This window comes from Coregonus clupeaformis, chromosome 30 (genome assembly GCF_020615455.1).
Source record: "Coregonus clupeaformis isolate EN_2021a chromosome 30, ASM2061545v1, whole genome shotgun sequence".
In the NCBI taxonomy this organism is placed as follows: domain Eukaryota; kingdom Metazoa; phylum Chordata; class Actinopteri; order Salmoniformes; family Salmonidae; genus Coregonus; species Coregonus clupeaformis.
Window position 1 is genome coordinate 19,068,666 of NC_059221.1, and position 144,179 is coordinate 19,212,844.

The following is a 144,179-nucleotide window of genomic DNA, read 5'->3' on the forward strand; positions in this document are numbered from 1 at the left end:
TCAATCGCAGTGGCGGGACCGGTTGGCTTTACAGTCATAGCAACACAAAAATGTCAGAATTAGCCGTCGGCAATGCAGACACAGACGAGGAGGAACACCCGCACCCCTGGCCTCATATTGAAAGCATGTTTACCTTAGTAAAAGTGCGAAAGAACAGCTACATTATGCGGTGTCTTCTGTGTCTACCAAAACAAACGGACATTTCAGCATTCAAGAACTCAACATCTAACTGGAGGAAACATGTAGCGGTAAGTTTCCTAAATTCGTTTTTTTTTTTGCTGTGGATAGGCGAATGTTTGTCTTTTAGGTTACATATGTTTTAAACATTTTCTATATATATATATATATATCCACATTTGATGTGATAATAAGTCTCTTTTAATGTCTTGATCTCCCTGTAGCCTCACAGATTTTTTTTTTGTCCACAGAGGATTCACCCCAACAAACTGGCAAAGTACACAGACTTACTAGAGAACCACAGAAAGCGTAAGTCCTCCTCTTCCAGTGATACTCTTGTGAAAAATGCAAAAATCACAGCCTTTGCTACCCCAGGGCGGGTAACACAAGCAACGCTTGACAAGCTGATGCTAAATTTTGTATGTGAGGCCAACCAACCATTTTCTGTGGTTGAGATGCCATCCTTCAATACTTTGATAGAAACCTTGCAACCTCATACAGTAATGACAAGGAAAACGTTATGCACAAGAATACAAGAAGCTGCAAAACACAAGAAGAGCATAATCATCAAAAAGCTGAGTGCTGTGAACTATGTTGCTAACGTAGCTACTTAGGTGTCACCTGTCACTGGATAGACAACACCTCACTGGAGTTGCACTCCACATTGGCTTGTAGACCTGTCAAAGGCTCGCACACGTTTGATGTCCTTGCTGCTGCATTAGAGGAAATACATTCTGAGTACCACATCAGGGAAAAAGTGACCAGGACGACAACAGACAGTGGCTCAAACTTCCTTTCGATTATATGGTGAGGAGAAAGAGGAGGAATCCATCAATGTACAAGAGGAGAGTGACTCCACCCTTGATGATGCAACAGAAGATCAGAGTGAGTCAGAGGTGGAGTATCAAGATGTCTGCAATTCTGGATGACAACACAGGCCTTGAGTACCAACTTCCAAGGCACCAAAAGTGTGCATGCCATCTCCTCAATCTTATATCCACAGTTGATGCCACTGCTGCAGGAGGAGCTGCAAACGAAACCTACAAGAGGCTGTCTCGGTCTGCTTTTGCAAAATGTCATGCTCTTTGGAATAAAACCAGCAGGTCAACCATGGCTCATGAAACAGTGGAACGTGAATGCAAGCTGCAGTTTCTCCGACCCAATCAGACACGCTGGAGCTCCCTGTTCCTCGCTGTAGAAAGGATTGTGCGCATTCACCGAGAGCAAGGAGAACAAGCAATTCGCAATGTCTGCACAGCATTAAAGATGTAAGTTGACAAAATTTATATTTTGTTTTTAAAGAATAATAAAAGTAAATAAGCCTTGCTGATTAATGGGTGAATCCACTTGTCTCAAGTAACTAAGTTTTCTTTGCATGGTGGTGTGACAATTGTGGATGACTTGAATGAAATATATATATATATTTTGTATTTAACATGTACAATGCATAATAAAGACATTGTACCAGAAATAGCTATAAGTAATTGTTTTATCGTTACATCTTTTATAGGTTCAATCCAGCTGAAAATGGGTTTTTGGTCGAGTATGCTGCTGTGATGAAGCCTGTTGCCATGGCCCTTAATATCCTCCAAGGGGAATCATCTGTGCATATGGGCCTCCTGCTGCCAACACTTTACCAGTTGCGGGACAAGCTGAAGAAGTTGGAGTCAACTTGCAAAATGTGTACACCTCTTGTTCACGCCCTGCAGCAAGGGATCCAGAAACGTTTTGGAGACGTCATGAAAGAGCCTGAGCTGATTGCAGCAGCAATACTCCAACCAAGATTCAGAACATCCTGGACCACAGAGGAGAACATCTTAAATGCTGGTAAATATACTTGTTTATCAATTCAAATGTGAACCAGTAGACATTGACCTATATAACTCTGTATAATGTCACTGTCATTTAGGATTATAGTGTGTCAGTGACAAACCACAGGGTGGCAATATAGTTAGTGTGACTTTTTTTTTGCTGACTTTTCTTGTTAGATATTGGAACTGGAAGTAAACATAATGCCCGATCTACAACTACATCACCCTCCTCTAATGCCTTTTAGAGAACATGCATTCAGCTTAATTTGTGTTCTGGGATACTAGGCCTGCAATATTGTTTTATTTGGCCATCTATCATGGACTGGTGCTTTTTCAGTTGATGTGTACTGCTGCTCTTTTCCTCTGCTCAGTGAGATGTGCAGTGTGGCCTAATCACAGATCAGAGTATTCATTTCTAGGCACACAGAAAAAGGGCTGTTGCTTGCCATGCAATACAAAGGTACTGAGTAGGCCTAATCAACACCTATTGATTATTTTACGTTGACCGCTTCCTTCTGGTGTGCAGTTTTCTGTTCAGCATGCCTGGTATGAAATGTTTGTGTGTTTCCTTCTGTTGTTCTGTCACTGTGGAGACACACACACAGTTTATGAGAGTTTATGGGCTGCCTCGTTCTAGTTCTGCCTGGTAAAAAAAGTATAAAGGTTTGGAAAATTGTGTTACTTGTGCTTATTTATTTTTTATTTATTATTATTTTATTTTTTAATACTTGAATTTACCTGAATTATTTTAATTTAAGCTATTTTGTAATTCATTAAAGATGATTATTTTGTATTTTTGTCTGTCTGATTGTTGTCTTGTGTTAAAAAATAAATCAGACGTTACTCAACAGTTACTCAGTACTTGAGTAGTTTTTTCACCAAGTACTTTTTTACTCTTACTCAAGTAATTATTTGGATGACTACTTTTTACTTTTACTTGAGTCATATTATTCTGAAGTAACAGTACTTTTACTTGAGTACAATTTTTGGCTACTCTACCCACCTCTGCACCTCACAGAACAGATGATGTGCAGTAAGACTCAAGCACTTCTAGCTGATTGCGAGGGTCGGCTATTGTTTACATAGTGTGCATCACGTGCGAATGCATTAGGAGATTTAAAATACAAGCCGACAGAACCATATACCTACCCGCGCTCTAGAAAGTTGGGTAAATAATACTTTCCTCTGGATATTTTTTCTGAAAGTTCGACCCACGTAAGGACCAACCGCACAGACAACCGGTAGAGTAAGTTCAAATATAATTGCATTCAACATTTTGGCTTGAGAGGAAACTTTACAACTTTTTGCAGTGCATCATGTCAGACTGTGTAACCAATAGTTGGTATCACAGTCTGATCTATTAGGTAGGGTAGCAGGTAGGGTAGCAGCAGGTGGATCAGCACGGGAACGAGTGTAGAGCACCTCTAAGCTAAAACAAACAACAACAAAAAAACATATATGTTAAAATAATAAAAACTAGCGCGTAACTGGCTTATAACTAGGATTATATAGCTGAGGGAGTAAAATCATCTTAAAAATCCTCATCTTAAAAATCCAAGTCGCAAACAAAAAGTCGTCTCTCGACCAGAAATCACGTTATACGTCATTGAATTCGAAATTGTTCCTGGCTAAATGAGAGACGATTAATGTATCTTAATTATACAGCATTCACAGCAAATGATGTGGTTTTATTAGCTTACTATTACAAGTAGGATCGAGACAGACATAGTTTATCTTTCTGGTGTGGTTATCATAGTGTGCACTCAACAGTCTTTCACAGAGGTTAACCACATCCTTGCTTTGCTTTAGCAATGACAGTTAGAATGCTGTAGATGTGTAACCTATTTTGGCTGCATTTATCCATAGAGTCCACAGAGACACTGATTCATAGATGTTTCTTGCCCCCACTTCCCTCCGTCGCTCATCATTATGGCCTCCATTCCAATGCATCATGTCCAGGTGAGTACTATTGTAGTACATTTTTTATATAATAATAATAATGTTGTCACATACACCGGATAGGTGCAGTGAATCAAATAAAATGTTATTGGCCACATGCGCCGAATACAACAGGTGCAGACATTACAGTGAAATGCTTACTTACAGCCCTTAACCAACAGTGCATTTATTTTTTAATAAAAAAAGTAAAATAAAACAACACCAAAAAAGTGTTGAGAAAAAAATTATATACAGGGGGGTACCGGTGCAGAGTCAATGTGCGGGGGAACCGGCTAGTCAAGGTAATTAAGGTAATATGTACATGTGGGTAGAGTTAAAGTGACTATGCATAAATATACAGTAGCAGCAGAGTAAAAAAGGGGGACGGGGTGGGGGTGGGGGGGCAGTGCAAATTGTCCGGGTAGCCATGATTAGCTGTTCAGGAGTCTTATGGCTTGGGGGTAGAAGCTGTTGAGAAGTCTTTTGGACCTAGACTTGGCACTCCGGGAACTTGAAGCTCTCAACCTGTTCCACTACAGCCCCGTCGATGAGAATGGGGGCGTGCTCAGTCCTCTTTTTTTTCCTGTAGTCCACAATCATCTCCTTTGTCTTGGTCACGTTGAGGGAGAGGTTGTTATCCTGGCACCACACGGCCAGGTCTCTGACCTCCTCCCTATAGGCTGTCTCATCGTTGTCGGTGATCAGGCCTACCACTGTTGTGTCGTCAGCAAACTTAATGATGGTGTTGGAGTCGTGCCTGGCCATGCAGTCATGGGTGAACAGGGAGTACAGGAGGGGACTGAGCACGCACCCCTGAGGGGCCCCCGTGTTGAGGATCAGTGTGGCAGATGTGTTGTTACCTACCCTTACCACCTGGGGGCGGCCCGTCAGGACGTCCAGGATCCAGTTGCAGAGGGAGGTGTTTAGTCCCAGGATCCTTAGCTTAGTGATGAGCTTTGAGGGCACTATTTTATTTTGTATTTTATTTATATATATATATATATATATATTAGTCATTTAGCAGATGCTCTTATCCAGAGCGACTTACAGGAGCAATTAGGGTTAAGTGCCTTGCTCAAGGGCACATCGACAGATTTTTCACCTAGTCGGCTCGGGGATTAGAACCAGCGACCTTTCGGTTACTGGCACTATGCTCTTAACCACTAAGCTACCTGCCGCCCTACACTATGGTGTTGAATGCTGAGCTGTAGTCAATGAATAGCATTCTCACGTAGGTGTTCCTGTTGTCCAGGTGGGAAAGGGCAGTGTTGAGTGCAATAGAGATTGCATCATCTGTGGATCTGTTGGGATGGTATGCAAATTGGAGTGGGTCTAGGGTTTCTGGGATAATGGTGTTGATGTGAGCCACGACCAGCCTTTCAAAGCACTTCATGGCTACAGATGTCAGTGCTACGGGTCGGTAGTCATTTAGGCAGGTTATCTTAGTGTCCTTGGGCACGGGGACTATGGTGGTCTGCTTGAAACATGTTGGTATTACAGACTCAGTCAGGGACATGTTGAAAATGTCAGTGAAGACACTTGCCAGTTGGTCAGCACATGCTCGGAGTACACATCATGGTAATCCGTCTAGCCCTGCGGCCTTGTGAATGTTGACCTGCATAAAAGTCTTACTCACATTGGCTACGGAGAGCGTGATCACATAGTCATCTGGAACAGCTGGTGCTCTCATGCATGCTTCAGTGTTGCTTGCCTCGAAGCGAGCATAGAAGTGGTTAAGCTCGTCTGGAAGTCTTGTGTCACTGAGCAGCTCGCGGCTGTGCTTCCCTTTGTAGTCTGTAATAGTTTTCAAGCCCTGCCACATTTGACGAGCGTCAGAGCCGGTGTAGTACGATTCAATCTTAGTCCTGTATTGACTCTTTGCCTGTTGGATGGTTCGTCTGAGGGCATAGCAGGATTTCTTATAAGTGTCCGGGTTAGAGTCCCGCTCCTTGAAAGCGGCAGCTCTACCCTTTAGCTCAGTGCGGATGTTGCCTGTAATCCATGGCTTCTGGTTGGGGTATGTGCGTACGGTCACTGTGGGGACGACATCATCGATGCACTTATTGATGGAGCCAGTGACTGGTGTGGTGTACTCCTCAATGCTATCTGAAGAATCCCGGAACATGTTCCAGTCTGTGCTAGCAAAACAGTCCTGTAGCTTAGCATCTGCGTCATCTGACCACTTTTTTATTAACCGAGTCACTGGTGCTTCCTGCTTTAGTTTTTGCTTATAAGCAGGAATCAGGAGGATAGAGTTATGGTCAGATTTGCCAAATGGAGGGCGAGGGAGAGCTTTGTATGCGTCTCTGTGTGTGGAGTAAAGGTGGTCTATTGTTTTTTTTCCTCTGGTTGCACATTTAACATGCTGGTAGAAATTAGGTAGAACGGATTTAAGTTTCCCTGCATTAAAGTCCCCGTCCACTAGGAGCGCTGCCTATGGATGAGCGTTTTCCTGTTCACTTATGGCCTTATACAGCTCATTCAGTGCAATCTTAATGCCAGCATTGGTTTGTGGTGGTAAATAGACAGCTATGAAAAATATAGATGAAAACTCTCTTGGTAAATAGTGTGTCTGTGTGTCAGCTTCCTGTGGCTGTCTGATTGGATATGACTAGTGATATGAAATGTGTAGTAGCTTACTTTGGTGGTGTAGCAGAGTAGGGGGCCATTTTAGGACATCTGCCACAGTGTCTACCTCCCCCTCTACCCGCCACTATGTTGACACCCCAAGCCCCTAGAGCACACTAGTCATATCCAATCAGACAGCCATAGGAAGCTGACACACAGACACACAGACACAGACACACACACACACACACACACACAAAGCTCACAAACCCAAACTGTGATGTATCATCAGTTGTCATATCAAAAGGACAGGAGAGGAGAGTGAAAGAGAAAGACAGCTTTGGGCTCTCAGAACAGAACGTGGAGGCTGAAACATGGCAGAGGAGGTTTCAGGTAAAAATATTTTTTTTGTTATCGCCTGTTATCGCACATGTATAGACACTGTATGTTAAATGTACAGAAATATAATTGATGAGCTTTGGGAAAAATAAGTAGTAACTTGTACTCATTGTGGTAATAATTCTGGGTAAGTTAGTTTGGTACTTTTTTGAAGGGGGCACAATACACTCAAAATACACTTAAGGATGAATTTGATATTGATGTACATTTATGTGATACAAAACCAAGATTAAGATTATCAGGAGCAGATTGCCCCATATCCCCAAGAGTTGCTACTCAGACACAGGTCTTTCTAATGTTATCAGTCTTTTTGAATGTGAAGGTGGACAACAGCAATAAGCATTTCAGTGAGGTATAACGAGAGACCCAAAAGAAAGAGAGACAGAGGGATACCCATAAAAAAGGTAGTTATTAAACATTATAAACTGGGTGGTTCAAGCCCTAAATGCTGATTGGCTGACAGCTGTGGTATATCAGACCGTATACCAGGGGTATGACAAAACATTTATTTTTACTGCTCTAATTACGTTGGTAATCCGTTTATAATAGCAATAAGGCACCTTGGGGGGTTGTGATATATGGCCAATATACCATGGCTAAAGGCTGTTCTTAGGCACGACACATATACCACACCCCCTTGGGCCTTATTGCTTGATTATAAACCGGGTAGTTTGGGTCCTGCATGCTGATTGGCTGAAACAGCATTTCAGTCGTGTGTGTATACCAGACAATATACCACAGCTATGACGCAAAAGTACTTTACTGTTCTATTTATGTTGGTAACTAGTTTATAATAGCAATAAGACACCTCTGGGTTTGTGGTATATGGCCATACCTTGGCTAAAGGCTGTATGCAGGTACTCCGCTTAGGCTTATTGCTTAATTATAGTCCTCTCTCACATTAAATCTGTTTGTAGCACCTTACTTATCACTATCTACTTGTCTGTCATCATGAGCAGTCCTCCCTTCCTCTATGAGCATAGGGTCAGGTGAATAAATACTCTGCCATCCTCTCCCTACTTGCTAACTGGCCAAGGGAGACAATAGGAAGGAAAAGGTGAGAGGGAGGGTGGGTGGGAAAATATAAATAAGCTTAAAACAGCAATACAATAGTGCACACTAAGTATGTACTGTAGGTACATGTTTCAAGGAAAAGGGAGAAATCCCATGGTATAAACGTCTGGTGTTTTGCTCCCATGAGGTGCTTTTCCTCATCAGAACTATAAGTTTGTGTTTGTGCGTGTGAGAGTGTGTGTGTGTGTGTGTGTGTGTGTGTGTGTGTGTGTGTGTGCGCGTGCGAGTGTGCATGCACATCTTAGAGACCGTTGTAACACTGAGGCACAACAAAGGTAGCTGGCTAAGAGCACATTCCAAATGGGCGTAGATGCAGGAAATTCCACTCCCTTTCCCAGAGGAACTGCACACACACACACACACACACACACACACACACACACACACACACACACACACACACACACTTATCAAACAGATGAGCTGATGACAAACTTGTTGTGGGGAAAGAACACCAGACCATGGGATGGGACTACTCTTTCTTTGTTTATTCAATCTGTAAATCAATGGTGATTTACAGTTTAGATACACAAGCAATGTACAGTATTCCTAAATTGCTAGAGCCAAATTAACCTGTAATAAATGTGCAAATGGAATAACAAATGAGCAAATAATTTGTCTCCCCTCAAATATTTGTATATCTTTTTTAATCACTCACTATAAATCCACAGGTAGATATAATTTGAGAACGGTGACTCGGACTGTAGTGTGAGGGTGTATTCGCTAGGTGGCAGCATTCAATTCCCAAAATGGAAGAAAGGCCAAATGAGGCAGGGGACATTTTGACAACATCAAGGCAGTGCTTGATGACACTTGCTGATTACTGTTTGGCCATCCCTTAGGTCCTATACTATACTAGGCCCAGCTGGTCCTGAGCTCAATGTTTACTGGCTTTTGTTTCAATATCTTGCCTTAGCCTGATAAAGAAATCATGTGGTTAAAATAATGAATTATCGTTATGCCCTCAGTCCTAACAAGTTTATGGTTTGAGATCAGTTGTGGGTCATTAAATAGGCCTGATCTAGTTTTTCCACGACAACCATGTATCAATACAAGCCTTGTAAGTAGGCCTAAGACTAAACCAGTCAACCAAACCGTTGAATTACTGAGTTGAAATAAAGCATAACAAACATTTGCAGCCCTCATGATATTGGACTGTGCACAGTAAGACAATGGCAGTCGCTCTGTGAGATGCTATCTGATGGAGTCTAGCAGCTAGCTACAGCATGTGTTATTCCTTATCGAACAAACTGACGTGTTGACATTCCCTGAGGAGGTCATAAGAATGAAAACTGGATTCCTTCTTCACTGTGAGCATTCTTAAACTGGCATCTTGGTGTCCCTGGAAGACAAACACTAGAGCCTCACTCAGCCTTCCTTAGCTTGTTGTGTGTATGTCTCTGCTGGAGACTGTACTTTTAGTTTATTAGTTTATTTTAGTTTGGGAATTTTTGGTCTTCTCTAAGCAGGATCGCAGATAGACAAAACATTCTTCGCAGTCCTCAGAAGACATATTTGGTAAGAAATTGTTGTTGCCTGCTTTTCAGGTGGATTGTTTTCGTCAGAAGTACAGGGAGAGGTTTCTTGTCCCGCTTTGAAGGAGTGAGACATTTCACGTACACTGCTGGTCTTTAATGGGTGCTATTTTGGGGTCAGATGTTTGTTGTACTAGGCAGCACACTGTGTTTTGTGAACACCCTTAACTCTCTCACCTAGAGTCTAGTGAGAGGATGATGAGGAGAGGTGATATCCAAAACTGAAAAATACTTTGACGAAAAACAACAGGTGTCTGGGTCGAGATAAAGAAACAGAGACACCCTGAGATATTTAGCCATTCAGATAAACTCTATCTCTTTTCAAGGTCCAGGGTATATCTCCTCAGTGGTTATGTAGAGTGACACAAGGCAGAGTAGTAACTGAGGCAACTTAGTAACTAGAAAGAGGGGGCTGTGACACCATCAGTGGGGTCAGCCCAGGAAAGGGCAGCTCTCTGCTGGAACAATGGCTGGGATCTAAACAAGGCTTATTATGAAACCAGGTCACAGATGAGAATCATGATGACCAAGTGTGCGTCTGAAATGGCACCCTATTTCCTACATAGTGCACTACTTTTGACCAGAGCCCTATGCCGGCCCTGGTCAAAAGTAGTGCACTATATAGGGAATAGGGTGCCATTTAGGACGGAGACCAAGTCAAAGGTCTGTCCAGCCTGACATTCTACTGATTTACATCTCCTAAATCTGCCCTCCAGCTAAACTCTGAAGGATCCAAGTTAGGCTGCCCCCCAGGCCAGGGCATGACAGAAAAACAGAACCAAACATAATGTGTTTCCACAGAACATTACTAGAGGAAACTATAGAGGAAAATACATTAAATTGTCTTTCCTCTCTCTTCTCTTTTACCTAGCAACAGCTTCAGCTATGTTCTCCATGGATACCTTCTTCAAATCTATCCCGTTGCCGTACAGACGGATAACACCAGAGGAGGGGGAAGTAAGTTATCTGTTTATACATCAGGTCACCAAGACAACCAATAGTTTTCCTTCTTCATAACACAAACATGAACATCTTTAAAAGCAGGATAGAGTGTTATCTGAATTATGAGGAAAGAGTTGGAGTGTTGAATTAACTATAGCATAATTTGACACTTACAATTAAACTTTTGTTTTTGTTTAAATCAAGCATTATATGTCCACAAAGAGACATGACTTGGATACACTGTAATGTTTTACAGACACTGTATGATGGAATGCATATTTGAATACCATTACGCACTTAATAAGTTGGCTACAGGTAATTGCGGTTCTACGGGTTGTGCTCTGGGTTTCAAGAAAGGTCTGTGACACCCACATGACGTAATGACATCAGACTTTGAAATAGTTCATAAGACTTCATAGCAGAGTTGTTCTATGTAGGATGTATAAGGGGAGAAAATGAGAATCACTCTTGCTGTCCGTCCTTTAACTATCTCATGCCTCCCCTGTTGTTTTTGTCTGTCCCTGGCCTGAGGCAGTTTATCTGTCTGTGTCCATGTGTCTGTAGGCTACTGCATGGTTAGACAGACAGCTGTGGTCACTCTGATAAGTGTCCACACACCACAATCCTACACACAAACGCAGGCAGACAGGCACGCATACATACAGACACGCAGACACACACACACACACACACACACACAGAAAGGGGGAGAGAGGGGGGGTTGGAGAGAGAGAGAGAGAGAGAGAGAGAGAGAGAGAGAGAGAGAGAGACTTTGCCAGAGCAAATTTGCCCATGTCAAAAATAACCCATAAATTAGTAGGAAACTACCTCTATACACACACAAAAATTAGGCTTCCTCAAGGGTTCTTTGGGAAGGGCGATGGATACTGACCCAAATAACCCTTTGAGCCCTTCAAAGGTTAGTTGCAGTTCAAAAAATGGTTATTTCCTCTTTTAGCGATAATTCAAATGTATGGGCGGCGGGTCATTCAAATATTTTGGGACGTGGTTTTCTCACAGCTGTTTTTGTGCAACTGTGAGTGTGTCATTCCAGTTTATCTAATATTTTGTGTTATGCTATTAGATGTTATATATAACTATGGTCAGTGAAGGTGTCTTCTGAGAACAGTTGATTAAGTCAGTAGTTCTCAATTCTCTCCTCAGGAATCCCCAGACGTTCCAGAGCTAGCACACCTGATTCAACTTGTTAATAAAAACAATAATAACACCTATGGAATTTTAACAATTTAATATGGCTATTAAACCAGAATAATAAACACTGTATGGTTCTAAAAAATAACCTTTGTAGAACCATTCATTTGTTTTCTATATAGCTCCGAAAAGGGTTCACTGTAAGACGTTTCTGTAATTTCAACAGTAAAACACTGTAGAATGCACTGTAAAATACCGTAAATGTGTTTTAAATAATTAATTATGGTGCATTGTGGGAAAATGTTGTGGGTGGGAAAGAGTCTCGGGCTCATTAACATATTTTAAGGTGTGCCTTGTAAGAGGCTATATTTGTTGCACCCATGAGGGGGAATGCTATACCCCAACAGAATACAGTAATATACTGTATTTTAGGAATTCTACTAACCTTGTCCTGAAAAACTACAGTAACTTGCAGGCCAATTGCTGCCAGTCATTTACTGTAATTCAGAATACAGTACCATACTGGCCATACTGTACCATAGTGGCCATATAGTACCATACTGGCATCCAGGCTCTGCTGTAGCCGGCCGCAACCGGGAGACCAATGGGGCGGCGCACAATTGGCCCAGCGTCGTCCAGGGTAGGGGAGGGAATTGCCGGCAGGGAGGTAGCTCAGTTGGTAGAGCATGGCGTTTGCAACGCCAGGGTTGTGGGTTCGATTCCCATGGGGGGCCAGTATGAAAAAAAATAAAACAATGATTAATGTATGCACTACCTGTAAGTCGCTCTGGATAAGAGCGTCTGCTAAATAATGTAAATGTAATACTGCATTTTTCTAGTGCCAAAAACCTTTTCAACACTAGTGGGTACCTGGTATTGTTGTTTCTGACTCATTTACATATTTTGAGTTGTGTCTTGTAAGAGCATATATTTGTTGCACCCGTTAGTGAGAATGCTGTACGAATTTAACTGATATGTGGTAGTGGCTCCCCAACAATTAAATGTATATAGGGGACAGATCAGAGTGATAGGAAGTCTCAAACCTTTGTTGAGTGGCTAGCCATGTCCTTTTGATCTGTTTTGCCCTGTAGTCACTGTCAGTTTAGAAGCCTTTGTTAAGGCCTAAATTGCAAGTGATATAAAACACCAAATAGCAGTTGGTATGCTGTAATATAGAATTACATATTCACTATTAGCAACTGCGTAATAGTTTTTCAATACAATTCATCAATAAAGTGCTGTTTTGCTGTATATTTAATACATACTGTAAATTATGGTGCATTGTGGAAAAATATTCTGGGAGGGGAAGAATCTCTGTCTCATTAACATATTTTAAGTGGCTACAGTGGGGAAAAATAGTATTTAGTCAGCCACCAATTGTGCAAGTTCTCCCACTTAAAAAGATGAGAGAGGCCTGTAATTTTCATCATAGGTACACGTCAACTATGACAGACAAATTGAGAAAAAAAAATCCAGAAAATCACATTGTAGGATTTTTAATGAATTTATTTGCAAATTATGGTGGAAAATAAGTATTTGGTCAGCTACAAACAAGCAAGATTTCTGGTTCTCACAGACCTGTAACTTCTTCTTTAAGAGGCTCCTCTGTCCTCCACTCGTTACCTGTATTAATGGCACCTGTTTGAACTTGTTATCAGTATAAAAGACACCTGTCCACAACCTCAAACAGTCACACTCCAAACTCCACTATGGCCAAGACCAAAGAGCTGTCAAAGGACACCAGAAACAAAATTGTAGACCTGCACCAGGCTGGGAAGACTGAATCTGCAATAGGTAAGCAGCTTGTTTGAAGAAATCAACTGTGGGAGACAATTATTAGGAAAATGGAAGACATATTTGTTGCACCTGTTAGTGTGAGTCCTGTACCAATTTAAGTGATATGTGGAAGTAGTTCCCTAACAATTAAATGTCTATAGGGGACAGATCAGAGTGAAAGAGGGTCTTGCCTCCAGTAGTTGATCTAGAAGTGTTGGAGAGACTACAGAAAGATAGGGAGAGTGTTGATCCATCTGATTTGTTTAAGAGATGTCTGCATACTGTGTAAGGACAGGACGTACTGGGTCAGCATTTGCAGTGCAGGAATGTGGAGTGTCAGGAAACGTATTACAGATAATCTGGCTGTATATACGGCGGAGCTGATGGCCATACTGTTGGCCTTGTAGTGGGTGGAGGAAGTTAAGCCAGACAGAGTAGTTATTTGCTCTGATTCATGTGCAGTGTTAATGAGTCTCCAATCCTTTAGCTCACGTATGCAGACAAGACCTGCTTTATGAGGTACTACAAACCCATGGCAGGATTAGACAGATGGGTATACAGATAAGATTTACCTGGGTCCCAGCCCATGTGGGGGTGGAGGGGAACGAGGCAATAGATGTACTGACTAAACAAGCACTTAGTAGTGGGGATGTTGATGTTGTAGTTTCAATGAGCAAGGCAGAGGTTTGGACAGTGATGGTGCAGAGATGGCAGGAGCAGTGGAATAGAGATACTAAGGGCATGCATTTATTTCAAGTACAGAGGAAAGTCAGGGAGGGGAGGACGGCAGGAAGGGACAGAAGAGAGGAGGCTATTTTTACAAGATTAAGGGTGGGACACAGCCAGTTGAATAAGACCTTAAATGTGATAGGAAAGCATCCAACAGGAAAGTGTGATTATTGCCAGGAAACAGAGACAGTGGAGCATGTATTGCTACAATGTGGGCAATATCAGAGGGAAAGAGAGAGGATGAGATCTAGTATGAGGGAGAAGGGGATACAGGAAATTAGTTTAAAGAGTATATTGAGTAGAACGTCATTAGATATAGTCTCAAATATTTTGTTATCTTTTTTAAGAGCAATGGGGCTGGCAGGTAGGATTTAGTTTCTCCCCGTCTCTGGCCCATACTCCAGTACAGTAGGTGGCGGTAATGCACCATAACGTTGGATGCCAACCGCCGATAAACCCCACTGAAGAAGAAGAAAGAAGAAAGAGAGTCTTAAACCATTAATGGTTGACTATTTAACCATGTCCATTTGATCTGTTTTGCCCTGCAATCATGACCAGTTTTTAAGCCTTTAGAAGGGAAAGTGATATAAAACACCTAGTATTTATTAATATTCTGTAATATACAGATGCCTAGCAGCCAACCTGCATGCTCCAATCCCTTGTAATTACAGTAAAATACTGTAAATTACTTTCTTACAGTTTATTAGTCATTGCTTTGACATTATAGTAATTTAGAGGAAGCTGGTATCAAGGTACAGTGAATATCTCAGTAAGGTATTGGCACTATCAGAGCTAGTCAGAGCTATATCATAAGATACCTTGTTGTAATTACAATTATTTTGAAGACCAATATCCTTAACTACAACAACATTTTCAGTAACGGTTACATAAACGTTTTATTTGCTACGACTGTAATATGTGTTTTATTTATCAACCGTGGTTGAATGCACCGACTGTAAGTTGCTAAGGACAAAAGCACCCGCTAAATGACCAAATGTAAAGGTAAATGTGAAAATGAAAACTTGCAAAGAGCATTGGGTAATATGTCACTGGGTAATTACAGTAATATGCTGTAATTGTAATTGGTACTATAAATTAGATTACAGTAACTGACTTGGTACTGTAAATTAAATTTCAGTAACATTTGTGGTACCGTAAAATGGATTACAGTAGCTGTACTGTAAATTAAATTACAGTAATTTACTGGCCAATTACTGCCAGTAAGTTACTGTACATTTTACAGGACATGTTTTAGTGTTGTAACCATAGCGGAACCCTTTTTTACACTACATAGAACCTTTTTTTATGATTCTTTATAGAAACTTAGGAAATTGTTATTTTTAGCACCATAGAGGTTCCATTTAGAACCTTATGAGCATGATTCTTTATAGAACCTTTAAAAAAGGTTCCACATAGCACCAAAGAGGGTTCCGCTATGGTTACAAGCCAAATAACCCTTATTTGGAGCTATACAGAACCATTTGTTTTTAGTGTGTACCTCTAACTCTGATCAAAGTGTTTTTGCACCTGTAACTCCTGATGTACAGGTGCTGCTATCTGGACAGGGTCGTATTGTAGCCTGCCCACAGTACTGGCCTGGAACATTATGACCACTTCTATTTGATATACTTATCGTTGACTTAATCTCATCTATCAAACTCAGGTGAAACACAGAGTGCTGGAGCTGCTGGAGCTCCGACTCAACATATTGTGGTATGTTTTGGAATCAGATAGGACTGCCCTACAAAATGTTAGAAAAATAAATATATTTGTGACACATCCAACTGGGCACAGACGTCAGTTCATCATCTAGTTCTGATTTACATTTGGTTAAGTTGTCAACTAACGTGAATTCAATGTGAAATCAACCCAAAATTTCATTCTGTAATTGGATTTAGGTGAAAAATTGGGTGAAAAAAAGACGAAATTCCGTTTAAGTTGATGATTTTTTGCAAATCCAATCAGTTTACGACGTTAATTTAACGTCATCACATTGCATTTTTTTGGTTGAAATGACGTGGAAACAAACAGCGTTGATTCAACTGTATAGTTTTTGCCGGGTGGGATAGGCCTACAGAAGTAGGCTATACAAAAAGTTTAGAACAGCCATGGGAATGACTCCCAAAAGTCTAATCGCAACTGAATGTTGGGAACAACAACAAAAAAAGGCAATTTGTTGCAGTGAATAGAGAATCAGATCCTTCTGAAGAGGCCGCCGATTTTAATGTCTCGGAAATCACTTGACAAGCAGCGGGGACTCATTTGAGAGCAAGTGCGCTCACGCAAAGCGACAATCATGCGCCTGTGCTGAGATAGAGCTGAGGCTGATTGAAAGTGGGTTGGAGTCTCCGCAGAGCAGAGGCAGCAGCCAGCAACGTCGTGCGAGGCAGAGACAGCTGGGTTGAGTTTTGATGTAGGCACGGTAGCCTAACAGTCAGGTTGGATACAAATAATATAGACTTGTGGCTTTGGTGACACAAGAGTAACATGTGGCGATTCAACTGGTCATGCAATGTCCACTGTTGGTATGCTATGTTGTTGTAATGTGAGTCCGGTCTTTGTAACGGGTGGACAGACATGCTTGGTGCCCCGGTCTTCGACATGCGTTATTACCTCAGATCCACTTACGGTGAAAGTTGTTTTGTTTGACTTGAAAAAATATGCATCTGTTCCGGAGTTACAATTATCGAATTTTCCCGGATCATTATTCTGTGGAAACATCGACCATTCGAGGCATCAGTTGGGTATGTTATTATTCTTGCCTAGAATAGCATACCTACAGTTAATAGCTAATAGTATACTAATATTGTAATAATGATAATCATCATCACTAGGCTACTTATCATCTTCATTATCTGCAACATCATGTCTTTGCCTTGTGCTTATTGTTTAGCTTTGAGATGGTCTGATGATGTTGATGATGATGATGATGATGATGATGATGATGATGATAGCGAGTGCTCATGGGTCCTAATATAATTCTTCATAAAAACAACTTTTTATTTTTTCAGAAAGTAAAGTGTGACTATGACTGAAAATATGCTCCAAATATTCCCACCCATGGCAGTTTGATACATTGTTTTCCCAGCAAAAAAGGCCTTCAATAAATGATATAGCCTGTCATGTGGACATGTTTTGAGGTAGTAATGCAGCTCCACAGTACTTGATGAAAATAAGGTGGTGGGAGGTAGAACAATCTCTACAGAAAGTCTGACTGTAGCTGCACACATGTCACAGTCATGCTCTGTCTTTTTACCTTTCGAACACACTGCACACTTCACTGATCAGTTACTATAAACACTACAAGAGGGGGGAAGAGGGGGTCACACTTGAAAACACTGCAACACTTCAGCATAAGAGCTTATGTCATTGTATGTGATTGTGCTACTGTATTAGTGTCTGTGTGGTGAGATGTGTGGGTGGTGTGCACTGCAGAGGTGTAGTATGAATTGGGCTGTGGAGTCAGACACTGTGTTGGTGGAAGAAGTAGTGGGGGGAGAAGGCTCACCACATCCACTGTGACACAGTCTGTATGTGTCCCCAAAACAAAAGCAGCTTCTTGCGTTGCATGTGAGCATGGGGAGAATGCTTAGACTGAGTCGAGGAATACTCTATTGTCTTGAGCATGGGTGCTGGGTAGAGGAGAGGAAGGTAGCAGAGACCCAGCCAAAGTGTTTTTTTATTACTTGTGTTATTTATAGTGCATTGTTTATTGTTCACCTCGATCTCCCCATTCAGTTTACAGGGTAGACGATAATGTCTATTTTCCCCCAGCCACAGGAAGATTCAGAATAGTGCTCCTCAAGAAAGATCTAAATTTGGCTTTGACTTTCTTATTGAATAGATCAGGATTATACAAATCTAGAGTTATTAATCTAAATACTTTGTGGTTAGCTGAATCTGTGACGACCTGACTCTAGAAAGGCATAGGTCTTGTATATGATCAATAACAACTTAGCAAGCAAAGGTGCCGTCTGTCAGTAGACAGTCCATTAAAAAAAGTATGTCAATGGAAATATTACTTACTACCCTGATCTTGTGTTCACAAGTATCAACTGGATTGGCTGTATGAGCGATAAAAGAATCCAAAGAACTAAAAAATAAAGATGGTTTAGTAAAGTTTCTAAATATCAGTATGTAAAGTGAGTTTGTTTATTTGTTTATGTGTATGTTGTTTGTCCTCAAGTAGCCTATAGTTGATGGCACCTTAATTGGGGAGAACGGGCTCGTGGTAATGGCAGGAGCGGAATTAGTGGAATGGTATCAAATAAATCAAACATGGTTTCCACGTGTTTGATGCCATTCCATTTGCTCTGTTCCGGCCATTATTATGAGCCGTTCTCCCCTCAGCAGCCTCCTGTGGTAAATACACTTATTACATTGATAATACAGTAAGACACGGAAATATAAAATAATAGGCTTAGAATGGAGATTGAGTTCAGTTGGCCTTATTAGAACCATAGTACAATGCTCCATGCCTTAGATGATCAGGAAAACATCATTATTCCTAAAGCATCTGTGGCTTCACATCATCCTTGTGTCTGTTTGATGATGTTTCTGGAATGCAGAGGCGGCATGCAACAACATTAGACCCAATTAAAGTGGCTTCACACTGGGCGCCAGCTAACTCTAGTTAATTAAGACAAACATGACATGTGTGGTCAGATACCACCACTAGTAGCAATGCAGACAGAGTCATTTTTCTATAATTAATAGATACTAATAAGTTCTGTACCCCAGTGTACCTGCTTATTGCAATGCATACCAGTGCTGGGGTGGTGGTGACTCCTGGAGATAAACAGGACAAAATGCCTCAGATTCATAGAGGTCCTCATAATGAGAGGTACGTAGCAAGAAGGGCACTTCTTGACTAGAGGGACAGGACATGGCATCTGGTATTTTCCACTGCATGCCCCATACTGCTGCCAGCCCTTCAACTTTGTTTCCTTGAGTTGTTTTCTAAGATGCAAGGGCTTCTCCAAGGAAAATAAACAAAGTCACTATAGCCTACAGGTATGTCTGTGTGATGCTACATCAGCCAAGGTTTTGCTGCTCTGAGCATGGCAGAGAGAGAGCATGAGCGACAAAACATATGAGAGAGACTTAAGTCTATTTTATAGAGTTGGCTAACAGCTGAAAAGGGCAATATGCAGTCCCTTGGTTGGGATCATGTGACAGTGTTGGCAGTAGGACAGACCAGCACAGTTTACTCTGTCAACAGAAAGGAAGGGTGGAGAGGTCTCCACGCTAGGAGCCATTGTACACCTGACCTAAGAGAAGAAACACAATCTAGTACAATAATAAGAAAAGGGGATAGAAGACGAATACTTCATTCTTTTCTTGACTGCAAATGGAGTTGAGGGAAAAATGATCTGTTCAAACAGTTTTCTTCTAGCTGCATTTGATACCCAAGGGCATCAATAATGCTCCCACACAAGGAGAGAAGAGATGACAATATCTTCGTCACTTTCCATATTTCTATTTCTCAGCAATTGAGCTGGCGATCCCACACCGCGACCCAGTGAAAACGTGGGGCCTGTAGCTTATATAATCTATTTTCTTCTTAGTGGCCCTCAAGGCAAGGCACTAAGCACTCACCAGTTAACAAGACCTGGAAAGATACAGGAGAGAATGGCCTGAAACAAAGCCCTTGTAAATGACTGTGTACTCCTCTGACACCTCAGCCAGCAGAGTCCATCCATGTCATGCAACTTAACAGCTGGCTTGGGAACACAAGGCTGTCAGTGAATCATAAAATAAGAGTTATAAAACAACAAAAGAGGAAGTAGGAATTAGGCTACAGGATAGTGTTGATGAGTTGAGAGGAGGGTTTGCCCATATATCATCTGGTTTAGGACATATATTGCCTTAACCAGTAGACATATAGAAAAACCTAACTGAAAACAAACTGAACACAATAGTATGTATCTCATTAGACATTAGAATATTTCAGATTCAATCTATCTTTCTGGTCCCACCCAATGGTTTCTGAGAACAACCAGTTTAGCCAGTTCTGTTGGAATGCCTATGAGAGGAAGCCATAATATATAATAGGCTTTTTTATTCAGCAATGCATTGATATTATAGGCCTTCTGAACTGGATGTGAACCTCTATGATGGAATAGTGAAATTATGTAATAGTAGATGATGTTTATTTCTCTCCCGCTTTCCCATAGACCCCACTGCCAGAGGCCATTGACACACAGGACATCATTAAGCAGGTACGTAGTATGCCAGTCAGGGACAGTGCCACACACACACCAGGGTTGGGCTCAGTTTGAATGACATTTTTATATTATATTATTTTAGTTTACTTTGTGAATTGACTGACTTCAATTCTAATTGAGCCCAACCCTGACACACACAAACACACAGTACAGTAGTACTTCACATCCCTACAGCTAGTCTTAGACCTTAATCAATCTGCTCTGGCTTCTGATTAATCTTCTGATGAATCACAATCTTTATGTTGGCCATTTTGACCTCACCCTCAAATCATCTGTTACACCATAGAAACACCACTTCAGCATAGTAGAAATGGTGAATGGAAGTTCAAGTAAGTAAATATAGTACTCTTGAAGCTATACGTACTTAGGGTTAAACATTTGTCGTTATTCATTTATGTAATATTACATCATATAACGCCCCACATTTCCTACAGTGTGCCATGTGAAATTCTAAGACTCCCAAGACCTTCAACATACAGTTTGCCTCAATATGATGATCCAATGTATGAGCATAATGACATTCTACAACGATTTTAGTCATCTCAGTTAAATGTCAACCACAACCTGTTGACATCGGACATGGCCTTCAGGCTGTATTTCCAGCTAACTGTTTTTCCTTGGCACTTTTAGGCACTGCGCCAGCCTTTGTTGTTGCAGCGTTGGCATCCTCTGTAACTGCTGAGCCTGTTCTTTTTGGGTTCCTAATAACCTCCATCACTGCTTGAGCAGTGGAGTCTTTAAAAACACATTCCAATCCAGGCGAGCACAGCAGTCACAAGGAGTCTAAAGGACACTCCAAGATCCACAGCTAGCTAACTGCCCCCCCTCTTTCCGACCCCCACTACCCCCCTGCCTGACCAGATCAGACCCAACCCTCTCACTCCTTTATCTAACTGCTCCTTCAACAGCCCCCTCACAGGAGAAAATAGCCTGATAACGGAGTTGAAATGGAAAGACAGACCCATTCCTGACTGGCATTATTTTGCCCAATATACATACACACAGTCAGGCAGACACACACACACACTCGCACGCGCACACACAGACACACACACACACAGCCAGTCTTGCTTTGATGCATCCAGAATCTCCAGGAATAAAAACTGTGGAACAGTGTTGTCTTCTGCTGCAGGAACAATGAAAACACAGTAGAAGATCAATGCCAGTAACTAGGCCTATACAACATTAAAGTTGAGTTCAGGTCTATGTTTTGTTCTGCACTTAACATGTAGGGAGTATCTTTAATAAATATCCAGTCAGCCTTGGAATGTTCCTAACTTCCCAAGGGCTTTACTGTGTGAGTGCTGTGTGTATTTAGGAAAGGGGAGAGAGGATGCAGGCCTTGTAGCTAATGGGAGAACAGTAGCGAGGCTACAGGGAGGTTGGCTTTGTTAGTTCCAGGCTTGTTCTTCGTAACATCATGGCGGTGATGGTGCTTTGTTTGGTTGCTAGTTGTTGTTCTTATGGTGCTTTGTTTGGTTTGTGTTTAGAGCACGTGTCAAACTCAAGGCCTGCGAGCCGATTCAATCTGGCCCAAGGGTGGTTTGATTTTTTTTTTTTTATAATGTTTTTTTAGTTTGACATTTTTTGGAAGCGGGGGGAAACAATCTTAATTGACATTGAAATGACTAAAACCAAATAGAAACTGTAAAAATTATAATTGACCTAATTTATAGTCTCTTCACTCTGTCCAGCTTGCTAACAGTCATCCAAACTAAAGCTAGAGAGTCCGGGAGCATCGAAAATTTCAAAATCGATGGCTAGAGGACTATTTATTTTCAAATGTTGATGGCGAGGAAATATACAGTGCGTAAAGTATTCAGACCCCTTGACTTTTTCCACATTTTGTTATGTTATAGCCTTATTCTAAAATTGATTAAATTATTTCCCCCCCCCATCTATCTACACACAATACTCCATAATGTTAAAGCAAAAACAGGTTTTTAGAAATGTTTGCAAATGTTAAACAAAAAAATAAAAATATATATATATATATATATATATATATATATATATATATATATATATATATATATATATATATTGTATTTACATAAGTATTCAGACCCTTTGCTATGAAACTCAAAATTGAGCTCCGTGCATCCTGTTTCCATTGAGAGAAAACAAAAGAGAATAGAAAGGGAACACCTGTGATATAGGTCCCACAGTTGACAGTGCATGTCAGAGCAAAAACCAAGCCATGAGGTCGAAGGAATTGTCCGTAGAGCTCCGAGACAGGATTGTGTCGAGGCACAGATTTGGGGAAGGGTACTTAAACATTTCTGCAGCATTGAAGGTCCCCAAGAACACAGTGGCCTCCATCATTCTTAAATGGAAGAAGTTATGAACCACCAAGACTCTTCCTATAGCTGGCCGCCAGACCAAACTGAGCAATCGGGGGAGAAGGTCCTTGGTCAGGGAGGTGACCATAAACCCGATGGTCACTCTGACAGAACTCTAGAGTTCCTCTGTGGAGATGGGAGAACCTTCCAGAATGACAACCATCTCTGCAGCACTCTACCAATCAGGCCTTTATGGTAGAGTGGCCAGATGGAAGCCACTCCTCAGTAAAAGGTACATGACAGCCCGCTTGGAGTTTGCCAAAAGGCACCTAAAGGACTCTCAGACCATGAGAAACAAGATTCTCTGGTCGGATGAAACCAAGATTGAACTCTTTGGCCTGAATGCCAAGCATCACGTCTGGAGGAAACCTGGCACCATCCCTATGGTGATGCATGGTGGTGGCAGCATCATGCTGTGGGGATGTTTTTCAGCGGCAGGGACTGGGAGACTAGTCAGGATCGAGGGAAAGATGAATGGCGCAAAGGACAAAGAGATCCTTGATGAAACCTGCTCCAGAGTGCTCAGGACCTCAGACTGGGGCGAAGGTTCCCCTTCCAACAGGACAACGACCCTAAGCACATAGCCAAGACAACGTAGGAGTGGCTTCGGGACAAGTCTCTGAATGTCCTTGAGTGGCCCAGCCAGAGCCTGGACTTGAACCCGATCGAACATCTCTGGAGAGACCTGAAAATAGCTGTGCAGCAACGCTCCCCATCCAACCTGACCGAGCTTGAGAGGATCTGCAAAGAAGAATGGGAGAAACTCCCCAAATACAGGTGTGCCAAGCTTGTAGCATCATACCCAAGAAGACTTGAAGCTGTAATCATTGCCAAAGGTACTTCAACAAAGTACTGACTAAAGGGTCTGAATACTTACGTAAATGTGATATATTTTTATTTTTATTTTTTTTACATTTGCAAAAGATTCTAAAAACCTTTTTTGTCTTTGTAATTATGGGGTATTGTGTGTAGATTGATGAGGAGAAATAACAATTTAATCCATTTTTGAAAAAGGCTGTTTGGGGTTTGGTGCTACGTATATTCACACAGGTAAGATAAACTTCTCGTCAATGCCGTCAGGTCTTTTTACCTAAATTGGCACTTCGTGTTTTGAATAAAGAAAAGAATTATCCAGTGCTGTAACTTGCTATTTCTGAAGTGGGGGAGGAAGTCTACTTGTTGGAAACAATAACCCCTTAGAAAGTCTGACGTTGTCTTGTCTGTATAGAGAGTTGGATGTGAGATGCAGTTCCTACAGCTCCTCTGTGTGTTGCTCCATCCCTCACTCCAGGTACAGTCATGTTCCAGAGAGAACAGAAGAGGAGAGAACAAAGCCCACCAAGGTCACAGCACAGAGGGAGACTGTAGACTCGCCCACAGAGGAAACTTTCAAAACTAGTGGAAACTTTACACTATTTAACACAGACACAAGTATAGTAAACCCACACATCACACTCAGTGATTGAAACAGTTACTCTCACTGAGCCAGAGAATGAAGGTAATGAAGTGACTTTATTAAAGTGTAGTTATAAAATGAAATAAAGTCTGTGAGGAAAGGCCATAACCACAGACCACATTAGTTATTGTCAGAGACAAACCAACCCACCCACAAATATACAAACCATTTTAACAGGCCCATATGTTCCTTTTGTGATACTACACCATTCAAACACAGACATAACATTCAAAGGCAGACTTTGACTTGGTCGCCATAAGAAAGTGTGTCAATAATGTTTATCTAAAGTACATAGTCAACCTGTTCCGGACCTGAAACGTCAGAGAGAGCAGTGTGAGAAAGAGACATACAGTATGTCATTCACCAGCACTGGCACACTTGAGGGAAAACTGTTTACTCTGTAACCTGATGCATGCATTTGGAAAAATCAGGGAGCTCCTTCTGCCTATACTAACACATTGAGTATAGTCCATAGTGATAGAGGTAGACATGTATAGGGGACTAGGCATCAGGATATATGATAAACAATGTATTTATCTGAGTGGCACTGGTGTGCCCAAGTCAAAATTCCATGTGCATTTCACAGGTCCTGTTTATAAGTGTGTTCCAAAAAATAATCAAGATTAGGGAAAGTTTTTGCCACGGCACACCCGTTGAAAACCACTGCCCTAGATGACATGTTTAGATGACAGTACCAGTTAAAGGTTTGGACACACCTACTCATTCAAGGGTTTTTCTTTATTTTTACTATTCTCTACATTGTAGAATAATAGTGAAGACATCAAAACTATGAAATAACACATATGGAATGATGTAGTAACCCAAAAAGTGTTAAACAAATCAAAATATATTTTATATTTGAGATTCTTCAAAGTAGCCACCCTTTGCCTTGATGACAGCTTTGCACACTCTTGGCATTCCCTCAACCAGCGTCATGAGGTAGTCATCTGGAATGCATTTTAATAACAGGTGTGCCTTGTTAAAAGTTCATTTGTGGAATTTCTTTCCTTCTTAATGCGTTTGAGCCAATCAGTTGTGTTGTGACAAGGTAGGGGTGGTATACAGAAGATAGCCCTATTTGGTAAAATACCAAGTACATATTATGGCAAGAACAGCTCAAATAAGCAAAGAGAAATGACAGTTCATCATTACTTTAAGACAAGTCAGGCCTTCATGGTCGAATTGCTGCAAAGAAACCACTACTAAAGGACACCAATAAGAAGAAGAGACTTGCTTGGGCCAAGAAATATGAGCAAAGGACATTAGGCCGCTGGAAATGTGTCCTTTGGTCTGATGAGTCCAAATTTGAAATTTCTGGTTCCAGCTGCTGTGTCTTTGTGAGATGCAGAGTAGGTGAACGGATGATCTCCGCATGTGTGGTTCCCACCGTGAAGCATGGAGGAGGAGGTGTGATGGTGTGGGGGTGCTTTGCTGGTGATACTGTCTGTGATTTATTTAGAATTCAAGGCACACTTAACCAGCATGGCTACCACAGCATTCTGTAGTGATACGCCATCCCATCTGGTTTGCGCTTAGTGGGACTATCATTTGTTTTTCAACAGGACAATGACCCCAAACACACCCCCAGTCTGTGTAAGGGCTATTTGACCAAGAAGGAGAGTGATGGAGTGCTGCATCAGATGACCTGGCCTCCACAATCACCCGACCACAACCCAATTGAGTTGGTTTGGGATGAGTTGGACCGCAGAGTGAAGGAAAAGCAGCCAACATGTGCTCAGCATATGTGGGAACTCCTTCAAGACAGTTGGAAAAGCATTCCAGGTGAAGCTGGTTGAGAGAATGCCAAGAGTGTGCAAAGCTGTCATCAAGACAAAGGATGGCTACATCGAAGAATCTCAAATATAAAATATATTTTGATTTGTTTAACACTTCTTTGGTTACTACATGATTTCATATGTGCTATTTCATAGTTTTGATGTCTTCACTATTATTCTACAATGTAGAAAATAGTAAAAATAAAGAAAAACCCTTGAATGAGTAGGTGTGTCCAAACTTTTGACTGGTACTGTACATGTTCTCAATGGGCAGACAAAAAGGAAGGCAGTGATAGTGTATGTCAAGTTGTTCATCACAGAGTTCACAGAGTTTTAGAGTTTTTGGTCTTACAGTATATACAGAACCGAACAGATTGATGATGAGTGATTATGTCCTGTGTGTTTAGCTACTTGCTGACAATGATCAAGTTTAGTAGGTGGCATGCTGTACCCAGGATGTACTGTATGAAACATTCTGTTTTGGTCTGTTGTTTTAAGAAAATGTGTTTAAGATAGCAAACTGAACACAGTCACAGTAGAAATGCCAGCCTGGCTGCAATGATGATGGGGGATTTATGCATTTGGAGATTATTATCACAGTGTCAGAGGTCAGATATGACCAGGCTGAGAACATGGTGATAGCTAGTGGTCCCACGGGAACAGTCAGGGCACATGGGAATAGTGGTGACCTCCAGCCAGTACAGCCAGTCTGCGGTCCCCTGGGACCAGTCTGCAGTCCCCTCTCCACAGCAGATGCCAGTGGAGGATGAAAGGTTCAGAATGATGCATACCGTCTGTAGACACTAGGTCTGGGAGCAGAACCGCCTGTGGGAAAACAGGTGGATGAAGGGGGAGAGATGGTGGGTTTGGGGGACCCCTCAGTTAACTTCTCACACAGCAGGTGTGTCTCTGTGAACTTTAAACTAGCATGCAGGTTTCCCCGTTGCTTTGTACATGGTTCTGAAAAATGTATGAGAACCCCAGGTTCTGTCAGGTTGTGTTGTCTTCGCAGAGGCCGGAGTCGGCAGATCAGTCACGGGTCAGGAGCCAATAATTTCATCTGAGTGGCTTGGAGCCAGAGCCATTGGCCAGGGCAGGCTAGGGGCCGGGTTTGGGGACAGGAGAGAGAGGGGAGAGGGCCTCACAGGCAGCCCCATCCACCACAACACCAGCCAGAGCAGGCTAAGGGCTGAGGCCTGGCTAGGGGCCAGGCTTTTGGGAGAGGAGGGGAGGGGAGGAAAGCACTGTCCACCACAACACCAAGCCAAGTGGAGACAAAAGCTAAAGGAAATGGTCTTTGTTAAATTCCATCTGAATCTCAAGACCACCACCTTGGACAAACAGCACCCTAAAGGAAGCCCAATAACAAACAAGCAACTGTGTGAGTCCCTCGTGGAATCACAAGACTAGGAGAAAGAAACTATTGAGTGGAAGGGAGTAAAAACAAAAAAGGCATTCTAGTTCATTAACAAATCCAGTAAATATTGATATGTAGTAGTTTGTAATATTGGTTTTGTCACGGAGGTTGCGTATAAACAGGAAATGGTAGGAAATAGGCTGCATAGCAACAGACCCAATGTGTTGTGAGTTACATAAGCTTTGGTCTGCATCAGTGGTTGATGCAGTTTTTACACTCTAGTTTTTTTTTCATATTCTGTTTGGGTGGTAGAGCATGGCAGAGAGGAGCGAGATAGGAGGGGGGAAGGAATGGAAAAAATGAGGTGTATTAGAAATGATACTACTGGGAGAAGCTGAGAGGAGGCAAAGTGTAGCCAAGTGACATCCACTCACTCTCTGATGAGGAGACAGTTAGGTGTGTGGTGTGGGAGAGTTTAGCAGTGCAGTAACTCTCTCTATAACACGTTCTCACCAGCTTTCCTCCCACACACACAATTAGGGACTCTTGCCCCTGCAAAGCAAAACACTCCACTCACACGAGTGACGTATGTGACATCACACATGGTTTTTGTAATGCTTCTCACAGAATATATGTTTTCTGCCGCTGCCACTTGCTTTTCACTTTTCATTCTAGCTCCTGCCTGCATGCTAAGTCTACACAGTGGGTCACTGTTGTCACTGTGTCTATTGATAAACAAGAACTTCTGTGTGAAATTTCACATTTCGCTTTATTTATATGATCTCCTGTCTTTATCACATCATGAAAATTACGCAGAAGTAAAGGCATGTTGGTTGTGTGCATATGATAGGCAGAGAAAGTGGTCCATTGTCCAATTATCTTTTGATTTGTACATATCCTACATTTGACTGTATCAAGTATTTGATAAGCTTTCTCTTTCTCTTTCTCTCTCTCTCGCTCTCTCTCTCTCTCTCACCCCTTGTAGTTTCTGTCGGATCGTATTCTGAAGGCAGCCAGGGTGGTGTATAGTGTCTTGATAGAGCGTAACCCTGGCCTGATCAGAGACAGAAAGCATCACCTGAAGACCTTCAGGTATGGAGCCTTGCTCCTGTCAATGATTGCAAATACTACTATTACTTTGAGCGTTTGTCTTTCTGAAATTAAAATACTAGATCGTTTCCTTGTAGAAATCTAACTCTCTCGCTTACAGACAATGTTGTTCGGGGAAAGAGCTTGTTGATTGGCTGATGAAGCTAAACGAATGCTTCCAATCAAGGAGCCAGGCAGTTGGCATGTGGCAAGTCCTGGTGGATGAAGGAATCATTGTTCATGGTAAGAGACTTTAATCAGAGTGAATGTATTATCATCATGTATTATCAAATATGATACTTTTTGTGTAACCAAACTCAATGTTTCCTATCATCACAATGTAGTGAAGCAGGAGTTAAACTTCCATGACAAAGACACACAATTTTACCGCTTCCTGGATTCAGAGTTTGGACTGAACAACATGACCAATGAGAAGAAAGCACTGAATCACACAGCCAATGAGAAACTCTCACTGAACCACACAACTAATGAAAAGGACCAATTAGACGATGAGCTGCAGGAGGGTTTGTCGTTATTATTGCAGATTGGTCCAGATGCTCTTTTGACCATGATTTTACGTAAATGGTGAGTTCCATTTTATTATACTGTGTGTTTGTATCAAGTTTGTTTTACTCTTCAAGTCAAAGGGAAATTTCCATCCTCAGATGGACAAAACACTTTTATTGTATTCTATCTGCTCTCCTCTCCTATCGTATCATATAGCATCCTATTCTAGTCATAACCTGGGACTGTATTGTAACCTCTCTGCAGCCCCAGCCAGCGTAGTGCTGAGGACCTGGAGGTGATATATGAGGAGCTGCTTCATGTCAAGGCTGCTGCTCACCTCTCCTCCACAGTGAGTTACAGCTTCCTATACTGTCCCTGTCTTTGGTTGCGTCCCAAATGGAACCCTATTCCCTATGTATTGCACTACTTTTGACCAGGGCCCATAGGGCTCTGTCCAAAAGTAGTGAACTCTACAGGGAATAGGGTGCTATTTAGGATGCATACAGCCTGAGTCTAATCAGAAGATGTTCAGGATGTTCTGTAGAAATTGAAAACCGTGCTACACCAGTCCATGGCCCATATTCACAGTCTCAGAGAAGGAGTACTAATAAAGCATCAGTTTTGCCTAGATCAGTGGTCTTCAACCTTTTCTTGCCCAGGGACCCCCTCCCAGGCAAACCGGCAATCCAGGGACCCCCATCATATGTTAGCTAAAACATTCAGGTGAATGATAATGGCAAGGATATACAGTCAAATACTCCAGTGAGTGTAATTGACTCCAATTAGTGTAATTTGCTCAATATTATAATTTTTTGTTCACGTAATTTGAAATAAGATATTCTACTCTTTTCTACTGTAGGTATGTAAATCAAAATGTGTTTATTATGTTGTTGCTAGCAATATTCATAATAATCTTATTTTTTAATCACTTTTATGTATATATATATATATACAGTTGAAGTCGGAAGTTTACATACACTTAGGTGGGAGTCATTAAAACTAATTTTTTCAACCACTCCACACATTTCTTGTTAACAAACTATAGTTTTGGCAAGTCAGTTAGGACATCTACTTTGTGCATGACACAAGTAATTTTTCCAACAATTGTTTACAGACAGATTATTTCACTTATATAATTCACTGTATCACAATTCCAGTGGGTCAGAAGTTTACATACGCTAAAATTCCAGAAAATGATGTCATTGCTTTATGAGCTTCTGATAGGCTAATTGACATCATTTGATTCAATTGGAGGTGTACCTGTGGATGTATTTCAAGGCCTACCTTCAAACTCAGTGCCTCTTTGCTTGACATCATGGGAAAATCAAAAGAAATCAGCCAAGAAAAATTGTAGACCTCCACAAGTCTGGTTCATCCTTGGGAGCAATTTCCAAACACCTGAAGGTACCAGGTTCATCTGTACAAACAATAGTACGCAAGTATAAACACCATGGGACCACGCAGCCATCATACCGCTCAGGAATGAGACGCATTCTGTCTCCTAGAGATGAACGTACTTTGGTGCGAAAAGTGCAAATCAATCCTAGAACAGCAGCAAAGGACCTTGTGAAGATGCTGGAGGAAACAGGTACAAAAGTATCTATAGCCACAGTAAAAATGAGTCCTATATCGACATAACCTGAAAGGCCGCTCAGCAAGGAAGAAGCCACTGCTCCAAAACCACCATAAAAAAGACAGATTACGGTTTGCAACTGCACATGGGGACAAAGATCGTACTTTTTGGAGAAATATCCTCTTGTCTGAATGAAACAAAAATAGAACTGTTCGGCCATAATGATCATCATTATGTTTGGAGGAAAAAGGGGGGACTTGCAAGCCGAAGAACACCATCCCAACCGTGAAGCACGGGGTGGCAGCATCATGCTGTGGGGGTGCTTTGCTGCAGGAGGGACAGGTGCACTTCACAAAATAGATGGCATCATGAGGAAGGAAAATTATGTGGATATATTGAAGCAACATCTCAAGACATCAGTCAGGAAGTTAAAGCTTGGTCGCAAATGGGTCTTCCAAATGGACAATGACCCCAAGCATACATCCAAAGTTGTGGCAAAATGGCTTAAGGACAACAAAGTCAAGGTATTAGAGTGGCCATCACAAAGCCCTGACCTCAATCCTATAGAACATTTGTGGGCGTGTGAGAGCAAGGAGGCCTACAAACCTGACTCAGTTACACAAGCTCTGTCAGGAGGAATGGGCCAAAATTCACCCAATTTATTGTGGGAAGCTTGTGGAAGGCTACCCGAAACGTTTGACCCAAGTTAAACAATTGAAAGGCAATGCTACCAAACACTAATTGAGTGTATGTAAACTTCTGACCCACTGGGAATGTGATGAAAGAAATAAAAGCTGAAATAAATCATTCTCTCTACTATTATTCTGACATTTCACATTCTTAAAATAAAGTGGTGATCCTAACTGACCTAAGACAGGGAATTTCTACTGGGATTAAATGTCAGGAATTGTGAAAAACTGAGTTTAGATGTATTTGGCTAAGGTGTATGTAAACTTCCAACTTCAACTGTATATATATACAGTACCAGTCAAAGGCTTGGACACACCTACTCATTCAAGGGTTTTTCTTTATTTTTACTATTTTCTACATTGTAGAATAATAGTGAAGACATCAGAACTAATAAATAACACATATGGAATCATGTAGTAACCCAAAAAATGTTAAACAAATCAAAATATATTTTATATTTGAGATTCTTCAAAGGAGACAGCCTTTGCCTTGATGGCAGCTATGCACACTCTTGGCATTCTCTCAACCAGCTTCATGAGGTAGTCACCTGGAATGCATTTCAATTAACAGGTGTGCCTTGTTAAAAGTTAATTTGTGGAATTTATTTCCTTCTTAATGCGTTTGAACCAATCAAATCAAATCAAATTGTATTTGACACATGCTCCGAATACAACAGGTGTAGACCTGACAGTGAAATGCTTACTTACAAGCCCTTAACCAACAATGCAGTTTAAAAAATAAAAAATAAAAAACAGGTTAAGTAAAAAACTAAATAAATAAAAAATTAAAGAGCAGCAGTAAAATAAAATAACAGTAGGGAGGCTATATACAGGGGGTACCGGTACAGAGTCAATGTGCGGGGACACCGATTAGTAGAGGTAATTGAGGTAACATGTACATGTGGGTAGAGTTAAAGTGACTATGCATAGAGTAGCAGCAGCGTAAAAGAGGGGTTGGGGTGGGGTGGGGTGGGGTGGAGAGTGCAAATAGTCCGGGTAGCCATGATTAGCTGTTCAGGAGTCTTATGGTTTGGGGGTAGAAGCTGTTTAGAAGCCTTTTGGACCTAGACTTGGCGCTCCGGTACCGCTTGCCGTGCGGTAGCAGAGAGAACAGTCTATGACTAGGGTGGCTGGAGTCTTTGACAATTTTTAGGGCCTTCCTCTGACACCGCCTGGTATAGAGGTCCTGGATGGCAGGAAGCTTGGCCCCAGTGATGTACTGGGCCGTACGCACTACCCTCTGTAGTGCCTTGCGGTCAGAGGCCAAGCAGTTGCCATACCAGGCGGTGATGCAACCAGTCAGGATCTCTCGATGGTGCAGCAGTAGATCTTTTTGAGGATCTGAGGACCCATGCCAAATCATTTCAGTCTCCTGAGGGGGAATAGGCTTTGTCGTGCCCTCTTCACGACTGTCTTGGTGTGTTTGGACCATGATAGTTTGTTGGTGATGTGGACACCAAGGAACTTGAAGCTCTCAACCTGTTCCACTACAGCCCCGTCAATGAGAATGGGGGCGTGCTCAGTCCTCTTTTTTTCCTGTAGTCCACAATCATCTTTTTGTCTTGATCACATTGACAGAGAGGTTGTTATCCTGGCACCACACGGCCAGGTCTCTGACCTCCTCCCTATAGGCTGTCTCATCGTTGTCGGTGATCAGGCCTACCACTGCTGTGTCGTCTGCAAACTTAATGATGGTGTTGGAGTCGTGCCTGGCCTGGCCATGCAGTCATGGGTGAACAGGGAGTACAGGAGGGGACTGAGCACGCACCCCTGAGGGGCCCCTGTGTTGAGGATCAGCGTGGCAGATGTGTTGTTACCTACCCTTACCACCTGGGGGGCGGCCCGTCAGGAAGTCCAGGATCCAGTTGCAGAGGGAGGTGTTTAGTCCCAGGGTCCTTAGATTAGTTATGAGCTTTTAGGGCACTATGGCGTTGAACGCTGAGCTGTAGTCAATGAATAGCATTCTCATGTAGGTGTTCCTCTTGTCCAAGTGGGAAAGGGCAGTGTGGAGTGCAATAGAGATTGCATCATCTGTGGATCTGTTGGGGCGGTATGCAAATTGGAGTGGGTCTAGGGTTTCTTGGATAATGGTGTTGATGTGAGCCATGACCAGCCTTTCAAAGCACTTCATGGCTACAGACGTGAGTGCTACGGGTTGGTAGTCATTTAGGCAGGTTTTCTTAGTGTTCTTGGGCGCAGGGACTATGGTGGTCTGCTTGAAACATGTTTGGTTGTGTTGTGACAAGGTAGGGGTGGTATACAGAAGATAGCCCTAATTGGTAAAAGACCAAGTCCATATTATGGCAAGAACAGCTCAAATAAGCAAAGAGAAACGGCAGTCCATCATTACTTTAAGACATGAAGGTCAGTCAATCCGGAAAATTTAAAGAACTTTGAAACTTTCTTCAAGTGCAGTTGCAAAAACCATCAAGCGCTATGATGAAACTGGCTCTCATGAGGACCGCCACAGGAAAGGAAGACCCAGAGTTACCTCTGCTGCAGACGATAAGTTATTTAGCCTTAACTGCACCTCAGATTGCAGCCCAAATAAATGCTTCACAGAGTTCAAGTAACATACACATCTCAACATCAACTGTTCAGGGGAGACTGCGTGAATCAGGCCTTCATGGTCGAATTGCTGCAAAGAAACCACTACTAAAGGACACCAATAAGAAGAAGAGACTTGCTTGAGCAATGGACATTAGACCTGTGTAAATCTGTCATTTGGTCTGATGAGTCCAAATTCAAAATTTCTGGTTCCAACCGCTGTTTCTTTGTGAGACGCAGAGTAGGTGAACGGATTATCTCTGCATGTGTGGTTCCCACCGTGAATCATGGAGGAGGAGGTGTGATGGTGTGGGGGTGCTTTGCTGTTGACACTGTCTGTGATTTATTTAGAATTCAAGGCACACTTAACCAGCATGGCTACCATAGCATACTGCAGCGAAACGCCATCCAATCTGGTTTGCACTTAGTGGGTTCATTTGTTTTTCAATAGCACAATGACCCAAAACACACCTCCAGGCTGTGTAAGGGCTATTTGACCAAGGATAGTGATGGAATGCTGCATCAGATGACCTGGCCTCCACAATCACCCGACCTCAACCCAATTGAGATGGTTTGGGATGAGTTGGACCACAGAGTTAAGGAAAAGCAGCCAACAAGTGCTCAGCATATGTGGGAACTCCTTCAAGACTGTTGGAAAAGCATTCCTCATGAAGCTGGTTGAGAGAATGCCAAGAGTTTGCAAAGCTGTCATCAAGGCAAAGGGTGGCTACTTTGAAGAATCTCAAATATAAAATATATTTTGATTTGTTTAACACTTTTTGGGTTACTACATGATTCCATATGTGTTATTTCATAGTTTTGATGTCTTCACTATTATTCTACAATGTAGAAAATAGGAAAAAATAAAGAAAAACCCTTGAATGAGTAGGTGTGTCCAAACTTTTGACTGCAAAAGCAATGCTCAATGGAGTATCGAAAGTGATTGAAGTGATCTTTAGTCCAGGAATAAGTTTCATCTGGGTCCGAGAGCAGGAAGCAGCCCTACTGTATGTCCTGTAGCGCTAAGGCTTTACACTGCCCCTCCCTCTCACCTCTCCCTGTTTAATCCTGTCTCATTTCCTTTCCTTCTTCCTCCTGTAGGTCCGTAAGGAGTTGGCAGCAGTGCTGATGTTTGAGTCCCATGCCAAGGCAGGCACAGTCTGTGAGTGTCATAGTGTTTCATAGTCCTCTGTGATGTTTGTTTGAACTGTGGTGGGCGAGAGAGAGAAAGAGAGCCTCACCGGGCCCACATCACCACCACAGTGCTACAGACGCTCTGTCTCTGTTACCATCCTCCCCCTCACTGCAGTATACAACAAACCTGTCCATCAGGCAGAACAAATTATTTCTGCCACTGATGTAAAACCTACTGAAACCATTATCTTGGACAATCAGTCCATTAGATTGTCAGAGAAATCTGTCTGTCCGCAGAGCTCACTGAAACACTGAAACGTCAACTGAAAATGCCATGTGCACCTTTGTGAACATTGGGGAAAAAATACAGATCACCAGCATTTTGCCTCCCAGCCTTTCATTTTGATTGGACTTAGTGTCCTTTGGGACAGCATTACCTGTGAAGCACCGTGCCTACATCCTTGTCTGGTAGAGAGCTGACTGACTGTTGAGACTGATGTGAATCCTGATTCTCTGTGTGTCTTTGTGTTTCTCAGTGTTCAGTCAGGGAGACAAAGGCACTTCATGGTACATCATCTGGAAGGGCTCTGTCAATGTCATCACACATGGAAAGGTAAGGCCATTACCCCAGTTATCTTAATTGTGTACAATTCTTTAGTATACACACTATAGATTAATATTTGAAAATAGAGAATTTGAACTGTATTCACACTGTACTTACAGTTAATCAAATAAAATGTTGTTGGTCACATGCACCGAATACAACAGGTGTAGACTTTACAGTGAAATGCTTACTTACGAGCCCATTCCCAACAGTGCAGAGTTAAAAAGTAAGACAAAAAATGTCTAAATAAAAAAGGAAATAGTAACACAATAAAAACAGCGAGGCTGTATACAAGGAGTACCAGTACTGAGTCAATGTGCAGTAGTACGAGGTAGTTCAGGTAATACAGTATGTACATGTGGGTAGGGGTAGAAGTGACTAGGCAATCAGGATATATAATAAACAGAGTACCAGCAGCGTATTTCAAGTGTCAAAGTGTGTCTATGTGTGGGTAGAGTCTAGTGCGTGTGTGTTGGAGTGTCAGTGTAGTATGTGTGAGTGTGTGGGTAGAGTCTAGTGAGTGTGCATAGAGCCAGTGCAAGGAAGTCAGTGTAAAACAATTAAGATAAAGAAATAAATAATAAAGGGAGTCAATGTAAATAGTCTGGGTGGCCATTTGATTAACTGTTCAGCAGTCTTATGGCTTGGGGGTAGAAGCTGTTAAGGTGCCTTTTGGTCGCACTTACATAGTTATACTTTGTGTGTGTGTGTGTGTGTGTGTGTGTGTGTGTCTGTGTGTGTGATGCAGGGTCTGGTGACAACGCTACATGAGGGAGAGGACTTTGGGCAGCTGGCCCTAGTGAACGATGCTCCCAGAGCAGCCACCATCATCCTGAGAGAGGACAACTGCCACTTCCTACGAGTCGACAAACAGGACTTCATACGCATCCTCAAGGTAAGTTTGGTCACAGACTGAAGTTGTGTACGTATCGTATACATACTGATGTGTGTGTACTGCATGTAAAGTAGATACACATCCTCTTTGATCACAACCTGCTTTTGTGTACAGTACATACTCTATTCAAATCAGTAGCGGTGCGTGGGTAAAATCACTGGGGAAGCCAAGCCAAGCCAGTAAAAAAGACATATTAAAACCTATGTTGTGATATTTGCGTCGTTTGCTCTATAACCCATTTGTTCATACACCACCATGATATACAATAAGGCTGTGACAAGAAAAAGACAACAGTCACACAGTGGCGGAATAAATTAAACTATACATACGTTTGTTTCATCACAAAACCGGAGAGCAACATCTGTCCGGTGAAGTCGACAAAGCAAATATTGCATGTAACAAATTCAACTTAAACATTTAAACATCATCAAATCAACAAGGCTATATACAGTATGCTTAATTTAATACACTGAAAAAAAAACTTAAAGATACCAAAAACTATTTAGTTCAATCAATGTTGCTAAATATCATGTGGCTGTCCATGGTACTGATTTCTCTCTCTGTGTGTGTGTGTGTGTGTGTGTGTGTGTGTGTGTGTGTGTGTGTGTGTGTGTGTGTGTGTGTGTGTGTGTGTGTGTGTGTGTGTGTGTGTGTGTGTGTGTGTGTGTGTGTGTGTGTGTGTGTGTGTGTGTGTGTGTGTGTGTGTGTGTGTGTGTGTGTGTGTGTGTGTGTGTGTGTGTGTGTGTGTGTGTGTGTGTGTGCGTGCTTGCTTGCTTGCTTGCTTGCGCGCAAGTAAAAAAAAAAAATTACTCACCCTATTTGTAGACTACTATCCTCCGCCATCCTCCTCTCTTTCATGTTGGAAAAACCATCTAAAGCTTTGTCATACAGTACGCTTTTAGCTTTTGTTTTCATGGCTACCTAGCTAAAATGCTTGCTAGCCTAACTTCCTTGCATGGGAAACAATGAACCAGCTAAGTTAGCTAGCTAGTTAACGTGAGCCTACTAGGCTACATATAGGCTACATATTGAACTTCAATCATCTCAGGCCAGTGGTACAATATATGAATTTATGGTTAGATCAGAATCGCCATCATAATCATTGGCCTGTACAGAGAATTAAGACAAAACCACAAATCCAAATCCCCATCTCCATCCATGTCTTAGGAAAGGGCCGATTTAGCAAGCTAGGTACTGCAGGATATCAACACAAGCAGACCAGAAACAGACACGTTTTCTGACATTTATGAGATTTTGCTTAGAATGTGATTTGATTGGTGTGAACCCAAATCCAAACTGGCCTCCCTTGGGGGCGTTTTGCTGCACAAGGACAACGCACAGTTGAGCTCAGCTCAACGCTGATTGGCTCATTCCTTTATTCTTTTTTTTCTTTATTTTTTATCAAGAGATTCCAAATGCTTGCTGGCGTCAATCAATCAAATGCTACGGCGGCAACGTGTCATACTCTTTTTGTCCAGACAGCATCAGATACATGGGCTACACACACACAGACAGAGGGGCACTGTTTCCCTCGCTCGGATGAGATTCAGCCACTTGCGAATTGACGGGAAATTATGAAAACACAGAGAGACGAAAGATAAATTATTTTATAAATTATTATTTTTTATTGGTCAAATATTTGGGGAAGGCTGGCTTCCCTTGGAATCCATGAATACATGCCACTGATTCAAATATGCCTATTGCATTTCCTTAAAGGTCTACGTATCCACGTGTACTGTGTACTGTGTGTAAAGTGTCTATACGACTGTGTGTTTACATTGTGTTTCAGGATGTGGAAGCTAACACCATGCGTCTGGAGGAACATGGCAAAGCTGTGTTGGTGCTGGAGAAGGCTGAGTCAACCAATCATGGAGGGGCAGGAAACAGCAGCAAGTAAGACACACCCACCTTTCATAGAATATACTGTATATCAACAATCAGTCAAACAAGCACTTATACATTAATCAAGACCTAAATAAACACACTCCTCTAAGGCATTTTTAGACCAATGTCATGTAAACAAACATTTTTGCTATAGAATATTACATGTGCAAGAAACAAGCACTGTTTTAGTTAACAGTGTTGTTAATTGTGGCAGTTATCTGCCTGCCTATTGTTGATTCAACACAGAAATAGACCTCAACCCTGTTCAGTTGAATGGACTGCGCTTTGTTATCTCACTTCAAGTGTTTTAGCAAATGTTGAGTTTAATTAATGTGATGCTCAATGGCTGCCTCTTTATACTGTTAACCAATGTGTCCACCTGTTGCTCTTTCCACCCTACACACATACCTACACTCTCTCCCTCTCCCACTGATCCTCTTCCCCTCTCCTTCTCCCTCCCCCTCCCCTCTCCCTCTCCCTCTGCCTCTCCCCTCCCCCTCTCCCTCTGTTACTTCTCCCTCCCCCTCCCCTCTTCCTCTGCCCCTCCCCTCTCCCTCTCCTCTGCCTCTCCCCTCCCCCTCTCCCTCTGTTACTTCCCCCCCTCTCCTTCTCCCTCCCCTCCCCTCTCCCACTGATCCTCTTCCCCTCTCCTTCTCCCTCCCCCTCCCTCTCCCTCTCCCACTGATCCTCTTCCCCCTCTCCTTCTCCCTCCCTCCCTCTCCCTCCCCTCCCCTCTTCCTCTGCCTCTCCCCTCCCCCTCTCCCTCTGTTACTTCCCCCTCTCCTTCTCCCTCCCCCTCCCCTCTTCCTCTGCCTCTCCCCTCTCCCTCTGTTACTTCCCCCTCTTCTTCTCCCTCCCCCTCCCCTCTGCCTCTCCCCTCCCCCTCTCCCTCTGTTACTTTCCCCTCTCCTTCTCCCTCCCCCTCCCCTCTCCCTCTGCCTCCCCCCTCTCCCACTCCCTCTCCTACACACTCAGGTATACAGTGATGTCTGGAACGCCAGAGAAGATCCTAGAACACCTGCTTGAGACAGTGAAGCTGGATACTAATGGCAATGATGCTATAGGTAGGAAACCTGTATGGCTTGCCTTGGATGGGTCCAAACGTCTCTCTACTATAGTGGCTGGACCCCTCTATGTCGCTGGACCACTGACATTCTCTCACTGTTTTAAATTCAAAGAACAGGAGTTCCTCTTTTAAAACACACTATACTGTACCAGGATGACCAAACAGTAGCTTCACCTCTGAATCCTCAGCCAAACTTTAAAGATAGTTTCTGGTTTCATGGGAACTGTTTGTTTTGGTCATTCACATGAAACAGCCAACAAAGACAGAAAAGAACAGGCAGAATCAGGCCTGGCACATTCCTGGCTATTTATTTTATGTCAGCTCGCTAAAAACCATCAGATGACTCATTGCGGTGGTGTTTTTCAGGGAGGAAGCGGATGGGACACAAAGTGGAGGGACACAGAGTGCCATTAGTCCTCGTTAGTGAGTTATGTGTTGTTCTGTCTGTGCCCACAGATCCCTGTGTGAGTGACTTCCTGCTAACCCACAGGGTCTTCATGCCCTCCAGCCAGCTTTGCCCGGCCCTGCAACACCAATATCCTTTAGATGATTATGATGATGGTGATGATGATGGTGGTGGTGGTGGTGGTTGTGTGATGTCATAAGTTGTTGTGTCTAATTCTATTTGCTTACATTTTGTCTCTAAGAGGATCACATACCCAACATTTGTGGGAGTATTTTGAATCTGTCTACCAGAAAACAAATTAAACGTTTAAATGTTATTAAATTAAACGAATTAACATAATTCAACCAAAGCATCCAGCTCCTCAAGCTGAAGAGACAGACTAGTGTCTCTTCAGTCGACAACAGCTCAGACAGTGGTCTAATCTAGAATAGCTGTGTTAAGCTGTTGTTCAGATGGGTTGGTTCTCTTCCTTATCCATGAGTGCACCTACCATGCCGACCCTTCTGAGGGCTCAGATCTGGAGAAGGCAGCCTATGCCCTCAACACCAAGCAGAAGATAGTGAAGCTGATTTGCCAGTGGGTGGCGCTGTTCGGCCAGCTGCTCAAAGATGACCCCATCGCTGTAGACTTCCTGGCGGTGAGTGAGGGCCGGGGGGTAGTGGGATTCTCTATAACCAAACACATATTCATAGATTATATATGTAGTATAGATTTATTGATGATCTATAGAGTATAACAAATAGCAGAGCCTTATATCAATGTTATCCAAATATATATTTTATACAGTAAATTGTGCAGTATATTGTATTGAATGATGGCCTGTGTGTTGTTTATGTGTGTTGTGACCATAAAAATACTATATACATTCAGTGTTTATACATAGTGTTTCTATGCATGACAGAGGCTGGGGGAGGAGGTAGCAGGTGACTCCCGTCTGTCCGGTATGCTGAGGGAGCAGCTCAGAGACAGGAGGAGAACCAGAGTGTGAGTAGGAACACATTACCCAGGGTGCATCTGAAATGCACGACTTTTGGGCCCATAGGGTGAATAATGGTGGTCAAAGTTCAATATAGTATGGGATGGATGTAAGCCTTGTGATCACAGGAATGTGAAACAATAGCAAAAGTCAGGTGCTTTCCTTTACAGTCATATTGATGACATTATGCAGTATCGTAACCAAGCCAATAAGAGTATTTCTGGAATCTGGACTTGAGATTTGAATTAGGTTACTATCATTTTTGTATTTTTCAATATCTTTCCAGGCTTGAGAATGAACACGGGTCACTGACAAGGGTAAGTTGAACCACATTACAGGCTCATAAAGGTCATTCTTGCACACACAAATACATCTGCATCTCTGTTTATTACCACATTAAAGGCTCTCTTTACTTAGACAGATTGGGAGATAGCAGAAGAAACAATACAACTCCAACCTTTATAACACAGCATGTTAGTCTTCAGAGCTGCTGGAGCTAAAAGATAAAACATTAAAATAATTTTAAAAACATAGAGAAATTAAAAGTCACACTTGTGGCTGACTTACTCTGTCTATTGTTTGTTTCCATTAGCTTAACCATCAGTTTGACTGGTTCTCCAGTTGTGAGGAGCAAGTGGGGAAGTGTCTGCCAATCAGATCACAGGACAAAGGTCAGTGAGACTACCATGAAACTTGAAGGATCAGATTATATTATGTCAACCATAGCATGATAATAACTATGTCATGAATAGCATGGTAATGACTATGCTTTTCCATAATGACACAAAATATACAATTGGCCTTTTATTTCTTTACTGTTTATTAACTATTGGTTAACCATTGGCAGCCCACTGTAACCATGAAATGCACTTACAGATTGATCAATGTTAATGGTTGTTGCTATACTTTGTTTTAAAGGTCCAATGCAGCCGTTTTATTATCTCAATATCAAATAATTTCTGTGTAAAAATTAAGTACCTTACTGTGATTGTTTAAAATGATTAAAAATGTCAAAAATAGCTTCTTAACAAAGAACAATTTCTTAAGCAAGAATTTTGCTAGGACTGTCTGGGAGTGGGGAGGGGAAAAGTGAAAACGAACTGTTATTGGCAGAGAGGTTTGGAGCTCTCTTTCTTATTAGTCTATTAACTAATTTACCACCTGGTGATGTCACCAGGCAGGCCAAAACTCCATCCCACCGAAACAGGCTGAAATTTCAGGTGGTCTTTTCAAATAGCTCTTACACTAAAAGGGCATTATCATTATTTTCACAATTTCACAGTATCATTCCAACCTCATAATGTGGAAATATACAGTGAGCTCCATAATTCATTGGACAGTGACCATTTTTTTGTTATTTTGGTTCTGTACTCTAGCACTTTGAGTTTGAAAGGATACAATGACAATGAGGGTGAAGTGCAGACTGTCAGCTTTAATTTGAGGGTATTTTCATAAATATCGGATGAACAGTTTAGAGATTACAGCACCTTTTGTACATGGTCCCTCCATTTTAAGGTACTACAAGTATTTGTTAAATTGGCTTCACAGATGTGTGTCGTTAGGCAGGTGTATTAATTTGTGTCGTTACTGAATGCAGGAGAGCTGTTGATGAATAGTATTGATTCTAGACTTTGCTATTGCCTTTGGAGATTGTTGTTGGGGTGTGACAACATGAGGAAGACAGCAGTGTCGATGGAAATGAAGCTGGCCGTCATAAGGCTCAGAAATGAAAATCAATCAATCAGGAACATTGCAAAAACCCTGGCCATGCCCAAGTCAACAGTTTGGTTCATCATTAACAAGAAAAAAACAACCGGTGAACTCAATTATGTCAAAAGACCCAGTAGACCGAGGAAGACCACTATAGTGGATGACCGGATAATACTCTCTATGGAGAAGAAAACCCCCCTGACAACAGCCCAACAGATCAAAAACACTCTCCTGGATGCAGGTGTAGATGTGTCAAAGTCTACCATACGTAGAAGACTACACCAGCAGCACTACAGAGGGTACACTACAAGATGCAAACCACTGATAAGGCTGAAGAACAGAAAGGCGAGATTACAGTTAGCTAAAAAGCACCTAAAAGAGCCCCAAGAGTTCTGGAAAAAAGTATTGTGGACAGATGAGACAAAGATTAACATGTACCAGAGTGATGGAAAGAGGAAAGTGTGGAGAAAAAAAGAAATGCCCATGATCCAAAGCATACCACCTCCTCCGTGAAACATGGTGGAGGGGGGTGTTATGGCTTGGGCCTGTATGGCTGCCAGTGGAACAGGCTCACTTGTCTTCATCGATGATGTGACTGCAGACAGAAGTTGAACAATGAATTCTGAAGTCTACAGAAATATTTTATCTGCTCAGATAAAACCAAATGCCTCCAAACTCATTGGACGGCACTTCATCATGCAACAAGACAATGACCCTAAACATACTGCTAGAGCAACAAAGGGGGTTTTTGATGGCCAAAAAGTGGAAAAACCTTGACTGGCCGAGTCAATCACCAGATCTGAATCCAATTGAACATGCATTTTACATGCTGAAGAGGAGACTTAAGGCAATAAGTCCCCGAAACAAGCAGGAACTGAAGATGGCTGCAGTACAGGCCTGGCAGAGCATCACCAGGGAAGATACCCAGCGTCTGGTGATGGCGATGCATCGCAGACTTCAAGCAGTCATTGCATGCAAAGGATATGCGACCAAATATTAACAATGATTACTTTATTCTACATTATGTTAAACTGTCCAATGATTTTTGATGCCCGAAAATGGGGGGACCATGTACAAAAGCTTCTATAATTCGTAAAGCGGTTAATCCGATATGTATGAAAATACCCTCAAATTAAAGCTGACAGTCTGCACTTCACCCTCATTGTCATTGTATCCTTTCAAACTCAAAGTGCTAGAGTACAGAACCAAAATAACAAAAACATGGTCACTGTCCAATGAATTATGGAGCTCACTGTATATAAAACACAGGACAATCACATTTTTGACTGCACTGGGCCTTTAATGCTTAACTTCCTTTCCCATGTCTCTGTGTTTTCTCTCCTAGTATTGTGTGAGATCTTCCGGCCAGACCATACGTCAATCACTCTGATGCTGCCGGTGAACACCTCTGTTCAGGAAATGATGTCATCGCTTGTAAACCCAGGAGGAGACCACGTCCTGGTCAAAATGAACTCCATGGGAGGTGCGTGGCTATTTTTTATTTTTCCATTTCATCTGGAAGCAATATGAAGCCCTTTTCTAAGATACAGCTGTACAGGATATTCATTATTTCCCTTTCGGTTGACACACTTGGTACAATACTCCCTCCTTCAGGCAAGAGCAGTTATATTCATAACTTTACGATTTTGTATATGTGCATGTTAATGTCTTGTAACATGTAAATTGAGATTATGGTAAGTTTTATTGAGTGAGTGTGTAGCTCTCAGTGAGTGTTGATGTTAAGTTGGGATGTGTGTCTCTGAGGTAATTTGTCTTTGCTGTATCATAGACAGGACTCAGCTGAAGCTGGATACCACATCAGTCTACACCTCCCTGGGGCTGAATGAGAAACTCTTCCTCTGCACTGCCAGCCAGGTGGAACAACTTGTGAGTCCTAACCTCCTCTCATCACCTACAATCTATACCTACTCTATAGTCTCTCATGGCTGCTGAGATGAACATATATAACTTATCTATAACTGAAGAACTACACTGCATGGTGAATCAAACAAAAACATCCCCAGACAGTCATCATAGCATACCGTTTATAGATATTTGTGTGATGTCATGGCATTATTTATGGTGGTTGTTCTCTGGCACTTTACAGACGCCCCTGAAGGAGCAGCAGGGTCCTGATCAAAGCACCATTGACACTTTGGAGCAGATGTGTTCCAAGGACATCGCCAGCCAGCTCACCAACTACGACTGGGAACTGTTTACCGCCATGCACGAGGTAAGGAAGGAAGCGAGGTGAGCCCATGCCAGAGCTGTGCCAATATTGTGGAGTGGAAGTTATGGATTTGGGACCAGCAGCATAAGAGTTAAAAGTGGAGAAACTGTGGTGTATGCTTGCAATGGGCGCTTGTGTGGAATAATTTGCTACCCAGCTTTAAATACTGAGTATCACCAGTATGCCCCATTTCCCTGAATAAGGGGCTTAGTTAGTGAGAATGAGGTAGAAACGTTTGAAAATGTATGCAATCACTACTACTGTAAGTCGCTCTGGATAAGAGCATCTGCTAAATGACTCAAATGTAAATGTCAATTAGGGGTATGACATCTATCTCACATGTGGGTATGCACTGTGGTATGTAGCTGGTTTTACAAGGCCTGGTGACTCAGATGTGAGCTGTCTCAGTCTGTCTCAGAACAACAATAGCCCTGTTTAAACTCTAACATCTGTGGTAGGTAGCTGGTTTTACAAGGCCTGGTGACTCAGATGTGAGCTGTCTCAGTCTGTCTCAGAACAACAATAGCCCTGTTTAAACTCTAACATGCGTCCTTCGTCCTGATCTTGTCTTGATCTTGTCCTATTACACTTGTAAGATCTGATCAAAATCAGTTAACAAAATGTATTTGAATCGTCTACACCTGTCTGAAAAAGTGGGCACAATCAGAATGTGAACTTTTTCCGAACACAGGGCACATGTTAGCACCAGGTATAAACAGGGCTAAAGGATTCGCTGTCTGTCACTCAGGCATGTGTCTGAGTCATCCTCTCTCTGGTAACTGTTACTGCAGCATCATATCAGTCATCAGGTCATCTCTTCACCTGACACACTACTTCCTGTATTGGCCACGTGTTCATCTGACATACACACCTCTTTTTATGTAACGTTTATTTAACCAGGTTGTCCCACTGAGGTCAAAATACCTCTTTGACAAGGAAAACAAGTTCAAGTCAAGTTCAAATGTTATGCCAAATTGTAGGTTTAGTCCATTGGATGGTTGCTTGATATATTTGGGTACATACAAATACTTTGGATCTGTGTTTAGTGTGCTACAGTGCATATGGATGGTAAATTAATGTGTTTCTCCCACCAGGTGGAACTAGTCTACTATATATTTGGGCGACATAAATTCCCGGGCGCCACCACAGCTAACCTGGAGCGTTTTGTGCATCGCTTCAACGAGGTGCAGTACTGGGTGGTGACGGAGGTGTGTCTATGTGCTGACCTGGTGAAGAGAGCCATGCTGCTGAAGAAGTTCATCAAGATGGCCGCAATGTGAGTCTCACTTAAATTAAGACACAGTTTACCTTGTATCGTGCAGATGAATGACTATGTTATCTTAGGGGTAAATATCCCTATGGAGCAGTATACTATATTGGTGATTTTGTTCAATAACACACTATATACAAAAAATATTGAACATACCAGCAGAAATCATGTTTTCATATCCAGTTAAAATATTGGTAATGTCTGTAGACACTGATGCTCTAAGAACCATTTAGGTAATGTATATGTTTAGTTTAGTTACTGGCTGTGTTTCCTGTTTCAGGTTGAAGGAGCAGAAGAACCTCAACTCATTCTTTGCTGTGATGTTTGGTCTAAGCAACAGTGCTGTACAGAGACTTTACAAGACCTGGGAGGTGAGGCCTGCTGGGGACAATGACCTACATTTTCATGATCGCTTATAATAACAATTTATTTTATTTATAACATATGTGAAATGGATATCAGAGGAGTAACAGTTGTTGTTGTTGTTGTTGTTGCTGTTGAAAGAGAGTGCCGAGTAAGACGAAAAGGGTCTATTGTGCCTACGAGAGGTTAATGGTGAGTGAGTTAATGTGTGCACACTTACAAGCTTTATAACAAAGTGTTCTATTAAATGTCATAGATAACAACAGGTGACATCACAGCCCACTTGTCAATCCCTTCCCCTCATTTTCATTATGTGTATGAATCATGTTTTCCTCCCATTGTAATATGTGCATTTTTTGGCCTATATTTCCTTTATAACTAGAGCTAATGGAGAAGTGTGTGTATTTCTGTTAATGTGTCAGGATCCGTCACGTAACCACAGAGCCTACAGACTGGCTGTGGCAAAGCTCAGTCCTCCCTACATCCCCTTCATGCCCCTGCTACTCAAAGGTAATAATGCTTTGTTAGAAACCTCTTGTGAGAGATGTAAAAAATAATAATAATATGCCATTTAGCAGACGCTTTTATCCAAAGCGACTTACAGTCATGCGTGCATACATTCTTTTGTGTACGGGGATCGAACCCACTACCTTGGCGTTACAAGCGCCGTGCTCTACCAGCTGAGCTACAGAGGAACACCTGCTGTAACATTCAATACCTGAGTAAAGTCTATATGACCCTATACTGAACCAGTATGTTGTTCTGTTTGCCAACTGTTTCTCTAGACATGACGTTCATCCATGAGGGAAACAAGAACTACACGGACAAACTGGTCAATTTTGAGAAAATGGTGAGTTGTCTAGCCTAAATATCAAATTCTTACCTAAGTTATGTCTTCTCTTTTTGTCTGTAAACTATTGGCTTAATAAGCCACCTTTTCTTTTCACCGTTTCAGCGCATGATTGCCAAGACAGTGAAGATAGTTCGAGGGTGCAGAAGCACACCTTACGGTAAGACAACAAAATAAAAATGTTGTAGAAAATAATGGAATAAGGACAATGTTGGGACATGGTGTTCACTTTCTATGGTTCTTTGTCCTGCAGTGCCTTCCTCACCTCAGAAGGGACTCGCAGACAGAATGTTTCTGGAGGCGCCTTCCATTCGGGTGTCCACATGTAAGCTATGCCACAAGCTATGCCTCATCTACAAAATAAGTCAATGCTTAACTCATTTTCCACTCAGAGCTTCAAATGAGATTAAGTAAATGTAGCTCTTCTGTGTTGTGTTAAAAAACAATCTCCCTCTTTGTCTCTTGTCCAGATTCCGAGCAGTCCCTCCCTCTCCGGAATCCTAGCAACATCCGCCACTATGTTCAGAACTTTGAAGTGATCGACAACCAGCGCAAACTGACACAACTGTCCAGGGGACTGGAGCGCTGAGAGTTGAACCAGACCAGTGTATAAGGACTATCTCTGTGTATAAAGACTGTCCATAACACAGCCTGTGAATCAGAGGTTGGCACGGGAATACACACACCTCCATGGTCATACTAATCCACATGCAAGCTCTTCTATAGACTTGTGTACATGTCTGGTGTCAAGAATGGAGGACTGTGGATGTTTCTGGGCTGTTCAGTATAACACAGAGAACATTCAAGAGAAGCAGCTGTTGGGACTGCTAATCAACAGGACTAGGACCTGAAGAGGGATCCGACTGGCAGTATCTAGTGACCCCTAGTGCCTTACCAGAGAAGTTGCTGGTCCTGTGACTGCTGTTACTGATAGGAGTGTGCTGTGATGCAACACTACACTCCGGAGGAAGAAGTGCATACATTTGGCATTAGCTGTTATTTATACGATCATATGTATAGCAGACTATTTGTATGATAATCTTATGGTTTTACAAGTGAGTGCCATAGACGGGTTGGTTGTATAGCAATAAAACCGCCGTGTGCACAACTATGGGGCAAAAGAGACAGGGTAGGCTTAGATTGTTGATAACATGTAAACTATATTTAGTCTCCAACGTTTATTGAAAACAAGTACATTTGCACAATGAGCACTTGTCTCTCAAATAGATCGTTACAGTTGTTGGTTAGCTAGCTAGCGAATTTTTGCCATATTAGCATAGATGTGACATCAGTCAAAACACCTCAAAACAAGACATGGTATCAAGAACAAGATAAAACTAGTTGAAACATGCCAGCTTCTTGTCATTGTTGCTAGCTATCTGGCCATCCAGAATCACAACACACAGACTTCTGCCCCATTGACGCGTGCATCGTTTTCATGACGTTGTTAGCGAATGCCTTGATCACACTGATAGTGTTTCGCGCAAAATAGTACGCAGCATCATCTGGATGTGTGCAACAAACATTCATCTTCTGCTACCATTTTTGTCAAGTTGTGTACGCATACAGTTTGACACATGCGTTCGATAAATCCAACGTATGCACTACACAGAACGCACTGCAACTGCCTCTGCTACGCAATGCTGCAAAGCAAACGCAGCGTTCCATTTGAAATTAATGTACTTCTGGTGTACCAAAAGGCAATAACTCTGTTGGTGTGATCGAGGCGTAACCAGTCTACATAAGCACATACAGTAGAGTAGATCTATGCTATAGCATGTAGTTATGGTGTGTTTGTTTTGACCTTTTTCCACTTTGTAATACAACTTTCATGTACAATAAATAGTTTAGCAATCAGTTATGTTGCCAGAACACATAGACAAATTTGTAAAACATTTCATACCATGTAAGTTTATTTTTTCTAAATAAATTATTTTCAGAATGATGTGTATTCAATCAAAGCATGAAGTAGGGGTTTGTAAAAATTGAATTTTTTATTGGAAATGCAAACCATAAAACAAATGATCAATGATCACCCCCCTCCCCAATATGAGGAGAGTACAATTCACAACAAGCTATTTATTTTTTTTGGATCAAAAAACATTCTCCTTGTCAGAAATATATTTACAACTTTGGTAAAAAGGAGAACAAATATTAAATGGGGCCTAGAAGACATTTAGAAAAACAAGGATAAACCCAGTGTAGTTTCTTGCTGTAACCACAGAGGATTATGTTTAAAACATCCTCAACATATAAATAATACTAGGTTGAAATTGTCAGTCTGGACACCACTATCATACAAATACTGTTCAAAACAATATTATATGTGTAAAGGGAATCCACTGAGTGGCATTAGCAGTCTTTGCACCATGAGTCTTGATAAAGCTCTCATGAAAAGCCTAATCGTAGAATAATCCACCAATATCACCCAGGGGGCGTAACAGATAAGAACAGATGTGTAACCCCATGGTTGGCTGATACAATTGAACTGCACATACATTATCACACAAGAAGCATAGGCCAACTCGAGTTCAACTCAGAGGTTTGATGGAGGTCGTTTTTTTACTAAATATTGATACTAAATATTGGCTAGTTATAGCAGTGGGGCAAAACGTAAGTTGTCAAAACGTGCAGTGGAAAAACCTAGAGAAAAAAAAATCGGACCATACCCCTTCCGACCACAGTAGTCTGTGTATGGTTGAGATCTCACACTCATCACTAGATGTTCAATACAACGGGTTTAACGCAACACCTCTGGAACAAAATGAAAGAAAATAACAAAACTGCAAAATCTAAAACCAATATTAAAACCAGAGTAAATAATATTGCACGTACAAACAAGTTTATTTTTGTTCCCAATGCCCAGTTGCTATTCCTTTACAAGAGGCACAAACTGATTTTACAGTACTGACATGTATGTACATGCATTTGCATTGTAGTCTCTCTATTGCATTAAATGAATAGCTACTCTGATCCTAGCTGTCCTAAACAGCAGTCTCAACCCATCCTGAGCACAAGTTGTAGTGATGCGATGATCAGCATTACTGCTGGACAAGTCTACCCTTCTCTAGTGATGCAAGGGAGGAAGGAGTGGACTTAGCAATGGGAAAGATCTCTCTGATTCACACGAAAAAACATACACAGACAGGAAAATGCACACAATGTCATATGCAGTCCAGCACACACACACACACACACACACACACACACACACACACACACACACACACACACACACACACACACACACACACACACACACACACACACACACACCTCTCTCAGGCACAGACTATTGACATAAAAACATGACAAATAAATGAACCCCACATATTCAGTCCCTGGGTGAAGCTGCACCATTGTGTTGGGAGTGCATCTGGTTCTCATAGTCAATTCTCTTTATCCATAACGGCATCAAATATATATATATTTTTTACCAAAGCGAAGATGCTCGTAGCACACTGTAAGATCAAGGTCAAATGTGTAGGGACTGGACATTTGGCCGTTTCCCTGACACTCACATGGAATGAGCCCTGACCTGCTAGCAACCCACTCAGAATGTACTGCAACTTCCCTGATCTCTGTCGGCAACATATGATAGGTATATATTGACTTTCAAGACATCATTACACACCAAGGCTGTGGATATACCTGGATGGCCTTTGCTTCAACCCAATTTCCATACTGCCTCTTGCAGCACAAGCAAGGTCTGGACAACCTTGCTTACAAGTCACCAGCCAGAGTGCTGGCAAACAACCACACTGTTTCAAGCTCTTAGTGAGATCTATCTCACAGGCCCATGGTGGTGGATCCAGTCAAGTCCCAGACGACTTTGAAACAATGCTTTCATTTGTTACAACAAACATGGATCAACACAACGTGATCAGTAAGAGTTCATGTCAAACTCAAAGGAAGATCAGTCAGTCAGTGTCCTATCTGTTTTTGGCATCTTGTTAGTCATCAGTAGATTTTCTTTGAGTGCAAAACAACTGGACGAAGTACTGCATGTCCACCACTCAGAAGGGGGCAGAAGCCATGTAGATAGAACAGAGGAGCCTATCTATACCTGACAAACATTACTGGAGCACTTGGGCTGCACTTACATGAACTTACATCTTACGTAAAACAAAAGATGAGACCGTAAAAAATCTTTGGTAGAGATTGTAGAGAAGTGTAGAGAGTTTGGCGACATGAGACAGACACAATCATCTGTCTGTGGGTAGAAGCCCTGATCATGCAGTCTCCAGGTCTTTGGTGAGGAAAGTATCAGCTGTGATTCCTTAATGCTACAAAAAGGAAGGGAGAGGCATTCACTCCCCTCAACACCACAAGAAAGATGTGGCCATCCCCTGTTTGCAGCACTGAGCACACAGTTTTTTAGCACCAAAATGAAGGCAGTTAAAAATACTTAAACATTATTATCTTTCACAAGGATCCAAGTAAGAAAAAGCTATTTTAAAAGATGTGGAGGGAGAAACCAAGCGTCTTCCTCAATCCTGGGCTTATCAAGGGCTTCCATAGGCGGCTCCCATTCTCTTCCTTCTGTAGTCACTAGTCTTGGACTTCAACTCAAATAGGATCATTAAGTCTAAGGCCAGTTCAGCTTGGTGATCGACCCCAAACCGACAAACAAAACAACACATATTAAATTAAAACATTCATTTGGTTTGGAGTTCTTAGGGTTTTCTTCCTCTAGTGCAGTACAGTGGAGTTCCAGTGGTCTTTTCTCCTCCTCTTCCTAACTCTTCAACTGCAGTCTGATCCTCTCTGGACTTTAAATGAACCATGTTTCTCTGTTGCAATCATGTGGGTATCTAGGTTTCTTTGGTTCTTCGACAACAAAATAGTTTGTTTTCATCCTTCTGTGGTGTTTAGGCCTCAGACACAGCATGGGGCTTGAGTTGGGCCTTCTCCATAGCCGTGCCGTAGGGTAGCGACCTCTTGAAGAAGCCAAGCTGGGAGGGAGAATGAAAACGACAGACAAAGTTAGAACTGAATATAATATAATATTTATAACATCTCAAATCTTCATATGTCAATGAGGTTCTAGTCTCTCCAGCCAAACGTACATGTAGGCCTGAGCTACAAGCCTGAGCTAAGAGCTAGACAGAGTTTGGCCTGAGACTAATAAGTCTAAGTTCTAAAGGCAAATATGTGAAGTTCGTAAGAGATGGGAACCGCCCACTCTGCCAGACGTTAACATCAGCACCATCTTGACCACTCACTTTGTACAAGACGTAAATCAGCAGTGCCAGCAGCAGAAGTCCAGCTAGTATGGCCAAAATGATGATCCACAGGGGCACAGAGTATTGACTGTCCGGCTTGTTCCACACTACCGGGGTCACCACCTGAGGAGGGGGCAGAAAAATTAGTAATGACCACCACTTATAATATAATAGCGATTTCAGGAATCTTGCATTTTCCCAACAGCGGAGTGATGAACAAAACTTTGGCATACTGTATGGTAATGCATGACTAACAATACAGTAACAAATAGAGTGGTTTGGTAACATGGGTGCATTGCACATAGACCTACCTTTTTAGATCCACTTGGTACCTCCTTGGGTAAGATGGCATAGGGCATCTTGACCACACTGAATCTTGCCAGGCATTCGAGCACATACCCTTTGTATGCCCTCTGAGGATGGAAGCAAAACAACAGGAACTGGATCAGATTGGAAATTCAAAGTGATTCTGCAAATAATTTGTGTAGGAGTACTGGGAAAATGCAGCTTGTATATGCATAAGCAAGGCTAGGGTGTGGACTGGTAATGGATGCAATTTGTGTCCAGTAGGTGGCGATAATGTGCTACAGAGAGATGCAACTCTATTATCAGACCGGTTGTCTCTCTCAAAAAAAACCTCTGACATTCCAATCCTATGAGAAACCGCGACTACCAGCTAATGAATTTTCAATGCACTCACACATAAGCCTTGCATGTAAGGTCTCTCACAACTGCTTCTGTGGACAGATACCGTCCAGCTCTAACTAAAACACTATTGACCAATACACACACAGGACTATTGAAATTAGATTATACACCCTGTTAGCTACCGCTTTCTCTTCATTTGGGCCAAATATTTGAGACAGTGCACACTGGCAGAGTTTAGCTCTGACCTAGCATTAATACTGACATCTAGTCAACACAATCACATGTGTGAGTCTGACTGGTCATTAATCTTTTACAGTCTCGAATTTGAGGTTTTGACTGTTGATTTTTTTCTTTGTAGATGCTTAAAGGAATCGTTCCACTTATACTCAGCCAAACCTTGACATGAGAAAATACACAGACGACATTGTGAACGGAGACAGTCCGTCTCATGCAATCAGTGCCATTGTCATCTGGTAGAAACATGCATCTACAGTGAGGGAAAAAAGTATTTGATCCCCTGCTGATTTTGTACGTTTGCCCACTGACAAAGAAATTATCAGTCTATCATTTTAATGGTAGGTTTATTTGAACAGTGAGAGACAGAATAACAACAAAAAAATCCAGAAAAACGCATGTCAAAAATGTTATAAATTGATTTGCATTTTAATGAGGGAAATAAGTATTTGACCTCCTCTCAATCAGAAAGATTTCTAGCTCCCAGGTGTCTTTTATACAGGTAACGAACTGAGATTAGGAGCACACTCTTAAAGGGAGTGCTCCTAATCTCAGTTTGTTACCTGTATAAAAGACACCTGTCCACAGAAGCAATCAATCAATCAGATTCCAAACTCTCCACCATGGCCAAGACCAAAGAGCTCTCCAAGGATGTCAGGGACAAGATTGTAGACCTACACAAGGCTGGAATGGGCTACAAGACCATCGCCAAGCAGCTTGGTGAGAAGGTGACAACAGTTGGTGCGATTATTCGCAAATGGAAGAAACACAAAAGAACTGTCAATCTCCCTCGGCCTATGGCTCCATGCAAGATCTCACCTCGTGGAGTTGCAATGATCATGAGAACGGTGAGGAATCGGCCCAGAACTACACGGTAGGATCTTGTCAATGATCTCAAGGCAGCTGGGACCATAGTCACCAAGAAAACAATTGGTAACACACTACGCCGTGAAGGACTGAAATCCTGCAGCGCCCGCAAGGTCCCCATGCTCAAGAAAGCACGTATACAGGGCTGTCTGAAGTTTGCCAATGAACATCTGAATGATTCAGAGGAGAACTGGGTGAAAGTGTTGTGGTCAGGTGAGACCAAAATCGAGCTCTTTGGCATCAACTCAACTCGCCGTGTTTGGAGGAGGAGGAATGCTGCCTATGACCCCAAGAACCATCCCCACCGTCAAACATGGAGGTGGAAACATTATGCTTTGGGGGTGTTTTTCTGCTAAGGGGACAGGACAACTTCACCGCATCAAAGGGACGATGGACGGGGTCATGTACCATCAAATCTTGGGTGATAACCTCCTTCCCTCAGCCAGGGCATTGAAAATGGGTCGTGGATGGGTATTCCAGCATGACAATGACCCAAAACACACGGCCAAGGCAACAAAGGAGTGGCTCAAGAAGAAGCACATTAAGGTCCTGGAGTGGCCTAGTCAGTCTCCAGACCTTAATCCCATAGTAAATCTGTGGAGGGAGCTGAAGGTTCGAGTTGCCAAACGTCAGCCTCGAAACCTTAATGACTTGGAGAAGATCTGCAAAGAGGAGTGGGACTAAATCCCTCCTGAGATGTGTGCAAACCTGGTGGCCAACTACAAGATACGTCTGACCTCTGTGATTGCCAACAAGGGTTTTGCCACCAAGTACTAAGTAATGTTTTGCAGAGGGGTCAAATACTTATTTCCCTCATTAAAATGCAAATCAATTTATAACATTTTTGACATGCGCTTTTCTGGATTTTTTTGTTGTTATTCTGTCTCTCACTGTTCAAATAAACCTACCATTAAAATTATAGACTGATCATTTCTTTGTCAGTGGGCAAACGTACAAAATCAGCAGGGGATCAAATACTTTTTCCCCCTCACTGTACATGTCTAGTGAGTTTGAGAGAAGGCCAATAGTTCTGGCAGTTGGTTTTATCTCTGCATCTGAACATGACCAAGATCCAGTTTTCGATCGCCATATTAAAAGGTATGTGGTGGAGCAATTGTATGCAGAGTGGTTGGTTTCATCTCCAGTCCATACAGTACGTACCTCAATGAAGGTCTCAGCCCAGATGCGTGAGCGCACTTTGAGGATGGCGCTGGTCCCCTTCTCCAGAAGACCAACATCACACTGCAGCGTCCAGCATTCTACATTAGAGCAGGACTAGAGGGAGGGAGGGAGGGAGGGAGGGGAGGGAGAGAGAGAGAGAGAGGGGGAGAAGGAGGGAGGAATAGAGGGAAGGAGGAAGAGAGAGAGGGAGGAAGAGAGGGAGGGAGGAAGAAGGAGAGAGGAAGGGAGAGAGTGTTAATGCTTAACAAATTACATAAAATATGCCATAATTTGAGATATGCCATGCTAAAATTAGGAAGGAAAACCAAACAGCTACAAAACAAACTCGATTTGACATTCTGTCAGGCTTAATTTAACAGTAGTTACTGTAAGTGCATGAATTAAAAACTGATGTGAAGGTCAGTAGACAGGGAGGAGGTGGATAGGAAGAGCAGTAAGGGCAATGTTAACTCTGCAGGCCAAACAAATAGAACAAAGACCTCAATGTTAACTCTGCAGGCCAAATTAATAGAACAAAGAGCTCAATGTTATGATCCCGATCCAGGGCTGCTTCCAATTAGAGAGATTGAGTGAATGTCATGAGACTGTAAAAATGCAGCATGCAGTCGACACTACATTATTGCCCACCACTGAAACCAGCTCACTGTTAGAATACACAATCTTAATTAAATCCTCATAATGGTAGCCGGGCGCTTTGGGTTGTAAACCTCCGCAAACTGATTTTTAGTGCTGGCGTGTTAGATGGACCACCTCGGACTGGCCGGTTTTGGTGGGCTTCCTGCGGGAGCTAATTAGTTTGCCTATTAAGTCAAGAGCCAAGGAGGCCAAACGAACGCAGGAGGAGAGGGTGTAGTAAACAACCCAGTACCTACCCTGCTGCCTGTAACCTCCCAGGGCCTTACAGTTAGACATGCTTAATAACGGCATTACAGTTAAAGACAGACTGAGACAGAGACAGACAGGGAATATCTGTTTAATTCCTCCTCCTGTCCTGGACCTCCCCGATGGCCCAGGATACTGAGGCCTAGTCCCACAAGTCAGACAATTGTTTCCTAAACTTGATTAAAATTGGAACTGGAGGCTAACTGAGGCTGGTGGAGGCTAAGGGATTCTGGTGGGCCTGGGGAAATGGTCCATATGGATATGGTAGAGTCCCCCATATCCTCCCTAGTGGGGCGGCCGAGGTCAGGGGCAGGAGCTGGGGGCTGGGAGGGAAGCTGCTGTTCCCACAATGAGTAGAACAGCAGTGACTGGCTATATAATAGAGCTGCCGTGTGTGTGTTGAAGTGTACAATGGCAGCTACCGTGTTACATGAATGTAAACAATAATTTGATCTCAATTTTTCTAGATTGTTCTAATAGCCATTTAGAGCCCAAGCTCAGATGACAGTACTACTTCATTTACAGGTTTTCTAGGCCAGCCATAGAGAGGGGTCTCCCTCATTTACCAGACCCCTACTACAACCAGATTCAATCAAGGGCCTATACAACTGCATTATACACAGCTCTAACCACTAACACACTTTCTCTTCAAATACATTTTTAATAGAGACGTCTGTCCTTCTCAGCATAAAAACTAAAGTGCTAAGAGTGAAACAAAGAATGGAGGCCTTTATAGAAATGTGTCATCGGGCAGGCTTGATAAACGAGGGGCGGTTAAGAGCAACAGGCGGGGGACAAAGATCTCTTTCACCACTCCGGGTAGTGACAGACCAAGGAGAGGAAGAACAGAGGGAGAGCTACCTGGTCCTGGTTGGATCAATAGAGACAGTGTGAGCCAGGGGCACTCACACTAACAACACTACGGAGTGGAAAATTAGAGGGCGGTCTGTGAACTAACCAGCGCATCATGCCCCTGGTCCCACAGATCCCCCTATTCACATGTCCCTACTGCGCCAGCTCCGCCCCCCCCCGCCGTCTCCCTGCAGCCCTTTAATATTAATCAATCACCACAGCGGGACCACCAATACCCCACGCCCTCTGACCCCTCCCTCTCAATTACATTATAACCTCATTAGTCAATCCCAGGAGGCTTTCCAAGAGCAGGGCCAGAGCCACTGTCTCAGATCAATACATGCCATGGCTTCAGGCAACTCAGAGGAGTAGAGAGGCAGAGGTTCAACCCTCCCTCTCATCTATATTCCAAAGGAAAGTCCCTAGTCACTTCCATCCACTTGTCCTGTTTATTTTAACTATTTGACAACATGAAATAGCCTGCCAGAAATACCACCAGAGGCTACAACAAGCTCTACTCATCACTCAAAACGCCAGTTGCATTAGGGTGATCAGACTAATAGTATACTGTTACAATAACTCTCTCCCTCTCTCCATCTGTCCTTGCTAAGGGCCTCACCAGGTTAGTGTGCTCAGCCAGCTGGTCTCTGTGGACTTCTCTCCTCTCAATGTGGTGATCCTGGCTGGGCACAAGTAGGGGAGGCTGCTCTGTGGACGACTGCTGGAGCTAAGGAGACAGAGGGAAAGAACACACACCACCCATTAGGTCAATACATTACAGACAGAGACCTCACCCATGAGAGAAGAGGACACCACCCTCTGTCAATATAGGGAGTGACGTTATCCTCATCATTAACCTAGTGAATATGAGGTCTCATTCACATGGTTTCCCATAGAAACACACTGTAGTTTGCAAAGAAAACCACTTCGGGCTCATCTCAGCATCTGGCCAGTTAGAAGTTCTAAACACAAACATGTGACTACCCAAGAGTCATCTGTTCCCATGAAAAACTGAGGCTTAAACCCATCAGAAGGGGACCTAATGTTAGAAGTTGAGTGAGTGTATTGGTACAGAAGAGGTTCATCAAGCTGTGCTGAGCTTAGGGAAGTGCAGAAAGATCAAAGTGATAGTGGGGCTGGTGTCCTGGGTGGGGCTGGTTAGGGCTGGTTAGGGCTGGCTGAGCTGGGAGGGTGGAGGTGGGTGTAGAGACTGTTAATCACACACTGAATTAGAACCTGTGGGACATATTCACAGTGCCCGTCTCTCTGAAGTGTTCTAGCCTCACACAGATGTCTGTGAGCCTCATGTGACCCTGAGAAGGGAGGGGGAGGGTTGGTGTGTGTGTGTAAATGAGTTCAAGACTTGCTATATACCCTTACAAAAGTGTAAACAAACTTTTAACATTAACATTAAAATAACTCTCCCTGTCATACATCCAAAGACATTCCAGTAATTGATTGCTCACCTTGAGCTGCAGGTAGTTGATGGAGTGGTTGGTGGTGCAGTTGAGGGGCCCCTCAGTAGAGATCTCCAGGGGGTAGAGGAGACCCTGTCCCTGAACACTGAGAGGACAGCTGAGCTGAAGCACTGTGTGGCTAATACCACTGGGGCCTTTGTTCACCAGCTGACAAAGGGGAGAGAACGAGGAGAAAGGGAGAGAGAGACGGAAGGAAAGACGGAAAAAGAGAGGAATTAGTTAAAATAATTTTACAAGCATATAAACCCCCCAGCTAGTCTCTGCTAAAAATTAACCCGTTCTGGTTGACCCAGACTTCCAGGAAATGGCATGTTGGTGTGATGTCATCTAAACTTGAGCACTGTTTTTCTTTCTGCTATGTGAAAGGTGGTCCGGTGTTATGTCTGTCACGGGAGACTAGGTTGTCCTTACAAATTGAGTTAGACCTGTAATGATGTAAAGCTCAGAACAAACCCCTGTGCTTCTTGGAATGTGTCTTTTCTCTTTCTTCTTTGACCAGGAAGTAGTCTGGCCTGGTCTGCTTCTACACAAAGGTTAGTGTCTGGGAAGTACTGTCTGCTGCTACAGACCTGCTTAAGGCCAGAGTCTGCTGTATAGAACCCTCTGCCATTCTACATCCTGATGAGTCTGTCCAACCAGCTAGCAGCTAGCCCCCTGGAGGGCCTCTGGCTCTGGCTGCTTACATTGAAAAAAGGGAATGTCCACTCACGGTTTTGCTGCATTCCCCTTTATCTATGCATTGAATGTTCCAGTGGATCTTCCTAACCTAACCCTAATCTCAACCCTCTGTCTCCTTACCTCATAGACGTGTTGGACTGCAGGCCCGATGTCCTGCTCCACCTGGGGGCTCTTGGACACCTTCCAGTTGGGGGAAGGGAAGAAGACCTTGTCTGGCCGGGAGACTCTTTAAAAGAGAGGGAAAAGAAAGCGTGAGACTGTGTGGGGAAAAAGAAAATGACTTTTATGGAGTTCCAAAAGGTTTTTGCTCTGGTGGGGGGAAATCTAACAGAGATTCCTCTGGACTCACCCCTGTAAAATAACATCGGCCTGGACAACCACCTCCAACTTGTAGGGAGCCACCTCGCTGTGGGAATTATTCTCATTTTTACTGTGGAGAGAAACCGAGAGAGGAAGAGAGGGTGATGAATTAGAGAAAACACACAAAAACACGCCTCTGCAACTATATGGTGATATAGGAGTACTGTGGTATTTGTGATGGTCTATATCCTACAAGTTTAGCCTTCAATTATTTTGTCAATGACACATAACACATGTCCAGTTATAGTCCCAGTTTAAACATATGCCTAGAGAGGTGATGTCACCGAGTCATACCTGCGGATCTGCAGTTCAAACTGAACCGTCTTGCGTGTGTCCTTCAGTCGTGGCACAGTGAAGCGCAGGCCTGCCCACAGCTGCAGATGAGGAGAAGCAATGTGGTCAGGGACAAGGGGTTGATGCCAACATGATGTGAGGCAAGAGAGTTACAAATGGCTAAGGGGGATGATGCAACCAACATATCTAAAGCTAACCTTGTAAGGGCACCAGGAAACCTGTGCCCTATTTCGATACTTTTTTAACACATATAGTACAGAGACAGTGAGTAGACTCTCTGTTATACAATAATTACAGCATACCAGGGGACCAGAGTCCCCACCAGGCTAACAATCCTCTCCTCTCTTTCTCTCTCCTCCCAACTGTTCTGTTGTCTTCAGGGGTCAATCAGTCAGTCAGTCTATACTCCCTGTCTGTCTGTCTGCCTGGCACATACACAGCTGTAATACACCTGGGCCTGCAGGTCCAGACGGTCTGGGAGTTCCTGCTTACAGTTTTCTGTTCTGCTGCCCTTTACTTCAATTGGAATTTCATGCCCCTTTTATTTCCCATCCAAACCGCACCCACGTACCACACAGTAATTGCAATCAGGAAGCCAGCGAGTTCAGAGCTTTTACTGTTTAACTGTGTAGTGTGAATCGGACTGCAAATGTGCACTGTAAAAACAATTAAAAATACTGCTCATAAACATTCTGGTTTCTCCCTGGCTCAATGAATATATTCATCCATAATGCCTGTCTGTATCTATGCCATTATGAATTATAACTAATGCACTGCAGAGACAAACTAGGCAAAGTACAGTATCATCAGTGCATTGAGTACTACAATGGCAGGATCTATACTATATATTTGTTGCATACTAAAATTGAACAATTTTAGTTTACTTTGAATACAACCATTCTATCAGAAAAACCTTCTTAAGCTCTCCACCAACGTCCACTTTACAGTTCTTCCTCTGCAGTCAGACACATTAGCCCAGGAACTGCAGGCCATTAGGAGGGAACCTCTGCTCAGAGCAGAGACGTAAACCAGCTTCTTGCTACCCGGACAGGAACTTCCTCTCTGAACACTGCTGTGACATGAAAAGAGAGTCTTTCCTGTCCAGTTCAGTTCTCTACCACTCAACCCCTGGACAGCACACAATCCCTTCCTTCACACACTAGGAAAACATTGATTTTGTGCTAGCTCCAATGACTTTTCTACCACTAGACAGATCTCAGAAGACTAGACTAGCTATTCCACCAGCCATCAACACTCATCATAACCAATGAAGAGTATTGCTTACGAGTAGAGCCATGACCATGTGAACTAACCAGGAAAAACTGCTCACCCCATTTATAACCAATGCTCGTCAGAAAGGTTTTGAGTAGAACCAGGCCAGAAGTTTATTTTTAGGTCCATGTGACCTCATTCTCATTCTGATGAAGACCAAGATGGCCAAAACAAACATCAATGATTTTTCAAGATTTGTCAAGAGCCAGAGCTGCTCCTGTTTTCCACCCATGTGACCTAACCAGGAAATACTCCTGGCCCTACTCATGACCAATCCTCTTCAAAAGGACAAGCAGAACAACAATCCTTGACTTACGCTGGTGCCAGACTTCATCGGGTTGCCCAGGTCACAGCTGAGGTAGCGGGTCTGGTTCTCTGTCTCGTAGCTACAGGTCAGCTGGGTCAGGCTCTGGGAGAGAGAGAAGAGAGAGGGAGGGGAGAGTGAGAGACCAAGAGAGACCGAGAGCGAGGAGAGAACAGAGTGCTGGTTTAGAACCATATACATTCATATGTGTTTATCATTGGTTAGAACACAACAAAGAAGAATCATAGATACAGATCTACTCCTGTGTATACTCAAACACCAAGAACAAACATTTGGTTCCATTTGGAGTTTTCGTAACTTCCATAACAGTCCTGTTCCTTATAGATCTATCATCACAAGTCTTATGAGCCAATAGACTGGGACCCTTACATTACTCCACATCTAATAGTAATGTTGGGTTCAGGTGAATGTTTAGTAGTTCCTCTCACCTCGTTATTGCGGGCTATACCGCTGTAGTCCGCTTCAGGAGGCAGCACCACGTACAGCTCAGCCTCGTAGGCCCCTCCTTCACCCTCGTTCCGAGCGTTGAAAGTCAAGGTCAGTGAGTTGTCGTCACCTAGGTACGCTTCCTTCCGGTCCCTGAGGGCCCAACAAAACCAGAAATGGATTACTAATCAGGTCAGAGGTCAGGTCAAGAGGTGTCGGGTCTCCGAGGGTAAATAAGCACTGGAAGAGGTGGGAGAGGGTGCCATTATACAAGAGAAAACTGTGAAGGTTTTGTGCACAGTGCATTAATAGCAATGTCTGGCCACTAACATACTTGCATGTTCTGTTGCTATAGCCTGATATTTCTGTTCTTTTTCTCCCTGTTCATGCTTTGTGCTCTACACATCAGGCCGATTTAGAGCCGGGAGTCGAAACGGGACACAGCCCAAAACACATCACTTAGATTCATCTCAGGAAACTCCCTCTCCCCTTCCCCTGCATCCCCCTCACACACACAACTTTTCCAATGTAGCAACAAAGTCATACATGCGATAGAGCACAGAATAGGACTGTAAAACACCTCCCCCTTCCACTCTTTCCCTCCCTTCATCTCTCCTTAAATTTCTTCCTCCAATTCTCTCGCTCGCTCACTGAACACAATGAAAGAGGAATTCCATATGAGGGCCACACAGATGCTTCTAATTAGAGCTGAAATAAAACCAGGCAGAGAGAGAAAGCAACATGGACCATATTTCAAACACTGATCTTCTGCTGGCCAGCCAACCAGCCAACCAGCCAGCCAGCCAGCCAGCCAGCCTAGTCAGACTCCAACAGCCATCACACTCTTTAAAGAAAACAAAGGGCTACATTGGAAGAACCCACGAAAACCTAAAACCTCTCCTAAGGGGCATTGGTGGAACAGGTTGTGTGCCTTGGCAGGATAACAGTAGAAATATAAAACAAAGGAATGAAGGATATTTTGATGGATACAATGCTGGGAATTCCATAATTGACCCCTTGCCCCAAGCTACTATTATACAAAGCATTTAAATTAATGCAGCACTATCATCTGACTGCCAGACAGCCAGAGGCAAGTAGTTCATGCATTATGATTTTTCTTCAACTGAAATCCCTTATTTAAACTTTAGTCTGGCTTGAATGTACGTACAGACAAATAAACAGAAAAACAATATTGTTGTATACACTGAGTGTAAAACACCTTCCTAATATTAAGTTGATACACACAGGAAACTGTTGAGCGTGAAAACCCAGCAGCGTACCATACCCCGTTCAAAGGCACTTCAATATTTTGTCTTGCTCATTCACCCTCTGAATGGCACACACAAACAATCCATGTCTCAGTTGTCTCAAGGCTTAAAAATGCTTCTTTAACCTGTCTCCTCCCCTTCATCTACACTGATTGAAGTGACATCAATAAGGGATCATAGCTTTCACCTGGATTCACCTGGTCAGTCTATGTCATGGAAAGAGCAGGTGTTCATAATGTTTTGTACACTCATTGTATGTGATAGAAGACTTTTACAATAGAGAAATGGAATTAGCGCACAACAAATATAAAAATGAGAGGGCAGAAAGAGAGCGAGATGAAGGGGCATGTTATTTTGGAGAGAAATGCCCATAGATTTCTCAAAATCAAAGTGTGGCGATGCTCTGAATACTACTTGAACAGAAGCTGATGGAGGGAGGTTAGAACTGGTTGGCACACACACAACTCCCTCTCCATACGTTCCAAACAAATCCCTTTCATCTCTCGTGTCTCTTTCCCCCAGCTGCCTGACAGCCAATCCTTGCACCTAGGCCAGGGACCAGCGCTTCTTCCTGTTTCCAAAGCAGAGTAGTAACCTCGGCTGGTGGAGCATTGTGGGTCTATTAACAGACAGGTCTGCTCTGCTAGCTAAACTAAACAAACAGGTGGAGCACGACACAGCTTTATTTATCCATCAGATCAGAACAACAAGGCCAACTCATCTGCATAGTGGGGTGAAAAGTTCAATCGTTCATCATACATAGTAGCTATATTCTCCTGATCGAGTGGCTTTCATGAGCTTTAGGACTAACTCACCCGTGCACCGCCAGCTTTAAGTCAGGAACACAGATGTTGTCTTCTCCACAGTCCAGCAGAATCTGGGCCTAGAACAGGAGAGGACAAGAGGAACAAGTTAAAGAGTGACAGAACTTATACAGGATTCACAGTTCCCATTAAAATGAGGCCTACACTTCTTTCAACTAGACTTAACATTCAGAATTAGACACTTTGATTTGGTGGTAAACACACAATAGAGTAACTGTAACGAGACGGGACATGTCGTGCAGACCATAATGACTAATACATTCCAGTCCAACCCCCAACCACCCACCGTCCCCTGAGTAAAGTGTCATCACTACAGACCAGACACCTGTAATAATAACCCTGTTAATGCTGTTACCTTCTGGGGGAGGTTGGTGAATATGACTGTGTGATGACACAAACAACCCTAATTCAGCCCCAAGTCTGACTTCACTTCCTTTCAGAGTGAAATGGGTCGATAAGAAGGCAGGGGAAGGCAGGAGAAGCCGTCTGACTGTGTGTATGACGACAAAACCACCTCCATCATAGAATGTCTGACTTCCCTTCAGAGAGGGGATGGGTGGCTCAGGAGGCAGGAGCAGCTCCACTCACAGCCCAGAGACAGGTGGAAAAGAAGGAGAAGTGATACGCCTGGAGGGCCTCTCTGGGGAGATCAGCAGCTCTCTGTCCACAAATCCACCAGCGCTGCACACTGACGTCCACATCACAGTGCTCTGCAGCAGACCACACTCTAGCCACACGCGACGCCACCCAGCGCTCCACATTAAGGATATACATGAACTAGAAGGGAGGGGGGTAATCTAGAGGGCTAGAGGCTATGGTGGAAATACTAGAAAGACATGAACTAAGCAGGAAAGGGTGACCAATAACCACTGAACGTGTTTGTGTAGCGGGGAAAAGTCCAGGCTTGATGTAGGTAATAGTTTCCCCGTGTGATTCCATCACAGTGTGATGATCATGATGATTTAGATGACAACAAAGATAATAAATAGAAGTAGATTAGAAAGAGAGCGCAGCGCAGTGCCTCCCCTGTCATTACACAGCCAGGCTTTCTAATTTAAGGACACCAGGGTAACCATAGTAACCACCAGCTCACTCTGCCCCTTCAGTGTGTGCTGCCTGGCACATATACAGACTCAATCAATCAGGGTAAAAGCTATTTAGGTTCCTATCCTGGCTGCCGTTAAACAACAACTGGCAAAGGGAAGCCAGATGAACAGCGTGTAGTCAGTGTATTGAGGGTACCATGTGCAGTATACAGTTTCACTCAATAACTGTGTCAAAAATATACCTGATGAATATCAGCAAAAATCGTACAGCAGGTATGGCAGAGGCAAGGACCATGAGTCTGCAACATCAGAAAATAAATCACGTGTGTGTGGAATGTATCAGGCATTCACTCTTGGGAGCTTCCATCTTTACTCTCAGAGTGGATCCATTATTATTATTATTATGTTCCCATTGCTCGGGCTTCACGGCAACATGCGGAGCACATTATAGAGAAAGGATGAAACTACGCAGAGAGGCATCGGTGAGCTCTCACTCAGCAACCAGAGGGTGTGAGAACTGGGGTGAGACAGCATGTACATGTAACTGCCAAAATAAAGGAAACACTTCAGTAAATGAGGGATACAAAGTATATTGAAAGCAGGTTGGTGTTTCCTTTATTTTGGCAGTTACCTGTATGTAGCCTATGCTTCAACAGCCAGCCCAGTACAAACGAGGAGGAATCCATAATAAGGTATCATGTATCTGATTAAATCCAGGCTGTAGTGAGTAGTCACCAGTCTACTCAGCTACATGCTGTTACATTCACACTGGGTATCAATGATTAATCAAATGTGTTCTCTGAAGTTCAGTTTCAGTACTACAACATAGCTTTATCCGGGTTCAGTATTTAGCACTTGGTTGTAGTGATGAAACCTCAGCAGCTTTGATACGACAAGGGAACACCAATGACAGGGTTCAGTACTGCCCTGCTCCAAGAGAGAAGGGGGGGGGGACACTGCAACCTCGGCCAGGGCCTTTCCCAAAACACTCTAATCCAATCCAGTGGTTATTGCTGAGCTCACATAGGGTGCAGCACAAAACAGCTGAAGGCAGGCAGCCCACACGTTGAGTCCTGCTCACGTCTCTCTCTCCCTGCCAGGATAAAACTGGCAAAATACAGACAAATCTACACCAGATGGCACATGGCCTGTGTGCTGCGAGCAAAGTGCCCCAGCGGCCCCACCCAGAAATATCCATTAACCCTGTGTGTCGGGGTCTTACTGTGCACCCCTCGGTCGGAACACGACTCCTATGAACCGTTACACAGCCCAGCCAGGCTGAAAGCAGCTATTCCTGGAGGGGCAGTCAAACGCTTTCCAACACTATCTCCACTGTACCATACACACACGCCTCACATTTCTCTTGTTGAAAACTGCTTTCCAGACCCTCTGGACCCCTTCCCAGCAGAGCGGTTTGGAAATCAAAAAGGAGAGCAGCCTGAGTCTCTCTGAGGGGGTGTGGGGAAGAGAAGGAAGGGGAGGTGGAGGTCTGGTAAAGGCGAAAACATTACCATCAGCTCTGAGTGAGTGAATGGATTTCCAGCCATGTCTTTCACTACGTCTTGTTCATTAAAACGTGTGCAGTGCTCCACCTCAGTAGATATACGGGGCCTGTTAACATTGAGTCGCCCTCCAGAGTTAGGAGTGCAGTGCTGGGGGGGCCAGAGTCAGACAGAGGGTGGGTGTATTGAAGTACCTTCTGCTCGATGAGCTCGGTGGACTGGTAGTTGAGGATGGGTCTGAGGCCGTGGGAGTCGAACGCTGCCTGAGGATCCAGACTGAAGTTGAGGGAGATGTAGATGGAGGAGAGCTTATCTCTAAACTCCTTATCATCCTGGAGTCAGATAGACAGACAGGGTTCATTAGAAAGAAAGAAAGAAAGAAAGAAAGAAAGAAAGAAAGAAAGAAAGAAAGAAAGAAAGAAAGAAAGAAAGAAAGAAAGAAAGAAAGAAAGAAAGAAAGAAAGAAAGAAAGAAAGAAAGAAAGAAAGAAAGAAAGAAAGAAAGAAAGAAAGAAAGAAAGAAAGAAAGAAAGAAAGAAAGAAAGAAAGAAAGAAAGAAAGAAAGAAAGAAAGAAAGAAAGAACGAAAGAACGAAAGAACGAAAGAACGAAAGAAAGAAAGTACATCTGAGACTTACCCTTAGATAGATCTTGGTGTCGTGACACACACGCTCTCCGTTCTGTACCCTCACACTCCTCGTGAGCACTGTCTGCTGGGAATCTAGAAACAGAGCCCTCTTCACCCCTCCCTTCTGCTTGTGTTTCAGACGGTCTAACTGCACCTCTACCTGGAAGTCTGTAACACACACACACACACACACACGCACACGCACCAAGGAACACACACACACACACACACAGGACAGAACACACAACCATGAATGTGCCATTGTTTTACACACCATCAATCAGACACTTGCATACTCTTTTTCTTCTTCTGTCATTTAGCAGACGCTCTTATCCAGAGCGACTTACAGGAGCAATTAGGGTTAAGTGCCTTGCTCAAGGGCACATCGACAGATTTTTCACCTAGTCGGCTCGGGGATTAGAACCAGCGACCTTTTGGTTACTGGCACAACGCTCTTAACCACTAAGCTCTCAAGCAAATAGAGAATCCAGACTATGTAGTTAGTTTACCACATGGCATACATAGCAGAGTAACCATATGCATAGAGGGGTAATTAGTGGAATAATTGCTGAGGTTGCGTAAGAGGGGCCTAGTGCTTTGATTGGAACTCATTAAAAGTGGATCAGAGAAGATATGTTGACTCTGGAACACTGACACTGCTCTTAATCTATGTCACAACCCAATACAGAGCAACGACAAAGTCATTCAACATACATGCAACATACATGCAATAATATAAATTGATATTCGTGTACAAATGAGTGTTTGAAATATGGTATTGTATGTAATCTGGAGCAGATGTGGACAGTTGGCTCACCAAGGTTGTCTGGGAGGTACTTCCCATTGGCAGAGAGGCAGAAACTCAGGTTGACACTGTTTAGAACAGAGGAGAGACATAACAGAGACATGATGATGAGGGAAGCATATGCATTCATGGCACAAAGTCCCACACACAGACATCCCACTCATTCACTCTCTTCACATCCACTAACTCTTCAGTTTTCTTACATTACAAAAAAGCAGCAGAATGGGTATCACTGTATAATATGGAGCAATGGGTAATGTTGGGAAAGGCATCTGCCTGCTATAGCCAGCCAAGATAATAGCATGGTGTGTCCCCCAAGCCCCATCCCCAGGGTTTAAGAGGATGAAATTGAGCGTCATCTCATGTAGCCCCCCAGGCAGGACAGACAGTCAGTGTCTGTGTCTTTACGGGCCAGGGGCTCTCGCTCTCTCCCATGACATGAGCTACAGCAACCCAAACCCCAAACCCCAAGCCCTATGACCAAACTCACACTGACTGGAAAGAAAGAGGGAGGGAGCGAGGGAAAGGGATCAAGGGAACAAGAGAAAAAGAGGGCGCGAATCCGACAGTGTAGACAGAACAAAGGAAGGAAAACATTTAAAAGAGAATGAAAGAGACAGACAGAGGGTGTCTATATCTAGGAGAAATCACTATATTGGGATCCTGTGTCGCTAGGTTTTTTTGTGTTTGAGTGTGTGCATGCGCACGAGTCTCCACATCCTGATGTTTCCCAGCTGTGTTCCACCACCAAACAATATCTCATTCAAAAGCCACTGCCAAACCTCCTGACCCCTCCCTCCCCTCCTTCCCTCCACCCCCACCTACATCCCTCCCCATCACCAGGCAACGCAGCGTAATCAAGACGTGTATACAACAGTTTCCTTTATGGATCTGGGGACTGGGGGGGCAGCAGACACACGAGCACAGTGTCAAGCATGTTGAGCAGCACAGCCAGAGATCAGAGCAGCCCCTGTTCTGTTCTGTTTCCTCTCCCATTGGATGGGGAATACCATGTAGCACATTCTAATGGAAGGGGGAAATGGCTGACATCCACAATGCTCTTATTCAGCATTTTATTTGACTTTCTCCTTTCGAAGAAACATAATCTGTTATGAGGTTGCTGTGATAACAGGTCACCACCACCAGATAAGACTGTCTGTCTCCCAAATAAATAGTCCTCAATGGGTCTTCCTGTCTAAGTACAACTGAGTGCCAGTGTTGAGGATCTCCTTCTTGTTGGTGTTGTGCCAAGTGTAAAACAAGCAGCAGTTAGACAACACGTTCAGCAAATTATGTCTGGGCCCTTATTCATAAAGAGTTTCAGGGTATGAGTGCTGATCTAGGATCAGTTTTGCGATTTAGATCATAATGAATAAGCGACAGCACATGGAAAGGGGGGACCTGATCCTAGATCAGCACTCCTGCACTGAGAAGCTTTACATACAAGCCCAGAATAAAGGCCCAGACTAGACAAGTACTCAACAAGAGACAGGTATGATGCAGAACTTACCAGGAGACAGGTATGAATCAGTACTTACCAGGAGACAGGTATGGTGGTGTTGCCGTTGTTCACTGAACAAATCTTCTCCTCAGGGTTGATCATGGTAGGGTAGACAGTCAGGGAGGCACTGGTGTTGACGATGGGCCGGGATCTGTGGTACAATAGATGGGAACAGAACCCAGGTTAACAAATGATATTAGACATCACTCAATAGATTGACAGATATAGGAGGTTATGAGTGAGTATTACCTGTACAGAACTGCCTTGTCAACTCCAAAAGCACCAACAATAAGATCTGTCAAGAAAATACATTTCATCAAGTTCATGGACTACAAGTAAACAACAAGTATAAAGTTGATAATATGCAAACTCAGTAGCATGAGAGGTCTTCAAAACATACTAGTCTTGTCACTCACCTGGGTAACCATTCATGTCCAGGTCTTTAGCCCCTCGGAGGGCAAATCCAAAGCTGGCGGGCACAGTGCCTGAAGCCCATTGGCCAGCTATGACCTGAGAGGGCGTGTCCCTGAGCCCACCAGCAAATCCGTTGTAGATGAGAACCAATCCCTGCTGGTCGTCTCCACCAAATGGACAGCTGATGGCCACGTCTACCAATCAGAGAAGAGAGCAGGAGAAGACCGTGAGATCACGCAGAACTTTACAGACTACTAGGACTTTGAATGAAAAGCATGAGACCAACAAAACTACATGTAGTAGACTCTCAAAACCAAGATTGTGACACACGAAAAAAATGCTTGTTAAACATCCTTTTCTTCTCCCCCTTAAACTCCCATTACTACCACCCCTCCATCTCTCACCATTGTATCCGTCCTGGTTGAGATCTCCCAGAGGGGCGATGGTGCTACCAAACCTCCCGAACACCTGGGTTCCGGTCAGGTTGAGGGTTGGCTCCAGGTCCAAGGGTCCACGCTGCAGATAGACGTACATACGGCCCACCTCCTCCAGGCGACTGTCTGACCCCCGGGTCATATACATGGGCGCTCCCACCAACAGGTCAGCCATGCTGAGGGGAGGAGGGAGGAACACACATGGTTACAGACATACATAGCGTACAGACTAGGGTGGCAAAATTCTGTAAACATTCACGAAATCCAGGTTGGAAAAACTGGGAAATGTATGAGTTTCCAGAATTGTGCAACCCTAGTAGCCTTTCTGACACAGACGACTGGAGTTTCCCATAAAATGTGTCATTGGTCAAATCCAATCCAATCTCAACCACCACCAAGCTCATTAAAAAAGGGTGAGAACTTATGGTGTGAATGTTGTGTGAGAACTGACTCCTACTCACCCTTCATTATTGATTTTTAAAAATCCCATAACATTACTGGACAAATCCAATTTTGCCACCACCCAACTCATGGGTGAGAATATATGGTGAGAATGTCTCGTTAGAATGTCCTGTTAGACTGCACTGTTAGACTGTATGTTTAGACTGTACTGTTAGACTGTATTTACCCGTCGTTATTGATGTCGGCTGTGGCCACAGCATACCCAAAATAGGAGCCCATCTGAGAAAACAGAGTACATCATGTTACAACTCTAGAACATCACTATGAATCTGGGTTCAAAAAGGCTCAAAATAGAAAAGCTGCTTTTAAGCAAAGGGACTTCTAAATAACAGTGAATCTACTTCAATTAAGAGAGATCCAGTAGAAGAGACTACTAAGAGAGAAGAAATGGTCAATGAAAAGTGATGGTTCTTGCTTGGTCTAACTTGAAGCTGTTAGTCTTATTTGTCATGTCTGTATAACACATTTTCATCTGAAGTAACAAAGACACAGAAACAGCTTAATTCCCAGACTCCCAGGGTTAGAAAATACACTCTTATGATTTTATTTATTCAGCTGAACCAATCAGCACCATTAAAAAAGGGGCTCACGCTATTTCCATTCCATTTGCAGGAAGAATCATGCTTCTCATTTGGGGAAAATTGCTTCTGCAATTTTACTTCAATAATGATGTTTTACAGCAAACCACAGAGGGCTTGAAACCCAGTTAACAGAAACTTGTAAAGGAAATGATTATACTTATATCATCAGTGTTCCAGTACACACAGTCTCAACAGATTAAGAGTTGCCACGAGAAACAGCTAGTTATGGAACCACAGAGTCGTGTGAAAAAACACACCTGAGTTAAAACCAATGGGTTATGTGTGCGTGTTATAACCCTAATGAGCTAGAGCTGGGAGGTTTGAATGCTCACCTGTTCACCAGTGTAGTTGAGCATGGACTTCAGATCAGTGCCATTTAAAATATACACCTGCAGAGCGCAGACACACACACACAGAGAGAGAACATATGGTCAAAATCCCTGAGGTCCAACATACCGTTTGTATAGAGTAGGCCTGTGTTATTGTATTCATCACTTCTACTTTCACTAAACACAGCTATGGCTACTTTCATTCTCTCATGCTCTATTTCTCCCCCAAGCCTATAGTCCTCCCTTTCTCCTCTCAAAATGAGAGTGGTGATGAGGTTCTTACCAAACCGTACAGCATGACTCCTTTTGGGACCCCAGCCACAAAATCTGAGAGGTGCACAGACAGGGGGAAAACAGAAAAAGGGAAGATTAAGGAAGGGTAATATCACAAAGTTCACAGCTGTCTGGAACTCCTGAGAATGACTGAGATTGCAGTCTTTCCAGCATAGGAGCGGGACAGAATCTTATAGTAAACATTCTATATCTTTAATGGTGCTCTGTTGTGCAGGCCTGTGAAGGTCTGTGGTACAGATCTCTTACCTTCCACCTCATCTCCACTGAATTCCCCAACCGCAACAGAGTAACCTGCAAGACCACAAGAGAGAGCAGACATTAGTCATATGATATCAAGCATTCAGAACCCATAGACTTCCATTTCTCTTGAAGAGTAATCTATGGGTTAAGGCATGTACTTTGATAAAAGGTGGATAGATGCAGCATGTGTGGAAAGTAAAGGGAGTGGTTGAATTACGAGAGGAAACGTCTTACCGCGGTAGCTGTCGTCATATTCGAGCTGAGCCTGTTTGGTCTGGATCTGTCCCTCTACAGACTGCATGAAGTACCCTGGGTAGTAAGCCTTGATGATCTCCTCTTTGGCTGCTGAGATCACCTGACCTGAGGAGACACAGGAAGCAGGGAGTGAATGGAAAGATCCTCTCAGGTTTCACACAAATAACTTCAGAATACTACAACTTGTTGTCTCAAGGGGTTGTTGAGGTGTGTACCTTGCCAGAAGAAGCTGCCTGGTCCTCCAAGCACCACTTTCCCATCCTGAGAGAAAGACAGAATGAGATCATGTGTTTCTAGTCCATAGTAGTTGATAAAGCTCTTGTACTGAACTGAGAGGAAGTGTTCAGGAGTCTTACCTTGGTGAAATCAGCACTGAATCCCCCCTGACAGTAGCCCTGGCCCCCCTCGTTAATGAATTCTGAAATAAACAGAGGTAGAGATTCATAAATCAGTCATTTTTCGGATTTGAAAAAGCAACTTGAAAGATCCATAAATTCGGCCTTATAATTTAACCAATACTTTATAATGTAGACAATTTTGAAATATTTTGGAACCTGTGGAGTCCAATGACTCAGCTGGGCATTCTGAACAGAACCGAGCCAGCCAGCCATTACCACAGCAGTAGGGATAGACTAGTCAATATGGGGCTAACATGATGGATTGCATCTAAGGGGGGTAAATTATTTCTCTACAGCTAGTGTGTGATGTCTCTGGAAGTGGTTACTCAGTATTGTTACTTGAGACTATAAACATCCCGTCTGTTGTGGCCCTCGGGCACTCCACTTAACCCCTGTCTAATAGCCTGCTGTGTGGACAGCTGCCGTGTCAGAGGTAGGCCACAGGAGTCACCTGTAGTGTGGGGTGGTGGGGTAGTTGGTTGGCAGAGAGAAGAGCATTAGAAAGATTGATGATGATATAGAAGGAATACCGAAGTTATTTATGGAGTGGTGTTGTTAACTGGGAGCGCTAAGGGAAGGCGGGTGGTGAGTGGGATGTTCTTTTGAGCTTATGTTGTGTTGTCTTTATAGGAAATGTCCAAAAATGTATCACACAACAAAAAAGGATTACCTGTGCGACAGGGAGCATATTCCACAAACTTGGTGAAGTTCTTGACAGAGAGGTAGCAGGTTCCTGTGGTATCTGACTGGGGCGTGTCTTGTTTGGTTCTCCAGGAGTACAGAGGGGCACAGGCCTATAGGAGGGGGGAACATAGAGGTGGGAGGTTTATTTCAGTTACAGCAACACCCTGTTGAACTCGATGGAGACCCAGAGAGAGGTCAATGTTACATCTGGAGCAAAGTAACCATGTAACCAAATCCAGGTTACGTCCCACACAATCAGCAAAAAAAAAACTTCAGGCGTCACAACTTTGAAGTCACAGGAGCACAAATCACTTCTCCTCAGAGAGAGACTGGAGGTGAAAATTGGAACAGTCACAACAAACCGATAGACAAAGACCTTTAAGACAAACTTTGAACAATGAACATATACAACCCCTTGACATGAAAGCCAGTCATCATAACAGTTGAGGGACTCTGAGCTGTAGAGACCAAAGTTGAAAGTAAACTGACTTTCTCCACCCCCGTCTTCGAGTCAGTGTGGGTCATCTTACCAGAATGGTGTCGCCGTGGGAACGGACGGTGGCGCCGAACCACTGGTGGGACTTGACTTCAGCCTGGTAGACTGTGGTGTTGAGAGTGACTGTGCGGTCCCCTGGGAGGAACAGAAAACGACAAGACAGAGTGAATGAGTGACGACTGAAAAAAGCCCCTAATGAATCACTGTAGTTCTTCTCCTGGAGGCTCCAGACAACGTCATCCAAACATCTGGTCATCTGGCACTACAGAACTTACATACTGCATCATTAAACACACACTAAGTTTCTCATGAAGAACATTCCAGAGACGAACATAGGGAAAAACTTGGAAGGTATTTGGTATTCAATGTTCAGGGGCTGTATGTTTCTAGGATCTAGAGGAAAACTTTTATGCTCACCAGAGCCTTATTCAGCAATATAGCACTTGTTCCTCACTGTTCAAATGTCAACTCGTGACAGTTCTCTGGCCATCCCTGGGTGACCTCACTGACCCTGGCTCTGTTTGGCCACCTGGCCTGTAACCCAGAGCTTTACCAAATGGCAAACTTTTTCCTATATAGTGCACTACTTTTGACCAGAGTAGTGCACTATGTAGGGACTAAGGTGTCGTTTAGGACACAGTCTCTCTGACAGGACAGGAGCAGGTGACAAGACAGATGGCCTGTGGAATCAGGTTCAAACAGCATGTTTTATTGGCAAGACTGATGCAACATCTGTGTTGCTATGGTGAGAAACAAAATCCAAACACAAATTGGTTTATACAGTTCACATACCGTGAAACATCCTGTAACAAGTGTTCTAAACACTTGAAATTCAGACAACAAGATGTATCCAGAGGAACTTGTCCCAAACAAACGTTATTTTGATTCTGAACCACTAAACCCAGCAACCACACCCCAGCCCACTTCTCTTTTCCCATCACTATTCTCTACAGCTAAACCATAAGCATGTTGCTTATCCATCTGTCAGGGAAGGGGGCCTTGTGGTGAGAGCCAGAGATTGTGACCTGTGGATTTGAGGAAAGCAGACTGTACGTCAGCCTCCACCCTGGCCCTAGCCCCAGCCAGCTCTGAGATCTCTGGATCTGGGTGAGGGCCTGCTCTGCTCTGTGTCTTGGTGGAAAGACAGAAAAAGGGGGGACTGTGTCCAAGGAAAACAAACGCTTTGGCTTTGTTTCCTCCTAGCAACCTCAGTCATCCCTGCTCAGGCACACTCTCCTCTTTCTCTAATAGTCTCTTGCGCTCCTGTCTACTCTCTCCCTCGATTTCGCTTTCTTTCTCAGTCTCCCTCTTTCTCGCTCCCTCCCTCCTCTCTTTATCCCTCTCTCAGGGCATTTGGTCTCCCCCTGCCCGGTAGGAAAGCAGTGGGGATTAACGCTTTAATAACATCACAGTATATTTACCGTATCACCAGGCTTTCTCTCCAGCATTACTCATGGGCACACAGCACCCCTGTTCCCTACCGTGATACATGTGTGCCACTCCTTCATGTGTGGAAAGACACGCTTTAGCGATACAACAAATAACATGCCTAACACAAATATCTTTATCTGCACTGCAATAATCTGCACTACACACGTCACAGTCCCTCTCCCTAAAGCATACTTTCCTTCTATTTTCATAACTCAGGGGCCTCTGTTTTGATAGAGTGAGGGGGGTGACACTGAGGAGACATGCAAGCCAAACAGGCATATGTGTTTGGGACACACTACCCCAGCAACCATGAGTATCAGCAGGGAAAGACATATTTTATTCACATTTCAGAACAATATAGTAGTCAAACTCTTCTTAAGCACCTGGTCCTGGTAAAACAGAAAATAATATTCAACATGACATCCCTACAGTTATGTAAGTGACATAATCGCTACGTTCAAAGTACAAGACTGTCAGTCATAACTCCATTCAAAGGCAAAAATGGACTTTGGGGTGTTCTCTAACTTCACTTCTCACTGAGCGGCTGTGCTGTGAGATCAGAGTCTGTAACTGCTCTTATTGTCCATGTCAGAGACGCTACATTGGCATTCATACAGTGTGACAGATGGAGAGATGAAAAGATCAGTTGGTTAAGAGGCTATGCGTGACTGCAGGCAGGACAAGTCAGCCGGAGTCATGCAAAAATGCCCAAAGCCAAACATGGGTTTGATACAAACAAGTGATAGAGAAAAACCCAGCAGACGCATGTCGCAATAACATGTCATGTAATGTCCTTTCAGTGAACTTGGGTAGACTTCGGTAGGATTGCTGCTGTGACTAGTGCCTCTCTAACCCACTCTCTCCTGGGACAGGACAGCAGAGGGGTGGGTGGGGTCTCTAGAGGGGTAGGATGGGGTGGGGTGAGGTCTGGAGTGTGTCCACAGACACTCCCCCCTTTGAACTGTGCGAGAGGAGACCCATTAGAGGAGTTTAGAGCCTGTATCCTGGGTTAGAGTGCAGGGTGGATGGGGGTCAAAGAAAAATGGCAAAATTCACTCATCACTCCCTGGGGGAGTTACTGGCCGGAGAGAAGGGGGAAGAGGGTCAGATTGAGAGATGGAGAGACAGGGCTCTGGTTTCCTCCCTCTTTCTCTCTCTCAGATCCTTGGGCAGTTTTTCCTTATCTTAGTGGAAGGGGAAGTAGAGAGGGAGGCGAGGGGTGGAGGAGGCTCTCCCATGACCACTTTGACCCAATTAGGAGGCTCTAATTAAGTGGGCCTGTGGCATCGGTCAGGCTCAAGGAAGACCTCACCCACACTTAGGGAAGGCCCTGAATAATGTCACACAAACAGACACACCTCTCCAAAAAAGGGTCAATACTAATATATTAGCAGTATAATATCTCCCACAGTCAGCTGAGCTCTAGCCATGTCATAAGCAAATAAAAGAAAACATATTTCCTGTGTCATACAGACAGAGGTGCTATGTTCTTGTATGCTGGCCAAGATGGCTGAATTGGCTCTTCCACACAAATCAAAAGTGTGCCTTCAAAGCCCATTAAGTAAAATGAAGGACTCATTGTCTAAAACCCCAAGGGACTATCCTTCACCCCAATGCCCTGCTGCTTGCCTGCCTGCTGCACATTACATCACTGTGACACTCATGGCCCTCAGCCAGCATCCAAGGATGTGCAACACATTTTCTAATCTGTTGCTAGAAAAAAGGGAAGGAAAACACCAGAAGAAAGAGGCGACCTGCAGTTGGATTCCTTGAAATCGGCTGTTAAACAGGGCTTGTGAAAGCAGAAATCTGCTCCAGTGGAATATTTCTCCCCTAATGTGCCTTATAGCCAGTAAATCAGTCCTGGCTCTCAGCACTCTTCTCTTTGATTTCCCAGGAAACAAGCCAACAGTCCCCCGGTGCACTGACTGGGGAGCGCACACACAAACAAAACACACACACACACACACACACACACACACACCACTATCCATGCGTAACACATGCAATAGGACAGTGGTGTGTGTGTACGCGTGCGTATCAGAGGAAGAGAGAGGAAGATCTAATACACAGCAGATTGTTCTCTCCGATAACTCTTTCCTCATTCCTCTAAAGGCGAATGGCTCCTTCAGCTGTCCAGTCACTGGAACACTGCTCCACTTCTCTGAATAGCTCATGATCATTGACCCATAAACCAGGAACTCTTACTGTAGTTCTACCTTTTACATTCAGGTTCAAATTAAGCTCGTTGGCAATATCCGCTAGACCAAATACACTGAGTGTACAAAATAGACTGACCAGGTGATCCCTTATTGATGTCACTTGTTAAATCCACTTCAAATCAGTGTAGATGAAGGGGAGGAGACAGGTTAAAGAAGGATTTTTAAGCCTTGAGACAATTGATAAATGGATTGTGCATGTGTGCCATTCAGAGGGTGAATGGGCAAGATAAAATATTTAAGTGCCTTTGAACGGGGTATGGTAGGAGGAGGTGCCAGGTGTATCGGTTTGAGGGCAAAAGGGGGGGTGCAACTCAATATTAGAAAGGTGTTCCTAATGTTTTGTATACTCAGTGTATATAATTGTATATAGTGACATTTCTTTTGTTTCAACTGTTTATTTGCCGTTTATTTCCCTATAGCACCTGGGGTTGAGACAGAACAACACATATTGTATCTAGCCTAAAGGGAAGATACCCTTGTCTAAAACACTCCCATTATTATTTTTGTCTCAAAAAGAAAGACACTAATGACATGCTCAAACGGATCATCTAGTTTCCAGGAACCAACGTGTCAAACAAAGGAGTATCAGTGGAGTAGAACAGTGACAGATGATCACCTGCCGGCCACAATAGCATGGCGGACATGGACCAGTGGCTTTAAGAAGAGCTTCGAGCGGGAACTCAGCTTGACCAGCTTAACAGTGTGTAACCGTCCTCTAAAATCTCCAGTTCTCAAGAGTCTCAAGCTCTTGAGTCACCAGTCAGGACTACATAAGGAGATACGTGGTATGTGTTACAGGAAGCAAGGAAGAGAGGGACTGAAGGACAGCTGTCATTATACTATGGGATCATCAAATCTGCTGAAACACCATATCTTCACACATCATGCACATTTGTGATTAAGTAAATCCATAATCTTAAAATCAAGTTCAAATCAAGTTCAGACAGTGAGGAGGTATGACCAGGACCTAAAGTAGTGAAGTCACACTGATCGTAGTCTGCCAATGACCGGGTTTACCTTGATTGTCAAACTCAATGTTGTGGCACTCTGATTGGCCCAGACTCCATGGGCAGTAGAACACAGACCCGCCCTCTGTGATGTTGAGCTGGCTGGTATTGGCCTTGGGAGCACCGATCACAACACTGACACTGTTAGGAGAGAGAAGAAACATGCTGTCATTCAAATGTCATTATGTCACCTCTACCTGACCTGCTACCTCCCTCAGCAACATAACAGTTGAGGCATTGCAACCTAGATCAGCTGAATTGGTTTGCTAATGCTATCTGTAGTCTTTTTTGTCATTGTAGTTGGTTAAGATCTGCTCTTGGTCTGGTATCAATTTAAAAATGCCTTCCACAACTCCCATTCAGCAGTTTTAGCATGATGCAGAGCCAGTACACACGTTTTACTGCTCACAAAGCTATTCCCCTACTTCCAAAACATTTTAACAGGTTCCACTTCAGTACTGTTACATTACATTGTAACCATGTGTAATTGTTGTTGTAACATGTGCGCATGTGACATTCTCTACATCACGCACACACACACACACACACACACACACACACACACTACACACAAAATGGAGAGATCCCCGTGGGGCAAATTGGATGTGAAAACAAGAAAGCAAACAGCCTAAGTGGAGTCACACTGTTGTTTCCACAGCTGTATGGCCCTGTTCCTGTAGACAGACATCTAGCTAACCCATCTAACCCTGCAGTAAGCTAAACGCAAAGCCAGGACTGAGAAAGACATCTAGCTAACCCTGCAGTAAGCTAAACGTAAAGCCAGGACTGGGACAGACATCTAGCTAAGCCATCCAACTCTGCAGTAAGCTAAACGCAAAGCCAGGACTGGGACAGACATCTAGCTGCTGTAACCCTGTGGTAAACGTAAAAAGCCAGTACTGGGAACCGTTTCACCAGATCTATCAGCAACATGGTCAGTGCTATCCGAGATCCTAGGAACGTCACTACCCTAAACCCTAACCCCTACCCTAACCTTAACCCTTACCTAACCCTAACCATTTTAAAATGTCAACTTCAATGGGGGGTATGGACGTCCCAAGGATCCCGGATAGTACGAACCCCAGCAACACGTGGTCTTACAGGTGAGTCTGAGGACCAGCCAACCAGGCTAAAGATCACAAGGACAGAATATTCAATGACGGAGAAACAAAGACAGCCAGGGAATGAGAACTTTGAGACGAACCACTGAACCAGGACTAAGAGCCATGGCTAAACTGACAATGACATTTTTTCCAGTAGACAGTCTGGCTGAACCAGAACAGTGTAGCCATTACCTCATTGCGGCTCCAATTATCCTATCATCATCACTGGCATGGTGCTGGACAGTGAAGTGGGCAGAAGACAGAGGGAAGAGAAGAGGGCAATGAGTGGAGTAGAGCCTGAGGGGTCTTCCTAAAACACAGGAAGAGCACACCCTTTCCTGCTCCAGGTCAGTCACTCAATGATGTGTGGTAGTTTACATTACCGCTATGTTTAGCACGTTCCCTCAGGGGACAACTACTCAGCAGAGTCCAGACAGAGTCCAGAGGAGCCACCCTGGACTCTGAAACCAGCTTTAATCAAACATCTTTGGTCATCCTTGCCACAGTGTCATCTTAGTTAGGATTTAGACATTGGCCATGACTTTAATATTTTCTGCATAGAATCAAGGTTTGTAGGAGACTACACTGGGAGCCTGGAAGAGGAGTTTGTGTCAGCTAATCCTTATGGTGTTGAAAACATACTGAGGCCAAACACAGAGCAAGGTCATAAATCTGAGGATATGGATTTAATGTCACACCCATAACCAGTGGTGGTCTGACTGGTCGCATTATCTCAAAAGAGATACAGAGCAAACCAACCCAAGCCAAAACGAAGGGCAGAAAACCCTTGGTTTGTTTTGGAAGAGGGAAATGAAAACATGGCCGCCTGGCTCAGGGAGAGAGAGTATACCGGTTTTCCGGACGTGTGTGTGTGTGTGTACTGAGGAGGGAAGCTCCCTGAAGAGCAGCTAACAGTGCTCTGGCTGTAGAATAATGTAAATCCCAGAGAACCTTCACCGTCATGGATTGATTCCCCTCTTCACATTTATAGACACAAAGAGAATTTTGGCAAAAATGTGTTCACATGAACTCCATAGCATATTCTTTGGTTCATAATTTGTTAATGAATAGACCACAATGCTGTGGGGATCTGATTTAGCCATTCATATCTCAGTGCTTATTATGACAGAAAGAGATGACTCAGACGCAAACATTCAGATCCACAGAGAAAAAGTAAACTTTCCCTTTCTTCAACTCCTAGAGAGATAAACAAACAAGTTTTGGCTGGACTTTTGAGTAAGACACATTCAACCAATGTAATTCAATATTGTATAATTTGAAGATGTAGAAATTAGCATGAGTAGTCAAGTATTTGTTTTTTTTTACAAATCCTTGTCCAGTGTAAATTCAAACAAAGACAGTAAGCGAAAAAACCCAAGCCAAAGAAAGTAGGCTTACTACATCTATTGAGAATCTGATCTGAATACAGGCCAACAGTATTCAGTGAAGGCATAATTTCAAAGGGAACAAACTCAGGAAACAACAAAACGAGAGGAAAAAGCTTTCATCAGCAAACTGGAAACAGGGGTGTGTTTATTTTTTTGATTTTTTTGTAGTCATTTAGCAGACACTATTTTCCAGAGCGACTTACAGTTAGTGAGTGCATACATTTTTCATACTGGCCCCCCGTGGGAATCGAACCCACAACCCTGGCGTTATAAGCGCCATGCTCTACCAACTGAGCTACCTCACCACCCACTCACACCTTGATAGTGATCTGAAAGTATTGTAAATAAGGAACAATTAGAATTTAATGGGCCTTTATCTGGCAGGGGATCAGTCTAGCAAGCATTAGCATGTTCATAAAGGCCTAAGTGTAGATGGCTGATTGCTGGATTTAGAAACGGCTTTATGTCTATAAGGAGGGAGGAGACCGTCTGGCCCTCTGAGAATTAAGATAGAGCAGAGGGGAGGTGTAGGGGAAAGGGAAGGGGGAGTCATTTCAGATGCTTCATTACACCAGGCACTTTCAAATCTTATTATTTATTTGGTACTTTTTACCCTCTTTTTCTCCCCAATTTCGTGGTATCCAATTGGTAGTGACAGTCTTGTCCCATCGCTGCAACTCCCGTACGGACGTGGTAAGCGAAGGTCGAGAGCCATGCGTCCTCCGAAACTCGACCCCGCAAAGCCGCACTGCTTCTTGACACACTGCTCGCTTAACCCGGAAGCCAGCCACACCAATGTGTCAGAGGAAAGGCCGTACAGCTGGCGACCGATCTCAGCGTGCATGCACCCGGCCCGCCACAAGGAGTCGCTAGAGCGCGATGGGACAAGGACATCCCGGCCGGCCAAACCCTCCACTAACCCGGACGACGCTGGGCCAATTGTGCGCCGCCTCATGGGTCTCCCGGTCGCGACACAGCCTGGGATCAAACCCGGGTCTGTAGTGACGCCTCTAGCACCTTAGACCGCTGCGCCACTCGGGAGGCCCGGCACTTTCAAATCTACAGAGAATGTCATTGACTGATTTAGGAACTCAGGGGGACGTCATTACGATATCTACATCAGAATTTGAATGAGTGATCTCAGAGATTCAGAAAATATGTGGGAGCCCCACATTATATGTAAAGGGTAATAGGCCTAGCAGGGGCAGATTGGCCAAACAATGAAAATAGGTGACATGGCCGGCGGCCCATGGGCCTGTTAAGATTATAAGATTTTGGCCAAATGTTTCTGTTATACTAATCTAGAATGAGCCTTTGGGCTGATCATTGGGCAACGTCCAGCCCCCCTACCAAGATGGGCCAACCCTGTTTTCTGATAGGCTGAGCTGAGGTTACGCAAACTTACATTCAAAGTGAAACGCGGCATCAGTAAAGAGACCTGCTTTGAATGTCATCAGTTAGACAGCCAAGATCATGGATCGTAAAAAACGGAAAGGGTGCCTATAAATGTAGGAAGAGCACATTCTACATTATCACCTCACTCAAAATGTCCTATTTTTGGCGGCTAAAACCATGATTTGGTCAAACATTATCCTCACGATTCCTGTCATTTCTATTTCTCAACAGCAACTATTTTACAAACAAGATATAGAAATGTGCACCGGCCATTGCTAGGGCATAGACCTATAGGCCTCCTGGGTCATAGCCTACAACTGCAAAAAAGAATTGGGGACATTATATTTACTGTTGGATGAATACATGTCTAGCAGTGGGTATTATATTTAGAGTAAGCAATCTAGTTCATGTGTTTTGAGTTTCCACTTCCTCAGGTGTTGAACCCCAAATTAATTAGCCTATGATATTAGTTAGTGCACATAAATGTCAGTAATTCATTTCAATTGAAATAAGTCTGGAAATCCTGGAGTCCTATTTTGACAGTAAAACATAGAAACTATGGTCTAATTGTCAACCCAGAATTCATGACAATCACTGGATTAGGTTGATCAAAATAGCTTGAATCATGCATTCCTGCATGGATGTGTTAGATGAAACAACATTTATTGAATACCTCAGTAGTCTATGTATTATACTTTTTAATAAAGCACTATGAATGACTTTATAAGATGATTACTCATGATTTGGGTCCTGGTGCCACCAACTGTAAAAGTCAGTGACATCACTGACACCAGGGGAAAATGTTAGTCTGGAGCCCTGTAATAGTTATTAACACTTAGGGTAGGTGTTGCAGGGGAACACATATGACAGGCAATCATTTGCAATATAACCTGTCGTTAGCTTGGCTTTTATAACGTATATGGCTTAAGCAGACAGGCAGATGGAGAACAAGAAGAAGCAGAGTGACAGCAGAGACGATGCTGAGACCGATAGACAGCACAGCAGGGAGGCAAACAAAATGGCTAAAGCAGAGGCACAGTTATAGTGATGAGTTGCATCTCCAGTGGTGTTTTTGCATATTGTATTTATGAAGGGTGTGTAGGGTCAGGGTGTGTGCGTGGGGACGGGATGTTCAGCAGCCTGATGGTATGGGGATAGAAGCTTTTGGCGATTCTTCCAGTTTTTGCCATGATGCTCCTGTACTGCCCGCGTCTTAGTCATGGAAGCGGGGAGAACAGGCCATGGCTTGGGTGGCTGGGGTCCCTGATGATCTTTTTGGCCTATCCTGGAGGACAGTCAGTGTGCACTCAATGGTGCATTTGGCTGAGTGTACCACCCTCTGTAGCGCCTTGCGGCCCACGGCGGTGGAGTTGCCGTACCAGGCTGTGATGCAGCCCGACAGTATGCTCTCAATGGTGCTCCTGTAGAACACTGTGAGGGCCCTCGGGGACAGGCCACATTTCTTCAACATCCTGAGGTTGAAGAGTCGCTGGGTGACATCCCCAGTGCTATAGAAACATGCTGGTAGAGGTTTGGTATAGGGTCAGACCGAGCATCTCAGCCAAGCCAAGAAACCCACAGTATAGCACTGGTGCTATTATAGAAAGGGTACTTTTCATTGACAAAATTTTGAAATATTTTCAGAAAAAAATATATACTTTTTTGCCATCATGTTTCCATGTCGCAATAAAAAAAAAAACTACAGCATAGACAACGGTTTAATAAGGAGACCTTGAGCAATCTACTGCTGGGAATATTGTTGGGACTGAGTATGGGTGGAAGGAAAACAAAACATTCGTGGCTTCTCTGCATCTCCCAAAGCGAGACCCACCTACCCAATCAGCAGCACACAAACGACCCCAACCTACCCCAGTCTGATGGTTTCAGCATTAAATTAATTGATTTAGGCTGCTAGTGTTGAGGCCATAAACAGACTGAGGGTTGTCTCATTTGAGGCTTCTGCAATCAGCAGAAATGTTAAACAATATATAAGCCAGGCAATAATTCCGCTGGTTGCAGCCACTATTTATACAGGGTTGACAAATTAAGGGGCAATATATAAATGGTGGAAACTGCTGATCTACCACTGATCTTCCTAGGCTTAACCCAATGGAGTTTCTGATGAGGTTAGAGAGAGGCAGTCAGAAGCCACATTCCTCTTTCACCCCCTTGCCACCAAAACACAGCTTTTTACCCATTCCACAGTTAATGGTCTTCCTCCCAGCTGCAAAGCTTATGTCACTTGAACACTATTATAATTGCTTTAAGCCAGCCGGGAAAAAACACATTCACATTTTGTTGGCATCCCAGCGGCGGGCCGGGCGGCTGCAGTCACCATCTGCAGTCGTTAACCCTGCATGTAATGGGAATGGTATGGCACAGACAGATGCCCAGGGGACTGGTAGGCCTACATAGGATGTAAAGACTGGAAAAAGGGCGGGAGGACTGGAGCCTTTAAATGAAGAAGGCAGGATTCCCCTGGAATACAGTCAAGAAAACTGCCAACAGCAGAGTTGCACTGTTGAGGCAATAAGGTTAAATAACATGATAGCTACATAGTTAAAAAGTAGTAACTAGTTGCTAATTAGCTAAAATTATCACGCAATGTTAGGGTTGCTAGACTTTCGCGTTATATGTCAACACATCCTCCCTCCTCCTGTGGTGCAGAGGGCCTCAACCAACCCACTATTATAGATTATTGTGAAATAGACACAGAATACTTATTGGAAGTTTGTCATAGTAACTGCACATAAAAAAGTTGTGTCCAGTACATGATTTTGTATACAGTCCATTTCAATCACAGATAAAGACAGTTGGATACTTAAAAGAATAGTTTACCCAAATTACAAAATGACATATTGGTTTCCTTAACCTGTATGCAGTCTATGGACAAGGTATGACAGCAATACATGCTTTGGTATAGTTTCCCTGGCACTGTTAGCATGGGATACAAAACCAGTGCCAGGGAAACTAAACCAAAGCATGTAACACAAACAGTTACAAATAATAAGTAGAGCAGCCTTCAAACCTCAGCTTTGGATGGGACTACCTGTACAAAATCACAAACAACATGCAGTCACTCAACTAACTCTTCACAGAGTTTACACTTCTAAATAATCTCCTCACAAGAAGGGGAAACCGAATTAGCTCAAGTATAGTGACTCAAACTGAACCTGTGGAGCTCTTGACCTCCCTCACTCCCTCTCCCCAGCAGCAGATATTGAGATCTGGCCTGTGCCCAAACACCATGAGTAAACCGTTACAGCAGCAACGGTTTCCCTCTTGCGCTTCGAGGAACAGACGCCGCACAGCCTCGGTGGTCTGACGCAAATACACTTAAGACAATGCATTACTGTACAAGAGGAGGGTCTTCAGTCAGCAACGGCCACAAACTGTCAATATGGGACCGTCACAAGAACACCAAATATGACATTGTTACATTATCACTAGACCGAATAACTGGAGAAATGTATGACTCAGCATGTCACTGTGGAGGGGAATACCAGTTGAATGTTCTGTACCAACTTATTTTGGTCCATGTAGAGCCATGACACACAGCCTTCAGTCAGACACACAACTTTCGGTTCGGTCCAAGCCAAGGCCAGACCAGGAAACGGACTGTCTCCCAACTGCTATCCTGTCTGGTCATCCATTCAGTTCTACACATGAGCGCTAGCACACACACACACGCTCAGTACTGCTGTCCAGGACCTTCTTACTCCTCTAGGCCAGACACAGAGGGAGATGATGAGTGTAGCAGTGTCTGATGGGTTGGCTAGTGCTGAAAGAAAGAACACTGTACAGAACACTCACTCATAGACTGCATCCCAAATGGCACCAATATAGCCATACAGTCAGCTGTTACAGTAGGAACCAAATTACTGTAAATGAGGTAGGAAGCTGCTCTGAAAATTATTATTTTGAGGGGTATGGAAGAGTTCCAATCTCATTAGGGTTTCCTTTCTAACAATTTAGTATGGAAAATGTATGCACTCACTAATTGTAAGTCGCTCTGGATAAGAGCATCTGCTAAATGACTAAAATGTCAATTGGATCACTAACAATTTACTCAAAATTTCCTAAATCAAACCGCCCAGCAACCTGGTTAAAACCTTGTTTGTCTCACACTCCTATCTTGAGTACTGTACTTCAACAGCAGCAGTTACAACAAAACTACCCGCCCAGCAATGTTGATCTGATAAACTTTCCCCCCTCTCCAGAACCGGATCTTAATGTCACTGCAAAAACATTTCCTCCCAAAGGACATTAGTTCAGTACAGTACAGCAGGAGACCTGCAAATCAACAGCATATTCCAATTCAGTGTTTAATAGTCACATGTACAGGGTTGTAGGTGTGATTGCAGGATACAGTGAAAATCTTAGGCTTCGAGCTCCAACATGCAGGACTAAGTGAAATAAAATAATGAAAATGATAATAAAAACAATAGAAATACAAATAGCACTATATAAACACATCATAACAACTGTAGCAGTGATGAATAAATACATATCCATTGGGGTAGAGGTAGAGTAAAGACTGTTTAGGGGGTGGGGGGATGACCATAGGGGGAGCAGCATGACCATTGAGGGGGTGTGGGGACCAAATTAAATAAGGGGGGGTAAGGTAAGGTAAGTGACCATTGAGGGTGGGGAATGTCCATAGGGGGAGTAGCAGGGGGCCAGGGTGGAGTAGGTCGCTGACTAGTGGTGGCTATTCAGCAGCCTGATGTCCCAGGTGCAGAGAGCTAACTACACTACACTGCTGTTTAGTATTAGTGACAGGGAGAAAGCAGCACTGGTGAATACATTTTACATTTATATTTTGGTAATTTAGCAGGCGATCTTATCCAGAGCAACATACAGTCAGTGCATTCTGCCAGTTCCCTGTACTCTAACATACAGTAACACTTATTTATGAAATATGGGTGGATTTTCCCATTCATCTTCATGTATTCCATGGCTCTGATATAGAGTAGTTAATAATGAACAGGCATTCAGATACCCTCAGTTCCATTGTAAAACAAATAAATCTGTGGTTTGGATTACTTTAGACTTGATTTGTGATTATGGGCTCAATGTTAATAATCTCAATGAATCTTCCTCGTATTATGTAGGTGTTCCATACTAGTGTGGATGTTAGAGACATAGCTCTTTCTAAGCACTGTGGCTCATTCAGCAAAACCACCAGGCATGTCATTTTACTGCAACAAGGGTTTCACAAGTGGCAAGTTGGTCATTTAAAACACCCTAAACATGGAGCTGAGGTTAGAGAGACTATATATTTTCCTGATGCCAAATTGCAACCCACCCCACCCCTAAAAAAAATGCCCAAACCCCAATTCACACATCCCCACAGACATAATGTGGGATGTTTTAACTACAGGCCGTTCACACCTCTCCACAGTGACCACCAAGGGGGATCCAGTCCTTTACACCTCTAAAGGGAAAGACAGTGGGGCTGACGGAAGGCGAGTCACACAGTCATCCCTCTGATCCCCTCTCATTCACTCCCATTCACCACAGCTGTCTGGACACAAATTGTCTCTGTTGTCTCCCAAGTACCCCCTTGTGCAAACAATGACCGCGAGAGAAGCAGAGTTGTGGTCAATTCCATTTCGCACACACACACACACACTCTACAAACACACATTGTCTTATTTTAGTATTGTAAATGTTATATTATAAAGTTGTAATAATGTATTGTATGATGTATTGTTTTATTTATGATGTAGACTGTTGTGATGTAATTGTTTTATTCCTGTGTGGACCCCAGGAAGAGTAACGGGGATCCTAATAAATACTAAAATTGTAATTGAAGATTTGAATCTGAACTGGAATGAGGGCAATAACTATTTTGATTCCAATGTTTGGTCTGGCTAGGTCCATTTCCCCAAAAGGAGAGTGCCATTACAAGTCTGTACAATGAATGGAGTCCCTTTTGACCCCAATAGGACAAAAGAAACCAGGACTGCTGGGGTGTTTCAGGGCCGCGGTCACCAGGCTAAGCATGTCCCATTAACCTTTAAAACAACATACTGGGGCAGCAGGTAGCCTTGAGGTTAGAGCGTTGGGCCAGTAACCAAAAGGTTGCTGGTTTGAATACCAGAGCCAAGCAGGTGAAAAAATATAATTGGTCACTGTGCCCTTGAGCAAGGCAGTTAACCCCTAATTGCTCCGGGGGCGCTGTACAATGGCGACCCTGGCTGTGACCTCGATACCTGGGGGAGTTGGGATATGCAAAAATACACATTTCCATTACACACTTGTGTGCAACAGAACAAATATAAGCACCCCCCCAAATTATTATTATTCAGAGTGACCAGACCAAACTCACAGGCCTGGCTATCACAGGCCTGAAGCGAGAACAGAGAACGACTCAAATAGGCCTTTTAAAAAGTGAATAAATAAATAAAGAACATGGGAGTCACATGGAAAGTTTCTCAGATGGAAAACAGCAAACCTTCACACAAAGAGCCCCATTGTCCAACACAGAGGGCCATGAAAAGCAGCTAATCGCAGAGAACCTGAGCGAAGAATACCGTTGCAACCCAAATACACAGGCCCAATTTAAACAACGTCCACCTCTCACACAAACTATGATTTATAAACAGAATCTCACAAATGAAAAGAACAGCAACAATGAAAACAATACCAGAAATCCGCTTGATCATATGGTGAGGGAGACAGTGTAGACACAGAAAATATTGATGTTTTAGTTGCTAACACAGCCCCTGGTCCAGTAGCAATGTTGGTTTAGCAGAACGTTTTTAAGAGGGTAAACTCCAGGAAAGTGACCAACATGAACACGATGACCTGACCTCAATCTGGGTATGTCACGGTTTAACCATCCATTATCTAATGGAGAACACCACCAAGCCCATCTCAAACACATGGCAGGGATGGGGAACAGTATCATCATCATCATCATCAGAGGGATCCATGACCAAACACCTCCTTATGACTCTCTTCCATGTAATCTGTACATAACTACACCAGAGCTACAAGACAGACAGAGACAGACGTCATTCAGGTCAGCCCACAACATTTGTGATTCACAGAGTATTTATTTGGATCACCATTAGCTTTTTGCAGAAGCAGCAGCTACTCTTCCTAGGGTTCATATTATCTCACTTCATCCAAGTTCAAATTGTCTCTTGATATATCGTCTATTCCCGACAGACAGGACTACCTGCTGTTATTGGGACAGGAACATGGAAACATCTTTGATAAATATATGGTCCAGAAGCAGACATTGATCAGTCCAGACAGAGACACTCCCGGACAGCCAGGCCTGTCATCTATAGTCTGACCTCTGACCTCAGCCATGTTAACAGTCCACCCCCTGAATCCCTGTCTGGCTCCAGAGACAGGGAAGGAGGAATGTGCTTCTGCTGCTGCTGGATGGATGGAGAGGTATTAAGCAGTTTCCTTCTCAGCACGGTGGATCTGGCCCAGTGCTGTGGCGTCGCTGAGATTCATAGAGCCACGTCAGGTTGAGGAGAAGACCTGTCCTTACAAGGCCCCACACTGTGCTGCTATCTCTCTCTGTAGACTCTACATACAGGGGACCATAAATAATGTCTCGCCAGTGTCTAACTGACAAGGGCCCTCACACACAGTTCATGAACCCTATTCTCAGGCGGTCTACCACGGTGGTCTCAGTGCAGGGCTAGTGTCCTCTCCGTCCACTAGCTTACTTAATTCTATTAGACCAGGCCAGGGGCCATGACAGGAATCAGACACACATACACTCATGGAGCCATGCTATCAGTGGCAGAGAAAGTCTGTCTGTGTGTAGTAGGGTGAGAGTGAGAGAGATGAATGTGTGAGAACGTTCTGTCTCGTCCTTTCTCACTTTTGTGTGTCTCTGTAGGCCTATGCTGCTGTTGAGGCTCCTAAATAAAAAAGAGAGAGAGACGAGAGAGAAAGTGTGTGAGAGACAGAGCGAGCGAAGAGAGAGAAAATAGTCTTCAAACAGCTGGCCATGAGAAGAGTCTTTGGCATGTGCTTTATGTTTCCAGAGTAGAGTTTATCCTACAGGTACAGGTCAAAGAGGTGCTGTGTGTACATCTTGCATCAGGCACAGAGAACATCCTCCCCCATCCCGGACAGAGACTGACCTCACCCATGGATTCCAGCTACTCCTCTACTAGCCACAACGTGGGCGATAGTCTGATAACTGATAACACGTACAGAGAAGACAACGAGTGATAACTGGAAACTTCTGTTTCTGTTTCCTGCTGGGTTATGTTACTGACGTGTGAAATGTGGAAAAAATGAAATGATTTAGTCCAAGATAGATTTTTGAGACCAGGTTTAAACTTTGCTCTCATCCTGTGTCTGGTTTGGCAAGCATCTGATAAGTAGCATTAGTGAGAGTACAAGAGAGTGGGTAGATACATGCAAAATGTAGTATCCCCCTCATGCACACGTTCTTTCCTAACCCATTGTCTCAGCTCTTCTCCCCCTAGCCATGACGTCTCTGCTGTTAAAAGTTCAGATGAAGTCATCGACCAGAGAGATGACTGGTGCTCTAGCTGCTGCTGTGACTTCATACATGATACGGACGGGGGCCAAGGCAGACGGGGGGAGGGTTAAATTAAAGGCCCTGCAGAATGACATCAGACCAGAGGAAGGGAGCAAGGGGGAGGTAGAGGGGCTTTAATACATTCTGACTCAGTCTGCCAGCCTCACGTCCTAAATCATACAGTGTTCCTAGACCTAGAGCCCCTGCCTGCTAGAAAAATATAGACCAATGGCAGCAGCCCCTTAAAGGAGTGAGTGAGGAGGAAAATCCCACCCTGTCAGTGTCTGAACTGTAGTCGAAGGAACTAGTGAAGTGGGGAGGAGAAACTGGACCCACTGGCGGCCCACTCGGCACAAAGCCCCTCTCCTAAACCCCTGGCTGGCTGGCGAGACAGTAAAAAAACACAGCCAGCCAGGATGTCTGATTGCGTCTGGCCCCAGCGTCCCGGCTAGCTGCTAGCTTCACTTTGGTTAATGATTATTATAATTACAGGGCAGACAGCTAGGTCCAGGCTGAGTCGCTGACACTACATACTGAGGAGTGGTGGTCGAGGTCGACTCAGTCACAGCAATCTTATTCTGACACACATAGCCCCAGGATGGCAGCGACACAGCTGTGCATCTGCTAGCATGCCATTTATTTCACTCATGCTGCATTCCTACTGCTGTAAGAGCTGTTGTTGCCATGGTTATTGATACAAGGGCCAGATGTTGTCATTTGCTGGATATGTCATTGTGGCCGTCCGGGCGCCTTCCATCATCAACTATGTCTGTCTTCAGACTATCTATCAGTCCATTTACCTGACCACATATTGGCTGTGCTGCTCCAGTAGTCTGTTCACCCTGTAATAAGTCTGGACTAAGCTCTAAGCCCTTCTTAATGAGTGATCTCAGCAGCAATATAGACGGGACTGATGTGATGGAGCCACTGCATGCCAGGACACTGAGATAATAGTCACAGCATGTTTGTGACACAGACACAGAGGTCACATTCCCATAATGCCAAGCGGCATCACAGTAAATTGCACAGGAGCATTTCAGAGTAAGACCAATAATTCTGGTATGGAAGAAGAGGTGGATGGTGATCACATCAAAATAACAGAGTTGGGGTAAAGCTGCTTCTAATAGGCTCTCTATTCGACATTTAGAACCAATGAGAGATTAGAGGTCAGAAAGAAATCCAATTTCAGGACAATGAGATTACAGTTTAAAGACTATTATATGAAAAGGTTTTCCCAAATATGGCACAAATGTAATCTTTATTGAGTTTAATCTAAGCTTGATGTTCACTTTTGATCCTATATGTTTATATTCTATAGCATTCTAACAGAGTGCCCATAACATTATCACAGATTACTAATGTTACCTAAATTATAGAGACCGCATTCCAACTGAAGGCTTCAGGCTCTCAGGTCTTGGCTAACACACATTTTTTAGGTGTAATTTGCTTACATAAGGCAAATAAACTATAATTGTTTGATCCTTAAGATTCTGAATCCAAGTGTAAATTAGATTATAAAGAGAAAAGTGGAAGAAAATCAGCCTGTTAAACCCAAATTGTTCAGTTTTACCTTAGACAAAACACACACACAGGCTACCTCACAAATGGTTTAAATGGGCTGACACATGTAAGTCCATGCAACAGAGTGTTCTTGATATCTAAAATGCTGAGATAAACAAAAATGGAAGATGCTCCGGCAGTGTTCTATTAAAACTGATGCCTGTGCAAGCTGAAGTCTTCATGAGGTATGATAACAAGTGTAACTACATCTTAGCAATTGGTTGTTTTGAGGCTACTTAGTTGCAATTAGAGCTGTAGTTTACTAGCACTGACATAAAGGAAATAATATGTGGCCAACACACTAATGAATAAAACACTTTTCTAATAGGAAAAATTGTGCTTTATATAGAGGCACTGGCCATTCCCAATTCTAACATAGGGTGGTCACTGGTCAAGTCATTAGATAAGGATAACCCTTTTTCAGTGCGCGTGAATAAAAGGATGGATTTCTAACCAAAACCAAAGAGAACATCTAATTCCATGTGCAATTATCAGATATATTAATTGATTTATGAAATGTAGGCTATTGTAAAATGTTTAGTTGATAGGCTATTTGCGGGAACACGGGAATAAACCCCCTAAACTCCTTGGCTCATATTTGCCACTTGGAGCCTATTATGAAATTGACCAACAACTGCCTAATTTGTCCCACCATGTTTGCAGTAACTTGCAAAATGACTTTAAAGAAATTAAATAAAAACGTACCTTGAAGTATTGGCCAAGTAAAATTCCACGGAATATCCGAAGTAGCTCCCATTAGGTCCGCTGTAGACAGTGGGGTTTTTCACGTCCAAGTTGAATGCAGCACACAACTGTAGGATAATTATCAGACAAACCCCAACGCAGAAGAATGGGTAGTTCACTTTTCCCGGCCTCTTCGAACGATATCTTTTGGAATCCATTCTATTTCTAAATGAATCCACTAAAATGTGTTTTGTTTTAATCAACACCTGAGTTGCTCTAATGTTTTCAGATCCGTAGAGCTTGTGGAGTGGTTGTTCTACCTATTTATCTAAACCGCATGCCTTGAAACTAAAACTCGCTGTGTATCTCCTAAATGCTCAGTCAGCTTCTTCCTTCGGTGTCCTCACCGCTCGCTCTCCCTCAGTACGCTCGACTCAGCTCCTAATTGAGGGAATATTGAAAGGAGGGAGTTCCTCGACTCGTGACAAACTTTAGGAGAGGTGGAGCTCTTGATTCACAAAAAGACAGACAGAAGAGAAAACTGTAGTGTATAGCTTCAGTGGGCTACACTCAGAACTGATTCATCTGCATGATACAGCATCCTAGAAGTGTCTGGAGAAATTTTCCCGACCTGGGTATTCTGATTGTTTTATTCTCACCCTGGCGCACTCCCAACATTTGCATGCAGTCGTTTAGAATAAGGGGTTTAGTCTGATAAAGACATGGTTGCCTGCATGTGTAACCTAAACCTTTTCTACCTCGGTCATACTGAGAAACAGAGAGAGAGAGCGAGAGAGGTCGATGATAACCAGATATATTATTAACTGTCTGAACAATGGACACAGAGTAACATCAAAGGTCTTCATCGTCCAATATTATCTTATATCTCTCTGGACTGACCTATTCCTGATAGGCCTTGGAATTAAGGGACAATAGTGTTTATTTACCAAGACCCTTTTCTTGAGGTACAAAGGCATTTTATGATTATTTGTGGCAGCTAGGAATGCAGATTGTTTACATTATTTAAAAAATGACCATACAGATCAAGATTATAGAGAAAGCTGTGATTCTAGGCCCTGGTGATTATAATAACCAACTCCATATATCAGCCTCTTTTAACATGAGTGGTATCACAAAGTCTGGGCTGCATATGTTTTCTATTAGTTTAATTGTGTTATATGATCTGAATCAGGTAGATGATGCATTCTGTCCATCTTACACAGCATAAGGTTCTCTCCCAGGGTGTGGGAACTATGGTAAGATTTCTTATTTCTGAGTCACACCAGAGGAGACCCACACTGTTGGAAAGTGGTTACGCTGCAAGTCAGAAGCAGCCACCTCACTGAAATTAGACATTTAATAAAGCCCCTCGCCTGGCTGGAATTAGTGACTGTTGGTTTAGCTGATTCACCCAGCTAAATAGGATTGGGACTGAGGGGTCACATTTAGCTGGGTGGCACTAAGTACTAAGGACTGTCCGCTCAAGTCTCACTCATATTTAGAACTACACAACCAGAAGAAATGGTTTTAATACTCTTTAGAACCAAAATGGGTTCAATGGGTGGCTTCATATGACTCTCAAGCTATAGCTATAGAACCACAAAGCACCCTTATTTTAAGCAGTATAGTATAGTCCAGTCGTATAGGGGGTCCAGTCGTGGAGCTGTTGGGAAAAATGTGGATAGTCTGCGGGGCAATTCACAGCTGTTGGGGGCTACGTGCCGGTTCACAGCGCTAATCCTGGAGCTAGTGCTCCCATTCCCTCTCTCACTCCCTTTTTAGATCCACATGATGAGCTTGCAGATGGATGAAAGTGAAACCCTCTGTGTATGACAAGGGTTTACTGTTCCAAACAGATTATATCACTGTCCAAAGATTACTGTTTCTGATTCCAAGATTCTATTGTTTTTAATGGCACAGTGATTTGCCAGTGATTTGCCATAGGTCCTTACACTTATGAACACCCCCTCCCAATACTCATTGGCTTTATATCGGTTAATTCTGAGAGACGAGAGAGGTAAAGGAATACTTTATGTATAGATAAAAGAGCTGTGGTCTCCTAGTCAGTTATTATCATGGCTGATCATTCCACCAAGCAATCTGTTACCTATTATCTCCTGACCTGCGAGGGACAAGAATGTACCCTCAAACAAGCTGAGGTGTTTGACATGGATTTCAAAAACCTGTCCAGTAACACTTAAAGCTGTGTAGTAACACTCTAATTACTGTACATAGTAACAACGTTGTATTAACATGTTGGAATACAGTGACTGTACCTTATTCCACATGTGTAATAACAAAAACAGTTAAACCCCATTACCATAAATGCACAGCAAGTGCTATGTAGGCCTAATTACTGTAGTAATTACAGTGTTACTGCACAGGTATAAGTGCAACTTAAGGACATTTTGCAGTTCTGCTTAGAACATGATTTCAGTACAGTTATTCTTATCTTACAGAATAAATGTAATACTTCGTAAGCTCTCAGAACAGGAAGGGAATCCAACGTTGGTACTATACAGCTAATATGAAGCTAAAACAACAGGAACATATTAGGTAATGCAGTTGGATTTAGGTCAAGGTTGCTTCCCAAGAGTGCTGCCATTTCATCCAGAAAGTAATGTTCAATATGCTAGGAACAGGCCAACAGAGAACAGGAAAGAGAGGATTGAAAATGCTTAACACTTGATCTATACTCTGACTGAGCGAGTCAGCCTATCCACATGGAACTGAAAACACCCTGTTCTGTTCTTTCCAATAACGTCTTGAGATCACACAACTGAACAGTGTTTTGTTTACCATATTTTTCTCCATTTATTTGCTTGAAATGCCCTCTCACCAGAGAGTTCTCACAAAAAGGAGGGTGGATATCCCCATGCCTCCGCTGTGACGTCCCCACCGGGTTGTCAAGGCAACACATTAGAAGCACAACAAAACACTTATAGTACATCATTACAGCACTCCAAACAGCTGGGCCACTCTTATAAATATAGATCACACACACACACACACACACACTCTCTCTCTCTCTCTCTCTCTCTCTCTCTCTCTCTCTCTCTCTCTCTCTCTCTCTCTCTCTCTCTCTCTCTCTCTCTCTCTCTCTCTCTCTCTCTCTCTCTCTCTCTCTCGCTCTCTCTCTCTCTTTCTCTCTCTCTCCCTCTCCCTCTCAGGCAACTGGACATGTGTCTTCCCGTACAGTGGGGTAAAGTATTAACAGCAACACCACAAGTCCAGTCAACATTTTGATCCTGACACAAAACAAATGTGGTCCTCTGTAGCTCAGCTGGTAGAGCACGGTGCTTGTAACGCCAAGGTAGTGGGTTCGATCCCCGGGACCACCCATACACAAAAATGTATGCACGCACGACTGTAAGTCGCTTTGGATAAAAGTGTCTGCTAAATGGCATATTATTATATTATATTATAAATGTCTAAGGTTGAACCCTGCTCTGCCTTACAACTGCCTCTGAACCGGTATCGTGGTTCATTTTGACTGATACACTGACTGTTACACTGAAGTCCTGTTACATTTGCTATGCAGCACAATGGAATGGGCCAGAGAGCAAAAAAAGCTTAGTACTGTGAATTATTTGGTCTCCAAATATCAGTTGATCTTCAACTCTCATGTATTTCATACTAAGAATAATACAGACCAAGACCAAGACCTGTATTAACTCTCAGTTTTCCCCCAAAGCTAGAAAATTCACACATTCAGAGATTAATGCTGATGCAGCAACTAATGGCAAGTGCATCTGACATTCAAACCCCACTATTCACTGAGCCCCTGCCCAGCACCCCTCCCTCCCTACCCTCATTTCTCTTTGCAAGACAAACAGTCGTCTGACAGATACGGACACAGTGGGGGTTGGGTTGGAGTGCCACTCCAATGGCTGTTATAAGGCAACCCCGTCCCTTCTTGAACTGGACTGACCACCTGCTCTGATTCTCCGCACCTTAGCACACATGCACACACCCACACAAAGATACATACATCCACACACATATACACACACACACACACACACACAAACATACATTAATTCATGCCACACACACATTACAACTGCTGCTACCAGACTCTTATTATGATTTCTAAATACTGCACAATTTAAACACTTGCCCCCCAATCCCCCAATCCCCCCTTCCCCAAAACACGTGTAAATATTGTACTATAAATTGTGCCTTCCTGTATTATACTTATGCTAAAATGTTTATTCTATTCTACTGAGCCATTTACTTTATGTTCGTATTCTTATCTTTTATTTTTCTTATGTTGTTGCATTGTCGAGAAGGAACCTGCAAGTAGCATTTCGTTGGATGGTGTATATCATGTATTTGGTATTTTATTAGGATCCCCATTAGCTGTTGCGAAAGCAGCGGCTACTCTTTCTGGAGTCCACACAAAACATGACACATTACATAATACAGAGCATTAATAGACAAGAACAGCTCAAGTACAGAACTACATCAATTTAAAACGTCACACATAGCCTATATATCAATGCATACACACAAAATATGTAGGTCAAATAGGGGAGAGGCGTTGTGCGGTTGTCACGATCGTTATTAGAGGCAGACCAAGGCGCATCGTGATATGCGTACATCTTTTAATGAGTACTTTATACCAACAACAAAACAACCAAAACGATACGTGAAGTCTAAAGGTTCACCAACACAAACCTATACAGAACAAGATCCCACAAATAACTGTGCCAAACAGGCTGCCTAAGTATGGTTCCCAATCAGAGACAACGAGAATCAGCTGCCTCTGATTGGGAACCACCCTGGCCAACATAGATCCACACGATCTAGAACATAAACCTAGAAAACTAAACATAGAAACTAACACCCTGGCTCAACATTAAAGAGTCCCCAGAGCCAAGGCGTGACAGCGGTGAGGTGTTGCTTTATCTGTTTTTTTTAAACCAGGTTTGCTATTCATTTGAGCAATCTGAGATGGAAGGGAGTTCCATGCAATAATGGCTCTATATAATACTGTACGCTTTCTTGAATTTATTCTGGATTTGGGGACTGTGAAAAGACCCCTGGTGGCATGTCTGGTGGGGTAAGTGTGTGTCAGTGCTGTGTGTAAGTTGACTGTGCAAACTATTTTGAATTTTTAACACAATGTTTCGTATAAAAACAAGAAGTGATGCATTCAGTCTCTCCTTTACTTTTAGCCAAGAGAGACTGGCATGGATAGTATTGATATTAGCACTCTGATTACAGTGAAGAACAAGACGTGCCACTCTGTTCTGGGCCAGCTGCAGTTTTTCTAGGTCCTTCTTTGCAGCACCTGACCATATGACTGAGCAATAATCAAGATAAGAGAAAACTACAGCCTGCAGGACTTGCTTTGTGGAGTGTGGTGTCAAAAGGGTGTATCCTGTACGTACGACTAATAAAACTTGAAACATTTAAGTCCTAATGCAAGCATCACTTTACCGCACAACAACAGACAGCAAACAAGGGTCACAACAGGTTACATGGGATGTGCACACACATAAGTATAGTCAATTTAAGCAACAGCAGGAGTTGTAACTTGTTTGTTCCTTTGCTTGTTGGCAAAGCTCTTTATTTGACATCTTGTTTTGTGATTTGTTTAAATAAGGATAAAAGCTGTGTCTAAAGGAAATTGGTGGCAATAATGACAGGTTATTATTCGGTTATTATAAAGGCTTGGTTTGCAAATGGAAAAGAGAGATCGCACGTAGCAACTTGTGAGCTAGACAGGGGTACTACTGTAGTCTCCAAATCCCAAAGGACTGGCCTTAATCTAAACCTTAAGCCTTAAACCTGTTTCAAAATACCTTTAATACACACACAGCTCAGCCCTTCCTCTGTATTCCCTCCTTACCTCCTCTACCTCATCTACTGTAGTGATGCACATCTAACAGGCAGGAAATTCCTCCAATGTGAAGGCCTGCCTGCACTTCCCGTTTCGACTTCGTTCACACACACACGCACGCACGCACGCACGCACACACACACACACACACACACACACACACACACACACACACACTTGAATTCCTCCTCTCTTTCTTTTCAACCTTTCCATTTACAGGAGAGGAAGGGTGGGGAGGTGTTGCTGATAACTCCAGGACAGTCTTACATTGTCAAATTCAAGGGGTGGTAGGTAGCCTCGATCTTAGAGCGTTGGGCCAGTAAGTGAAAGGTCGCTGGTTCGAGCTGACAAGGTGAAAAATCGCAGGACGTTGGTGACCGCTAATTGTGACCCCAGGGGGAGTTGGGATATGCAAGAAACACCTTTCCATTACACACTTGTACAAGTGTGTAACAGGACAAATATAAGCACCTGACAGATTTGTCATGAAGGAGTGGGACTTGGCTGTTCAGACAGGGTTGTTGTAAATTATTGTCTGTCGTTGTACACGCTGACTCCTGGAAACGTTAGCCAGACTGAATCATAGTATTGTTTTAGACAATAAATAATCTGGGTAGTTCTTGTTGCAAAACAGTTATGGTCATCCTCATTGCCCCTCACCTTCCTTTTCCTCTAAAACTCCCATAGGTCCTGAATCTTTTTTCATTTTACCTTCTTCTCCAAGTGTGGTTTTTACTGTGGGCCCATGCCAACTGAGCAATGTGTGTGGTGGGGAAAGACGATCCAAAAGTGTCCACGCATTGTCTGCTTACCTAGTTTAAACAGCAACAAAATGTCTGAAAATGGGTAATACCAAGAGTGTGCAAAGCTGTCGTCAAGGCAAAGGGTGGCTACATGATTCCATATGTGTTATTTCATAGTTTTGATGTCTTCACTATTATTCTACAATGTAAAGAATAGCAAAAATAAACAAAAACCCTTGAATGAGTAGGTGTTCTAAAACTTTTGACTGGTAGTGTAAGTTTTTCCAACAACAGGTTATGGTCAATAATATCAAAGGCTGCACTGAAATCTAACAGTACAGCTCCCACAATCTTCAATTTCTTTCAACCAATCATCAGTAATTTGTGTCAGTGCAGTACATGTTGAGTGCCCTTCTCTATAAGCATGCTGAAAGTCTGTTGTTAACTTGTTTAAAGAGAAATAGCATTGTATTTGGTCAAACACAATTCTTTCCAACAGTTTGCTAAGAGCTGGCAGCAAGCTTATAGGTCTGCTGTTAGAACCAGTAAAGGCCGCTTTACCACTCTTGGGTAGCGGAATTACTTTGGCTTCCCTCCAGGCCTGAGGACAAATACTTTCCTCTAGGCTCAGATTAAAGATATGACCGATAGGAGTGGCTACAGAGTCAGCTACCATCCTCAGTAGTAGTTGTCAATGCCAGGAGGTTTGTCATTACTGATTGTTAACAATAATTTTCCATCTTTCTAACTTTACAAAATTCAAATTTGCAATGCTTTTCTTTAATTATTTGTTTTTTTATGCATGAATACGATGGCTCACTGTTCGTTGTTGGCATTTCCTGCCTAAGTTTGCCCACTTTGCCAATGAAGTAATCATTAAAATAATTGGCAACATCAAATGGTTTTGTGATGATTCGAGTTGAATTTGGCTTTCTGCCCATAATCATTAAAAGTACTCCAAAGTTTTTTTCCATCATTCTTTATATCATTGATCTTGGATTCATAATACAGTTTCTTCTTTTTTTTTTTTAGCTTAGTCACTTAATTTCTCAATTTTCAGTAAGTCAGCCAGTCACATGTCCAGCCAGACTTATTAGCCACTCCTTTTGCCACATCTCTTTCAACCATACAGTTTTCAATTCCTCATCAATCCATGGAGCCTTAACTGTCACACCTGCTCCAACTCCCCCTGCCCATCATTACGCACACCTGTCATCATCGTTACGCGCATCTGCGCTTCATTAGACTCACCTGGACTTCATCACTGTTTAATTACCTCCCCTATATCTATCTCAGTTGTGATCCCCGTGTCAGCATTAATGTCGTTATGTTTCCCCTGTCCAGACGCTGTCCGTGTTTTGGTTAATGTCTGTATATATGAAATGTTCACTCCCTGTACTTGCTTCTCGCCTCCCAGCATGAGTCCTCACATTAACAGTTCTAACAGTCAGTTTCTTAACAGGTGAATATTTATCAAAAAATTGGAAGAAGCAGTTTCATAAATTCATCAAGTGCAGTGTATGGATGCTCCTTATTAATCACATCAGACCAACAAATATTTTTAATATCATCCACATAAGTCACAGCAAAATCTTTTTTATGATTTCTTATACACTATTTTAGGACCAGCTTTTGGAACTTTGGCATTCCTGGATATAGCCACAATATTGTGATCACTGCATCCAATGGGTACGGATACAGCTTTAGAACAAAGTTCTACAGTATTAGTAAAAATGTGATCAATACATGTGGATAATCTTGTCCCTGTAGTGTTTGTAAACACCCTGGTAGGTTGATTAATAACCTGAACCAGTTTACAGGCACTGGTTACAGTGAGAAGCTTCCTCTTGAGCGGACAGCTTGATAAGTCCCGTGTAGCTCAGTTGGTAGACCATGGCGTTTGCAACGGCAGGGTTGTGGGTTTGTTTCCCACGGGGGACCAGTATAAAAAATGAAAATAAATAAATAAAATAAAATGTATACACTGGATAAGAGCGTCTGCTAAATGACTAAAATGTAAAATGTAATGAAAACCATTCAATATTCAGGTCCCCAATAAAGTAGACCTCTCTGTTTACATCACATATACTATCAAGCATTTCACACATATTATTTAGATACTGACTATTAGCACTTGGTGGCCTATAGCAACACCCCAAAAGAAAAGGCTTTAGATGTGCCAAGTGAATTTGCATCTACAACACTTCAATAACACTTGACATTAGATATTCTCTAAGCATAACAGGGATATGAAGGGCTCTGAATATATACAGCAACACCTCCCCCACAAGCAGGGCTCTGAACATATACAGCAACACCTCCCCCACAAGCGTTTCTGTCTCTTCTATAGATGTTATATCCTTGTATTGCTACTGCTGTATCATCAAATTAATTATCTATGTGAGTCTCAGAAATGTCTAATATATGAATGATATCTGATGTTAGCAAGTTACTGATTTCATGAACCTTAAGGCTACAAATTTTAATATGGGCTATTTTCAGCCCTTTCCTGGGTAGCTTATCAGAGATAAGAAAAATATACATTCAGCAGTCCATTAATCAATTGGTGTGTGTGTGTGTGTGTGTGCTGCGGGGCTGAAGCTAGGCTTGGCGCCACACTGCCAGATCACTGACCTCCTCCCTATAGGCTGTCTCATCGTCATCGGTGATCAGGCCTACCACCATAGTGTCGTCATCAAACTTAATGATGGTGTTGGAGTCGTGCGCGGCCACACAGTCAAATCAAATCAAATCAAATTGTATCTGCCACATGCGCCGAATACAACAGGTGTAGGTAGACCTTACAGTGAAATGCTTACTTACAAGCCCTTAACCAACAATGCAGTTTTAAGAAAATAAAAAAAGTGTTTAGTAAAAAATTGATAAGTAAAAAATACAAATAGCAAATAATTAAAGAGCAGCAGTAAAATAAAATAACAGTAGGAAGGCTATATACAGGGGGTACTGGTACAGAGTTAATGTGCGGGGGCGCCGGTTAGTTTTGTTAATTGAGGTAATATGTACATGTGGGTAGAGTTAAAGTGACTATGCATAGATAATAAACAGAGTAGCAGCAAGAGGGGTGGGATGGGGCGGGGTGGGGGGCACAATGCAAATAGTCCGGGTAGCCATGATTAGCTGTTCAGGAGTCTTATGGCTTGGGGGTAGAAGCCGTTAAGAAGCCTTTTGTACCTAGACTTGGTGCTCCGGTACCGCTTGCCGTGCGATAGCAGAGAGAACAGTCTATGACTAGGGGCACTTTATAGGGCCTTCCTCTGACACCGCCTGGTATAGAGGTCCACCCTCTGTAGTGCCTTGCGGTCGGAGGCCGAGTAGTTGCAACCAGTCAGGATGCACTCGATGGTGCAGCTGTAGAACTTTTTGAGGATCTGAGGACTCATGCCAAATATTTTCAGTCTCCTGAGGGGGAATAGGCTTTGTCGTGCCCTCTTCACGACTGTCTAGGTGTGTTTGGACCATGATAGTTTGTTGGTGATGCTGACACCAAGGAACTTGAAGCTCTCAACCTGTTCCACTACAGCCCCGTCGATGAGAATGGGGGCGTACTCAGTCCTCTTTTTTTCCCTGTAGTCCACAATCATCTCCTTTGTCTTGATCACGTTAAGGGAGAGGTTGTTATCCTGGCCAGGTCTCTGACCTCCTCCCTATAGGCTGTCTCTTCATTGTCGGTGATCAGGCCTACCACTGTTGAGTCATCTGCAAACTTAATGATGGTGTTGGAGTCGTGCCTGGCCATGCGGTCATGGGTGAACAGGGAGCACAGGAGGGGACTGAGCACGCACCCCTGAGGGGCCCCCGTGTTGAGGATCAGTGTGGCAGATGTGTTGTTACCTACCCTTACCACCTGGGGGCGGCCCGTCAGGAAGTCCAGGATCCAGTTGCAGAGGGAGGTGTTTAGTCCCAGGGTCCATAGCTTAGTTATGAGCTTTGAGGGCACTACGGTGGAACGGGCACGGGCCGAGCCGGACTGGACCACTGGCTCGGCCCGTGCCCGTTCCACCACTGATCTGGTGCGAGGAGCAGGCACAGGCCGGACCGGACTAGGAACACGCACCACTGGCCTGGCGCGAGGAGCAGGAACAGGCCGGGCCGGACTGGCGACGCGCACCACAGGCTTGGTGCGAGGAGCAGGAACAGGCCGCGCCGGACTGGCAATGCGCACCACATGCTTGGTGCGAGGAGCAGGAACAGGCCGGGCCGGACTGGCGACGCGCACCACAGGCTTGGTGCGAGGAGCAGGAACGGGCAGGGCCGGACTGGCGATGCGTATCACAGGCTTGGTGCGAGGAGCAGGAACGGGCCGGGCCGGACTGGCGACGCGCACCACAGGCTTGGTGCGAGGAGCAAGAACGGGCCGGAATGGCGACGCGCACCACTGGCTTGTTGCGAGGAGCACGAACGGGCCGGGCCGGACTGGGAACACGCACCACTGGCTTGGTGCGGGGAGCAGGAACGGGCCGGACCGGACTGGCGACACGCACCACTTGCTTGGTGCGAGGAGCAGGACTGGGTTCCTTAATTAACCCCCGCTCCTTTTGCTGCCTAACCAGCTCCTCTCGCCGTGCCTCTACTTTTTCCTTCTCCCTTTTAGCCTCCTGTAGCGCCTCCCTCTGACCGAATAACTCCTGCTCCCTCTGAGCCAACAGCCCCCGTAACATGGTGGCCTCCTCTCCTAGCCTGCAGATCCGCCCTTTCACGGCCTCCTGCTGCCTCGTCGTCCACACCGTGTGCCCCCCAATTTTTTTTTCTTGGGGTTGCCTCTCGGGTCTCCGTTGTCGGCACTGTTGGTGCCGTTTCTCCTCTCCTACCTGGGCATCCTCCTTCATCGCCTTCCGATAACGGACGGCCTCCTCCTCTGTAATTCTCCCCCAACCGAGGAGGACATCTACTAATGTTACCTCCTGTTGAGTCCCAGGCGTTTGCTCCTTCTCGGCACGCTGCTTGGTCCTTGTTTGGTGGGATCTTCTGTCACGTTCGTTGAATGACGGGTCAGACCAAGGCGCAGCGTGATATGCGTACATGTTTATTGAACTATAAACACACGACAAAATAACAAAGGAAACGAAACGTGAAGTCCTAAGGTAGACACACAACTAACCTTATCAGGAACAAGATCCCACAACACACTAGTGCCAATAGGCTGCCTAAGTATGATCCCCAATCAGAGACAACGAGCGACAGCTGCCTCTGATTGGGAACCACACCGGCCAACATAGATATACACATACTAGAATAACACCACATAGAATATACGCAACAAAGAATATACACACCCTGACTCAACATATACGAGTCCCCTGAGTCAGGGCGTGACAGTCCACCACTGTTGTCCTCCGGTGCATTCAGAACCTCAACCTCTGTTTAGGGTGTCATGTTTTATTTGGCCTATTTGTCTCTCAGAATAATATGCGCTTACTGTTTTCTTATTGGGCCGGGCGTGCTGTTGGACCGGCGTGCTGTGGGACCAGGCTGGCCGTGAGGCCCTGCAGTGAAGGAATGTGGCTCTAAAGTAGTGGATGGATCTGGAGGTAGTGGGGATACAGGGAGGGATCAGAGCAGAGCAGTGAATCAGTGACCACTGGGGAGCTAGCTAAAGGGGAATTGTTTTTCTTTCACACACACACACACACACACACACACACACACACACACACACACACACACACACACACAGGATAAACCCCTTCTCCTGGTACTGCTGTGGCTGGCAGGTAGCCTGGCGGTTAGAGCGTTGGGCCAGTAACCGAAGGATTGCTAGTTCAGTGCCAACAACGTGAAAAATCTGCCGATCTGCCCTTGAGCAAGGCACTTAACCCTAATTGCTCCAGGTTTGCCGTCAATAATGGCTGATCCCTGGCTGTGACCTCACTCACTCTCTTGTACAGGTACACACTGTGTGAAACAATACATATATAAGCACCCGTGATTTGATTTGACCTTTACCATGGCCTTAGCCAAAAACACACAGTTACACTAGGCATCACAACAAAATGTATTACATTGAGACATTTCATATATGTATATATAAACATTACTGTTGACGGAATACATGGAAAGGTATGTTTTAGTCACATATTCACAGAATATGTGTTTGTTATTCTTCTAATCTGACAAATCATTGACGTTTCTCTAGATTTGTTTTTTTAATGCCTAACAGGCATGGGAACAGGGTTTTCAATAAACCCTCAACAGCACTCTACAGCTCTCTTTCCTGTGTTGGGTAATTGCCATGTCTCCTTCTAACAAATGGCTAATGGCACTAGTAAAGCAAACAGTGTTGTGAGGAGTTGGACTCTATAAAATGATATAGTAAATACTACAAATGATTGAGGGATACTACAGTGTGTAGTATAGTATTCTAGTGTTTTTGCAGACATTACTGTACTACAGTTGGTAGTACAGGATTCTACAGTATACTACAGTTTACTACAGAATTCTATAGTAAGTACTGTAGTATTCTATAGTAAACTGTACAATTTTTTTCATGTGGGCTCTCAGTGCTTCCTTCCTGTTCATGTAGCCATGTTTATCAGCCTGTTCCATCAGCTCTGGGTATAAATCTGTCATTCAGAGGAAGTGTTTGTACATCACATACGGTAGATGCATCTACTTTGGCAGACCTTTGCAGATCTATCTACAGTGCCTTCGGAAAGTATTCAGACCCCTTGACTTTTTCCACATTTTGTTAGGTTACAGACTTATTCTAAAATTGTTTTTTCCCTCATCAATATACACACAATACCCCATAATAACAAAGCAAAAACAGGTTGTTCGAAATTGTAACAGATTTATTAAAAAAACAAAACGGAAATATCACATTTACATAAGTATTCAGACCCTTTACTCAGGTTGGATGGGGAGCGTTGCTGCACAGCTATTTTCAGGTCTCTCCAGAGATGTTTGATCGGGTTCAAGTCCAGCCTCTGGCTGGGCCACTCAAGGACATTCAGAGACTTGTCCCGAAGCCACTCCTGCGTTGTCTTGGCTGTGTGCTTAGGGTCGTGGTCCTGTTGGAAGGTGAACCTTCGCCCCAGTCTGAGGTCCTGAGCACTCTGGAGCAGGTTTTCATCAAGGATCTCTCTGTACTTTGCTCCGTTCATCTTTGCCTCGATCCTGACTAGTCTCCCAGTCCCTGCCGCTGAAAAACATCCCCACAGCATGATGCTGCCACCACCATGCTTCACCGTAGGGATGGTGCTATGTTTCCTCCAGGCTTGACACTTGACATTCAGGCAAAAGAGTTCAATCTTGGTTTCATCAGACCAGAGAATCTAGTTTCTCATGGTCTGTAAGTCTTTAAGTGCCTTTTGGCAAACTCCAAGCGGACTGTCATGTGCCTTTTACTGAGGAGTGGCTTCCATCTGGTCACTCTACCACAAAGGCCTGATTGGTGGAGTGCTGCAGAGATGGTTGTCCTTCTGGAAGGTTCTCCCATCTCCACAGAGGAATTCTAGAGTTCTGTCAGAGTGACCATCAGGTTCTTGGTCACCTCCCTGACCCGAGACCCTTCTCCACCAATTGCTCAGTTTGGCCGGGCGGCCAGCTATAGGAAGAGTCTTGGTGGTTTCAAACTTCTTCCATTTAAGAATGATGGAGGCCACTGTGTTCTTGGGGACATTCAATGCTGCAGACATTTTTTGGTACCCTTCCCCAGATCTGTGCCTCGACACAATCCTGTCTCGGAGCTCTACGGACAATTCATTCGACCTCATGGTTTGGTTTTTGCTCTGACATGCACTGTCAACTGTGGGACCTTATATAGACAGATGTGTGCCTTTCCAAATCATGTAATATCAATTGAATTTACCACAAGTGGACTCCAATCAAGTTGTAGAAACATCTCAAGGATGATCAATGGAAACAGGATGCACCTGAGCTAAATTTCGAGTCTCATAGCAAAGGGTCTGAATACTTATGTAAATAAAGTATTTCAGTTTTTTATTTTTAATACATTTGTAAACATTTGTAAAAACCTGTTTTATTTTTGTCATTATGGGGTATTGTGTGTAGATTGCTGAGGATTTTTTAAAAATTTAATCCATTTTAGAATACGGCTGTAACATAACAAAATGTGGAAAAGGTCAAGGGGTCTGAATACTTTCCTAAGGCACTGTATCTACGTTCAGCTGAGTGTGTGATTTCAACCACAGATTTACACAGCTAAATGTATGTATACCAAGTAAGTATGAGAACAGTCTTTTAAGGTTGTCTGTGCATGATGAACAGTGGTTGCAGATACAATTGCTGCCATTTTTACATTGTTACAATAAAAAACATTAATGACTGTCCCTGCTTTGTCATCTGTAGCCTTAGTTCCCGACCAGAACACAACCCCCCATGTCTTTGACCAGAGTCTTTCTGATTGTTCAAACCTCGCTCCTATCACACATCTAACCGTCTGCAGCATTGTTTTCTACATCCTGTCCAGACTGTGTTTACCCCTGGCTGATGGATGACAGTATGGCTAGAAGAATGCTCCAGAATGAAGTATGCAGGGGTTTGTTCTAAGAATGTACTCCATCATCTGAGTCCACACGTGTCACAATGACTATGTCACAATGACTGTCCCCAGCCCTCTAAGTGAAAAACAATGTTTAGGATGGTGAGTCATGATACTTCCCATTAAAACAAGGTTACATGTACTGCCTCTAATCCCAGCAACAGGCTCCTCCTTATAAGCTAATGTTGATGTTCATGCTCTTCAGACCACCAAGGTGTCACACTGAGCCACACAGCCTTATATAGAAGCCATATTGAATGCTTCTTCTGTGATCAGTGCATTAGGGTAACTAACACTGATAGGGTATGGGTTAGCTGACTGTATGAGCTTATATAGAGAGTGGCTGGTGAGTTCAGTTCAGTCATCCTGTCTGAGTGTGCCTGAGACTAATGCTGGAGTCACTGGAGGGTCTGAGAAGTTTAGAAACTGATAGCCTTTAGTGTGAGTGTCTTTCGATTCCCATAAAGCCACGACAGGGGGGCCTGAATGATTGCCGTTGTAATATCAGTTTGTGTGGTGCAGGGGTATAGAGAACAGGACACTTTACATGTCCCATGTCCTGTCTGAAGGTACAGTTACATCTCAAACAAACTGGTGCATTGTTTCACAAGCAAACAGCAGAGGGGATGAAATGTATGTTCCAATAAAGAGGAAGAGAGACGGCAGATCTATTATGGTTCAAGTTTTTTTTCTCTCTTTTTTTCTTTCTCCGGTTGAAATTCGACACACCCTGGTCCTAATAACGTTTATCAAACCTCCCATATCCCAGGCCCACACAGAGACCTCCTCTACCTGCTCTCAGGGCTTGCCTGGGCCTGGACACCTTCTGGTCAGAGAGGGGTGAGATTACAATATCATCACAGTTTTGAACAGTTGAGAGTGAGATGGGAAGAGAGAAAGAGAGAGAGAGAGAGAGAGAGAGAGAGAGAGAGAGAGAGAGAGAGAGAGAGAGAGAGAGAGAGAGAGAGAGAGAGAGAGAGAGAGAGAGAGAGAGAGAGATTAAAGCGGGGGAGAAGAGGACAGGTGACTGAAGTGAGGAGTACTTTTGGGCTCATTCAGCTCCAACCGGCTCTGTGTGAGAATCAAACAGCCAATGCGTAGAAAGAAAGAAGTCAGTCAGGCCTTTTTACTAGGGAGCTGGGACTTGCTCTGGGACCTGGGACATGTTTGTGGAAAATGTTTCGCTTGGCCTGTTAGCTTTTGGACAATACTTAATGCTGAAATGATGACAGCTAATAAGACTTCTCTGCTGGCTTTCAGAACGCCATAATTCAAACAGCCTGTTCCAAACTAAAAACATTCAATCACTCTTTTTTATTAAACTATACATTTTTCTCAGGAAAGACAGGGCAGGTTCACGTATCCACTCTCAAGTGACAAAAACATTATGGAAAAAGCATGTGGTTTTAACATTAACAGACGCATGTTGTATAGACAGACACACGCACATAGAAAAGACAGATGAGATGTTGCAAACATATGCAGTAAATCTATAACACCATTATTGCCAGATAGTTTTGGTCACTTGTTTAAGAACTTGGCATCACAGTTTGTTGAATATAACTATCCCGCTCCAACAGGAAGGACACCGAGTCCAAAGCATACCCCTTCTGCACAGATGCCCCCTTGATTGAATAACTTTAGCATGTGACAATGGGGGAGATCAACAAAAAAAATGGGATTGTGCCATGTCTTCTCAGCCAAAGCACTGTGGTGTGTAAGTTACCACGTGAGGGAAGCAAACAAGCCCTTTCTTCCTGTCTTTGTCCCTTTGGAACGTGATGTGTTTCAGCCTGGCCTCAGAGCCATACGAAATATACTTTATGTATTTATGAGCACCTCCAAGACATATGATATCTACTAATGGTCTAGTTACTTTAGACAGAAACAAAGTAGGGAGGTTAGTCGGGGAGGATGAGAGAGAGCATCGTTTCACTGCTGACTTTCTGGCACTTGTTATTGAGACAATTGTGTTGACAACTCTGAAGCCGACACGACAAGCTTGTGTGGTGCGGAATTAAGTGTGCTAGTTAGAGTCCATGCCATATGGCTGCTTTAGAATGTGTCAATGATGAATAATGTTTCGTTGGCCATGTTTGAATGCTCTTTGTGGGTTAGGAAAAGTTATCCCACACAAGATCTTTTGTACTTTCTCTCTGCTTTCTCTGTCTCTCAGGTCGTTTCAGGGCGACGGATACCATATGTGGGGATATCAAATGGATCAAACATCTGTCAATGGGAATAGGACTTCTTTCACCTATTTTTGCACTCACAGACAGGTCCTTATGCTCACCTGTTACAGCCGTATTGCACTGGTCACTCAAACAATACCACTATGAGGAAGATAAACATAATAATGTACTGGCTTACGTTATAGAGCTGAAGGACCACCTGGACACTTGTGAAACAGTTGCAGTTATTCTGCAGGGAAAACAAGGAAGAGAGAACCATGTTTACCCAATGAGAGACAGCTCTTCTTTCAGCAGGTGTTCTAAAAATACACACTTTGGACCAATCCTACCTCATCTGTTCCTTTTCTAATGATCGAGACATAGTGGAACACCCAGGTAGACAATTGGTATAGCTAATCATAAAACCACCACAGGGAGTAAAGGAGGTGTCAGCCACACATGTATTACTGGTTCTAAGGAGACAAGGACACAGATGGTTCCTCTCTGAAGCCAGGGGATGTGTGTTCACCTGTCTTCATCCTGAATCCTAATGGCCAAATCCCCTTCCTTTTGATTGTGTCCAGTCTGCTGTGACCCAGCTGTTTCTGGCTGAAATGATAAACACTATGTTCTTCCCAATTTCAAGTGGTGAATAAAGTTAGTTTAGACAAATTTAGTAAATTGTTAGTACCTTTTCCTTAGACTCATGCGTTGGTGAGTGGACCTTCAGGAAATGATACAGCTTGCTGTGTAGACTAATGAGTGATTCATACCTCTGTTTACCATCATATGAATATCCTCACTCCAAACAAACAGAACGGACCATTAAAGGCGATAACTACAGTATCATGACAAATCCCCAAAGATAAACAGTGATATTAGATTGTTCGTACCAAGACCTTGATTCATACCACTATTAACGTTCTCCTAAAAGAGTCTTAGTGATGACGTACATTATGACTCACCATGTTCTCCTCTCTGTCTATGATTCTAAAAAAAGGCAGGGAATTTCTCAATACGGTTTATCAGCGCCCTGCCCTTCCCAGTCACTAGCACTAAGTGTTCCTGCTGCTATCCCGTGCTCTGAGCTCTGGCACAAGGGCGTGTAGAGCCTAACATGGACCCTCTGTTCCCCCTCTGGATGCCTCACACATGACCACCATCAAACTCTTCCAGGAGAGGAGGGGAGGAGAGGGGGAGGAACTGCCCTGAGGTCTCTTGGAAACATCATGAGTCACATAATTATGTTTATGAATCATCTGATCCTATGTCCCAAAGTCCCAAATTACATTTGGACTCCAACTTCTCTCAACTCCAACTCTCTCTCTCTCTCTCTCTCTCTCTCTCTCTCTCTCTCTCTCTCTCTCTCTCTCTCTCTCTCTCTCTCTCTCTCTCTCTCTCTCTCTCTCTCTCACTACCTCTATTCCATATGCGCTCAGGTTCACGCACCAACACCTAGACATCATTTTCGCACATTCTCACTTTCTCCTGTTTTCCCTTTTACATCCCCTCTGTTGCCTTCCTAACAGTACGTTTACATGCACACTAATACTTCGATATTAAACTGATCATGGCAGTAGGCCGAGTATGGCATTAGTCATGTGAACATTTTACTCTGCTTATCTTAATTGGCGTAAGGTAAAAATCGAAGTAAGCGTACAGCAATTGAAACACCTGGTTTTCTGAACAATCGTTAGAAATTATTAGGAGATGCAAACAGCTTAATCGGCGTTCCAGCTGTGTGTTTGATCTGCGTGTGTGCCAGCGTGTGGTAGCGCAAACCTCCCTCTTATGCGCAAATGGAAAAACGGAATATGCATCTTAGAAATTGTTTTCACATACAAACTTTATGTCCGAATTCCCAATAATTACATGTTCGCTGTGGTAGAACGTTTATTTTTATTGTCCTATCAGGTAGCCTGATTTCAGATGTGTCCATGTAAACAGGATTATTAGGGAAATCATTATTCTTGCAGAGCATGTAAACGTTTTAAACGGACTATTATATGAATCTGACTATCCACAATAATCATATTATTGTGCGCATGTAACCGTGCTCAGTAGTCACTATAGATTTAGGAAGTGATTGAATAGTGTGTGTATGTGTGTCTGTGTGTGTGTGTGTGTGTGTGCTTGTGCATGTGTACTTGTTTCTTCATAAGCCAGTGATAGTGATAAGGTTGAAATAGAGTTCAATCGGGATATGCACAGAGCACCATCTAAAACTATCTAACACCATCTAACCAGCCACATAGGCAGTGGGCCTACTTCCAAAGAGATACCTCACTGTGTTATGTTGGCTGACATTCTATCAATCTGCTTTAACTCATCTTGACAGGGGAGAGGACTTTCCTCTCTGAAACCTCTATGGACCATGTCCCAGTCAAACAACTAGAGGGCAGAGGAACATATTAAAAATGACGGGCAGGCAGCAACTGTTCCAAATGTTGTGATCCAGTCTCTCTGAATGGGGCAAAGTAACAACCAGCAGTAAAGGTTGCCTGAGCCCTGACACTGTGACATCTGATAGAACTGGTGAGAGAGGCGTTGCTGTCACGTTCGTTGATAGACGGGTCAGACCAAGGCGCAGCGTGATATGCATACATGTTTATTTAAAGGAATAAACAACCAACAAAACAACAAAACGAAACGTGAAGTCCAAGGCAGCACAACACAACATACCTTAACTGGAACAAAATTCCACAACCCACTAGTGCCAATAGGCTGCCTAAGTATGGTCCACAATCAGAGACAACGAGCGACAGATGCCTCTGATTGGTAACCACACAGGCCAACATAGATCTATACATACTAGAATGTACAACATAAAACAAACACAGCAAGGAAAATACACACCCTGACTCAACATACAAGCGTCCTCTGAGTCAGGGAGTGACAGTTGCGACCTGAAACGTCCTCCTTCCTCTCCTCCTCTACTTTCCCCCACTATTCTTCTATTTCTCCTCCTAAATTCTCCACCAACGATCCCCTCTGGAGTTGTGTTGTGCAGTGAAAACCACTCTCCTCATTTGCTACAACTCTGGTTTCTTTTAACGAATTGGCACGGGCCTCTGCATGTGTTTTGCCTGGCCACGGGAGCTGTCATTGCCTAGTCCCCAACCCTCCCCCCATCACAACCCCCCCACCCACCCCTGCTCTACCCAGGGATTGGAACAGCCCGGAACATCTGAGTGAGTCCACCAAGAGGCTTGTGGTGTGTATGTGCGAGCAATCTGGGTTGCCATGGGTAACAAAGCATGGTGTTGGAATCTCAGAGGATCTGTCACCATGGGTACGTCCGGGTGTGTGTGGACCCAGGAACTCATCATGTTCTGGCTCTGCAGACAGGGCCAAGTCGGTCCAATACCCAGGGAGTTAGGTAACTCTGGGTCTCTCGGAAGCACATGCCTTGTAATAACCCCTCTAACGTGAGTTGAGATGAGAGCTGGAGTGGTTACCTCAGCCTGCCTGGGCCCAGGGCCAGATGGAGGGATCTATGTACTGTATGATGTGACCGCCCAGGGAGGATCAGAGAGAGAGAGAGAGAGAGAGAGAGAGAGAGAGGTGAAGAGTCATGAGATCTCATCATCTGGATGGAGAAATGAAGATGGATTTAGATTTAGAAAGTGGGTTCACATCCAAGTACAATAGCTATATCTTCTTCAATATAGCCACGAATATTTTTCTTCCACCATAATACTGTCGCGGATTGCTGCCTCCATAATTCGAATTCCCAGTTCTACAGAACTCCCCTGCTCTGAATGTTCTAGAAGAAATCACTGATCAAATAAATAATTGATCAATGTCCTGGCAGTCAGACTGAGAAAGCAGAGAGAGCTTTGATTCCCATGGTGTGCTCTGATTTGACTTCAGCCTCCTTAAACGTTCACGTGCATCTCTTCCTTCAAATGTAATTGCTTCCATCTCTCTCAGTTTTGGTGCAGGCCATGCTTACTGTGTCGGAATGGGATGAGAAGAGAAGGCTTAGGATGAGGGCTGGGTAAGGAGAGGAGAGGAGAGGAGAGGAGAGGAGAGGAGAGGAGAGGAGAGGAGAGGAGAGGAGAGGAGAGGAGAGGAGAGGAGAGGAGAGAGGGAGGGGTCACTTCTCTCTTTTTTGTGGATATGTCCCCCTACCAGCTCTCAAAGCACATGAATGAGACTGCTGTGGAGAGAGATCTCATACTGTGAACTGAAAACGCCCTCTCTCTCACTGTGAGTATGAGTAAGGCTTTCCTTTTGGTTCCCTTAAGGAAATACACTTCTCTATTTCCATGGCTACACTAACAGAGTTGAGGGATGTCCCAAGCACGTTATATACCACAACCTTTTTAAATGCAGTGAAACTAACCGCCAAATACTGAGGTTGACAAAAAATAAATATACAAAGTAAATGAAACGTGTGAGAAGAGAAGCTGAGACAGTTTCTCAAATGTTCTGTAAGGGGCCTTCAGATGTGAAAGGGAGAGTGTTTGATTCAAAACATATTGCAGGGGATTACGTAAATCATGCTCTCTGCTATAAAATGTTTGGGGAGGTTCTTCCTCATCTTGATCTGGAGAAACATTCTGTGAACATTTGCGGGGGCATATGAAAATGATATAAACAGTGCCTTGCAAAGGTATTAATCCCCCTTCGCGTTTTTCCTATTTTGTTGCATTACAACCTGTAATTTAAATTGATTTTTATTTGGATTTCATGTAATGGACATACACAAAATAGTCCAAATTGGTGAAGTGAAATGAAAAAAAGAACTTTATAAAAAAAAATTTGCCATATGTATTCACCCCCTTTGCTATGAAGCCCCTAAATAAGATCTGGTGTAACCAATTACCTTCAGAAGTCACATAATTAGTTAAATAAAGTCCACGTGTGCAATCTAAGTGTCACATGATCTGTCACATGATCTCAGTATATATACACCTGTTCTGAAAGGCCCCAGAGTCTGCAACACCACTAAGCAAGTGGCACCACCAAGCAAGCGGCACCATGAAGACCAAGGAGCTCTCCAAACAGGTCAGGGACAAAGTTGTGGAGAAGTACAGATCAGGGTTGGGTTATAAAAAAATATCTGAAACTTTGAACATCCCACGGAGCATCATTAAATCCATTATTAAAAAATGGAAAGAATATGGCACCACAACAAACCTGCCAAGAGAGGGCCGCCCACCGCCCAACTCACGGACCAGGCAAGGAGGGCATTAATCAGAGAGGCAATAAAGAGACCAAAGATAACCCTGAAGGAGCTGCAAAGCTCCACAGCGGAGATTGGAGTATCTGTCCATAGGACCACTTTAAGCCATACACTCCACAGAGCTGGGCTTTAAGGAAGAGGGGCCAGAAAAAAGCCATCGCTTAAAGAAAATAATTGGCAAATATATTTGGTGTTCACCAAAAGGCATGTGGGAGACTCCCCAAACATATGGAAGAAGGCACTCTGGTCAGATGAGACTAAAATTGAGCTTTTTGGCCATCAAGGAAAACACTATGTCTGGCGCAAACCCAACACCTCTCATCACCCTGAGAACACCATCCCCACAGTGAAGCATGGTGGTGGCAGCATCATGCTGTGGGGACTGGGAAACTGGTCAGAATTGAAGGAATGATGGATGGTGCTAAATACAGGGAAATTCTTGAGGGAAACCTGTTTCAGTCTTCCAGAGATTTGAGACTGGGACGGAGGTTCACCTTCCAGCAGGACAATGATCCTAAGCATACTGCTAAAGCAACACTTGAGTGGTTTAAGGGGAAACATTTAAATGTCTTGGAATGGCCTAGTCAAAGGCCAGACCACAATCCAATTGAGAATCTGTGGTATGACTTAAAGATTGCTGTACACCAGCGGAACCCATCCAACTTGAAGGAGCTGGAGCAGTTTTGCCTTGAAGAATGGGCAAAGATCCCAGTGGCTAGATGTGCCAAGCTTATAGAGACATACCCCAAGAGACTTGCAGCTGTATATGCTGCAAAAGTATTGACTTGGAGGGGGGGGGAATAGTTATACATGCTCAAGTTTTCTGTTTTTTTGTCTTATTTCTTGTTTGTTTCACCACAAAAAATATTTTGCATCTTCAAAGTGGTAGGCATGTTGTGTCAATCAAATGATACAATCCCCCCAAAAATCTATTTTAATTAATGGTTGTAAGGCAACAAAATAGGAAAAATGCCAAGTGGGTTGAATACTTTCACAAGCCACTGTATTTTTGATCTAATTCTTTAACACTTGTCCACTCTTAGAAAAAAGGGTTCCAAAAAGGTTATTTGCGGAGGGATAGGGTTCTACCAAGAACCGCTTTCATCTGAAGAACCCTTTTTTGTTCTTTGTAAGGCAAAGTGTTCTACCTAGAATCTGAATAAGCTTTTTTCTTGTAATTTGTTTTAATAATCTGATCAATTTAAAAATATGTTTTAAAATGTACCAATTGTATATTGTGCAACGATTCTCTTAATCATTCTTAATCATTCTACATACACAGTACGACGTCAACCACGAAGATTCCATCTGCTAGCCCCGGCCCGCTAGCACACGCTAGCCGTGGCCTCTTGCTCGCTAGTGCTTTAGCAGCCCCCGAACTACCTCCGAACTATCCTATTGCTGTTCACCGGACTTTATGATAACTCAGCTATACAGTTGATGTCTGCTGGACTGTTCCTTTTTACGGTACTGCATCCTGTTTATGTTTAGCCTCAGCCCAAACTGTGTCGTCATTACAAGCTGTTGTCTTAGCTGCAAAATCTGGACCCCTACAAATCAGCTGGGCTAGACAATCTGGACCCTTTCTTTCTAAAACTAGCCGCCGAAATTGTCGCAACCCCTATTACTAGCCTGTTCAACCTCTCTTTCGTAACGTCTGAGATCCCCAGAGATTGGAAAGCTGCCGCGGTCATCCCCCTCTTCTAAGGGGGTGACACTCTAGATCCAAACTGTTACAGACCTATATCCATCCTGCCCTGCCTTTCGAAAGTATTTGAAAGCCAAGTTAACAAACAGATCACCGACCATTTCTAATCCCACCGTACCTTCTCCGCTATGCAATCCGGTTTCCGAGCTGGTCATGGGTGCACTTCAGCCACGCTCAAGGTCCTATACGATATTATAACCGCGATCGATAATAGACAGTACTGTGCAGCCGTCTTCATCGACCTGGCCAAGGCTTTCGACTCTGTCAACCACCGCATTCTTATTGGCAGACTAAATTGCCTTGGTTTCTCAAATGACTGCCTCGCCTGGTTCACCAACTACTTCTCAGATAGAGTTCAATGTGTCAAATTGGAGGGCCTGTTGTCTGGACCTATGGCAGTCTCTATGGGGGGTGCCACAGGGTTCAATTCTTGGGCCGACTCTTTTCTCCGTGTATATCAATGATGTCGCTCTTGCTGCTGGTGACTCTCAGATCCACCTCTACGCAGACGACACCATTTTGTATACATCTGGCCCTTCATTGGACACTGTGTTAACAAACCTCCAAACGAGCTTCAATGCCATACAACACTCCTTCAGTAGCCTCCAACTGCTCTTAAACACTAGTAAAACTAAATGCATGCTCTTCAATCGAACGCTGCTGGCACCCGCCCACCCGACTAGAATCACCACTCTCGACGGGTCTGACCTAGAGTATGTGGACAACTACAAATACCTAGGTGTCTGGTTAGACTGTAAACTCTCCTTCCAGACTCACATTAAGAATCTCCAATCCAAAGTTAAATCTAGAATCGGCTTCCTATTTCGCAACAAAGCCTCCTTCACTCATGTTGCCAAACATGCCCTCGTAAAACGGACTATCCTACCGATCCTTGACTTTGGCGATGTCATTTACAAAATAGCCTCCAACACTCTACTCAGCAAATTGGATGTAGTCTATCACAGTGCCATCCGTTTTGTCTCCAAAGCCCCATACACTACCCACCACTGTGACCTGTACGCTCTTGTTGGCTGGTCCTCACTACATGTTCGCCGTCAAACCCACTGGTTCCAGGCCATCTATAAATCACTGCTAGGCAAATCCCCGCCTTATCTTAGCTCATTGGTCACCATAGCAGCACCCACCCGTAGTCTGCGCTCCAGCAGGTATATCTCACTGGTCATTCCCAAAGCCAACACCTCCTTTGGCCGCCATTCCTTCCAGTTCTCTGCTGCCAATGACTGGAACGAATTGCAAAAATCTCTGAAGCTGGAGACTCTTATCTCCCTCACTAACTTTAAGCATCAGTTGTCAGAGCACCTTACCGATCACTGCACCTGTACACAGCCCATCTGAAATTAGCCCACCCAACTACCTCATCCCTATATTGTTATTTATTTTGCTCTTTTGCACCCCAGTATCTCTATTTGCACATAATCTCTTGCACATCTAGCATTCCAGTGTTAATACTATTTGTAATTACTTTGCACTATAGCCTATTTATTGCCTTACCTCCATAACTTGCTACATTTGCACACACTGTATATATATTTTCTGTTGTATTTTTTGACTTTATGTTTTTTTACCCCATATGTAACTCTGTGTTGTTGTTTTTATCGCACTGCTTTGCTTTATCTTGGCCAGGTCGCAGTTGTAAATGAGAACTTGTTCTCAACTGGCTTACCTGGTTAAATAAAAATAAAAAATAAAAAATAAATAAATAGTTGATATCTTTGCCATGATTTCTGTCTTTCAAATAAGTATAGAAGGGAGTATGAGTGAACATCAGTGTTGGTGTTAATAACCAGAGTTGAGTGTGATTGTGTCATTTTTACTCTATGTAGAGTAAAACACTCAAAACCACGCCCATCATTTCCAAACTAATCTAATCTGTTAGGAGTTGGCCTAATTGCACCCGTTACTGAGATAGCTGTTCCAGTTTAGATGATTTAGGCAGTCTCATTTGTCATTCTGAATGCAGGTTGCAGGTTATTCAAGTTCCAATTGCAGGCCTGATGTGGCCTGTAAACCAGGAGTTTCCTAACACCACTGTGTTAGGGTATAACTAGGCCCTCAAACAAAGGCCTTATGATATATTAATGTATTGTCATAAAGAGTTTAATTTTAAAGGCTAATAAGGCTGGTGCGACCATTCATTGAGGGTTCTAGGAAGAACCTTTCAAAGATAAAAGGGTTATTGGTAGAACCATTCATAGAGGGTTCTAGGTAGAACCATTTACAGGGGGTTCTATGAAGAACCCTACATAGAGGGTTCTAGGTAGCTAGAACCCTCTGCAAAGGGTTCTACCTAGCACCAAAAAGGGTTCCCCTGTGGAGACAAACTGAAGAGCCCTGGTTCTAAATAGCACCTTTTTTTCTAAGAGTATAGTGCTGAAGCCTCAAATGTAATGAAATAATAAGTAGTCAGAACTACAGTATCTCACAAAAGTGAGTACACCCTTCACATTTTTGTAAATATTTGAGTATATCTTTTCATGTGACAACACTGAAGAAATGACACTTTGCTACAATGTAAAGTAGTGAGTGTACAGCTTCTATAACAGTGTACATTTGCTGTCCCCTCAAAATAACACAACACACAGCCATTAATGTCTAAACCGCTGGCAACAAAAGTGAGTACACCCCTAAGTGAAAATGTCCAAATTGGGCCCAAAGTGTCAATATTTTGTGTGGCCACCATCATTTTCCAGCACTGACTTAACCCTCTTGGGCATGGAGTTCACCAGAGCTTCACAGGTTGCCACTGGAGTCCTCTTCCATTCCTCCATGACAACATCACGGAGCTGGTGAATGTTAAAGACCTTGCACTCCTCCACCTTCCGTTTGAGGATGACCCACAGATGCTCAATAGGCTTTAGGTCTGGAGACATGCTTGGCCAGTCCATCACCTTTACCCTCAGCTTCTTTAGCAAGGCAGTGGTCGTCTTGGAGGTGTGTTTGGGGTCGTTATCATGTTGGAATACTGCCCTGCGGCCCAGCCTCCGAAGGGAGGGGATCATGCTCTGCTTCAGTATGTCACAGTATGTTGGCATTCATGGTTCCCTCAATGAACTGTAGCTCCCCAGTGCCGGCAGCACTCATGCAGCCCGAGACCATGACACTCCCACCACCATGCTTGACTGTAGGCAAGACACACCTGGTTGCCGCCACACACGCTTGACACCATCTGAACCAAATAAGTTTATCTTGGTCTCATCAAACCACAGGACATGGTTCCAGTAATCCATGTCCTTAGTCTTCTTGTCTTCAGCAAACTGTTTGCAGGCTTTCTTGTGCATCATCTTTAGAAGAGACTTCCTTCTGGGACGACAGCCATGCAGACCAATTTGATGCAGTGTGCGGCGTATGGTCTGAGCACTGACAGGCTGACCCCCCACCCCTTCAACCTCTGCAGCAATGCTGGCCGCACTCATACGTCTATTTCCCAAAGACAACCTCTGGATATGATGCTGAGCACGTGCACTCAACTTCTTTGGTCGACCATGGCGAGGCCTGTTCTGAGTGGAACCTGTCCTGGCCACCGTGCTGCAACTCAGTTTCAGGGTCTTGGCAATCTTCTTATAGCCCAGGCCATCTTTATGTAGAGCAACAATTCTTTTTTTCAGATCCTCAGAGAGTTCTCTGCCATGAGGTGCCATGTTGAACTTCCAGTGACCAGTATGAGGGAGTGTGAGAGCGATGACACCAAATTTAACAAACCTGCTCCCCATTCACACCTGAGACCTTGTAACACTAACGAGTCACATGACACCGGGGAGGGAAAATGGCTAATTGGGCCCAATTTGGAAATGTTCACTTAGGGGTGTACTCACTTTTGTTGCCAGCGGTTTAGACATTAATGGCTGTGTGTTGAGTTATTTTGAGGGGACAGCAAATTTACACTGTTATACAAGCTGTACACACACTACTTTACATTGTAGCAAAGTGTCATTTCTTCAGTGTTGTCACATGAAAAGATATACTCAAATATTTACAAAAATACTTGTATGTCAAGGAGAAGATGACAGACAGACAGAGAGAGGGGAAGGGACAAACAGACAGAACATAATGGTATGCCGTTTAGCAGACATTTTTATCCAAAGTAACTTACAGTCATGCATGCACATCTTTTACGTACAGGTGGTCCCGGGACTCGAACCCACTTTCCTGGCTCCATGCTCTACCAACAAAGCTACAGACAGACAGACAGACATAGATGGAGAGAGTGAAAGAGAGTACTCTGTGTACAGACTATCAGGTGCTCTTAAACCTCCATTCACCAACAGCAGACAGGTGAGAAGTCTCAGTCTGAATTCCACAGGTGCTCTGTACTGACTGTGCTGACCTCTGTCTGTCTGTCTGTCTGTCTGTCTGTCTGTCTGTCTGTGTACCAGGTGTTCCTGCCCATCCCTCAGATCAAATCAGATCTCTTTGATATGGCAGAGAAGAGGTGATACAAGGACGGCCATGGAGAAGGAATCCATGTGGAGAATTTATTCTTGAGGAGCAAAGTAAAAACCTACTGACAGCCGCTATGATTTACATAGTCTCTAACCCCAGTATGATACGAGTTATCATGCACTCGTTGACTGGGTTTGATCCCGACTGAGCTAGGCCTACCTCCGAGTCACATGATGTATGTCCACTGTAATCAGCAGCCAGAGAAACCACACTGTTGCTGAAAATATTTACAGCTCTCACAGCTTTCACAGCTGTCCAGCTGCAGTGACTCATGGGAGAGGAGAACCACTACTTACACAGCTCTGCAGTGAGACAAGACAGGAAAAGCCATGTTATAGATGCCTAGAGACAAGCTGCATTGCAACACCTTCACTCACAAAAATAGTTTTGAGAAACAAGCAAGACCTCCACCTTTTTTGTTTTATGATGAAACTCCACAACATTTGAGGTGGTACGGTAAAGTGACAAAAAAGCCATTCACTATTTTTATTGGTTGTTTGATAAAAGTTCCCCACTAGACCTTTGTATGAATGATTCCTATTCAGAGAGTAACATGTTTGGGTTAAACTGTGAAATACCTCAGCTGACCCCTTGGCATCTTATGTGAATTGATATCTTTGCAATTGTCAATCTTGGTCATTATGACATTGTTTATATTGGGAGGCGGGCTCTGAGGAGGATAAAAGAGTAGAAGATGAAGAGTTCTGGATGAATGGAATCCCCCACTTCTGTGATGTATGGTAAACACACATAGACAAATGTAGGAAATAAGAGAGAGACCTCTAACTCACTAACACATCATTGAATCATGTGTAGGCTACATTGTCTCCAACAAAGACCAGGCCCAGGATGAAACGATTTCATTACTTAGGACCAGAACCACCATTCAACTACCAAGGGTTCCCGCCACATGCTCCACGAGAGAGCACCCATGCTGTGGAGAGGCTATGCCTATGCCCCACTCATTAACACAGCATGTGTCTGTAACTGTATTCCCCTCCATTATTCTCCAATAAAAGACACACCCTGCCCCCTAGACTACCTACAATTCCACCACTACCCCCTCCTCACCCTGACCTCTTTGTGATATCTTTATTCCACCTTTTACTAACTTTTAAATGAGTTTTGGTCAAATATAGAACAACCAGACTGAAGCAAAAAGGTAAAGCGTTTTCCCTTTTTCAACAGAAAACATGAGTATCTGATTACACAACAACAGCACACACACGACCACTCCAACTACCACAATAACATATACAAAAAACGTTCCTTAGAGTAGTATTCTCTCCACGATGGCAAAGAAAACAGTGAGGCGGTAACGAATGAGAGGCAGCTGCTACCTCCAGCCCTCCACACTAACAAAGAGAAGCTCTGAATCACTGGTGTCTCCATTGGGAAAGCAAGCCACTAATCAGTAAATGAGGGATCCAGGGGGGAAAGACTTCAGGTGGCTCAACAAAGAGTGCGTTGATTCACCTGCCTGTGGAGGTCAGTTAGGTGGGGTGGGGAGGGGGCTGCTTGCTGGGTCGGGGTGGCTAGGGAGGGATGGGGAGAGAGGAAGGCTGTTAGAGAGAGAGGGTCTGTGATTAGAGAGGGCTGTGAGATGACCTCTCCTCCCTGGGTGAGTGGACACACTCTGCAGGGGCCTAATGAAGGGCCAGAAACACAGGAGGGAGAACACCCAACACCCTCAGGGGCAGACACCTGTATCTAAGTATCTAAGAGTCCTCTAATCTGGTGATCCGGTGACACCCTACACAAGGTGCACTGGCCCTGGACGTGTATTATCTGAAAAAGTGGACTCACATTCAGCACACTCCCCTGTCCCCATTTAAATCACAGAGCATGATTTACTATTCCACAATTACCCTACTAGCATGCTCTTTCTAGCCTAAGTGAATATTAGAGGGACCTCTTCAAGCACACATGAATGATGTCATCATTTTGAATGCAAGGCAACTGAGGTCTGCTGGTCTAATGGAAAAGGTGTCTGGCCATTAGAGACCTGAGGTATGGTGGAATACAGGAATTACCCATGAACTAACTGGACCTTCTGCCATCCCGGCTATTGAGAGAAATAGGTGGGAGTGGGCGTGAGAGTGCATCCGCTCTCATAGCCAAAACATCCCCAAGAGGTCTGTGGTGCCCACCTCCTCCTAAACCGTCTTAATTAAGTCCTCCACCAGTAAATGGAAGCAGGAGGCACCAAATACAATGCTTTTCCTGACTGCTAATTGAATCCCTTTTTAACCTATGCACCTCAACAAGAAACAATAACTTTCATCATTAATGTTGTCCAGCCTCTGGGAATCAGGTTGTGCCTGCAGTGTGGACTTCATAACAGACGTGGTGTAGGGGAGAGAGAGAGAGAAACAGAGAGAGCGAGAAAGAGAGGGAGAGTGAGAAAGAGAAAGAGAGAGAGAGAGGGGTGCCGTACATGCCCAAGAATGTATGGCACTTTGGATCCCCCACCACTCCCTCTAATCTGAGATTGATCCCAGGGACAGGAGTATAGGGTTACACTTCAAATTATTTTATCAGCGGCCCTGGAAATAATCCAAGAAGGGATTGATGTAAAATGAGTGAGATATGAGATCTGTCCTCTCCGAAGTTCTCAGAAATTCCTTGTCAGACATAGTTTTTAAAATCCAGATAAATGAAGACCCTGTACTATGTGATCTCCTCCCTTTGAGGCTCATTGGGAAAACCGCGGCACCCCGGGATGGGAAGTGCTGAGCCGGAAACGCTCTAGACAGCTCTGGAACGCTCTGGAACGAAACAGCTGGTACAGACTGGCAGTTAAAAGAAGAGAAGAAGAGGGGGATCAAGAAGAAGGAGACAGGGCAGCGTGACACCCTAAATCTCCACCAGAATGCGGCAGTAAATCACCCAGTCCCAGATCAGTGGGCTCAGATGACCCCAGAGTCCAGTACATCCATCCTCAACCCCTCAACCCTGTCTCCTACTGTTACTGAGGATGGGGTACCGCTTGATTAACAGAGCAATGCAAGACAAATATGATACATACTGTACATACATGCACCAGACAGATTATTTACAGCGGTAATAGTTTCCTTATGGAAAACACATTTATTTAATTTTTTATCTTTATGACTGATTTGCTTTACTCTACATTCTCTAAATTCTACACATTACTCTACAACTCTACATGCCAGAGTACTGTATCTCTCTTTTTAGTGGCTGGATTGACCTCTTGTCATCTGGTGATTAATAATAGAGGAAAACAACTCTGAAATGTAGACCCACACACTGATACACAAGAGGAAGCCTAAAGGCAGCTAAACAGGGCATGCACACATCTCACATCGCTTGGCAGTAAAATATCAGTTTAGAAGAAGAATTGTTACTCACTTTTCTTCTTAGAGTGGAGAAGAGTTCTGGATACTTCAATTCTCAATGAGGAGATCCCCTTTCTCTCTTAAGTGAGACCCAAGCTTTTTTTCTAAGAGATACATCTGGGTTTTAAGGAAATTAACTATGTAGTGTTTGACATGGGTTTAGGACCTGTTGCATTTTTACACAGGGTTAAAGCCCCTGGAACCCTGGAAAGGAGATATAAATAACCCAGTGATGTCATCACAAATGGTCATTAATGTGAGTCGTAGTTCCCTGGTGAAGAGGAGCCTGGGGTATTATGACAGCTAGCCCCCTCCTTCCATCTCTCCTTCCACCCCTCCATCACCTGTTGGACTCCTGCTAGTTCTGTTTTCCCAGCAGTAATCTGAGATAGGGTTTTAGGGGAGTAGAGTGCGTGGCCAGGAATAACAGAGATACCAGACAAAACAGTGCTTTAAAGAGGAAGATAAAAGGCATCTGGTGTCTTACTTTCGTCCATCTTATGAACCTGTTTATGTCAAAGTTCCTTTGAATGAATTCCCCTCATTAGCTGTACATTATCTCCCCACCCAAGCAGATCACTCCAAAACAGGAACCACATTTTATTATGACATCAGACCCCTGTGGTGACACCGCCCAAGCAGATCATTCAGAAACAAGTTAACGGATGGGAAATTGAATCAGTCTACTACTGACAGGATGGGCTGATTTACAACCTCCTATGTACAAGCTCACAGTGGGAGCAATTACACAAGAAACAAATGACATGGGGGAACTCCCTCACTCTAAAAAGGTATCCTACAAGAGATAATTATCAAGTGGAATCTTTCCAATAAATAGTCAAAACACATAAACAAGGTAGTCCTCAATGACATACAGCAGCTTACAGTATATGCTCTTATCCAAACATATGATAAAGAAAAACAACCTTCTACATTGCCCTGCTTCAACCCTACCCCTCCCCGATTATTCCACTAGTGGAAAGAACCCCCTCTTATACCAAAAGGCCTGTATCGAGATACACATTTCCATGACACCAACAGAGAAAAAAGCCAAGCACAGTGTGTGGAAACTCAGTGGAGGAGAAAGACAGGGCAAAGCTTTGTTTACACAGGTAGCCTCTTGTGCCACTGTGTAACACGAAATTGTGTCATCAAAAAGAAGAAACAGGGATCAATAAATGTGACTGCTACTGAAACCTCCATAAACAGGATTTCAGTTTGTCCCCTGCTGGGTCACATTAGTCCTTTCAAATGTGCAAGACAGAAATATAAATAAATAAAATAATGAACAACAGTAAATGGTTTCAATGAACTTGTGAATTCAACTGGCCAGCAGGCGCAAAGTTTGAGATTAGCCATAAACAGGAACTTTTGCATCTGATGATGATTGACTTATTCAGTAGGGAATAGGATACTCAGAAAGGAAGTGTTCGTCCTTCCTTTCCCAGCTTTACAATCACATACGCCCCCTCAGATTTCCACCACTGTGTAATAAAATGTAAACCTCTTCCTCCTCCTCACTCACGCTCTCAAGAGTCCCTCTTGACTTTTCGGGGTCCAGGGCAGGGTCAAGGTCAGGAACAATATGAAGTGGCAAAATATGCAGTGGGAGCGAAGCAGCAGTGTAGAGGGTATAGAAAGTTGTGGGAGAAAGTGGGAAAAAGCAGCTGGCAAGAGTCTAGAGAGGCCAGTGAATGGCAGTGTTGGCAAGAGAAGGCAGCATCCAGTGGCAATGGCCACAAGAGGCACATGGAGAGAAGAGGCAAGAGTAGTGTAAGGATAGGAATTGGATGTTAGTGATTGATTAGTAATGCCTTACGAGTCCCTATAAATTGGTGTGTGTCACGTGAGATAATTGAGATGCTGGTTGCCTGTCAAGAATGAAGTCACGTCTTGTAGAGCTCCTGTATACTGCCTCTGTCTGATCTTAACTTTCATTATAGTTGATGTTCCACTCTCTGAACATTCTGAACGTGTGGAGCACAGCACAGTCCAGCAGCAATGGACACAACAGGAGATGCAGAAAGAGCATGGTTTTGAAAGAAAACAAGGAGAAACCAAAATTGGGTAACTCCTTTGCACATCACAGCAGCCAATTCTGAAGGCAGTGGTACATCATAGAGATTAAGAACCTTTTACAGAATGAGTCATTTGTCTCACCAGTTCAATAGTTCAAGGTTTTCCTCATCTGATGAGTGTGACTGACATGAGAGACCAGGTTGCGAAAATGTGAATGACTTCTTCTTTGGTTTTGAGTCTGTTTCTCGTCATGGATTCACACCCTTCAAAAAAGTCCAGATACAGAATCAGAGTGATGACCTGAATGAGTGAGAGATCAGTCTCAGTCATACCTTGAATACCTTGAGAACACTTGCATACTGTGTCGGAATCCTCTGTGGAATTGGTAGATAATTATATTACAGTAATAATACTGTGCTTTTCATGTACATCTCAAATTCGCTGTGGGTTCTTTCTATTTCACGTTCGAATGCTCGATGCGATTATTAAGATTGAGGTCATTATTATGACTTCAGTAACTCTGTCATTATAATGCAATGGCATAATGCTACAATATGAGGGTGATGATTTTACCAGCCAACCATTAGCATCAGCATCACCAGCCCACATTACATTACCATTATCTGGTATAAGTCATCCCAGACATGACCTTTGATACTGAAGAGCCCTTTGTCTGGATCCGCCGTGTCCAATCACAGCAAAGGAAACATGGGAATATCCCAAAACCATGAAAATCGTAATTTTACACCAAAGGTCAATTTTGTTAAAGTAAAGTCTGAAGTGAAATTCTACTTGTTCACATTCAGCAAATGCATCAGCATATAATGGCTTTAGACCAAACAGTCAATGTACAAACCATTGCCACATGCCCCCACATCCACTTTCCCCAGACAACTGTGGTATTAAGTCACTTGTCTTGTGTACGATAGAGGTGATCCCTGATTGTTGTAAAGAAACTACGTAAGCCTATAGACATTCAAACATCCACCTTCTTAGAGGGAACTTGGCATAGAGCCAACTGCTTAGCTAATGGTCTGGATGGTCATATTGCAGAAGCAGACACTTACTTGATAGAAACAAGAACTGAGTAGTAACAATATGTATGATTAAAAAACACAGGAAAAACAACAGGGACATTTCTATCCGAACAGTTTTTCTATGTTGTGTATGTTCCAGAAACAGACTGCATGGCGACTGCAGCCCGTTGTTAGGGAAGTTGACGAAGTTCCCCATAGGGACAGAGTCAAAACAGGGAAAGCAGCTCCCCAGGACATAGCTTGGCAACGCTGTCATGTTTTTGCTTTTGTTTAGTTCCCTTCTTTTCACTTATTTTTGCATCGTCGTTCCTTATACCTTGAGTCGATGACATAGTCGAAATCATCTGGTTTTGGCCCAGTTGTGACAAAATAGCAGCCCCTAACTGTCAGAAGAGTTATAGATCGAATAATGGAAGAGTGGGAGGGTGGATGGGTGAGTGGGTGGGTGATTGTGGGTGTAGGTGGGTGGAGAGGGGGGGGGGGGGGTCATTATACTGGCCTAAAAAGGCAAAACGCAGTAACTACACTTTTGGTCAAAATGTAGTTAAGACTGAAATCAGACGTTGTAGTATCTGTTTTATCTTGTGACAAAGTGTCCTGGTTCAATTAAAAATCAAGGCAAACAGCAGTAACTGAAGTTACTGCACTTTGGCTTTGTTCCACCATGTTATGACTGCAGCTACCCGCTCTGCCTTACATAGGCAAAAAGCAGTGACTACGCAAACAGTGAAACTGACAAAAATGGATTTAAAGTTTATTTGCTGTTGTAGGTAGATAAATGATAATGGACTGATGTATCATCTTATTATGAAGTAATTTTTTATGCATATCAACCATGACCACTGATTTGACCTATGACCCCTAAGTCAAATAAATGACTATACAAAGTCAGACAGAAAAACAACAAGAAAGTTGTATAAACACATTTAGATTGTAGATACTGCACAAAGTCAAATATTATTTTTAAGTAAAAACATTCTGTGTGATGGCGAAGAAATGCTTGAGGGTTACTACAATACAACATTCAATACATGAAAACATTACTATATAAAACCATTAAATACAGTTGGAATGTAGTTAGAACTCTCAAATGTTACATCAAACAGAAAAACAACAATACATTTGGATAAACAGATTAAGATTGGAGATACTGCACTTTGCCTTTGCATTACCCATATACAGTGAGGGAAAAAAGTATTTGATCCCCTGCTGATTTTGTACGTTTGCCCACTGACAAAGACATGATCAGTCTATAATTGCTTTTTTTTTTTTTTACAGTGAGAGACAGAATAACAACAAAAAAATCCAGAAAAACGCATTTCAAAAATGTCATAGTACTTGGTGGCAAAACCCTTGTTGGCAATCACAGAGGTCAGACGTTTCTTGTAGTTGGCCACCAGGTTTGCACACATCTCAGGAGGGATTTTGTCCCACTCCTCTTTGCAGATCTTCTCCAAGTCATTAAGGTTTCGAGGCTGACGTTTGGCAACTAGAACCTTCAGCTCCCTCCACAGATTTTCTATGGGATTAAGGTCTGGAGACTGGCTAGGCCACTCCAGGACCTTAATGTGCTTCTTCTTGAGCCACTCCTTTGTTGCCTTGGCCATGTGTTTTAGGTCATTGTCAAGCTGGAATACCCATCCACAACCAATTTTCAATGCCCTGGCTGAGGTTCTCACCCAAGATTTGACGGTACATGGCCCCGTCCATCGTCCCTTTGATGCGGTGAAGTTGTCCTGTCCCCTTAGCAGAAAAACACCACCAAAGCATAATGTTTCCACCTCCATGTTTGACGGTGGGGATGGTGTACTTGGGGTCATAGGCAGCATTCCTCCTCCTCCAAACACGGAGAGTTGAGTTGATGCCAAAGAGCTCGATTTTGGTCTCATCTGACCACAACACTTTCACCCAGTTCTCCTCTGAATCATTCAGATGTTCATTGGCAAACTTCAGACGGGCCTGTATATGTGCTTTCTTGAGCAGGGGGATCTTGCGGGCGCTGTAGGATTACAGTCCTTCACGGCGTAGTGTGTTACCAATTGTTTTCTTGGTGACTATGGTCCCAGCTGCCTTGAGATCATTGACAAGATCCTCCCGTGTAGTTCTGGGCTGATTCCTCACTGTTCTCATGATCATTGCAACTCCACAAGGTGAGATCTTGCATGGAGCCCCAGGCCGAGGGAGATTGACAGTTATTTTGTGTTTCTTCCATTTGCGAATAATCGCACCAACTGTTGTCACCTTCTCACCAAGCTGCTTGGCGATGGTCTTGTAGCCCATTCCAGCCTTGTGTAGGTCTACAATCTTGTCCCTGACATCCTTGGAGAGCTCTTTGGTCTTTGCCATGGTGGAGAGTTTGAAATCTGATTGATTGATTGCTTCTGTGAACAGGTGTCTTTTATACTGGTAACAAACGGAGATTAGGAGCACTCCCTTTAAGAGTGTGCTCCTAATCTCAGCTCGTTACCTGTATAAAAGACACCTGGGGGCCATAAATCTTTCTGATTGAGAGGGGGTCAAATACTTATTTCCCTCATTAAAATGCAAATCAATTTATAACATGCGTTGTTCTGGATTTTTTTGTTGTTATTCTGTCTCTCACTGTTCAAATAAACCTACCATTAAAATTATAGACTGATAATTTCTTTGTCAGTGGGCAAACCTACAAAATCATCAGGGGATCAAATATTTTTTTCCCTCACTGTAGTTGTTGAAGGTCAAACAAAGACAGACTGCAGTATCTGCATTTTAGGGATCATAGGTCAAATCAGTGGTCATGGTTGATATGCATAAAAATTCATTCATAATAAGATGATACATCAGTGGATTATCACTTATCTACCTACAACATATTTGGCTAGCTAGCAAAAATACTTTCAAGCCATTTTTCTCAGTTTGTAGGGCAGTATAGTTTAATGCTATTGCTCAACAGAGTTTGTGAGCAATGGAAAATGGGTTATCCTCGGTTGAAGTTAAGTGTGTGTTATTAAACTGGAACCCAAGATACTGTACCTACAGCAGTCTGACTCTGAGTATCACTGAAAGGGGACTGTATTGTGAAATGTAGGGCCCAGTCAGAAAAAAAGTCAATGGAGTATGATTTTTGAGTATGTTTGAGGTACTTGAATGGTATATATATGGCTTTTGGCTCACTCACTTTTGGCACAGGGGAAATAGCTGCTGTCATACAAATAGAATGATGTCCAACATTAACACACACACACACACACAGAGAGAGAAACATACAGTATGTTTTCTCTGATGTTATTTGTTTTTTCAGCTGCTGTAGAAGGCAGTGGCGTACCACAGTTTCACAGGGCCCCTGCAAGGTCCAAGCAAAGCATTTTGAAAATTCCAATAACAAATATTTTCCCTTATAAAATTCCCCTAAATGTACATTTTAAGCTCAAATAATGCAACAAAATCTTTTTTCTTTACTATAAAAATACAGTTTTCCTGCTGGACAAGGATTGTCCCGACTTTCAAGAATCTCTGAACTAATTTCCTGCTATTCTACATATTTTGCCATGAGGCTGAGAGAAAATGGTGCCTTTTTAAAGCACATTTCCTGTCATTCTAAACATTTCTTTAATGGGTTATGATGTGTTCATACGCTATCTGGGGGGACCGACCTCCGGGGGGACCCCAAAGCTTGTGGGTTGGGGGCCCCCAAAACGTGTGGGCCCCCCACCTTGGGGGGGGGGTTACGCCAGTGGTAGAAGGTCCATGTTGTTCTCTTCTCACTGTATTCCCCATTGTTCTGGGTATGACTGGCAGATGAGTGAGTGTGATATGAAAACCAATTACTTTTAACCTTTTAAAGTGACTAAAGACTCTTTATTCCCTAGGTTGTGGTTTACACACTAATCATATTCTCCACGTCAGATATCGTCACCACATTGCCTCATTGTCTTTCTTTCTTCCAGGCCTCTTGGGAGGCATCTGAGTCTGCTGCTGTCAACTGAACTACCAGAGTCTTAACTCAATGGTGGAGGGTCTGGATATTATTCTATAACTCTCAGTTCCACCAGCATGTGAGAGAGGACGGAAATAGCCATGGGCAACTTTTATGAATAGTACCATTTAAGAGGGATTGAGCTCAATGAAACCCTAATGATGGCATAGCACTGACGTCACTCACAGAGGGAGCACATTCTTTCCAGGCCCTGAAGCACAGTTTGCAGATTGGTGGAATGGAGCTATGTGGTGTGGCACCCCTCCACTCAGTTCTCTCCAGCTCTCTGACCATTACAGTTTCTTCAGAAAGTATTCACACCCATTTTTACATTTACATTTTAGTCATTTAGCAGACGCTCTTATCCAGAGCGACTTACAGTTAGTGAGTGCATACATTTTCATACTGGCCCCCCGTGGGAAACGAACCCACAACCCTGGGGTTGCAAGCGCCATGCTCTACCAAATGAGCTACACAGGGCCCCTTGACCTTTTCCACATTTTGTTGTGTTACAGCCTGAATTTAAAATTCAATTGAGATTTTGTGTCACTGGCCTACACACAATACCCCATAATGTCAAAGTGGAATTATGTTTTTAGACATTTTTACAAATTAATAAAAAATGAAAAGCTAGAAAATCCTTGGTCAATAAGTATTCAACCCCTTTGTTATGGTAAGCCTAAATAAGTTCAGGAGTAAAGATTTGCTTAACAAGTCACATAATAAGTTGCATGGACTCACTCTGTGTGCAATAACAGTGTTTAACATGATTTTTGAATGACTACCTCATATCTGCACCCCACACATAAAATTATATGTAAGGTCCCTATGTCGAGCAGTGAATTTCAAACACAGATTAAACCACAAAGACCAGGGAGGTTTTCCAATGCCTCGCAAAGAAGGGCACCTATTGGTGGATGGGTTAAAAAAAAATCCCTTTGAGCATGGTGAAGTTATTAATTACACTTTGGATGGTGTATCAATAAACCCAGTCATTACAAAGATACAGGCGTCCTTCCTAACTCAGTTGCCGGAGAGGAAGAAAACCACTCAGGGATTTCACCATGAGGCCAATGGTGGCTTTAAACAGTTACAGTGGGGGAAAAAAGTATTTAGTCAGCCACCAATTGTGCAGGTTCTCCCACTTAAAAAGATGAGAGAGGCCTGTAATTTTCATCATAGGTACACATCAACTATGACAGTCAAAATGAGGAAAAAAATTCCAGAAAATCACATTGTAGGATTTTTTATGAATTTATTTGCAAATTATGGTGGAAAATAAGTATTTGGTCAATAACAAAAGTTTCTCAATACTTTGTTATATACCCTTTGTTGGCAATGACACAGGTCAAACGTTTCTGTAAGTCTTCACAAGGTTTTCACACACTGTTGCTGGTATTTTGGCCCATTCCTCTATGCAGATCTCCTCTAGAGCAGTGATGTTTTGGGGCTGTCGCTGGGCAACACGGACTTTCAACTCCCTCCAAAGATTTTCTATGGGGTTGAGATCTGGAGACTGGCTAGGCCACTCCAGGACCTTGAAATGCTTCTTACGAAGCCACTCCTTCGTTGCCCGGGCGGTGTGCTTGGGATCATTGTCATGCTGAAAGACCCAGCCACGTTTCATCTTCAATGCCCTTGCTGATGGAAGGAGGTTTTCACTCAAAATCTCACGATACATGGCCCCATTCACTCTTTCCTTTACACGGATCAGTCGTCCTGGTCCCTTTGCAGAAAAACAGCCCCAAAGCATGATGTTTCCACCCCCACGCTTCACAGTAGGTATGGTGTTCTTTGGATGCAACTCAGCATTCTTTGTCCTCCAAACACGACGAGTTTAGTTATTACCAAAAAGTTATATTTTGGTTTCATCTGACCATATGACATTCTCCCAATCCTCTTCTGGATCATCCAAATGCACTCTAGCAAACTTCAGACGGGCCTGGACATGTACTGGCTTAAGCAGGGGGACACGTCTGGCACTGCAGGATTTGAGTCCCTGGCGGCGTAGTGTGTTACTGATGGTAGGCTTTGTTACTTTGGTCCCAGCTCTCTGCAGGTCATTCACTAGGTCCCCCCATGTGGTTCTGGGATTTTTGCTCACCGTTCTTGTGATCATTTTGACCCCACGGGGTGAGATCTTGCGTGGAGCCCCAGATCGAGGGAGATTGTCAGTGGTCTTGTATGTCTTCCATTTGCTAATAATTGCTCCCACAGTTGATTTCTTCAAACCAAGCTGCTTACCTATTGCAGATTCAGTCTTCCCAGCCTGGTGCAGGTCTACAATTTTGTTTCTGGTGTCCTTTGACAGCTCTTTGGTCTTGGCCATAGTGGAGTTTGGAGTGTGACTGTTTGAGGTTGTGGACAGGTGTCTTTTATACTGATAACAAGTTCAAACAGGTGCCATTAATACAGGTAACGAGTGGAGGACAGAGGAGCCTCTTAAAGAAGAAGTTACAGGTCTGTGAGAGCCAGAAATCTTGCTTGTTTGTAGGTGACCAAATACTTATTTTCCACCATAATTTGCAAATAAATTCATAAAAAATCCTACAATGTGATTTTCTGGATTTTTTTTTCTCAATTTGTCTGTCATAGTTGAGGTGTACCTATGATGAAAATTACAGGCCTCTCTCATCTTTTTAAGTGGGAGAACTTGCACAATTGGTGGCTGACTAAATACTTGTTTTCCCCACTGTACATAGTTTAATGGCTGTGATAGGAGAAAACTGAGGATGGATCAACAACATTGTAGTTACTCCACAATACTAACCTAAATGACAGAGTGAAAAGAAGGAAGGCTGTATATAATAAAAATATTACAAAACATGCTTCCTGTTTGCAATAAGGCACTAAAGTACAACTGCAAAAAATGTGGCAAAGAAATGAACTTTATGTCCTGAATACAAAGCGTTATGTTTGGGGCAAATCCAACACAACACATCACTGAGTACTACTCTTCGCTTTTCAAGCATGGTGGTGGCTGCATCATGTTATGGCTATGATCGTCATCAGCAAGGACTAGGATTTTTTTTAGGATACAAATAAACAGAATAGAGCTAAGCACAGGCTAAATCCTAGAGGAAAACCTGGTTCAGTCTGCTTTCAAACATGGCTGTTTAGCAATGATCAACAACCAACTTGACAGAGCTTGAAGAATTAAAAAAATAATAATGTGCAAATATTGTACAATCCAGGTGTGCAAAGCTCTTAGAAACGTACCTAGAAGACTCACCACTGTAATCGCTGCCAAAGGTGATTCTAACAAGTATTGACTCAGGGGTGTGAATATTGTACTTACGTAAATTAGATATTTCTGTATTTAATTTTCAATACATTTGTTAACATTTCAAAAAATATGTTTTCACTTTGTTATTATGGGGTATTGTGTGTAGATGGGTGAGATTTATTTAATTTTTCATCAATTTTGAATTCAAGCTGTAACTAAATGTGGAATAAGTCAACAGGTATGAATACTTTCTGAAGTCACTGTACTTACAGTACACTGTAAAAAAAAGGCTGCCAGTAAGTTACTGTCAAAATTTTACAAATACAGTGTGTTACCGTAAATTCCAGAAAAACTTTGGTTTAACAGTACATTACTGATTGTCCTTCCTGACCACCTTCGGAGGTAGTCAGGCACTCCTTGTGTCTGGATATCAATCAATTGTAAATAGATCTGGATGGTCAAACCATTTAAATTAATATACCAGCCTCTAAAATCATTGACAGGTAGGTAGCACCATTGATTTATGGCATCAGTAATTGTCTTTAAAATAAATAAATATTATTTTTAATTTGCATACAGAGAGGCACAAGCTAATCTGGTCAAAATGCATACACAGTGGATGGATAAGAGACACATGTGACACAAAGTGTAGACGGCACAAACCTTGATCAGATAGTGATTGGATGACGAAACTCACATGTTAGCGCATAGTGTAAACAAGGCTTCTGTTTGCATCCTGATCCTGGAACTCATTGCAAGCTGAGAACGCCAATGTCTGTTATTTGCCTGCATTGGCAGCAAGCGTCAACTGACAGAAAGTCACTTCTACCCAGTGGCACTCATGGGAAAGAGAGGAGAGACATTGTGTGACTTTTCCCAGCAAGTAGCTTCCTGCCATTGAAGTGAAAGGGAAAATATGATGAGTTTCCCAAGCAAAAGCATTTAGCCTAAGTATTTGGCATTACTGAAGGGTAGAACTTCTGTCGAATTGTTCTTAGAAAAGGGAAAGAGTAGGAGTATGTGCTTGTCCAGGGATAGACATAAGAAGAGTTGAAGTTGACATAGTTAATTGCCTTATGATGAGTTTATGTTAGAGAGGGTGAGTTATCAGCCAGGGCTTTGGTCTGATGGTCGCTGAGGGTTGTTCTCCCAGTGTGTCTGATGTATAAGTAAACTATAGGGAGGCCCTGTTGCAGTAGACTGTATCAATATACCTAGTCTTTTTGGTACTCCATCAAATTGCGAAGGAGACCCTTGGAAGAGAAGTGGCTTCACAGCACATACTGATGATAAACACAGAGAAAGGTAGGGCTTTCTCAAATCTGCAGATTTATCTCTGGGTCCAAAGGAAAATAGGGGTGAGAGGAGAGAGACTTGTAAAAACAAAAACATAGATATAATATGTATAAATTGTCGGTTCAAAACAAAAGGTTTTGTTCAACCCAAAATATAGACTGCCTTTTGACATGGGCAGCCAGGGGTAGTCCACACTGCAGAGCGACACTTTAAAACTGAATCAATGCTGCATTCTAGTGGCCATATAATAAGGTAGTAACCCATGATTATAATGACGATGACTTGTACAAGTGGTAGAACTCTCTTCTCACATATGGGGTCAGTTTAGAGCTGAAATGGCATTGAGTGAACCTACTCATTTTTGGAAAGAATTGGTCGTACTTAACTTTATCCAAATTCAGATGTGTCCCTTTGGCACTGGAGAGATCATCAATAGATTAAACTAACTTTTTCCAAAAGTATCATCTACATTTCAGTTTATATGTGGCAGTGCTTCTTAACTCTCCAATTTGGTGCTGGCCAGCCACTGCACAAAGTCTTCAGCCTGGATGTTATCCAGGTCACAGAGTGAAATCTCTAGTGAATGGCTTCGGAAGTTGTTGATGACATTTTGTCCTTTTTACAGCTCATGTACGCCACCTGGGAAAGACAAGGAGTGAGTAATGTTAACCACACAACAAATAGAGTCAAGGAGAAAAGTAGTACATCATAGAATCAAAACAGGAGTTTGTGTTTTATTTTTTTAATGTATATTTTAATTGACTTTTTGTTGTTGTATAAAACATTTTTGTCCACTTTAGGCAACAGTTAGCATAAGAGTAATTATCACAGCTTTGAGATGAAGTCCAACCAAACCTCAGTCCATCTTTTCAGTCACACACACCTCTGCTCTCACACACAGACACATACAAACATAATAATCATATAATCACATAGTGGGTTGGAGCTCATTTAGTGCAGTGGTCCCAAACCTAAATCTATTCATAGGAAGCCAAAGACGAAGACTCAACAATAGGCAGCTATTCAGTTTCACTCACCAATTACTTAGAGGCTGGAACTGTGTCAAGGTAAGCAATGGTGGAAAATACATCTATTTGAATGAGAAGATCACCACAAGTCTTCAGAATGAATCAGAGCTGGGGTCTCCTATAAAATCTTCTAGAAACTGGTGGATGAAGACAGCAACGAATCAGGTTTGAAACCACTGCTTTGGTGCAACTCTTAATCATTATTATATTGTTAATACAACAAATGAAGGCAAAAAGACATATCAGAAACCTCATGCACAGCATCTCATCCTGTGTTAGTTAGGCCCATATACAGTACATGATACACTGGGCAAGATGTCTACAAGCTTTAAAATAGATCAGTCAAGCGAAGATGAAGACTGTGCATGATGAGTCAGCACACTCACATACATAGGCCAGTACAAACACACATCACAAAAATACATTTAAAAGACCAAAATATGTTATAGGATTGCATTTACATATACTGACAACCTATACAGTATGTCATTCAAAGCAATTATCATAATTCGCAGACAGTGCAATAGTCATTGCATCCCTGTGTCAGAGGGTTTAATGTAATGCTTCCCTCGCCACAGAAATGGTTGGTTACAATGCCATTTCTGTGGATTTCAGATCAAACTTTCAATCAGAAACGTTCATGATTCAACGTCCATCAAGATACATGTAGTTCTTGAAATTATATATTTCTCATAATGTCAGGAAAAAGTAAAAAATGTTTTAACCTATAACAGCACCTTTTAGGAAATATGACTAATTGTATGCACCCCCCAACACACTCAAACACACACAAAGACACAATCGAACAACGTGCACACACATTCATACACACCCAACAAAACGAATGCAATTCAGGTTTTGTCATATCCTCTTTACATAATTTAGCAACATCATATAATTATTCTGTATTTCTGTATTACTACTTCAAACAGCTTTAGGCTTTCAGTTTCTTTTAACTCGTTAAATAAAAAATAACGTCGTATAACGTAAAATAGCTGTGTTTCATAGAGAATCCTGGAACTCTCCCCCTATAGACTCATTATATGAGGTGAAGATGTGACGGCTAAGGGAGGTCTATTTTGTCCCTTCAGCATTACATGGTCACAGCTTCACATGGACTCTGACCACCTGTAGAATGATCTGACATGCTAACTAAAAAACAAAGACAGGTTTCTTTCATTCATTGATTAAACAGAGATCACAGAGACTTCTGTTGTTGCTCAATATCAACAGCATCCCAATTTTACAAAGACACATTGTTAAAAGAAGTGTAATAACGTCATAACATTGTAATGGTCACTATTATAGGTAAACTTGTCTTTTAATAAATAAACTGTGTTTGCATGAGAGGTCTAAGGTAGGTAGATCTGGAGAGACGCTATTTAGAAAGAGGAGCCGGTGCAAACCTTCTGATCTTTACAAATGTTTTACCATTTTGCCCCAATGCAGCGAGGGGCACATACCACCCTGTCCTTAGACAGACCACAACATACACATAGATCAAACAAGCAGCTCTTTCAGCTCTGCCATGCCCATTTCAAACACTTATACAGTACACCAAAAACAAGTATTTCCAGGATTGTTTGTTAGGTCTATTCTCAGTCGGGGGGATGATTAGTACTGCCAGTGGCCCTAATTTGGCTTCAAAGTTTACAGCTAAACAGCTGGAAAATGTGTACCAGACCAGTGTGACATTTACAATGCTAGCCAATTAGTCAAACTTATTCAACTGGTGTTTATTATATCGCTCTACGGTATACAACAGGGCACATATTCTTCTTAACCCCACCGTCCTGTTTTAATCAAGCCATTGGAATCCACTGAATGATTCTGAAATGCTCCCTTGACCAATGTCTCCAAGAGCAAATGTTAACACTCACACCACCACATCATCTCTTTGTGGTGCCGGGAACTAAAAACAATAATACTTAGTTCTCAATTACTGAGTTACACCTCCCACAGAAATATTCGTGCTTCTGGAGTCATTTCTTTCGTTAAGGCCAACAAGGCTTCGTCCCAAATGGCACCGTATTCCCTACATAGTGCACTACTTTTGACCAGAGTCCTATGGGCCTTGGACAAAAGTAGTGCACTATATAGGGAATAGGGTGCCATTTGGGGCAGGTTCCATTATCTCCACCCCCGTTAGAATAAGAGCATTTCATTGACTTACAACTGAACTGACAGTTCTACTGCAGGGGAAAGATCTGTGTGTGCTTTCAGGATGATTTCCCCTCCTTCACTTTATTTTAATGGACATGCTCATTTCTTCCAAATAGATGTTTGTAGTAATGACAGTTACTAATATGAATTCTAACCTGTAACATCATAGTCATTGTCTATCCATGTAGTGTAGGCTTTATTCAGCGCAAAATGAAGCTATTGTGCAAAACATCTGCAGAGGTGCTAGTACTAAACCTCAGGGGGCAGTGGTGGGTACAACTCTCCTTCTGTGGCCAGACAAGCCTCCTCCTGACACTGCCCTTCTAAGGAGCTTTGCTGGGGGCTGCATGGTAACTCCTTAGCCCCCATGCCATTCTCTGAGCACAGAGCCACCGGTGGCGAAAACTCGGCCTCATCCTGCCCGCAGGTATTACCTCTATCCTCATCCCTCCCTCGCTGCTCTCCTCCCCCTGGTTCTCTCTCTACACACGCCTCCTCCTGCCCAGGCAGAGACTTGTGAAATGTCTCGTTCTCCATGGGACCTATCTGGTAGTAGAGCAGGGAGGAGGCCGGGTCTTTGAGGCCACCACAGGGGTTGTCCCCTTCCCCCTCCCCATCTCCCTCCTGGTTCTCTGTGATGCAGAGAAGGGTAGCCCCAGTGGGGAACGGGCCCTGGAGGAGGGAGATCGGGACCCCCTCCACCCCAACCCCCACCCCTGTGTCCCCACACATCTCCCCCTGCAGGGCCCCAGGCAGGAGGCACAAAGCCTGCTCCCCCAGGCCCCCTCCTCCCCCCCTGCCCCGCTTTGCCTCCTCCTCCTCCTCTTCCTCCCTCATCCTCTCCTGCTCCTCTGCACTTTGCAGGTGGAGCACAGCGGTCTCGTTCTCCCGCTCCAGGCAGGCCTGGTCAGTCAGGAGGTCCTGGGCCTCTAAGACCATCTGGACCTCTCTCTCCTCTGTCTCTAACTCAGAGTCCAGGCCATGGGCCCCTGTGGACAGGTGAAGGTCTGGGGAGGGAGGCCTGGTGGAGGAGGGGGAGGAGAGCAGGTCAGACTCTGCATACTGTTCCCCCCCGACCCCCGCCTTCTGCCCCATCAGCCTCCTCTTCTCCAGGTCCAGCTTCATGATGGTATGCATGTAGTGTGTTCGCACGCGGAGAGGATTGAACTCGATGCGGCCTGCCGAGTTCCCACAGCCATCCCGAGAGCAGCCACAGGGAAAAGACATCCTGTCCACCTAGAAAGAGAACAACATTTGAGAGAATATACACAGTCATAAAATATTCAGCAAAGGCAATTTGTCTGTAAGACATTGATTTGCTGTTTATCTTTATACTAATTCTGCCAAATGTTTTAGGGAAGGGACGCAATACTCGTTAGTATCGTGGTTAAGGAAACAAAACACGAAGCGGATGTAACCTCTTTAGGAAAACAGCCCTAATGTTGGAAACATCCAGAGTCACAGTTATTTATTTTCCAAGCTATAGCACACAATAATTTACATACAGCAGGTTTTTAAAGGACCAAAGAGTTTGGTCTTCTTCGTGTTTTCATTTTTGCCATGGATAAAAATATTGTGATACTGGTATCATTACAGCCCTAATATGTACCGAGTGCTGCACAGATACAGTACCTCTCAACTCTATAGCCTTCTGTTATAATCTCCTTATTACGCACAAACACACACTACATTGACACTCCCACACAAAACCCACACACATTCACATACACTATATATGCACACAAACACACACACATACAGTACCAGTCAAATGTTTGGACACATCTACTCATTCCAGGGTTTTTCTTTATTTTTACTATTTTCTACATTGTAGAATAATAGTGAAGACATCAAAACTATGAAATAACACATATGGAATCATGTAGTAACCAAAAAAGTGTTAAACAAATCAAAATATATTTTATATTTGAGATTCTTCAAATAGCCACCCTTTGCCTTGATGACAGCTTTGCACACTCTTGGCATTCTCTCAACCAGCTTCACCTGGAATCCTTTTCCAACAGTCTTGAAGGAGTTCCCACATATGCTGAGCACTTGTTGGCTGCTTTTCCTTCACTCTGCAGTCCAACTCATCCCAAACCATCTCAATTGGGTTGAGGTCGTGGGGTTGTGGAGGCCAGGTCATCTGATGCAGCATTCCAATCACTCTCCTTCTTGGTAAAATAACCCTTACACAGCCTGGAGGTGTGTTGGGTCATTGTCCTGTTGAAAAACAAATGATAGTTCCACTAAGCCCAAACCAGATGGGATGGCATATCGCTGCAGAATGCTGTGGTAGCCATGCAGGTTAAGTGTGCCTTGAATTCTAAATGAATCACAGACAGTGTAAACAGCAAAGCACCCCCACACCATAACACCTCCTCCTCCATGATTTATGGTGGGAACCACACATGCAGAGATCCTCCGTTCACCCACACCGCATCTCGCAAAGACACGGCGGTTGGAACCAAAAATCTCCAATTTGGACTCCAGACCAAAGGACAAATTTCCACCAGTCTAATGTCCATTGCTCGTGTTTCTTGGCCCGAGCAAGTCTCTTCTTCTTGATGTTCTTTAGTAGTGTTTTCTTTGCAGCAATTCGACCATGAAGTCCTGATTCACACAGTCTCCTATGAACAGTTGATGTTGAGATGTGTCTGTTACTTGAACTCTGTGAAGCATTTATTTGGGCTGCAATTTCTGAGGCTGGTAAGTCCAATGAACTTATCCTCTGCAGCAGAGGTAACTCTGGGTCTTCCATTCCTGTGGCGGTCCTCATGAGAGCCAGTTTCATCATAGCGCTTGATGGTTTTTGCGACTGCACCTGAAGAAACTTTCAAAGTTCTTTACATTTTCCGTATTGACTGATCTTCATGTCTTAAAGTAATGATGGACTGTCGTTTCACTTTGCTTAATTGCGCTGTTCTTGCCATAATATGGACTTGGTCTTTTATCAAATAGGGCTGTCTTCTGTATACCCCACCTACCTTGTCACAACACAACTGATTGGCTCAAACGCATTAAGAAGGAAAGAAATTCCACAAATTAACTTTTAACAAGGCACACCTGTTAATTGAAATGCATTCCAGGTGACTACCTCATGAAGCTGGTTGAGAGAATGCCAAGAGTGTGCAAAGCTGTCATCAAGGCAAAGGGTGGCTACTTTGAAAAATCTTCAAATATAAAATATATTTGGATTTGTATAACACTTTTTTAGTTACTACATGATTCCATATGTGTTATTTCATAGTTTTTATGTCTTCACTATTATTCTACAATGTAGAAAATAGTAAAAATAAAGAAAAACCCTTGAATGAGTAGGTGTGTCCAAACTTTTGACTGGTAGTGTACATATTACACACACACACACACACACACACTCACACACATACACTTTTACACTCATAATTTGCTGCTGCTACTCTGTTCTTTATTTTACTCTTATTATTATCTATCCTGATGCCTAGTCACTTTACCCTGCCTTCTTGTACATATCTACCCCAAATACCTCATACCTCTGCACATTGATCTGGTATTGATACTCCCTGTATATAGCTCCATTCTTGTGTATTTTATTTTGTGTGTTACTATTTATTAATTGTTTTACTCTGCATCGTTGGGAAGGGCTCATTTGCAAGCATTTCATTTGATTTAACACACCTGGCACTTGATGCCAGCCTGGCTGCAGCCACAGTGGCGGGGGTCACAGTAGAAGCGGCAGTCGCAGCCACACTCCTCCCTGGAAAGCCTGATGGTCCGTAACTCAGCCTTCTCCCGGGCATCTATACGGGCGATGCCAGAGGCCCTGAGCAGTGCCCGACGCCGTTTGGTGGGCAGCGGCTGCAGGAAGAAGCAGTCGTCCACCTCCACCCCCTCTATGTCCAGGTCGTCGTCTGACACGTCCTCCAGGGTCAGCAGGTCGGCCTGGGCACACTCCACCGTACCGTTACGCGTCAGCTAGAGAGGAGGGGTGGAAGTTAGACGTATATGTTCCTCACTAAAACCTGAATATTAACTTAAGATATGATTGTGTAACTAGTGCAGAACAGGGATTCCCCTATTTAAACCTCAGGAGGTCCTTAAATTAAAACCATAACTTTCAGGTCTCTCTGAATGACCAATGCTTGACCTCACCTTTATTTTGCGAGCGTTGAGCTTCTCCTGGCGGAGGTGTTGGCGCAGGGCGTGGCGGTGACTGGTCTC

The 144,179-nt window shown here is 43.3% G+C and overlaps 3 protein-coding genes and 1 non-coding gene across 5 annotated transcripts in view; 1 reads left to right on the forward strand and 3 right to left on the reverse strand.

Moving 5' to 3' along the window:
• The first annotated feature begins 10,382 nt into the window (after positions 1–10,382).
• LOC121545735 (rap guanine nucleotide exchange factor 3-like) lies at positions 10,383–48,274 on the forward strand. Of its 2 annotated transcripts, none has more exons than XM_041856522.2 (27): positions 10,383–10,459; positions 20,278–20,322; positions 28,244–28,350; positions 28,469–28,590; positions 28,692–28,932; positions 29,119–29,203; positions 34,765–34,825; positions 35,334–35,410; positions 36,150–36,296; positions 38,086–38,189; positions 39,156–39,244; positions 39,703–39,781; positions 40,139–40,289; positions 40,554–40,636; positions 40,915–40,945; positions 41,221–41,299; positions 43,684–43,821; positions 44,128–44,225; positions 44,446–44,571; positions 45,663–45,844; positions 46,119–46,209; positions 46,343–46,393; positions 46,624–46,711; positions 46,987–47,051; positions 47,157–47,211; positions 47,305–47,376; positions 47,522–48,274. In XM_041856522.2, the coding sequence occupies exons 1-27, from the start codon at positions 10,388–10,390 to the stop codon at positions 47,638–47,640; spliced, it is 2,658 nt and encodes an 885-aa protein (XP_041712456.1). In that variant the 5' UTR covers positions 10,383–10,387; the 3' UTR covers positions 47,641–48,274. The 2 variants fall into 2 exon arrangements, with proteins under 2 accessions (XP_041712456.1, XP_041712455.1); XM_041856521.2 differs by lacking the exon at positions 10,383–10,459 and adding an exon at positions 16,392–16,845.
• Positions 48,275–48,706: 432 nt separating this feature from the next.
• On the reverse strand, positions 48,707–93,658 carry LOC121545734 (integrin alpha-5). Its single transcript, XM_041856520.2, has 30 exons — positions 93,272–93,658; positions 78,604–78,734; positions 73,968–74,068; positions 73,424–73,547; positions 72,712–72,773; positions 72,571–72,616; positions 72,335–72,460; positions 72,107–72,151; positions 71,850–71,893; positions 71,570–71,626; positions 70,823–70,875; positions 70,165–70,370; positions 69,763–69,954; positions 69,596–69,641; positions 69,384–69,497; positions 67,858–67,913; positions 67,051–67,208; positions 66,609–66,746; positions 63,858–63,925; positions 61,777–61,927; positions 61,340–61,432; positions 59,752–59,831; positions 59,447–59,527; positions 59,218–59,323; positions 58,408–58,566; positions 57,561–57,668; positions 55,187–55,300; positions 52,588–52,689; positions 52,277–52,399; positions 48,707–52,006 (listed from the first exon to the last, which is right to left on the reverse strand). Exons 1-30 carry the CDS (start codon positions 93,466–93,468, stop codon positions 51,923–51,925), a joined length of 3,165 nt encoding a protein of 1,054 aa, XP_041712454.1. The 5' UTR covers positions 93,469–93,658; the 3' UTR covers positions 48,707–51,922.
• On the reverse strand, positions 81,316–81,389 carry trnai-uau. Its single transcript has one exon. It is a non-coding gene; the product is annotated as a tRNA-Ile (tRNA).
• Positions 93,659–140,225: 46,567 nt separating the features above from the next.
• LOC121546485 (cysteine/serine-rich nuclear protein 2) overlaps positions 140,226–144,179 on the reverse strand; it is an 8,803-nt gene continuing 4,849 nt past the window's right edge. Inside the window, exons 3-5 of the mRNA XM_041857752.2 lie at positions 144,111–144,179; positions 143,637–143,933; positions 140,226–141,212 (exon numbers count right to left, since the gene is read on the reverse strand). The exon at positions 144,111–144,179 is cut by the window's right edge and continues 194 nt beyond it. Coding sequence (XP_041713686.1) covers positions 140,226–141,212; positions 143,637–143,933; positions 144,111–144,179 — 1,353 coding nt within the window. The remainder of the gene's footprint in view (positions 141,213–143,636; positions 143,934–144,110) is intronic.

Coding starts and splice junctions, on each gene's coding strand:
- LOC121545735 (XM_041856521.2), top strand. CDS start 16,762: ATGCATCTGTTCCGGAGTTACAATTATCGAATTTTCCCGGATCATTAT. Junction 36,297..38,085: donor ACTTCATACGCATCCTCAAG/GTAAGTTTGGTC, acceptor ATTGTGTTTCAG/GATGTGGAAGCTAACACCAT. Junction 39,245..39,702: donor TAATGGCAATGATGCTATAG/GTAGGAAACCTG, acceptor CTGTGCCCACAG/ATCCCTGTGTGAGTGACTTC.
- LOC121545734 (XM_041856520.2), bottom strand. CDS start 93,468: ATGGATTCCAAAAGATATCGTTCGAAGAGGCCGGGAAAAGTGAACTAC. Junction 72,774..73,423: donor ATATGCTCCCTGTCGCACAG/GTAATCCTTTTT, acceptor TGTTTATTTCAG/AATTCATTAACGAGGGGGGC. Junction 58,567..59,217: donor CAGTCCAACACGTCTATGAG/GTAAGGAGACAG, acceptor CCCCTTTGTCAG/CTGGTGAACAAAGGCCCCAG.